The sequence below is a fragment of the Panthera leo genome, chromosome A1 (assembly GCF_018350215.1).
Source record: "Panthera leo isolate Ple1 chromosome A1, P.leo_Ple1_pat1.1, whole genome shotgun sequence".
Taxonomy (NCBI): Eukaryota; Metazoa; Chordata; class Mammalia; order Carnivora; family Felidae; genus Panthera; species Panthera leo.
Window position 1 is genome coordinate 101,640,041 of NC_056679.1, and position 144,179 is coordinate 101,784,219.

General features: G+C 39.4%; 1 protein-coding gene across 10 annotated transcripts; it reads left to right on the forward strand.

Annotated features, from left to right (window-relative positions):
- Positions 1-7,225: 7,225 nt before the first annotated feature.
- Positions 7,226-110,712, forward strand: CSNK1G3 (casein kinase 1 gamma 3). 10 transcript variants are annotated; one of them, XM_042933958.1, is made up of 15 exons: positions 7,226-7,675; positions 13,539-13,542; positions 37,809-38,232; positions 46,079-46,119; positions 50,776-50,845; positions 64,669-64,817; positions 66,374-66,608; positions 81,781-81,866; positions 81,991-82,075; positions 84,394-84,542; positions 86,557-86,652; positions 90,326-90,421; positions 99,795-99,901; positions 100,502-100,525; positions 110,231-110,712. In XM_042933958.1, exons 3-15 carry the CDS (start codon positions 38,055-38,057, stop codon positions 110,283-110,285), a joined length of 1,371 nt encoding a protein of 456 aa, XP_042789892.1. In that variant the 5' UTR covers positions 7,226-7,675; positions 13,539-13,542; positions 37,809-38,054; the 3' UTR covers positions 110,286-110,712. The 10 variants fall into 10 exon arrangements, with proteins under 10 accessions (XP_042789892.1, XP_042789898.1, XP_042789912.1 ...); XM_042933978.1 differs by having other exon boundaries at positions 7,229-7,437; XM_042933964.1 differs by lacking the exon at positions 13,539-13,542.
- Positions 110,713-144,179: the final 33,467 nt, after the last annotated feature.

A 144,179-nucleotide genomic window follows, 5' to 3' on the forward strand; every position in this document is an offset into this window, starting at 1 on the left:
ACAGGTAATATATGGAAAGGAAACGAGACAGAGGGTGAGATTGGCTTTGATGGTCATGACAGTGATTGACAAAAATACACTCGTAGGAGTGAGAGTAACAGTTCTAGAAAGCAGCAAGTATTGGCATTTGGTTGAAGTTTCTTCTCAGTTACATCAGGTCACCCAAGCTGGCAGAACACAAAGCATTAAGTCACAGTCCAAAGGGTTAGGTCTGCGCTTGGCAGGGTTCCAGCCAGAAGCTGAGGTAGGGCTCCGGTGACTGAAGCAGACAGCTGCACTGAAATACAAAGCTTTAGCAGGGTGTGGCCGGCTTTGTCAATTAGGAGAATATGAGCATAAAGCCACGGATCCTCACGACAACAGTAAGGCAGAGATTATATTAGGGTGAAGCCAAGGGAGCGAAGCAGGACTGAACCACAGCTCGGAATTCAAGTGTTCGTGTGGACACAGAACCAGGCCTCACGAGAAAGGATACAAGTAGGAGACAGCACTGAGCGGAACCAAAAGCCTAGTGATCAAGATTCTTCAGTTGAAAACAGTAGAAATGGACTCTGGGGAATGCAAACAAAACAGAGTTGTATGAAAGTTGTATCTATGATTGGGGCCGAGGTGGGGGGGGCGGTGGGTCTTACAGAATTGTCAGGAAGCTGGAAGTCCTATTTTGGGCAGAATCCAAAATACTCCGAAGGCTAAGATGCAGAATGTAGGAGCTACGTGGTCAAGGTGCTGCTCTTGGAATGAAGTTGTCATTCCAAATATTTTTAGATTCCATGTACCTCTGCTCAAGATTCAAATCTAGGGAGAGAGCATCCATTTGGCATTCTTTAGACAACGTGTTCCCCCTTAAGTCTCCCTCACCTAATACCACAGAGCCCCTGGCCAGAGACTACAATGACAGGGAGAAAATTCACCAGAAGTAAATTTGGGGGCTATTTAAGAGAGGGTAAACAGGTGCTGGACAGCCACTATACCATAAATGTCCAAAGATACATGGTAAGATCAAGAGAAACGGGGCCTGAGGCAAATTTAAATAATGTTTTGCCTGTAGACACAAAACCCATTCTGTATGTCTTAGACTTTTGAAGCTATGGAACTGCTTGGAGACCTGACATATTCTATTTTTTATTACCGTTCATGTTGGATTAGAAAATACAGTTTCCTAAGGGTCACGTGACAGCTAACAATACATATATACTTACTACTTACTCTACGCCAGACACTGTGGTAAGCGCATTACAGATACGTCGTCGCATTTAATCTTCCGGTATCAGTGTGATGTAGGAAATACCGACTCACTTTACAGTTGAGCCAACTGAGGTTCAGAAGCCTTAAGTGGTTCAAGGAAGGGAAATGGGAGGAAACTGCAAAGCGGTATAGTCCTACTTATAGGAGAAGGAGAATGAGAACCAAACGGAAGTGAGGCTCTAAGCAGGGTATCCTCCCACATCGATTTTAACTTCTGTTGACCCTGCGACCATGTTCAGTCAGACACGGCAACAATAGCATAATAGGAACAGTGGGAGGATGAAGACATGTCAGGAATTTAGCAATACTGGTTGGTGAAGAGGGGGTTGAATTTAAGACCAAGCATGACAGAGACTAAAGAAACAATTAGACACAGATGCTGACCCAAACGAGGTAGTCCTCTGTTTCCTGTCCAAAGGGCACATGAAGGTCAGACATGACTTAGACAAGCTTTAGTACCAATGTGGTCTTGTCCAGAAGAAGATTATAGTAAACCAGTAAGCCTAGTCAGTGTGTGGTATTTGGAGAAGTTCATTGGTCTGAGAGTAATCCATCCTAGCAGGACCCTGGCCAGAGACGTAGGGTGTAGTCAGAGCTGGGATTAGAGAACAATTTTCCATGTTGGATGGAGTTCTGGGAAAGTCTATAGTTTCAATTAGAAAGGGACACTAAAGGAGGCGATCAGTGCTATGGACTGGGAAAATATTACAGGGGAAAACAGATAGGGAAGGGGCATAGTTACCCAGAGTAGCACTCTGCTTCTTCAGCCAGAGGACTGCATGATTCTCATGGGTGAGGGCTGATGAGACACTCAGTCTTGGTCAGATTTGGCTCATGCAGTGGGATCTTGGAAAATATAGTTGTGGGGAGAAAAAGAATACCAAGGGATGGAAAATGGAGCAGGGGCCAATCATTACAACCATCTCTAAACCTTAGATTCACATATTACCCGGAGTTCAAGTTGTTCTTAAAACCAATACAAAAAAAAAAAAAAAAAAAAAAAAAAAATCACAGCTTTAGCTAACTCTTCCATTTATCACAAAACATTCTTCAGATAGCCACAGTTGCTCACAAGCTGCCAAAATTCAGGCCTACTAATGGAAAAACACAAAAATTAAATTGCCTAGCTAGAGATTTAGCCATTCTTTTTGGCAAGACTCTTTTACACTTTTCATGGTGTTTAGAGCGTTTCTCTACACGCAGTTTTCTTTATTGAAGCTCTTTTTCTCAATAATGTATTCTTTCCCTCTTTGAAGGTTTAAAATTGTTTGTCTACCAGTTGTCTTCCTTAACAAATGTCCTAACCTTCAATTTCTCTTTTATTTATAGATGGCATACTCTACGTAGAAAGTATTCCTTTGAGGATTGGTATGCCCTGAATTGTGTCCTCCTCCCCAAAATTCATGTTACTGCCCTACCCTCTAATATGATGATATTTAGAGAAGAGGTTTTTTGGAAATACCTAGGTTTAATTGAGGTCATGAAGGTGGGGGCCTCATGATGGGATTAGTGTCCTTTTAAGAAGAGCTAGAGAGAGCGTGAGAGAGATCCCGTGCAGTGAAGAAAGTCTGTAAGAACATACAGTGAGAAGGCGGCCAGCCATCTGACAGCCAGGAAGAGAGCTTTCAGCAGAATCTGACCATGTTAGCACCCTGATATCAGTCTTCTGGCCCCCAGAACTGTGAGCAAATAAATTTCCGTTGTTGAAGCCCCCCAATCTATGATATTTTGTTTTGTGAGCCTGAGCTAAAACAAGGAGTCTTAACAATGTGATTTTTATTGCACATTACTTAAGATTATTATTATAAAACACAACAAAACCTTTCAGAGAAGTTTTGTGATTCTGTACCTGGTTGTTGTCTGTGACTGGCTTTTTCCCAGCATCTTTCCTTGCCTTCCCCTTGACTGCAAGCTTGACTGGGAAAAGGTTATTTTCCTGGTCTTAGTAGAATACGTTGCTGTGCTCCCGGGCTCTGACTGTTATGACGACGTCTCATTTTGCATCCCTCTTGTTTCTACTTGAGCATTTACTTTTTCTTGATTACCTCTTTCTTCCAGGTAGTTTACCTTAACGATAAAAATGAAAAGGAAAGACATAGTTTGGCAATTTCTCAAGTCCTAGACTTTGTCAGTCAGCAAATCACCATTCTAGGTTTACCATTACAGTTAAATAAAATATTTGCAAGAAGAGAATGAAGGCTTCTCGTTTTCATTTTGAAAAGTTTTCGTAAATATCTTAATCTCATGATTTTATATTTAAACATATTTACTTATTACATCATCTTGGGCAAGCTAATTAACCTCTCTGAGACCATCATTCCTCACTCCTAACAGGAAAAAATAATAACAGCTGCTATATTACTTGACAGGTTGTTGTCAGAATCAGACAGAATGATTACAAGGAGTTTGTACAAATGTCTCCTGTTACATTGTTAGCTGGGAAATATCTGCCTGTATTTAACTCAGCCACATTGGCCACATAGTTGATACACTGCACCAGACTAGAGGGCTAGGTTCATCTTTGGTGCTCTTTTGTATTCGGGGGTTATTTCTTTTTTTTTTTTAAATTTTTTTTTCAACGTTTTTAATTTTATTTTTGGGACAGAGAGAGACAGAGCATGAACTGGGGAGGGGCAGAGAGAGAGGGAGACACAGAATCGGAAACAGGCTCCAGGCTCCGAGCCATCAGCCCAGAGCCTGACGCGGGGCTCGAACTCACGGACCGCGAGATCGTGACCTGCCTGAAGTCGGACGCTTAACCGACTGCGCCACCCAGGCGCCCCTCGGGGGTTATTTCTTGATGAATTTCTGCAAAACAAGTTTGGCCGAGGAGGGCAGTTTAATGGTATGAACAAGGTGTGTAGGATGGAAATGATTATAGTACAAATCTCTACGCTGATGCTCTCATAATCCTCAACGGTGTGCTAGGAACTTGGAATTATCAAGTTTCTCTTTTGACAAAATGCTTTCTTTCCAGGTCCTACAAACGCGTTGCCTGAGAGAATGTAGGTATATTTTGCGGAGAGTAAAGCTGGCCACTTCCACTTTTTGTAAGCAGTAAGACTTCAAGTGGAAGCAAGAAGGAAATGGAATTGTTTTCCTGCTTAAAACTCACATTGAAGACCTTATTTCGACACTCTCCACGGGTGTGTGTGTGTCAGCGGGGCTACTAGGCATGCACAGGTGTGAGAAGGGGAGAAAGAGAAGAATCAGAACATGGAAGGGAGACACTGGAATATTCACACTGTCTCAGACGTGAAATTAAAGGCCCCCAGAAAATTTCACTTTCTTTTTCTCCTTTCCTCAAACATCCACTTGATAAATCCCCTTTTTTCCCCCCTAAGAAATATATGGGTAAAACTTCTGTTGGCTCTTTTATCCTGTTTTTCACAGTAATCTTTATGGTTGTTACATGTCTAAACAGTGGAACAAATATTTACTTGTGTCAACAGAGGTACACATTCAAAAGAATAAAGTTCTGGGGAAAAAATGTGACACTGCTTTGCAAACATGTAAAATATTAATAGAACATAAGTATCTGAAGAGTGGCAATGCTAGGGAACATAAAAATTAATTGTCGTTGATGTATCATACAGCAGATGAAAAACTGTGATGTCTGTTTATGTTGAGACATTATGCTGCAAAACAAAGTTTTGGTAGAGATACCTGTGGTTTTTTCTGTCATTAACATAAGCTATCTTCACACTAGCAAAATCTTCTTACAATAGAATGATATGGCCATCTCATTGGCTTCCTACCTAGGTTATTTGCCAATTTTAATCTATAGCAACTTCTAAGCCTAACTTCAACAAAAAAGTCTTTACTTAAGGGTTAAAAAATGTAAATCTTTATTCCTATTCACATCTAGACATGTGATTTGATCATATACTTATATACCTGTATTTCCTTTTTAAAAAAATATTTATTTTTGGGAGAGTGCAAGTGGGGGAGGGGTAGGGAGAGGGGGACAGAGGATCCAAAGCCAGCTCTGAGCCAAGGCCAGCAAGCCAGATGTGGGGTTTGGACTCACAAACCACGAGATCATGACACTGAGCTGAAATCAGAGCTGAAGTTAGATGCTCAACCCACTGATCCACCCAGGTGCCCCCATATACATGTGTTTCTTTTCCTTTTTTTTTTTTTAGCGTTTATTATTGAGAGACAGAGCATGAGCATGGGAGGGGCACAGATAGTAGGAGACACAGAATCTGAAGCAGGCTCCAGGCTCTGAGCTGTCAGCACAGAGCCTGATATGGGGCTCAAACCCACGGACTGTGAGATCATGACCCTAGCCGAAGTCCACACCCAACTGACTGAGCCACCCAGGTGCCCCCATATACATGTGTTTCTTAAGCATTTCTTAGAACTTTGAGGGGTGGGTAGGAGGTATTCTTGATCTAAACTGAGCTTTTTGAGGCAGAGTAGAAAACGGTTTGTTAGTTGCTGATTACAATGTTTGGAGTTCCCTGTATTGCAGACATTTTTTTTTTCCCCTTTATTTGAGATAGGGTTAACTTTGTTTCCTGTCTGGTATTGGACCCTGGCAAAGATCAGAAACCTTGGGATATTCAATCTGATTAGGCAAATTATTCTCAAGTCTGATCATGCAAAAATCTTAGTTGCTTCTGAGTCTCTAATAAAATGATGGTGGTCTGGTAAACAGAGAAGCAGGGCTCTTATCAGTACCAAGTGATAGCCAGTTCTTCACCTCCAGTTTAGGAAAGAGTGTGAGGAGAGTGGTAATCAATCAATAAAAATCGATTGTAACAGAAAACAACAGCAGCCTCTTTCCGTATAATTACGCCTGTGAAGTTTACACATTAACCTTATCATCAGGTAGGGAGGGTATCATCAGGTAAGGTAGGGAGGGAGAATATTTTCATTATTTTAAAGCGCATTGGTTTCACTGGAGACTTTTAAGTTTTTCCTGAGAGTGTGAGACAGAGACTCAAGCGTCATGACACAGAGCGCATCAAAACATAAAACTGTTCGATACATGAATTTTTAAACAGCGCCAGGCTATGAGTTTTCTTCATGCACACCTTAATGCTTGTCTTTTGAAAGAACTCGAAACGTAAGTAGTGTTAGGTAATCGCTAACAATTAAAAAGCTGTATTTTCAGAGTCCTCTGCAAATGCCTTCACGGCGAATCCATTTCCGTAGCGGTCTTTCAAAGTGGCATTATCTTCATCCCACTTAACCAGCTGTTAAGAGACAGCGAGAGAGAGAGAGAGAGAGAGAGAGAGAGAATGGCATCTTCTGCGTTTTCCGTGTGGGCAGATTGGACTGGGAAGTGGAGTTAGAAAACACCGGTTCCAGTCTGTGTTCGACAACTCGACGACCTGACGGATGTTTGGCCTCCCGAAACTTCAGGAGGTTCCCTTGAGACACTGAGATGGTAACGATCACGTTATACACGACCTGAGCCCACCAACGGAGTTCTCTACAGGCAGCAGCTGGGATGCAAACGTGAGCCACAATTCCCATCTCCAAGCAGCCGCATCCCTGCTATAGCACTGGGGTTATAACAAAGTGTATGTGGGGGGGGGGGGGGATGTCAACCCAGTGAGGTCACTCCTTTAGGCCGGGGCCCCCAAATTCTGCACCTGGAGGGCTGTGCCCCGCAAAGCCTCGCCAACCCGACTTGGCACAATGGCGCCCTTAGGCTCTTGGCTCACGCAAGCCGCGGAATTTTTAGCAGCTCTCCTTAATCACGGGAGCCTTTTTCTCCCAGTTCTCCCCAGAGACCTCGTCAAGCCTCTCCTCCCCTGGCCTCGCCCAGGGAAACGTACCCGTATCCACTATTACTCCACATTCCCCCTCACGCACCGCTCGTGCGGAGGCGGGGGAATGGAGGAGTGGCTTGGCTTTTATACGCCTTGCCAGCCAATGAACGTGCCGCCGTTCTTCCGGTCGGCGAGCCGGCCAATCCGAACAGGCCGGTGTAATCTTCGGCTCTACTCGGCTCTTTTCGCTGATGCGGGAGCTTGGGGGCCACCGCCGCTAGAGAGACGCTTTCCTTTTTTTATTTTTTTTCCATGTGTTCACTTCCGGGTCCGGCGCCGATCCGGATGCCCGAGGCAGAAGGATGTTTGACCTCCGGATAAGCGAGGCGCCGCTGTGCATTCATTCCCGGCTGCATCGGTGGCGACAGCAGCGACCCGGGCGGCGACTCTCCGGCCAGAGGCGGCGGTAGGAGGCACCGGCAGTAGTGCGGGGACCGAGTCCGAGCCGAGCTGCGTTCCCTCCCTCGCTCGTTCCTTCCCCCCCTACCTCGCTCGCTCCCTCCCTGCGTGGCTCGCTTTCCTCCTCCGGTCGCCGGCGGGTGTGATGTGCCGCCGCCGCTGCCCCCGCCGCCGCTGACTGACGGAGCAGGGGGCGCCGCCCGCGCCCGGGACCGACCCCGCGAGCTCGCGGCCGCGCCTCTGAGGTAAAGCCCCCTCCGCGGTGGCGCGCGGCCGGCCGGCCCCGGCCCGGCGGCAGCCTCGGCGCGGCCGCGGCTCCCTCCTTCCCGGGTGGGGCTGGGTGGGCTGGGGTCCCGGGCCGGGAGGGCTGGGGGTGCGGCGGGGGCGGCGCCGCGGGCGGGGGCCGCGGAGGAGGGGGTGGGCGAGGATCCCGGCGGGCGGAGGGTGGGCGGGAGGGGCCGCGGCCGGGGGTGAGGGCGCGGAGGGCTGGGTGCGCGGGGAGGGGGCCGCGGGCGGCGGGCCGGGCGGGTGCAGAAGTTGCCGAGCGGTGCGGCGCGAGTGGGGACGCGGGGGAGGTGGGCGAGCCGGGAGGAGGCGGGGGCTTCCTCGGGGAGGGGTTTTGAGGTCGCGAGCGCAGCCCCAGCGCTCCCGATTGTGTCCAAGACAATTACCTTCGGAGTGGGGGGTTCGGGAGGGCGGCTGGGCGGGAGGCATCGGGCTGCTGGAAGGAGGTGTCAGGGGCCAGCATTCATTCCAGGGGTAAACTTCCCGCTGGCGTGTTTGTTGGGGGCTGGGGGGGGGGGGGTCCGGGGTTTACCTATTTCATAGAGCTTTCGACTTAGCTGAAAACTTAACCGAGGCATATGTGGGGGGTAACAAAATTTCTCTGCTGGCTGCTGTTACCGTGCTGGTTTGTTTGTTTATCCCACATGCAGGGGAAGTGACACACGGAAGCGTCCACAGCTCCCACATTTCTTTTCTGGGCGGTGGGGGGGGGGGGGTGGTGATGGAGATGTGTGTGTGCTCGTGGGGTGAGGGCAGTTAGGCCTGTGTTAGGATCCTTCCAGTTCCCCCAGGGAAGGAGGAAAAGTTAATGGGTGGGAGAGAGCCAGGGAGAGTCTGTGTGGGAGATGGCTACTGTTGCTACACTGTGCGAATTAGTTGTAACTGTTGTAATGAGGACCCAGGCTGGCCAGTAAGTGACCCCTTTTTAACCTTTTGTTTTAGAACGTCGACTTTAATTGGAAAACTAGAAACCTACTGATTTTTAGTAAGTGAAGAAAATAAGTCAGTATTTATTTCCTGTGCAGTTGCTTCTTGTGAATGACATTTGCCCCCAGAGAGGAGAAGATGTTGAGCTCCATCTAAGGAATACTTAGGATACTTTTTAAAATGGAAAATACCTACTTTTTAAAGCCTTGTATGTATTTGTGAGGAATATTTGCTTTCCCTGTAAATAGAGAGTGGAAGAAAACACACATTGTAAGAATAAGGCAGGATTAGAAAGATTATGAGGCCCGTTTAAGAAAACGTTTTCCACCAAAAATCAGTTACAGTTTGTGACATTCTTAATAACTTTTTGGGGGGGTGGGGTGGAGAGATGTGCTTAGTGTATTTCATAACTATTCCCAAACTTTGTTCCAACCGTGTTCTGTATTTTGTATATATTAGCTTTTATAGTTGGACATAAAGTGAAAATTGTATTTATGGGCATTGAAAGAAAGATACCAAATAAACTGCATTGGCATAGATTCTCTGAAGTGTACAGACTCATTTGCTTACAGGGAGCTTGCATTTCTGGAAATGCATCAGGTAGTAGTTTTTATTAGAATGGGGACAGAAAGGTTCATTTTAATGTTGATATATGTGAGACATTTGATGGTAGGGGATCTTAGAAAATGATCATCTTCAGGGATGATTTATTGTGCTCTTTGCCCTCCTCTGCTATTCATCAATGCAAAAATTAATGTATTATGTAATTATTGACATTTTCATTGTTAGATTTCCAAGCGGTAACCATTAACAAAATCTTCAACACAGGCTGTTCATTTATTCCTTCAACTAAAATGCCTGGGATTAAAATCAAGGAATAGTGTAGTTCAACCTGGACCTTAACCATGTACAAAGGACCTTTACTCTGTGGTTAGAATGGAAGAGTGGGTCGACTATGAAGATGAGTCAGACCCTGTAGCTGTCTTAAAGGGAGACTCGGACATGCAGAGATAATTGCAACACAGGACACCTGTGGGATTTATTAGAGGTGCATGGAAGCATGGTGTGTGTGTGTGTGTGTGTGTGTGTGTGTGTGTGTGTGTGTGTGTGTATGTGTGTGTGTGTGTGTGTGTATGAGAGACAAAGAAATACTAATTTTTGAGTGAGGAATTATGAATGACTTTAGAGCTGCTAACACTCCATTTGGGCATTAAAATGTGTTAAGGGACAAAAACGGGGGCTTCGTGTATGTGTGTGTGGTTGGGTATTATAGGGCCTGTTGGTCTGGACATGAGGCTCCTGTGCCACGAGGTCTGTGTGGGAGAGGAAGCTGTGAAAATAGGTGGATATCAGGCCATGGGAGTCCAGAATGCCTTGTATTTAAAAATGAGTCAGTTTGAGATATAAAGGTCCAAATGTACAGATTTTATGCTTAGAGGAAGTAGGTCGGCAAATAAGGATGGTAAGTTGAAGGAAACAAACTATAACAGAATAATCAAGTTGTTACCATTCCTGCTGATGGGAGGAAAGCAAAAAAGTATGTAATCTGAAACACTTCATACCTGGCTTTGTCCTGTTTCTTTACTTGAACTTGAATATGGGTGTGTCTGGTAATCTGGTAATTGGTTTTATATGAAATGAATCCAGGCTGTGAAAAATGTGCCTTTGGAAGAAATGGGCAGCTCTCTGTTTATTTCTCTATCCCCTCTGTAATCCCCTGCATACTGGCAATAGACTATTATTCTAGTGGAGTTTATAGATTCAGAGATTTTCAGAATGGAACAAGTGGTTGTTTAAATTTCAGAGGGTTTCCCAAAAGGATGTATCAAACTTATAGAGGGAATGCTGAAGTATTAAATTTTTTAAGTGTTTATTTTTGAGAGAGAGAGAGAGAGAGAGAGAGAAAGAGGGAGAGAGCGCAAGAGTGAGTGTGAGAGGGCAGAGAGAGAGGGAGAGACAGAATCCAAAGCAGGCTCCAGGCTCTGAGCTGTCAGCCCAAAGCCCAACGCTGGACTCGAACCCGTGAACCATGAGATCATGACCTGAGCTGAAGTCGGGCGCCTGACTGATTGAGCCACCCAGGTACCCCTTGGGAATGCTGAAATATCAAACAAAGCAAAACACAGGTCATTGGAGAGTTAGATTATTGTTAATACATTCGTAGTGAGATTCATCATGAGTAAACTGAAATGTAAGGAATCTGTGTACAAAGAGAATTGACCATAACAGTGGAATGATAAAATGGGAAATGTCCACAGTTCTGGGTAATATGTATAAGGTTTTTAGTTATCTTAAATATTAAATGGTCCTAAAATAATTTAACCCCTAAATTTATCCCTATCAAAGAAGTGCTTCAAAAAATACTACCCTCACGGTAACAGTATTTAAGTCTGTGTATACTCACGAGGAAAATTGTTTGATGGGTTTTACTAACTATTGCCCTCTAGGTTTCCAAAAAGGATTAACATTATAACTGAATCTGTATTGTCTTGAACGTTCTAGTGACAACACTAATACCTGTTAAAATTTATTAAGTGCCTACTTTGTAGAGGGAGTATATAGATCATACTGTTAAGACAACTCTATTTGTTAGATGGCGTATAACCCTTGTTTTTGACATTAGGAAATGGTCATCCAGAGTTTAGGCAACTTTTTTAAGATCTAGCAGAGTGCGTATTTAAATCATTTTCTTTTTCTGACTTCAGAGTCTTAAACTCACCGATCTGTTGTTTTTATAATTTTCCATCCTCTTTGTGTTTTCTCGAGTGGTTGGTGCTTAGTGGTATTGATTGGTGTTGTTAGTGTATTTCTGGGTGTCAGTTCTTCAAAATGTAACTTCTTTTTTGGAAATGGCAGTTTTTGAGGTGTCTGTAGTTCTCTAATTATAGAGATTCTATAGGAACAGACAGAATGGTTCTGCCGACAAAAGCTACTTCAGAGTATACTTTAGTGACAGTCTCTAGGACAGAACTGTATTTGGGATTATTAATGTGTAGAATCAAGTGTGTATTATCTGTTAATGTGAAGTGAGTTTGGAAAGGCTCTGTATTACTCAGAAAATAAGGAATGAGAGAGAGATGTGAGGACAGATAAGTTTTGCAGACACTTTGGAGCCTGCTATTAGGCATGTTTTTTCTAGCTCCTCGCTCAAAGCTGGGATTTAGAAACCATAAATGTTTGGGTTTCCTCCTGTAAGGGGAGCTCAGGAAGGTGTGTGGTGATTTGTCCTTAAACTATAGTAAGTGACTGGTTATATTCTCTCCTGCCAGTCCCTGCCCATCATTTTTTTTTAATGAGAAAAGAATTCTTGACAATGATCTTGAAGTGGGTATGTATTTGGTAGAAAAGACACACACTTTGGTCATTTCTTTTACTAATGATAGATGTATCATACAGTTATAACTTACTTTCGTGGAAATCCATAGCTAAGTCATGTCCACATATGCCTAAATCACATCCACATTTGTTTTTACAGCTTTCACTGGAATTAAGTAAAATCTCAGAATAGCCTTTTTCTTAAGATACAGATGAGTTGTTAGAAGGTTGATTGGTGGCTAGAATAGGCAGAGACTCTTGGGAACAGCCTACTGTTGCAGGAGACTCTCTTAACCCTACCTGTTCAAACCCACTCAGAAGAATTCATTCATTTACTGCTTGATGCCCATGCTACATCGAATGGCAGTAGACTAGGCTCTAGTGTTTTTTGTTAATATTAAAAACATTTTTCTTAATGTTTATTTTTGAAAGAGAGAGAGAGGGGCAGGGTGTGAGTGGGGGAGGGGTGGAGAGAGGGAGACAGAATTTGAAACAGGTTCCAGGCTCTGAGCTGTCAGCACAGAGCTGCATGCGGGACTCGAACTCATGAACTGTGAGATCCTGACCTGAGCTGAAGTCAGCCGCTTAACCAACTGAGCCACCCAGGTGCCCCTTTTTTAATATGTTTTTAGTGTTTTATTATTTTGACAGAGAGAGGGTGTGAGTGCGAGAAGGGGAGGATCAGAGAGAGAGAGAGAGAGAGAGAGAGAGGGAGAGAGAGGGAGAAAATGAATCCCAAGCAGGCTCCATGCTGTCAGTGCAGAGGCCTGATGCAGGGCTTGATCCCATGAACCATGAGATCATGACCTGAGCCAGACCAAGAGCTGAATGCTCTACCAACTGAGCCACCCAGGCGCCCCTCTTTAGTTTGTTTATGAACTTTACTTTCTTTCCTTTTTTTAAAAAAAAAAATATTTATTTTTTGAGAGAGACAGACAGAGTGCATGCATTGGAGGGGCAGAGAATGAAGGAGACACATAATTCAAAGCAGGCTCCAGGCTCCTTGCTGTCAGCACAGAGTCCGACACAGGGCTTGAACCCACGAACCATGAGATCATGACCTGAGCCAAAGTTGGATGCTTAACTGACTAAGCCACCCAGGCACCCTTGTTTTTGCACTTTTAATCCCACTAGTTATTTGATACTTACCAAGAATTATTTGTGTTTGTACCCAACAAGTTGTTGATGGCAGTTGTACTTGATGTCTTAATTACATAGTTGAATGAAACATTATTCAGTGAACTTTGGAGGCAAAAGTTATAGGGGAATGTAGGTGTGGGTAAGAACTTTTTAAATTTTTTTTTAACGTTTATTTATTTTTGAGACAGAGACAGAGCATGAACAGGGGAGGGGCAGAGAGAGAGGGAGATACAGAATCTGAAACAGGCCCCAGGCTCTGAGCTGTCAGCACAGAGCCCGACGCGGGGCTCGAACTCACGGACCGGACCGTGAGATCATGACCTGAGCCGAAGTCGGACGCCCAACCGACCAAGCCACCCAGGCGCCCCAGAACTTTTTAAACAATTAGGGGAAAACACCCTAAAAATCTCAAAAAAACTCTATAATAAGATTGCTTTTAAGCTCTGTGAGATGTCTTTCTATGTTTATGAAACAGAAACTGGAAATCACAGGTGATTTATAGTAGGTGTGGTTTTCTCAAGAAAGACAAAATAGAACTGCAGTCTGTACATCCATCCATACTTGAAGGAAAGGCCTTGGCCTTACATTCAAAGATTGTCTTGGGAATATACATTTTTATATTTTATTTGCCATAAAATGTTTAAGATGTAGATTTTTTAATGATCCCCTTTTTAGCTTAGGAGCTCTTGGTTAATATATTAAAGAGGGTATCTGCTTCTATTATATCATCTAGCTTATGCTCTCTCTTAGAGATTGATTTAATAGCATCCTCTTATAAAAAAGAAAGAAATTCTCGTATTTCTGGCTGTATTCATTCAGACCTCAGGGTAAATTGTTTAATTATGTAGTCAGGTGATCAAGCTGCAGTTCTCCCATATTTCCCTATATGGTCCCTGATCTGATTTCGTATTCTTCCTTTCAGTTTTTATGTAGAGAGGAGCCTTCTTAGAATCCCAACATCTGCTCAGCCTGTGTAGGGACTGCTGGAGTGAATTGGTAGAGGAAGTTGTCCCTGGGAAGAGGAAATGCCATACCCTTGAGGTGTAGCAGGAGCCCTTGAGCTTGGTACAAAGCATGCTGGCTGGCCTAGCAGCTTAGAAGAGCTGTCCTCCTGTCTTGTCTAGCTCAGCTCAAGTAAAAAGGAAAACTTTTAGGTATAAGAAAGGAGGTCCAGGTTGGGGAGGAAAAGACAAATGGGGTAGACTGTTTATCTTGGTGTTGCCTCATTATACTGCCTGAAAGGCAGTAGGCAGTTTCTGATATGGAACACTGAAATACTGAGGTAGGCTAGGTTAGTTTTTCAGAGCTTTGGTCTGCCTCTCAGTGATTTTTTTGGCTCTGCTCTTCTCTTTGTGTTGGATTCATCCTCAGGGTGGTAGCAAGATCACATCTAGACATGCATTGGCCAGGAAATGTTTTGCACAAGCTCACCAGCATACTTTTCCTTTCATGTTTTATTGACCAGAATTAGGTCATGTGTACTTCCTCGCCAGTCATGACAAAGGGAATGGGGTTATCATGGCTGGCTTCTGTTAATCAGGATATATCCCCTGCCATAGGGAATGGGGTCACATTTTCCTGAGTTACATGGTGAGGGGCGGATGTTTATATATTTTTTTAATTTTCTTTTAATGTTTATTTTTGAGAGAGAGAGAGAGAGCACGAGCGGGCCGGGGAGGGGCAGAGAGAAAGAGACGCAGAATCTGAAGCAGGCTCCAGGCTCTGAGCTGTCAGCACAGAGCTCGACGTGGGGCTCAAACTAACAAACTGTGAGATCATGATCTGAGCCGAAGTTGGACGCTTAACCGCCTAAGCCACCCAGGTGCTCCAAAGGGTGGATATTTTTAAAAGTTGTGGGAAAGAAGAACATGGAAGCAAATGGATCTGTTAAAGAGGCAATCAATAGTGACCACTGCATCTACTTGTTTTGAGAATGAAAATAAATAATGCATATAAATGCACTTTGAACTTTAAAGGGTTGTACAAATGTAACGGATGAAAGATTAGAGAGCTGCTTCTATGTTGCTATCTTAAATATGCTCAGGTATGAATATTTTAGGAGCTAAAACACTGTTAGTTTTCATATTGACTAACTTTGAGTCAATAAAATCAGTTATCTAAGTTGTAACATTGTACCTTTTTTCCCTGAAACTCATAAAACTATTATAACTTTAAATTAAAATTTGTACCTGTGAACTTATTTAGAAATATTTTTCTGAGTCGCTGCCCTCTCTCCTCTCCAAAAATTGCACATTGCCCAGGCTTTTGATCTCATCGCATTTCTTTAGTCACACCTAGAGGACAGTAGGTACCTTGGGGAAATGGGAGTTTATCAGTCAGAGGAAGGGTTCGACTTGAATCATGGAATCATAGTAAGATAGGAGGAAAGGATAGTTTTTACCCATCTTGAGAAAAGCAAAAAAAAAAAAAAAAAAAAAAAATTGGTGGGGGCATGGGGAGGCAGGGGAAAATCACAGAATTTTGGAATTGAAATGAAATGAATCCTGGGACGGTTTGAGTGAAATGCTCAAGTCACATGCCTGGTGGGTGGACTCTTCTATGCTACTTGCTGGTGAGGTGTTCTTTCTGACCCAAGAGGTGGGATGCCATGAAAACATTTGTCTGCTTTGCAGTTTTGCTTGGGACCATGGGCTAGTTCTGGAAAGCCGTCAGCCAGCTGCTGTTAGTACAGATATATGTTTCCAGGCTTTGGAAAATTTTAGCTAGAGGATTTTTTTTTAAATAAAGCAAACAGATTTTTAAATCTTCCCTGAAGCACAGCAACACAGACACACACACACAGACACACACAGACACACACACACACACACACACACACACACACGTAACCTCCAAACTGGCCTGCTTAAATAAAAATGCAGAAGTAGAATAACATATATTTTTAAGTTCAAGAAAGTTGTTATCTTAAAGGTTTCTGTTTCTGTAATATATATAGAGTGTGTGTGTGTGTGTATTGTACATGTATATTGAGATATGTGTATGTATATATGAAGGATTTTGACCGTTGTAATTCTGGTCATTGTAATTGTTGCAGTTGTGAATATACAGAGTAAATCCATCCATTCTCTGCAAGGATATTTATGTTAATGGCAGTTATTTATGAATAGTGACATTTAGAATGATTTTAATTTTTATACTCTTTATGTGTCTCTGTATCGTTTGGATTTTCTGCTATAATATGCATTATTTTTGCCATCAGGAAAAATAGTAATTTTTTTTTTTTTTTTTTTTTTTTTTTTTTGAGGAGGAAAAAAATAGAATCCTGGGGTAGGATGTTTTCCACCAACTTAGATTTTAACATATGATTTTGCTTTTATTGTATATTATCTTGAGTGAAGTGTGCCTGGAATGTACTCATACTTTGCTTTTAGAATTTGCTTTGCTTTTAGAATTGTGCTTATTCAAATTATTTACCTTAAAATTATAAGATGAATTTGGTCATGTAATACCTTTTGTGATGCAAGTGAATAGTATAAAAGCAGACTTACGAATATTTTGTAATAATTGTGTTACCTATTTTTTTAACTTGTTTAAATTTCAGGTGGTGTACTTGGCATTGATTTAGAGTATGTTGTATTAGAGTCAGAGGTGAAGTCACAGTTTCCCTCTAGTAAAAAGGGAAGTGAAAATGTTTTTTTCCCCATATAGCTAGTCTATGTCATGTCTGTTTTCTATTTTTGTGAAATACTTATATTATAGTCTAGCAATGAATATTTTCAAATGGTAGGCAAACATAGCAGGTAATGTCATAGGCTGAGAATAGAGAAAATTCCTGGTATTCCACTAGTTTTATGGTGTGCAAATACATGCCTACAAGAGCTTTTAGCAAAATCCTCATGTGAAGAGCAGACGTTAATTAGTATTGTTTTGGAGGTGGAAGCAGTACATGTCAGTTGTTGGTGACATTTTTAAATACTGGTGTTTGTAGATGCAGATTTTTATAAGATTTTTTAATACAATTTTAATATTATTTTATGTGCTTTTATTCTAGAGATATGAAAACAATATGAATCGAAAATATACATCTTACAGATGTGGAATCTTGTAATAGCAATATTCATTTAAAAATGGTAGATTATTTACTGGGTTCTTTCTTCTTTCATGTGAGTGTCAGGGCATATTGTGGCTCATATTCCATTATACATTGGGGTTCTGAAAATATTTGTACTTAATGAAATATCAAAATGTAATCAGCTCTTCGAAATCATTCCTTTGATTTTGATTTATTTTCTGATAATCTGTTAAGGTTGGTAACTGACATGTGTACTGTATGTATGTATATTGTATGCTATGCTATTTATACACATTCCAGTTACCAGCTACTCATGGACTGACTGAAAACTAAAATCCTGATTGTTGGGAATGACAATATGAGATAAGTCGAAGTGAATTTTACTATATGCACTTGTTTAAAATTTTCCAATTGAAAATCAGTAATTTTTTTTTTTCTGTGACCGAGGAAATGAGAAGAAAAATGGGTAGTTTTAAAGATAATGCTTGCAGCCTTTGCTGTAGGGAGTATTACCACTGAGTTAAAAATAAGAGAGGTGAGCCTGGGTGGCTCAAGTTGGTTAAGCGTCCGATTTCTGCTCAGGTCATGATCTCACAGCTCCTGAGCCCCGTTTTGGGCTCTGGGCAGACAGCTCAGAGCCTGGACCCTGCTTCGGATTCTGTGTCTCCCTCGCTCTCTGCCCCTCCCCCACCTATGCTGTCTCTCTCTCTCTCTCTCTCTCTCTCTCAAAAATAAACATTATAAAAATTTTTTTTTAAAAATAAGAGAAAGCATTTGTGGAAAAGGCAGTGTATACCAGTGGCTCTCAGCCCTGACTTCACATTAACGTTTTTTGGGGACCTTAAAATGGTAGATACTGGGCTTTTATCCCTGCTAATTGGTATCTGAATCTGGGGAGTGGGGCCAGGACATTGTTACATTTTAGGTTACTACAGGTGATTCCAATGTGCTGCAGGGTTTGACAATGACTGATTTCTCCTTGTCTTTATACATATCCCTTAGCTCTTAAATTTGAAGTTCCCTTTTTAATTGGGATGGGGTGTGAAAGTGAGACAAGAAATGCACGGACATTTGCAAGAGGACCAGGTTAATAGCAACTTCTCTTTATAGTTTCATACCCAGAATCCTTAGGGATGCCATTGTATTCATTGCTTATTAGCAATTGTTGCTAAGTCCAGCAGCAAAATTAGAGGATTTTTAAAGTTTGGAAAATTTGTTAAAGGGAGATTTATCAAGAATAATTTAAGGCATCGTCTCAGATGCCCCTGAAAATGTTAAGAAACCTAAGTGGTAAAAACAGTCTACTTTTTAAAGTTATGTAAAGTATAAGAAGGCAAGAACTGTTGCTCATCAAAGATGTGTTAGTTTTAGCATATATTTATAATATCATTGAGTTGTATTTTTCCTGGGGCATCAGGATGGAAGAGGTCTTAATAGTTTAGTGTAGCTGCACTTCTGCTTTACTCTCTTTCATACCCTTGTTGATGAGGAATATGTGTGTTCCCCAAGTGGAAACAGTTTACTTCAGTAACAGTATATTGTGTATGTAGTATGTTGTCTGTATTGTACATAGTCCGTAACTGTGTACATATAAATGCACTATGATAATAGGGTTTTCTGGTTATTGTATCTTGTCGTTTATGACATATCAGGGTCCTTTTTTGTGACTCATTTGCTGCAGCTTCCTAGGTCACAGACCCCTTTACCAGTTATAGCCTTTTGTGGCAAAATGAGAACAAGCCGTTTTATAATGAATTCATTATGTTAAATTCCATTCAAAGAACATGGCTTTCATGGTGGCAAAATTGGATTTAGCAGTTCCTCTGTAAATTTAAGGGTTAGATATTTTGTAAACTGCTCTAGTAGGAGAATTTGTGGTAAAGAAATTTAAGAGTGGGGGTGCCTGGGTGGCTCAGTCGCTTAAGCATGTGGCTTCAGCTCAGGTCATAATCTCATAGTTTGTGAGTTTGAGCCCTGCATCAGCCTTTCTGTTGTCAACATGGAGCCCACTTCAGATCCTCTGTTATCATCTCTCTCTGCTCCTCCCCACCTTTTCTCTTTCAAAAAAAAAAAAAATTAGGAGTGGCTTGAGTATATAGGACATGTTCTGTGTGAACCTGAAGAAGACTTGTAGAATTATTTTGTGTTCACCAAAATTCCACAAGAAAACCAGCACATGACAGTGAGGTTACCGGTAACATTTTGTATATACAATTAGTAATTGAGTAATGGCTACCATTCTAGGGGACCGTAATTTCGTATCAACTATTCTAACATCCAGAGTGCTTTGAAAACCAAAAATATTTTCTTGTATGTTTGGCACAAATTGTGTTTTTTTCCATGAAACTTGTTTTGAACTGTTGTGTCTCTTTTTCATGAATTTGTAGGTTTCAGTGCAGAAATAGTTAAGTGTCTGATTATAATGTTCTGTCCTGTATCTTCCCGGCCTTTGCACAGAATATATGGTGCATACACATGTATCACCCTTCAGACGCCCCTAGAATTCAGAATTCCCAATCACGTTTGACTGCAAGAACTTTGGAAAAGGGCCTGTGGAACTGCATTAATTTGTTTCCACTTCTTGATAGAACCTACTCAGTATCTCATTCCTCTGAAATGGACTTTCAGTAAGTTGCTAGTAAATTTCTCTCGCTCTTCTGCTCTTATAAATCTATACATGCCAAGAGGCACTTTATTTTAATTCATGTTTGTTTAACAGTTGTTGGAAGCTTTTCTGTTTTTTTGGCACTGAGTTATTAACCCTGGTCCTGTGGGCCCCAGTGTGGTCCCAGAAGCATTGTGTAATTAGGATGCTTGGGATGGAAAATGTTTCTGGTAACTGGCATAGCTGAGTATTCATCACACACTCTTTTTAGTCCTTGGGGTTATGTAATTTTACCTCTGTGCCTGGTAACTTCATGCCAAAACACCTGCAGGCAGCCCTCTTTTTACATATCTTGGCTTCCTTTTTCATAACAGAAAGAAGCAGGGGTGTGGTTGTAATGCCTCTGTTTTAGTTTCCTTAAACTTCCTTAATTTGTTTTTAAGACCTCACTGCAAAAATCTATATACTTAACTCAGGCTTTTTGCCCCCCAGCATCTTTACTAGTTTTTTTCTTTTCTTTTCTCTCCTTTTCTTTATTATTTCACCCTCCCTGCACCCTTGAAAATAATACTTCTCAACAAGAGAAGTTCATGATTATGGTATTGTGAATTAGGGAAAGTTCCCTGCTGGTGGGAAGGTGACAACTATGCATATCTGGTAGTTCCCTGGAGAGGACCTTACTGTAGGGGAGTGATGACTGCACTGCTAGATAGTATTCTGTGGACATGGTCTTTGCCTGCTTTCCCTCCCTAAACATCGAGGGGTGATTGGGTAGTGACCACTCTGGTGCATGCGCTTTTAGCTGTGTTTCTGAGTTCACCAAGATAGTAGGCGTTTTAAGGTGTAGATCCTAATGGGAGATACAGAACTTACAGAACTTATGTTCCCTTGCTGTGTGCTCTGAAAGCACTATAATTCTCATGTTCATATCATCTTTATATTATTATTTGTTTAAGCTGTGTGATGTGGCAGGGATTGTGATGGTCTTGGGTGCCATTTGACTTCCTGTTTTGGCACATGATAGGCCTCTTGTGATTGCTCTTTTGTTGAATGAATGGATTGATCATTTTATCTTTTTTATTAGGGAGATTTAACATGGAAGAACCTTGATTAAATGCCTCCAGAGGCACCGTGCTCACTCCAAACCACTTTAGTCTGAATCATCAGAGTCGTATGAGATATCTCTAACAAATACATTGGTTCTCCTTTAAGTAAAGCAACAAACACAAGCATCTGACTTTGTTACTCAGGCGTAAAAGTAGAGAAATACTTTATAGAAAGGTTTTTCTTTCTTTTTTTTTTTTTTTTTTTAAATGGTGGAAGTTGACATTAAATGCATTTATGGGCTACCTGGAAAACTTAAAGGAAATACTCAATTTTTTGAGCATTTCACTTAATTCTGATTTTTTCCCAAGGTATTTTTTACATTAGATACAGTTTTTTCTTTCTCTTTTTAAAAATGTTTATTTATTGGGGCCCCTGGGTGGCTCAGTCCATTGAGCGTCCAACTTCGGCTCAGGTCATGGTCTCATGGTTCATGCGTTCGAGCCCTGCCTCCGGCTCTGTGCTGGTAGCTCAGAGCCTGGAGCCTGCTTCGGGTTCTGTGCCTCCGTCTCTCTCTCTGCCCCTCCCCCTCTTGCACTCTGTCTCTCTCAAAAATAAATAAACATTAAAAAAATTGATAAATAAAATGTTTATTTATTATCGAGAGAGAGAGCCAGTGTGCGTGTTGGGGGGAGGGGTAGCAAGACCAGGAAACAGACTTTCAAGCAGGTTCCTCACTGTCAGTGCAGAGCCTAACGTGGGCCTTACAAACCTTGAGCTCATTATCTGAGCCCAAATCTAGAGTGGGCCATTTAACCAACTGAACCACCCAGGCACTCCTGTTTCTCCTGTTCTTAAATTTTTGCACGCTAAAATTCACTGCCCCTATAATTGATGCACAAAACAATTCCATTAGTCCAAAATATTCCCTCCTGCTGCCCCACTTGTAGTCAACTCCTTTCCCCACTCCCAGCCACTAGCAATCCCTGGTCTCTTCTTGGTGTCTTTAATTTTGACTTTGTCAGAATGGCCTGTGGTACGTAGCCTTTTGAAGCTAGCTTCTTCCACTTCGTATGGTGTATTTGAGATTCATCCGTGGTGAAGCCTGTGTCATTTCTTTTTGCTGCTGGTCAGTATTCCCTCATGTGGATGTACCTCAGCATGTTTATCCATTCACTGTGCGAAGCGTTAAGTTTCCCGATTTTGGCAGTTAGGAATAAAGCTGCCCCAAACACCCGTGTGCAGTTTTTTGTTTTTGTTTTTTTTTTTCGTTTTGGTGAATTTAAGTTTTCATGTCATTTGGTAAATTTCTAGGGTTGGAATTGTTGGGTCATAAGTGAAGTGTGTGTGTGTGTAAGTGTATTAGAAACTGCCCCAATTTTCCTAAGCAGCTGTATGCCCTTTTGCATTCCCACCAGAATATAGACGAGGTCTAGTAATAAGCAATTCCTAAAATTTAAAATTGCCATATTGAATTATTTTTTAGTAATTAGCTTGTGAACTTGGTTGCATACCAGAACATCATGACAATAACATAGTTTTGAACGTGATATTTTTATTGCTGTAAACCTATCAGATAGATAGTGATTGGGGTGGGGGGGGGTTCAGTTTCTAGGGCATGCAGTCTTCATTATGTTTTGGAACTTTTCTTTCTTGCTCAGGTAAGAGAGCCCCGATCTCCGTAAGAAACACTAGACCTTAACCCTAGTGTTCCTATTGGGGCCTAAGTGTCTTTAAATTCTGTGTCTCTCTCTTCAGGCTTTTGCCCTTAATTTTGAGAAGGATTCTCTTGGTTTGGTCCGGGCCGAAACAAATCCTTAGTCTGGAGAAGTGGTAGTTTAAGATTTTCTATCACTTGTTGCATGTTTCATTCTAAAATTGTGTAGAAGTTGACTTGGTTGTTCATGATTTACTGTCAGTTACAACGTCAAGTTCTTGCTATGATGAAAATTGACACTATTAGCTTCCGAAATAAAATTCTCAAACGTTGATTCCCTTGAATGAACCTTTTAATTTTGTGACCTTTGCCTACATGAGGCTGTTACTTGTAATTATATTTTTCTAAATTAGGAAATTGGCGCTATAGTCAGGAAGAAAAATATAATTTCATTATGAGAACTACATATGAAACAGCTACTGACTTTTCTGAAGTACTTTCTCATTTATCTGGCATTATTAGTCACTTAGTCACTGGCCTGTTAGACCAATTAGAAGATTGAATTTATACTAAAATGTTTTCTTTTAGTATTTTTTCAAGCGGTAACCTTTTCAAGTACACTTCTCAGTGTTTTCTAAACATACTCAGATCTTGCTGAGTCAGGGTTCTCATTTTGCACATCATTTAGTGTGCTGTTATGCATAGACTGTGAATCTATTGAGGTGTATAAAGTTGTCTTCTTGGTTCTCTGTCATGTTTTGACTAGTCACTTCAATTTTTCCTTTTATGTTTGATTTCTAATAATAAACTGATCAGGATTATTTTAAAATTAAGGTAAAATATAGTTTAGGGGCTCTTTTTGTTTAATGAGCAGAGTACACATTTTGTGACCTCCTTTAAGTAAATTTTTTTCCTCTGGTTCATAGCTCTGTTTTGGAGAGTTGAAATCACAGTATAAATGACCTTTGATTTGTGAGGTGTTACTCTCCTTGTAGTACCTCTTAGAGCTATAAATTGCCTGCCTGTCCATACCTTTTTCTTTCCGTCTCTCCTTGAAAAAGATATGATCTTAGAAATTAACATTCTTGACCTTGCAAGAGGTAGTTTCTCTGTTCGTTCGTTCATTCATTCATTCATTCACTCATTTCTGCAATAGGCCTTTAACAAATGTCTGCTCTGTATTATGTGTTATATTAGACAATGGGGAGACTGAGTTGCATAAAATCTCCTTCCGTTGAGGACATCAGATTAAAAAACGGGTTGTCTCAAAGTTGAATAGTAAAAACATTGCATCTTGTCTTTCCTTTAAATTGGTTGTAAGGTGGAGAGGTTTCATCAGTTCTCTTCTTCCATCAGGAAGCTCAAAGGTTGTCTTTCTTTTTGTGAAGTTAGCAGCAGTTGGTACTTTCCTACTTCCATTAGTTCATTAGGAGTTGCATAATGATGGTATTGGAATTCTGTCATTTCTTACTCATTAGATGGGAATGTATTTAAAGAGAATATTCTCCTCATCAGTTAGGGCTGATCCTCATGATTAACAGATTCTATATTTGCAGTTTTCTCTCCTTGCTAACATTTATTTGTAACCCTCAAATCCACATTCTTGGTGCTTTTCCAGGCATTCACGGATATTCACATGCGCGGAGTGGCAAAAAATTCAAAGTACCTGATGTGCATGTTCCCACCTAAAATTGAACAAGGTGATGTTCTACCTTCTTTTGCTTTTTGGTGCATTTTTGAGGCCTTTGGATTTTGCTGCTTAAAATGGCCCCCAGTGTAGCACCGAAGTACTCTCTGGTGTTCCTGAACTCCAAAAGGTTGTCGTATGCTTTATGGAGAAAAGTATGTTACATGGGCTTCATGGAGGTATGAGTTTTAGTGCTGTTGGCTCTGAGTTCAATGTTAATGACTTAATAACATGTATTAAATAAGGCATCTTTAAATTTTTTTTTTTCAACGTTTTTTATTTATTTTTGGGACAGAGAGAGACAGAGCATGAACGGGGGAGGGGCAGAGAGAGAGGGAGACACAGAATGGGAAGCAGGCTCCAGGCTCTGAACCATCAGCCCAGAGCCCGACGCGGGGCTCGAACCCACGGACCGCGAGATCGTGACCTGAGCTGAAGTTGGACGCTTAACCGACCGAGCCACCCAGGTGCCCCGATGGCTTGGAGTTTAATACCATTCCTGTGTTTGGGGTTTTCAGCCATGTTTACGTTTATAGACGATGAGATGACCTCCTCATCGACATTGATATGGTGAATATTCCATTAATACAAATTTGATAAGACCTCTACTTGATTTTTCATTCCCATCATGCTTTTAAAGGATCAGGAGATGAGGGTGATGTATGCTTCTCTGGCTGTGTATATAATAAATGTTTGGGGTGCTGGACGTTCTCAAATGAAACATTCCCTCCTGTTCCAACTATTGAGAATCTAGCTGTGATAAGGGGTATTTACCAGTGAGAGTATAAATTCACCTGTGAAACTGCAAAGAGGAGGAATAAAAGATACTTTGAGGACCTATGAAATAGTCATATCCTAGTTACTAGAAAGTGGTCAGACCTGGATAGTTAGAAAATTAACTTAATTAGGGGCGCCTAGGTGGCTTAGTCAGTTAAACGTCCAACTTCGGCTCAGGTCGTGATCGCACAGTTCGTGAATTTCAGCCCCGCGTGGGGCTCTGTGCTGACAGCTCAGAGCCTGGAGCCTGCTTCCCATTCTGTGTCTCCCTGGGTCTCAGTCCCTCTGACTCACCCCTGTCTGTGTGTGTGTCTCTCTCTCTAAAGAATGAATTAACATTAAAAAAAAAAATTAAAAAAATTAACTTAATTAGATATTCAGTAATATTTATGTACATTAAGAAAATTGAGACTTCAATAAATTTTTCTCTTTAAAAATTGACTCAGTTAGGGGCCCCTGGGTGGCTCAGTCGGTTAAGCGACCGACTTCGGCTCGGGTCATGATCTCACGGTTTGTGCGTCGGGCTCTGTGCTGACGGCTCAGAGCCTGGAGCCTGCTTCGGATTCTGTGTCTCCCTCTCTCTCTGCCCCTCCCCATTCATGCTCTGTCTTTCTCTGTCTCAGAAATAAATAAACATTTAAAAAAAAATTGACTCAGTTATAACTGGTTATAATATAGTATGTTTTGATACTCCTAGGCTATCTCTTTCAAACTTAGGAATACTTTTTGACCACAACTCATAGAAATATATTTGTCACAACCTATAAAAATATATTTTACATTGTGACCCAGTGATACATATGCATTGATATAAAGAACGAAAACAAAATCTCATTGAACTAAACTATTCTTCATGACATATGTGTACTCCATTTTCTTTTCTAATTAATACTATTTCATTTCAACAAGTGCTGCTTGAGACTTATTATATTAGTTTAACAACCTGCTAATTTAGGGTCATGATCTGCAGTTTGGAGAACACTGCTCTAATGGAACTGATGGCTGTTTTTAAAGACTAGAATATCCTGGATCTTGATAGGCATATACAAGGGGCATCACTGAAATCAGGTTTAAAAAATGTTAAGTGTTGTAGATGAAAGTTACTAAATATCCGTGAGACAAAATAAGTTTCTGTAGTATGCAATTAGAGAAATTAATCTCCATTTTTGACATTACAGTTAACGATTTAGCTTTTAAAAATAAGTGTTTAGTCTTTTCTTAGACAACCACCGTTGAGCTCATGCCAGAAACCAGTAACTGGGACATTTGCTGCTAATAGAAGCATGTGATATAACAGCGAGCCGTCATATCACAGATATCTTTCTTCATTTAAATTTCGGAGAAGCCTGGAGACATGTATTGTAATGTAATTTTTAGAGACTGAATAAAGCATTTGAAACACTGAATGGGTTATTTCATATACTAAACGTGGACTTTTTCATTTAAGGTAACAAAGCAGTGAGAAGTCGATGCTCTGACAAGCAACATGTGAAAAAAAGTTAATTTTATTTTTGTTTTTTATTTATTTATTCAGTTTTTAAAAATGTTTGTTTATTTTTGAGAGACAGGGAGACAGTGCACAGGCAGGGGAGAAGCAGAGAGAGGTAGGGAGACACAGAATCCGAAGCAGGTTCCAGGCTGTGTGCTGTCAGCACAGAGCCCGACGTGGGCTCGAACCCACAAACCTTGAGATCATGACCTGAGCCAAAGTCAGATGCGTAACCGACTGAGCCACCCAGGCACCCCAAAAAGTTAATCTTAAAATTTCTGTCACGTCTAATTTTGTGTTTGCAAAAGACCTTGATTAACGTGTTCAGCATGAAAAGATAACCGTAGGAAATGTTCATGCTTGATATTACAGATTCACGAAACAGTCTGTATGTACTGCAGCAATATTTGGGAAAGTAGGTGGAGTATTAATCAGCATTTAAAAAGATTTAGAGTTGCTCATTAATATTTGAAAGCCTTAGCTGGCTCTGGGTGGTTTTTTATGAGGTAGAAGATACTATACTGATAAGTTCTCAGACTACCCTGTTTCATCTAGTTGCAATCTAAGAGAAGGTCAGTTGGCTCCATAACATTAAATTATTGGGCCATGAAGATGAGAGAATCTGATTTTCTGTTTTCTGTTTTGAAGATTCATCAGCGATCATCAGATGAGAAGTATGCCAGTGGCCTACATTTCTGTTCATCTAATCAGATTATGTCTAATGTTTTTTGTATTTAGCAGCTCTTTTTTATCTTTATTAGTGGATGTTACTACATCAAAATTGTAATTGCTTATGAAAAGCAAGGCAGTTGATGAAGCTTATTTATCTCCTCTTGAGGATAATTTAAAGATACATCACTTTAATAAATTCTGTCTTTTAAATATAGATATTGAAGTCAGTATGCCCAGAATAATGATAGAGTCAAACATAATTTGGAAATATTTTGTTAGTATTTGTGCACATTCATGTAGTTTTAAGCACATTAACTAGATCCGGGTCTATTCATTTTGGTTGTAGAAGGTTTAGGGTTTCAGTTAAAGGGGTAGTATCTCTTATAAAAGTTAAAACATCCTTAAGCCATATAGATCATTATTTAATTCGTGTTAAAAGGAAGCATATGCCAGCCATATTTGTATGAAACTTTCTTCTCTCAGTAGTTTTGTTATCTCTGGATGCCTCATTTTGAAGTTTTCACGCTGTATTTTTCCATTCTCTTTCTTGTAGTTTTTGAACTTAAAACTGCGGAGAGAAATGTTCTCTTATTGCTATCAACTGCATCTATAGGTATAATACTCTACCAGGATTATGTGTGGGCTTTAGCAACTGGGGTAGCTTTAATGGACGCTCTGAATCTTGTATCTGCTTATATTTGTTTTTGCGTGACAATTAGACATCAGAAATCAAAAAAATAAATTTGTTAAGTATGGGTAGTGAACTGCATGGTATCCGTTTTGTATTTAGTATTACATAGTTCTGTTTCTTTTGCTTTAAATTTCTTTCTTTCTTATTATTTTTTTAAATTTTAGAGAGAGCATGAGCAGGGGAGAGGGGCTGGGGGGGGAGAGAGAGAGAGAGAGAAAGAGAGAGAGAGAGAGAGAGAGAGAGAGAGAGAATATCTTAAGCAGTTTCCACATTCAGTACAGAACCTGACGCAGGGCTCTATCCCACGACCCCAGAATCTTGACCTGAGCTGCAGTCAAGAGTTGGACGCTCAACTGACTGAGCCACCCAGGCACCTCACATAGTTCTGTTTCTAACGTGACTTAACTTTTCGCTTGATTTCCTCACTTGAAATTTTTCTCAGTTGTTTTGTGGTGTGTTTATTGAAAACTGCCCTCAGTTCGATAACAAGGTTGGCTTTTTAATAAAGTACAGGTGTTATCTGGTTTTTAGGATAGATTGTTCCTGAAAATGTACCTATAAAGTAATTTAGTGAGAAAATAACAATATACTTTTCAGTGGTTCTTAACTTTTTTAGGATCATATAATGTTCTGACGATCTGTTGCAAACTGTGGATTCTGTCTTCATGCTCAGGAGGTCCCTGGAGTCCAGGTTAGGAATTCTACAACTGTTTCCAGTGTTGGTGGACTCTGTTGTCATTCAAAATAAACCAAACCAAAACAGAACAAAAACTATGATTTGTAGAAGCACTTAATACTTTACTTTTCAATAACTTGAAATATTCTTATCAAGTTTTGACAATATTTTTTAGTTATTTTAGGATGAGTTATGTATTTATTCACGGTAGAATTAACATTTTTATTAAGTTAATGACTATATTTGCTAAAAGCAAAGATGTATTAGTCTCTTGCCTCATATTCTAATATTTGAATTTTTCAATACCACTTTTTTTTCTTGAGGAAAAATTAAAAACCTGTCAATCGAGGTGCCTCGGTGGCTCAGTCGGTTAAGCGTCTGACTCTTGATTTTGGCTGAAGTCATGATCTTACGGTTCATGGGATCGAGCCCTGAGTTAGGCTTTGCACTGGCGAGTGCGGAGCCTGCTGGGGATTCTCTTTCTTTCTCTCTCTCTCTCTCTCTCTCTCTCTCTCTGCCCTTCCCTGTGCCCTTCCCTTGCTCACGTGTGCTCTCTCTCAAAATAAATGAATAAACATTAAAAAAAAAACACAACCTGTCAGTAAGTTATAAAAGGGGAAAAGAAAATTCCTTTGTACAGGGTTGTTTAATCAGGGTCATAGACTGAGCCACCCAGGCTCCCTCACCTGTTGTCTTCTGTGGCTTGTTGAATGGTGAGTTTTGAGGGGCTTGTTGAATGGTGAGTTCCCTCCTCTACCCCAGGTTGGTTCAGGTTATGATCTGGCAACATTGAGGTGCTGTAGATACTGAGAATATAGGCTGGCAAAAGGGAGCAGTCCCATGCTGCAGATCCAGATAGAAAGGTACCGGCTATACACTAGGAGGTAAAGTGGATAATAACATGAACTCAGGAATTCTACTTTTTGTTCATCATGTTCTAGCTATACCACGCACATACAGACTTGTTGATGCTGGTCATGGTGGTGCGATTTCTTTACATGTTTGTTTCCTTCTTGGTAAAAGTAGGGGTTCATTGTAATCCTACTTACAGTTTTGAGAATTGATGGGCTCATCTATTTAAAGTACTTAGCATAGTAAGTGCTCAGCAAATAGAAACGATAGAAATTTTACATAAAAATATTGGCTTCTGGATTTTCTGGAAAAATTGGAACATCTAGCTTCCTGAATGGCAGCAGTTGTTTACAGCTGAGTAATAGCTGCCCCTTTGGAATGGGGATATGCTTTCCAGTTTGCTCTAGTCCCCAGTATTTCTTCTTGTCTTATTCTCTGCTTGATTCACCCATGTATATTATCTGCCTTACTCATTTGGACATTTGGATTTGTGACTCATGGTCTACTGGTGTTATAGCTGAAAAAATATCTTCACTTTTCAGAACCGATTTGTCTCTGGTGCTAGGATGAGTCAGTATGGAAAGCAGAAACGCAGACAGTGTTAACAGAGTACTTCAGGCGAGGGAGTGCCCTCTCATCCAGGAGATCCTTGGGAGCTCTGGTAGCACACTGACTGGCATACGAGAATGAGGTTCACTGAGGTGTTTCAGATGAACGAAGAGCCTGATGTTAGGGAGCCTGCTGATATGTAACTGGGAGGGCTGTAAGTTGGAATCGTGCAACTGAAACCTGGAAATGTTTAGAGACAGGAAGAATTCATTTATTAATATGCACTATCTCTTGACTGTCCTACATGCCCAGTGGTGTGCTAGGTTCAGAGATCACAAAGTTACATATAAGAGTACTTGTCATCAAATTCAACAGGCAGTTAAAATATTGCACATAATGTAAGAGTATCCTTAGAAGTCTCCTGGTGTAATTCAATTTTATAGTTAATAAGAGAAGCATAGATGAAGCCTTGCCCAAGCCTTCACAACTAGTCGGTGTTCCAAGACTTCTTTTTTCTAATCCTCCGTAGGCAGGTAGCATCAAAGAGGTCTAGAAGGATATAGCAAGGATTCCCAAGACCTGGGAGAACTGGCATATTGGAGCAGGGTACAAAGATTGGGACTTAGGTATGAGGGAAGGTTATTTGACCTTACATAGAAAATTGGAGCTCGAGATTCTTTTTGGGGACTCAAAGAAGTAAGTGGCTATGTTGGAGAAACCCATGTGGCAATGAACTGTAGATAGCTTCTGGCAACTGTAGGTATACTGTGTAGGACCTGAGGGTATCCTCCATCTGGGAGCCAGCAAAAAGCACGGGCCCTTACTTATCCATGGCAAGGATGTGAATTCTGCCCGTAATCTGTAGGGGTTTGGAAGAGAAATCTTTCCTACGTCAGCCTCCAGATACAAATGCAGCCTAGCTGATACCTTGAATGAAGCCTGTGAAACCCTGAGCAAATGACTCGGTTGAGCTGTGCCCAGACTTGTGATCCACAGAAACTGTGAACTAATAAGTGTGTATTGCTGTAAGCCATTGAGTTTTTGGTAATTTGTTATAGTGCAGTAGAAAGCTAGTAGTTTTGATCACGTCCAAGTGTACCGTATTCTCCAGTAGAGTGCTAAAATAAACACATTGCTTTGCCGTCTCATTTGAAATACACAGTCCTCACTCCACTGTGCTTTAGAAGCGTGACAGTCCCAGCAGTTTGTGGTTTGTGCTGCGTTGTGCAGCAGTGGGAAAGGGTAAGAGTGCCTGCCACATATGGTCTCTCGTAACTACTCAGCTCTTGTAGCATGAAGCAGCCGTGGAGATGTGTAAACAAAGAAACGTCGATTCATCCGTAACACAATTTATTTGTGAACAATACAGTTTGAATGTCATATAATTTTCATGTGTCACAAAATATGATCACTCTTTTAATTTTTTCCCCCAGCCATGGAAAAATGTAAAGACCATTCTGAGTCTGCAGGCTGTTCAAAACAAGCAGCAGGCTACATTTAGTCCGCAGGCTGGAATTTGTGGCTCTAGCGAATAGCTACAGTTGTAGGCAATTCTAACACTGTTAGACAGTTGCTATAATAGGGGAGAGTACTAGCACTGTTTGAGATCCTTAGTAAGAGAATATTCTAACAAAAAATCTAATTTGTTAAAAATATTTTAAAGACTAAGAAATCTATTATTACAGGTTTATGAAGTTTCCTGAATGTGGTGACCTGGGTGGAGTAAAACAGGAAACAGCTCATTTCTCACTAACCAGTATTATCATATATCTACTTCGATTATTCCCCCTTTGCCACTCATAGATGGCGTCTCAGTGAGTTTCTATTGCTTCCTTGTCACATGTTTATAAGAATAAGTTCACGTTTAGCAGTGGACTTATTTTCAGGTATTAAAAGTACCTGTTGCAATTTTGAAGTTCAGTTTTAAGCTGATAGGTTGCTTATTTCTACCACTGTCTCCCCACGTCCCTCTTTCAGGTTTGGCCCTTGGCTCCAGAACTTTGGGGAAGGGATTTGGGTTTGTCTCATGACTCTTTGTTCCTCCCATTCATTATGCTGGTTTGCTCCTCCCTGGTCCATGTCTGGTAGAGGGGTACGAAGGAGAAAGGGCAATAATAGCCCTTTAATGTATGAAACACTTTCAAATGCAGGCAGGTTTGGTTCTTTAGAGGTTTCACAAGGACTTCTGTAAAACAAACAGCAGACCGAGAAATAGTGCATTTTGTGAAGCTATGCATGTATTATAAAAAAGGCATTACAAAAAAAGCATACATACCAAACTGAAGGTAATTAATGGTTATTACTTCTGGGTAGGTAAAGGAGACGAAGGACAAGGGGTATGGGTATCCCAAGGGGTATTTTTACTTTATTATTTGAATTCCTGTTATACATTGAATGTGTTTTGGGTGTTTGATTAAATATAAACAAAAAGCTACATGTATTGAAAATAACATGAAAAATTATAAGAGGAAAATTACTTCTAGAAGTAATAGAAGTATAGAAGGGCCCTTTAAAACTTCTAAAATAAAATACTGATATGTTCCTTAGCTTTAAAAAAAACATTTTAAGATAACTTTTATGATAATGTTATAGTAGGGAGAAAACATACTTTCAGCTAACGCATTAATTGTTTTGGATGTGGGTTATTTCTCAAAGTCACATTTAAAAAATAAATAAAAGTCATACTTTGAAGTGTTCCTGACATATAATATGATGCAGAGGTTTTAAGTATAGTTTGATGAGTTTACACATGTAAACTCCTTTGAATACTCCTTTGAATACAAATGTATTCACCTTTGTAATCCTCTCAGTTACGGTGTACATTTCCTTTCCCCAAAAGGTTCCCTCATGTTACTTTTCAACCAGACTTCCTAACACCCTAGGCAACACTGATGTGATTTCTGTCACCACAACTCATTTTTGCCGATTCTAGAACTTCATATAACTAGAATCATCACTCGAATATCTGAGAGGTTTTTCTAAAAAAATTAAAAATTTAAAATATATACAGAGCTTGGGGCGCCTGGGTGGCTCAGGCAGTTGAGCATCCGACTTCCGCTCAGGCCATGATCTCGTGGTCTGTGAGTTCGAGCCCCGCGTCTGGCTCTGTGCTGACAGCTCAGAGCTTGGAGCCTGCTTAGGAGTCTGTGTCTCCCTCTCTCTCTGCCCCTCCCCCACTCATGCTCTGTGTCTCTCTCTCTCTCTGTCAAAAATAAATAAACATTAAAAAAATATATATATATACAGAACTGTTGATATTTTCTGTTTCATCTTGTAACCATATGTTGGATTTTTCAAGAAATTTGTCCATTTTATTTGACTTACCAAATTAATTGGCATAAAATCGCTCATAATTGGGGCGCCTGGGTGGCGCAGTCGGTTAAGCGTCCGACTTCAGCCAGGTCACGATCTCGCGGTCCGTGAGTTCGAGCCCCGCGTCAGGCTCTGGGCTGATGGCTCGGAGCCTGGAGCCTGTTTCCGATTCTGTGTCTCCCTCTCTCTCTGCCCCTCCCCCGTTCATGCTCTGTCTCTCTCTGTCCCAAAAATAAATAAAAAATGTTGAAAAAAAAAAAATTTTAAAAGTCGCTCATAATTATCCTTTATCCTTTTAAAATCTATAAGTTCTTCAGTGATATTCCTTCTTTCATTCTTGTTTTTTGTTTTTTGTGGATTTTCTCTTTTTATTTTTGGTCCTTTTTTCTAGGAGGAAATTTTCTAGGTCACTTTTATTGACCATTTTCAGAGAATGAATTTTTTGGCTTTATTTACTTTCTCTATTATTTATTTTCTATTTTATTGATTTTGCTCCCTGGATAATTTCTTTGGATCTCCTTTCAGGTTCATTGACACTTGGTTCTGCTTTATGCAATTTACTCTTAAGTGCATCCATTGAAGTTAGTTTTTCATTTCAGATATGAGTCTTTGAGTTTGCATTTTTTTGTTTGATATTTTGTCATTTATCTGCTGAGAATTCCTGTGTTCATTCATTGAAACTATATTTACGTACACGTCCATGGGATATTAACAATAGTTCTATTAAAGTACTTGTTCAAGTATTTCTATTTTGCTCTTCTCTAGCTTTTTAAGAAGAAAACCTAGATCACTGCCTAAAAACTTCTTTTCTAATGTAGGCATTTAAAGCTTCTAATTTTGTTCTAAGCATTGATCTATTTGCAGCTTATAAAATTTAATGTTTCATTATTACATTTAGTTTTTTTCTGATTTCTCATGTGACTTGTTTTTCACCTTATGAATTATTTAAGTGTATTTAGTTTTCAAGTATTTGTGGATTTTCTAGATATATAGTTTTTGACTCCTTATTTACTTCTGTTTTTTTTTAAATGTTTATTTATTTATTTTGAGAGAGAGAGAGAGAGAGAACACAAGTGGGAGAGGGGCAGGGAGACAGAGAGAGAGAGAGAGAGAGAGAGAGAGAGAGAGAGAGAGAGAGAGAGAGAATGAAAATGAATATCCAAACAGGCTCTGCTCTGTCAGAGCCTGCACTGTCAGCGCAGAGCCTGACCTGGGGCTTCATCCCACGAACTGTGAGATCACGACCTGAGCCAAAACCAAGAGTTGGATGTTCAACTGCCTGAGCCACCCAGGTGCCCTAATTCTGTTTTGATGAGAGAATATGCTCTATAATATTTTAGTTATATGACACTTAAATTATGGTACTGCATATGATCTTTCTTGGTGAATGTTTAAAGGAAATAGTATTCTGCAGTTTTTGGATGTTGTATTTTGTAAATAGTACAGGGTCATTGATGGTAATATTTTGATCTACTCTATCAGTATACATCCTAATATTTTTGTCTTCTGCTTCATCATTTACTGAAACTACATTGTTAACATTTTCAACTATCATTGTCTTTTCCCTTTAGTTTTTTTAGTTTTAGTTTTGTTAATTTTAGTTTTTAGTTTAATTTGCTCATACATATTTATGACTTTTATGTCATTCTGTTTAATATTTTTGTATTATGAAATGGACTTCTACGTCTTTGGAGATATTCTTTTGTTTTGATATTTACTTTGTATGATAATATTATATAGCCTCTCAAGCTTTCTTATACTTGCTGTTTGCATAGTATATCTTTCTCTCTTCTTTTACTTTCAGTTTCTTTGTGTCTTTGTATTTGAAGTTGTTTTTAGAGATGCATAGAGTTGGCTGTTGCTTTTTTATATTGTCTGACTATTTTTGACTTTTGAGAAAATGGTCCATTTTCATTTTATGTATATTTATAAGTCTAGCGTCTTGCTGTTAATTTGTCCTCTATCTTGTTTCTCTTTTGTTTTAATGAAATGTTGTTTACTATTTTTATATTTTGTCTTAGCTTTTTGGCTATTCCTATTGTAATTTATTTTTATATGTGGTCTAAGTGTTAGAATACATATCTACTTAATATTGAACCACATTATTCCTCACCAATATTGTAATTTATTTTTATATGTGGTCTAAGTGTTAAAATACATATATATATGTTATATGTATATGTGTTCTTTATACATATATATATGTAGCTACTTAATGTTAACCACATTATTCTTCACCAATATAACAATCTGAAAATAATGTAATTTCATATACCATCCCCCAATGTGTGTTTTCATATATTTTACTTCCATTTTTGTTATAAATGACCCTGAAAAATTATTTGTGCTTCAAACAGTATTTTTTAAGGAAATGAATACCATGCATTTCTGATTTCTAGTGCTCTTGATACCTTTTGAAATTTCCACATTTCCTCAATTTGTAGGTTAATGTTTTTCATGGAACTTGGGACAATTTCAACCATTATTTATTAAAAAATTTTTTTTTTTTCTGCCCCATTTTTTTTTTTTATTTTTTTTTTTTTTTAATGTAATAGAACTTTAATGGCTATTTAGTAGTTTTGAAGACCTCTTTTCTAATTTCAGTATCAGTCATCTTGGAGTCTCATTGCTTTGACAGCTTGGTTTCCTGACTGTGCAGGAAATCTGTTTATTTGCATCTCTGGTAATTTTTAACTGTGTGCTAGACATTTGATTTCAACTTTGTTAAGAGTCTGGGTCTTTCGTCTCTTTAAGTTTGTTGAGTTTCTGGAATGGAGTTAATTTAATTGGATTATTCTTAATCCTATCTAGGCTTGGTTTTAGGCTTTAATTGGGCCAGTCTAGGGTAGTTTTGATTCTAAGGTATGGACCTTACTCTTAAGACCTGGCCTTTGTGGTGGGTCAGCTCAGTTCCTGGGACATTACTGAGATTTCTCCATCATGACTACATAGGAACTTAAAGCTCTCCCAGCACTGTGCAGCCTTTAGTATGTCCATTATTCATTTAACCCCATAGTAGCCATGATCTACTAGATATTCCAGAATATCGCCACCCATATGTGTAGTCTAGTTTTTTGCCCTACCACTACCTACCCCCCAGCACTGTACCACTGCCTCACTTTGTTTACCATGTCCTGCAAATTTCACTTGCTTCAGCAGTGACTCTGATCTGTGATCGCTTTGTACTATCTGTGTTTCACCTGTTCGTGCTGTAGTCACAAAATTATTTCTGGCTAGAGAGCTTGGGTAAAGGTGGGACTGACGTTATGCATTTCCTTCTTCTCAGATATCACAGACCACAGTGCCTATTATCCAGTGTCTGAAAAAGAAGTTTCCTAAGTTTTATCCACTTTTACAGTTATTTACAGTAGGACATAGTTTCAGTATCAGTTATTCTATTATATTTGGAAACAGAGTAAACGGTATGTGTAGAACTTATTTGGTTTTACATATACCAAACAGAGGCTTACAGTTTTATCTGCAAACTGTCAGTATGGCAAATATAATAAGAAAATGTATAAACACATTGGGTGTTAGAACTAGTTGCATATTTGAGGGATTGTTGGAAATTGATCAGAAAATACTGTTTGTTTCAATTTCTGTTATGATTGCATTATGTACTCAGTTTCAGAAATAGGAATAAGACATGATATTGATATTCCTCCTGGTTTCCTTATGTTTTGACGTCAAAGCTTCTTTAGTTGCAGAGTAGGAATCCACTCAAATTGGTCAAACAAAAGTAGGAGGATTGCTTACGCTTGCAGAATTGAGGCATGTTAGATGGGTGAAATTCCTAGGGGAGATGAATGGGGAAGCCTCCTCCAAAAACTTTTTTTTTTTTTGACCTTTACTGTTTTCATGTATATATTAGAAAATTAGAAAACATATCACTCTTCTCTACTTCATGAGGTTGATTCCTGCCAGTATTTCTTAATCTTGTGAAATTACATTTATATTTTAAAGTCTAGTTCAAATGTTCCATAAGAATTAATTGTTTCCTGAGGGTGAGCAATTGCTCCTGCAGTGAGTGGACTTGTGACTCTTGATCTCAGGGTTGTGAGTTCGAGCACCACTTTGGGTGTATAGATTACTTAAAAATAAAATCTTAAAATAAAATTGTTTCCTGTGATGGGTGGCAAGAATATTCTTTGTACTACCACTTCTGAAGTACATTTCTGTATATAGGTAATGGGTAATAAATATTTGAAATAATGAAGATCAAATGAGAATGTGTATTCAGAAAGAACTTGAGAATTATTGTGTATGGACATGTGGAAGGACATTTTAAGTAAAGTCTTTCACTCATTTGCAAAATGTATTCTCTTTTTCTGCTTTTAAATGGAAAATCTTATATTGCCTTGCTGGTAAGAATTGAAATGATTTTAAGTTGGGAGGTCTTAAGTTAGTGAATGTATTATATTAGCTTATGAAATAGTACATTTTTATTACATTTTTAATTTTTAATACTTTTTCTTTGGTTTTGTGATCTCTTTGGTATTAAAGTATAGGACAGATAGTAATGGCCACTTTAAGTCTCCTGTGGTTTGATTTAAGTGGGAATCCATAAATTGCAATAATCCATTGCCTAAACTTAATGTTATTAATTTCCCCAGAACACATTCTTTTAATTCTCTAAGTTGACCAATTTTCCTTTCTTAATATTTTAGCTATCAATATCAGCTTACATCGTTGAAAGGATAATTTGGAAGACATGTTTTGCTGAAAGGACAACTGAGAAAAATTTTACGAATGGGATGAACACGCGCCAGTTAACAGACTACCTACTGCAATTTGAATGTTAACAATTACCCACCTGGTACAGTTAACCTAGTGATGTACCTATTCTCACAATACCCTATTTCAGTGTGCTTGTCTTGATTAAAGAATTCAAAGTGGAGTACCGCAAACTTGATATGGATAATAAAAAGAAAGACAAGGACAAATCAGATGATAGAATGGCACGACCTAGTGGTCGGTCGGGACACAATACTCGAGGAACTGGGTCTTCATCTTCTGGAGTTTTAATGGTTGGACCTAACTTTAGAGTTGGAAAAAAAATTGGATGTGGCAATTTTGGAGAATTACGATTAGGTAAGACTATTTTGTTTATTCCATTATGTTTGAAGCGTTTTTTTAAAAGCTAAAAGTACTTTCTAATGAAAATCGTTTAGTTACTGTTTAGTTGTTTACCTGTCGTAATTTTAAAGAACATAAATATTGGAAATTTCTTATGTACTTGTATTTTTGTTTGTAAGGAATTCCCTACTATAAGAATGTGTATTTACTTGAGATCACCCATCTGGAATATGAGTAAAAAGAAAGTAAATTTCAAGCCCCGACAAGCTGATAAAAAACACCCCATAAGGTGCCATTTGCTGTGTATTTTTAAGAATGATGTTTAGGCTACTTTTTCAGATTTGAAAACATTTAGTTAACTGATCACTTCAGGAGGATATGTATGGCTTAAAGTCAAGGTAATATACTGAAACTGCCAAAAAAAACCCCAAAACAGTGAAATTTACATATATCCAGAGTGGCATGAAGAAATCTATATTCTTAATAAGGCACACAAGGTGCTGATTCAGTTTATTTTTTCTAATCAGGCAGGTTTGGTAAACATTGGTCTAATTAAATCTCCTAACTCTACATTAAAGGCAATTGAAACTCGGTGAGGGAAAGTTATCTGCCAGATGTTACACAGCAATTTAATGACATAGTTGGGACTAAAATCTAGGTTTTTAACTCCTACAACAGTAGAGTTGTGGCTTTCTTGAGTGAAGAGAAATAAGAAGAGGGTAGCATGGTTATATGGGCGTCAATATTGAGGTACCCTGAGGCTGTGGTCAGTGGACCACTGAGAATGCAAACTTGAGAAGGAAAAAGGAAAAACTTGGCTTCACAATTTTCCTTAGATGCAATCCCACTTAGAAGAAATAAATCCAATTGTGTGTTTATCTATTCGATTAGTTCTCTTCATCTTGTAAAACACCTGAATTTGTAGGTCACCCTTCATTTTAATACTACTTTGTGTTGTTAAGGCACATTAAATCTTTGAATGAAGCAAGCCAGTAAAAGCCAATGACATACTTTGTAAATAGCTGTGATTGACGTGTTTGGCAGACTCTTGCATTTTAGTAGGGACTCAAATGTTTGGAAGGGTGAATGTTTCACAGTTTACTTTTTAGGAGATTGAGCTAGATATTTTAAAATTCTTGACTGTTTCTGATTTTGGAATTAGAAAATCTAGGTTATTTACTTACTAACTCTGAGCTCCATTTATCCATCTATTCAAAGCGTGTTGCCTGTCCATCATGTATGAAGCATGACTAGGCACTGATAATACTGGAAAAATAAAAAAATTGTTCTTGCTATTATGGAAAACATAAGTCATTTAACCACTTGAGGCCTCAAATTCCTCAACTTGAAAATGGAATTCTTCCTGCTTGGGATTCTCTCCTCCTCTCTCTGCCCACCCCCCCAAACATAAATAAATAAACTTAAACAAAAAGGGGCACCTGTGTGGCTTCATCACTTAAGCATGCCACTCTTGATTTCTGCTTACGTCATGATCTCATGGTTTGAAAGATTGAGCTTGCATCCGACTTTATGCTGACAGCAAGGAGCCTGCTTGGGATTCTCTCTCTCTCCCTCTCTCTGTGCCCCTCCCCCGCTTGAGCATGCACATACATGTACTCTCTCTCTCTCAAAAATAAATAAAGAAACTTAAAAAAATGGAATTATTGCTCCTTCTTAGTTGGTCGTGAAGATAAAATTCAGACGATCATGTAAAAAGACCATCAGTATACCTGCATATTTTAGGAAAGCATTGACCTGCATGCTTAAAAGATATTAAAATACTTGTTCTGTTTTAAAATAAAAAATATGGCCTATTGTAGTGTATTTATATATATATATATATATATATATATATATGAAGTAGTTTTACAGGTGCACATTATTTTATATGTATGTGTGTACCCTATCTCTCTTTGGGATCTGACTGTTATTACTATAGTGCTTTGGCCATTTTTATTTAAAAGTGATTACATATAATTTATTTCAAAATAAATACGTATATGTTTACGAACACATCTGTGTGTATGTATGCACGTCTGTGTGTGTATAAACACACAGAACAATTCTAGCTGGCCCTTTTAACTGGGGTAATATGAGAAACTATGTGTACCTTATATTGAAACTATATATGCTGCATACAGTGAAAAAGCAGTAAAATACCCCTTTGTGGTGTGTGAATAATTGGAAACAGGAATAAGATGATTAGTCTGTCCATCCATCCATCCATTTGTCATCTACTTACCTATCTGAATCTCTGTATCTGTCTAGGGTTATTTGTTGTATATTTGTATAAATTGATTTATTTAAATGTGTTCTCTATACTCTATTTTTGTGTTTTATGCATATTTATAAAATAGATAACACCTATACTTAGCTAATTTATTAATTTTATTCCTTCTTACTGACAGGACACTAAATAAAGTGGCATTTTACTCCTTTTTTAAAGGCCCCAAATAATTTCTTTCTATAAAAACAGTTGTTGAAACATGGTTTGTATACCTGGATAAACATGCTGATGTTGAAACCTGGTTTGGATTCTTAAAGTGCTTGCTTTAAAACTACATTAAAGACACATCTTGTGTATTTGATTCCTGGCACTAAAATTTTTGTGATTAGTGTTGGGTGAGAAAGAATATAAGGTATACGTGTTATAGGTAAGGAATTTTCAACACAGATGCTGTTGGCACTTTAGGCTAGGCAGTTCTTTTTTCAGAGAGGACTTTCCCAGATATTCATGTTGTTTACAACTTCCGACTTCTTGGGCACTAAATAAAAGTTGTAACTCCATGCACAACCCCAAATGCCTTCCCCCAGCCATTTAAAAATTTTTTTTTTTTTTAAACGTTTACTTATTTTTGAGACAGAGAGAGACAGAGCATGAACGGGGGAGGGTCAGAGAGAGGGAGACACAGAATCTGAAACAGGCTCCAGGCTCTGAGCTGTCAGCACAGAGCCCGACACGGGGCTTGAACTCACGGACTGTGAGGTCATGACCTGAGCCGAAGTCGGCCGCTTAACTGACTGAGCCACCCAGGCGCCCCCCCCCCCCCCACCAGCCATTTTTAAATGCCCCAGGAGGAGACAGTATTAAGCACTGTTGAAACTACTCATACAAGTAATGATTTAAAAAAAAAAAAAAGTGGCATAAAACTTTGGCCTTGAGATTTAAAAAAAAAAATAGGTAAACATTGCAAATAATCTAAAATCAAATTTAAGTAATTGAGAGTACATTTTTATTTGTAAGTGAAATGTTCAATGTGTTTTTGTTTTATCTTTATATGTATGGTGGTAAGGCTTGCATTCTGTGCGTTTCTGATCCGTTTCTAGCTTAGACAATCATCAAAAACCCCTAGAAAGTTTCTTTTTAAAAATTTTAAGGCGTTTTTTTTGTTTTTTTTTTTTTGTTTTTTTTTTTTTTGAGAGAGAGAGAGAGAGAGAGAGCGAGCAGGGGAGGGGCAGAGAGAGAGGGAGACACAGAATCCGAAGCAGGCTCTAGGCTCTGAGCTGTCAGCAAAGAGCCCGACGCGGGGCTCAAACCCACGAACCGCGAGACCATGACCTGAGCCGAAGTTGGATGCTCAACTGACTGAGCCACCCAGGCGCCCCTGGAAATGTTTTTGATAGGTACTGAATGAGAACAAACATAGCTAGCTAAAATATAGTGTTTTATTGTATTTATTTGTTTTTTTGTGTATTATATTTTGACCTCTTAAAAAAAAATCTTTCTGACTGGAGAGAGACTACTCCCGCTGGGGCTAGCCAATTCTTAGAGACAGCAAAGGATTCAGCTGGGAGCATGCCTCTGATCTGCAGAGTAACCAATCTGGAGCCATACCTCCTTTGCCTGGCCTGTATATTCCAGCAGGCTGGCTTCTACTTCATTAATCATCCCATGACGAGGTACAAGACAACAAGAGACCCCTCCTATAGCCCAAAGACCACCAGAATTACTCAGACTACTTAATCCTAAACTGTTTGCCCTGCCTTGCCTTGGTTTTCTGTAGAAACTCCAATAAAGGCTTTGGCCTGAGCTTCTCCTCCCTTGTTTCTGTCTTCCACCACTTGACCAAAATGGGATCCTTCTCCTCTAGGACCTCTGAGCATAATAAACTTTGTTTTCCTGAGCCTCTGCTATGTCCCCTCTTGAGGTTGCAACTGACTGACTGTCACCTAAAAGAACACAAAAAAGGGTGCTATAAATTGCTGGATGGGATACCATGTGAATGTGAAATAAGCGGCTCTAGTTTTTGACATCATTAGGTATATGACAGGAGTTTCAATAACTTTTCTTATTTTTGTCTTCTTTTTTATGTATAGTTCACAGTTCTTGTTGGTTTTTATTTAAGAGTTGTTTTGAAAATTTTGCAGGCCCTACATTCTATATCAAATATGCAGATTTGAGTGCATTCATCATTTTTTTATACTTACTGATTTTTTACTGTTACTAACTGTAGTGTATTATAAAACTTAATTGAAAAATGTACTAATCAGTAACAGACGGTGATACTCTAAGAGATCCTAGAATATAGAGTGTTAAGCAAAATAGGTTTTTTTGCTTTTGGTTTTTGGTTTTTGTTTCACGTAACACCAGAGGGAGAGCCCTTGGGGCTTTTTTTTTTTTTTTAATGGTAGCACTAGGGTTTATTAAGCTGCACCTTAGTACAGGCATTGGGGCTTGCCCATGGTGCTCTTGACGTATAAAGCTGGACAATCTGCCAATTCTTCTTTAGCAATGACACCAGGAGATTGACAGTTAAGTGGATTTTGTGTACAAGCTCATCATCTGTCATGTTCACGTGGCCAACGGCCACTGCCAGGCAAAGCAACTTCATCTGGAATTTGATCGTGGACTTCACCTCATCCACTTCAGCCACCATGTTCTCACTGTGGGTCAGCAAGGAAGGAAACTTGCCAGCCTTATTCAGGCCAGGGCCCAGGCTTTGTGGGGTCTGCTTGATCAGAGATTTGGAAGCCGAAACGGCATCATGGCGGTCAGGGCGCCTCTGCGCCCTCAGTATATGGATTCAGTCTCTGTGTGCAAGGTGATTGCTCCTGTCTTTGTCATCTGCCAGCCAGCCAGCTAGCGAGAGGAAGAAGAAGGATCAGAATGTCAAAAACCCTCATTTTTGGAAGTGAGGAGTGACAGACCTATGTCCCCTCATACCCAGAACTTAATCACATGGTCACACCAGGCTGAAAGAGAGGCTGGAAATGTAATCTCTAGCTGGACAGCCATTTTAAAATGGACTGGTTCTATTATTATAGAATGGAGGGCATGGATACTGGTGGGTAACTAATAGTTCCTGCTATAAACAGATACGTAGTTTTTGTAGAACAGGGTTTTCTATGATAATTACCACCCAAATACTCAAAATTGGTAAAACCATCTTTTCAAGTTCAGTAGAGCAGAAAGCTCTCCTGGAAGTGACCTTTGAAATTGGATTAAAACATCAGTTAATTGGAACCACTTTGCTTGGCGCCTTGTCGTAACTGGATTCCCCTTATACATACATTCCCTCCCTGTCACACATGTAATACACACAAACACATACCTACAAGCAGGTCATTTGTTCATGCCCGAAACAACAAACACTGATTAGAAGCCAAGTGTGTGAGCCTATGCCTATGTTAGGTGATGGGGATGTAACAAAAATGTATTGTTTAACCATTGTTCACGTCTAAAAATATAATCCTCGAAGTTCAACAAAATCTGTAATGTTCAAAAAAAGGATCATGCTTTAAGGATTAAGTGCTTTGTACCACGACCTAAAAGACATTTGAATGTAAATGCCAATAAAAGCAGTACTTTTAGATGAATTGGTATATTTTGGTTCTGTGGAATCTATATATATAACTTCTTGTCCTGTGAATAATTTTCCCTGTGTACCTGTGACTAAACATCATATAGTTAGGAAAAGATAATAATGTCTTGAGGAAATACAAATTCTGTCTTTGAACTCAAAATGGAATTATTCCTTTGTGAGACACAGTTCCTCAAGATAAAGTTCCTCACCATATCATTAAATTATTCACTCTTTGCCTACTAGTGGATGCCTGAAATTTCATGTATAGTATATTCTTGAAAGTAGACATGAAGGCACATCTAAATGTTGAACTAATTGACTAAAAATGTGATAGGTTTCTGGTATGATTGGTTTCATATTTACGGGATCGGCAATTTATATTCATGAGCTATTTAATATATAGATTATATTTAAATACATACAAATATATATAATATAATAAATATATTTATAACTTATAATACATTTTTATATATACAATATATACAAATATATTTGTATTTGTAATATATTTATATTGCTAAACGTTCACCACATTTGGCACTCCTGTTGAGTTCCATCTCTGTGCCAACTGTCATGGGTTATGAGACCTATCTATTAAGTGTTAGTATGAATGCTTGTTTTTTTTTTAATCTCTCTTTTTTCCTCATTCATTTTTATAAAGTAGGGATGAGATTCAAAAAAGGAGTACAATATTTGGATGAACAGACACTACTGTGTAATGGCGGCGACCTATCAGGGACTGAAATTTTGCCTACAAGTTTTACTGCTGTTCATTAGCTGCTGTAGAAAAGGAAGTTAGGGGTATTATGGTAGAAAATCCCATGTGTCAAAGTTGCTCATTCTGTGTTCAGCAGCCAGTGTGACCAGGGCCAGTTACTGTCACAGTTAAAAAAACAAAACAAAAACACTTATCGTTTTTCTGTTTTTCTCATTATAAAAATAATGAATGCCTATTGAAAAAATACTGGAAATTCAGAAATCACATGCTGTTTTTGTTCTTTTTCCTGTGCTTGTGAAGAAACACTTTAATTTAGGTATTAGATTGTTCTTGTATACTTATTGCTTCTAAATTTTTCTGTACTACTTCACTTGGGCTACAGATGCTGACTGACCCAATGGAATTTTCTAGATTATTTTCCATTGGCAATGCCAAAGATTACTGTAGTTCGTTTGAATTCTTTACATGTTATAGATACTGAGTTTTTATTTTGGTTTGTCAGTTACCTATTCTTTGTATATGGTAAATGTTTTTCAATATACAGATAGAGACGCTTAATATATTTTATGGTTTCTAGTCTGTATAAAATCTTCTTTTTACCTTTTCCCACCTTTTAAAATGCCCATAAAGACTTTCATATATTGGGTGGTAAGCATTTTTTCTTGTTTTATGGTTTATATCTAAGTTTTTAAATGTTCAGCATTTAATATGGGTATAAGGTAGGGTGCTAATAAACCCATTTCCCCCTCAAAGTCATTAGCTAGTTTGTCAGAGCCAATTATTAAATAATATGTTTCTTACTTTATTTCATTTTTAATATATTCCAGAGTTTCCTGTGTGTATAATATATTTAGTAGATGACATATGAGCTCTAATGAGATTACATACCATAATAATGAAGGATTTATTTATTTATTTATTTATTTTTAATAATGAAGGATTTAAAATGAGGCAGTGATTGGGAAAGGAATTTTGTATTCCTGTTTTCATATAGGAGTTCTGGTTTTTAAATGTATTTTCAGCATGTGTTTGACTATTGATTTACTTTCTGAGTTGTGTGCAATATTGCATCAAAATAAGAATCTTCTTATTTTTGTAAGTGGGCTACCTTATTTAAGTATCACTTTCTACTCTGAATCCAGGTGAAATGCTAAATATGTCCTTGGGTGGATCAATTTAAGATTTCCTTGTCATTGCTTCGATCTCTGGAGCAAAAACCTTTGCTTCATTTAAATGTATTAGTGCTTTCTTTTTTCACCCAGAGTAGAGTTTTACATAATGTACCTTTTAAAATCAGTTATTGATACAATCTGACCTTTCTTCTTTCTTTTTCAAGGGAAAAATTTATATACAAATGAATATGTGGCAATTAAACTGGTAAGTTTGTGTTTCTTTTTTTTCCCTTAATTATTTTCCTGTTTTTCTTTGATGATTAGTTTACATTTTAATTACTTTTTTGGTTTCATATCATTTATAACTTGAGTGTTTATTGGGAAAATGATATGCATAACTGGTTTTTTGTGTGTGTGATTAAGCTCCTAGCATCCACATGCCTCTCAAGTATATGATAATGTGTAAAATGTCTGTATTTTCCATGCCGTGAAAACTCAATCCCTTTACTTTGATATCATAGAATTTAATATTTGAGTTTTGGCACAATTTGTAATTTAAAGAAACTGGCCTGTTGGCGTTTTTAATTAGAGAAAAACTAGAAAGCAAAATTTCTCTTAATGATTTAAGTATTTGGACAAATGTGTCCTTAGTATTCTGGATTACCCTCTTTCCTGGGGTGCCTGGGTGCTTCAGTCGGTTAAGCATCCAACTTGGGCTCAGGTCGTGAGTTCGAGCCCTGCATTGGGCTCTCTGCTGAGAGAGAGGTCCCTCTCTGCTGAAGCAGGTCCCTTGTCCCCCTCTCCTGCTGCCTTTCCCCCCCTCAAAAATAAACATAAAAGAAAATTTGACAATGTCCTTCCAGGTAGCTTCCAGTATCTCTTTTTCCGTTGATATTTTGAACATGGTAAAAGTGGCTATTAGTTGACCTTCAGGGGTTCAGAAATTACTGATGTGTGAGGAAGCTAGCAGGGAAAGCAAACTCCCATGGAACCACTCTCAAGTCCTCAGTGTGCCATCTCTGACAGCTGTAAGGCAGCTCTGTTCTGGAAGATTGGAGATCTGGGAACTTTTAGAAGACACAACTTTGTTCAGGCACCACTTTTCTCTCCGTCTTGCCAGCCAGGTTTCCCTGAGGCTAAGCCTGGCTTGGTTTTTCCAGTCTGCCTGCCATTGTCAATCTTGCCTCTGCCAAAATAACCACTGTTACTGGGGTAATGTGAGATTAATAAATCAGGAGAGAGAATTAGAAGAAGAGGCTATAGAGAGAAACAGAAAAACTTTGGGGATGAGGTAGAAAACCGTACTACTCAATGTGAAGTGTCTCAGGGAGTGTAGACCAAGTTTCACCGTAACGAATGCTGTGTATTTTCACTGGGAAGTAAAGATGCACAGTAGGTTGTTAGAGCCCCAGGAGAGACTGGCTGGCTGGCTGACATGTAGTTTGGGCCTGGCCTTGACCTAGATGAGTTCACCTTGGTTTAAGGTCTGGCCCTTGGCTTTATGATGGCAAATCTGGTTGGGTCTCTCTTCAGACTGTCCCTGTTAATTAAAGGTAGATGCACAGTAATCATTCAGTTCACACAGTAATCATTCAATTCCCCAGTAATCATTCAGTTCACACAATCAGTCAGGCTTTCAGAGATGTAAATACTTGGAAGCGTTAACTTCTAATTTCAAACGAGGTATCTTGCCATTAATGTCCACAATGCCCAACTCAGTATAAACGATATGTTTGCTTTCTGTAGGCTGATCTACAGAGAAAGCAACTTAAAATTACAGGGTTCCCTTCTGAGCGTGAAATCAGAACAAGGGGAGTTAGTCTGTATGAATCAGAATAGGGAGGCCCAGGATGCAGGGACTGGACAGTGTTTGAAAGGGCATTGCTGACTTTCATTTCTTTGGAATTCTTCCTTTTTCCATGTTCTAGGCCACCCGTCTAGGATCTAGACAATGTGTGGTGTTGAGAGTGGGGGTGGCCCGCAAGGATAGGAATGTAGCAACGCCCAGATAACTGCTGCAGCAGCCTGTGGTGAGCCGCTCCGCTCCCTGGGGCCTGTGAACGATGCTCCCTGACGCGCTGAGACACGGAAACCATTGTGTCAAAGCAGGAGCCACTGCTCTAGACTGTCCTTTCCTGGTCTGTTTCGGTCACTAATTGGTGACCCGTGGGTCCTGTTCTGTTCAGATTTGGGGCTTGTTGACGCTGTTGGCACCATTGGGGCCTTAGTAAACAATCAGTCTGTCATCTTCCAGCCTTCTTATGTATACACGCGTGTGTACAACTCTCTTTAGTTTATCTTCGTGCTGTGTCACTCTCCCCTCGTTTCTTTCCTCCTTCCTTTTTTTGTGGACAGTCATTCTCTGGTGTGATGTGCCCCCTTTTAAAGCACAGTGGTCGGCACTACATATAATAATAGTGTTTTTTTGTAAAACTGGCAATTTTGGGGGCTCTTTTTTTCGTATTTTGAAGTATGCTACACAGCATCGTCTTCGCCTCCACTTGATCCAAAAATCTATTTGGTAGAACAGAAAACGTTTCACATGAACGACTGGACCATAGTTTGGTACTTACTTCATTAAATATTTATGTATATAAAATATCCTTCTGTGTTTTATTTGTATATATTGTATCTTTAAAACAGATCCCAGTTTTCTTCAGAAGCTGCTTTAAAAGTAATCACTTGAAAATGTTAAGTTTGGATGCTTTCAATGCTATCTGATTTCTCTAGTTTGGTAGAAATAGGGGCATTTTGATAACAGTGGTGTTGAGAGAGCATAGTCACTGATAACTTCAGCTCTGCTATCTCTTAGAAAGGTTTTTACGTTCATTTAACGTTATGCTAGTTCAGATGGATAGTTAGTTTCAGGGTAAGTTGTTAATTTGACCTCACCTGGCACCCTTATATGTTGTTATTTGCACTTATATAATAACCTGTTGCTAATGAATCATGAAAATGTCAACGTGTGATGAGGTGACTTTTGTTATATGGTGGTATAATAAAATTTTACTGCTGGTAAAGTACTGGAATCAAGCTGAACTGACTCACCTAAATTAGATCTGAGTTTCTGTTTTTCCCAAGGGAGTTTGAGTGATTGAATAAGTTATGTGTTTAATTTCACTGGTGATTGCATACGTGGGCATCTTTCTTTACATTTTATAGTTACATACTTCTGTACAGTTAACTGAAGAATTTATAGTTATGATAGCACTCACTTTGTGGAGGGCACTGTTTTCAGTCATGTATATACATGTGTATACATATATATATAAAATAGGAATAAATATATGCGTATATGTATAATGAAAAAAGATAAAGTTTTATTCCTCTTTTATAGAGGAGGAAACTGAAAAGTACAATAAGGTTGGTAATTGGCCAAAGTCTACTCAGCTAGTAACTAGTGGATTCAGGATTCTGACTCCGGATGCTTTAGTTTTAGTGTCTGTGCTTTTTCGTGTCTGTCCTGCCTCTCAACAGCTAAGCTGTTGGTTTTCTCTTACGACGATCTTTAGGACTATAATTTTTCCCCTGGGATTTTAATCATTCCTGGTCTGAAGTGTTTGTCATGGGTCATAGTTTTCATGACGCTATGTTTTGAGATAGCCTTGTTTTTAGTTATTCTGTTTGGGATCCATATTCCTCCTGAATCTGTGGTTTGTTGTGTTTCATCAGTTCTTGCAGATTCACAGCAATTGTTTCTTCACTTAACTGCCTCTGCTCCCTTGTCTCTCTTCTTTCCTCCTGAGACTCTTATCAAATGTCTGTTAGACCTTTTCATTGTATTGTCCAGATCTCTCATGGTGTGTGTGTGTGTGTGTGTGTGTGTGTGTGTGTGTGTGTGTATTTTCCATTTTTCTTCTTTCATATTGCATTCCATATGATTTACATAGATGGATTCTACATCATGTTTTAGTTCTGTAGATGTTTTTCCATGTATCTTCGAGTTTCCTACTTCTCTCTTCTGTTGTATTAATCTGCTGGCAGACTGAGTTTGTTATTTCGGTTATGGAAGCTTTAAAAATATTTTTGAGATTCTGTTGATTTTGTTCAAATCTTGTTACTTTGTTATACTTTTCTATTGGGTCTGGTACAGATTTCCTGTTCCTCTGCTTTGTAGTGTCCTGCAGATGTTTTCATACCTTTATTATTTATTTCTTATGTCTAAAATTTCTGTTGCTTCTGCTTACGTTGTTTCTCTGTGTGTAAAGTCTCAAAAACATTATGTTGAGTGAAAAAAACCAGACACATATAAAACATAATGTCATTTATATCAAATCCAACAACAGACAAAACTCATCCAAAGGTGACAGAAGTCCAAAAGTCATTACGTCTGAGGGAGGGATGATGGGAATGTTCTAGAGGTTTTTTGAGGTGGTGGTTGCAGGAGTATGTATAGTTAACTAAGCTCTCGGACCTAATGCTCACAAATGGTGTGTTTTATTATAAGCTATACCGTAGCTAAAAGAATTAAAAAATATATTGTTGCTCCTGTGGAAAGTTTGATATTTTCACCCTTGTTCTTTCTTACTTGTCTATAGTTCCCTTTAACCCTAAAGCATTACGTGAGAAATACACAGTTCAGAGGTGAATTTCTGGGAACAGGAGAAAGAGTAAGGGCTACCATTTCCCTAGTCGTGAATGTTCAGAGTCTATTTTCCTTTAGGGTCAAAGAGTCAAACATAGATTTCCTTACTGCCTCATCTAATAGCCACTTAACCTTATGTACATGTATGGCATCAATTGATTTTAATTGAATGCAAAGTTCATTTTTATTTGGTTCTAACTTTAGAAAAAGCTGCCTAGTAGAATGTTCAAGTATGTAAGAGTTGGTACCAAGATTTGGAACATTTCGAATAGGGACTTAGTGATCTTTTAGTAACTTAAATATTTTTTTTGTTATTTTTGTTGATTTTTTAATTAGGAGCCCATGAAATCCAGAGCACCACAGCTACATTTGGAATACAGATTCTACAAGCAGCTAGGATCTGGAGGTAAAGTCTTACATTAATTTTTAAATTTGTAATAAAATGAGTTGTCATGATTAATAACTCTTTGGTTTCAAAGAATAGTATTTTAAATTTGGTGAAAGTGAATCACTTCTTAAGGCTATGCTTACGAGACACTTCCTTACTAGACTGTTAATGTTCTCTTTTTATTTTACTTACGACATTTTTGGAGCTGACTGTGTTGGTGCTAATATGAATAGAGAACATTGTGAAAAAAATTTGAGAATACAAGCTGCGTATAGCTAATATCCTTAGCCTTTTTGGTGACATTACACTTATTAAAATGGCTTAGCACATAGTGGTAGGCTGAAAAATGGTCCCAGAGAAGAGATCCATATCATAATCCTTGGAACCTGTAAATTCACCTCTGCAGGAATGATGAAGTTAAGGATCTTGTGATGGGTAGATTATTCTGGATTATCTCCATGGCCCTGAACACAGTCATAAATGTCCTTGTGAACGAGAGGCAGAGGGACATTTTACATACATAGAAGAGGAAAAGGCTAAGTGGCTACAGAGGCAGAGATTAGAGTGATAGAGCCATAAGCAGGGAATTCTGGCAGCCACGAAAACCTGGAACAGCCTTCTAGGATTCTCCCTTGAACCTCCAGCGGGGATGCGCCCCTGCTAACACCTGGATTCAACCTGGCGAGACTGATTTCGGATTTCTGGCCTCCAGATCTGTGACCAAATAAATTGCTCTTTTAAGCCACAAGCATGCAGTAATTATATTGGCTGTAGGAAATTAATACAGGTGTATTTTTATAGAAAGTCTAAAATTAGTGAGAATGGATTATTTTTTGCTGTTGGAAAAAAGTAATGAGAAATTTTCCTATAGTATGTTGCATTTCCTTTATGGAGAAGCTTCTCACAGCTATACTTTCTCTGTTCACATCTATTCTGCTAACTATAATGATTTTTGTACGTGTGGTTTCTTACCAGGTAGGGATATTTTGTTGCCCTGGATTTAGTAGAATGTGATTTTTTTTCCCCATGTGTCTTTTTGTACGCACGTGTTTACATTTTAGTTGATAGAGTTGAGCAGTTCTTAACACATTATTCATTTTGCACATTCTTTTTTCCTAAGAGCATACTTTGCAAATGAGTAGTCATTATGGGGACGATGAGTTGACATTTTGTATTAATGTTTTTATCACTATTGGCTTCTTGTAATGCATTTTTAAGTCTGATACAAATAGTCCTCCAGGAGTTATCAAAATTTTCACTGATGACTGAGGGATTTAAAGAATAGGAAGATAAAACTAATTCTAAGTGAAGCTGTACATATTAGTTAGGACTAGCAAGTGTGATAGAAAGCCCTAAGAAGCGAATTGGAGGGGGGGGGAAAGGCTTTATTGGCTCATATCTTGGAAATTCAGGGAAGGGACCAATACATTAAGACATTATTGTGTCCAGGACTTCAAATACTTTGATCAGGGACATTTGTGAGTTTGTGTCTGTGCTCTGCCTTTTTGTGTGTGTGGAAGCTTCATTTTCTGCTTGGCTCTTTTTATGAGATAGCAGAGGTAATTACCATTAGCCTAACTTAGCAATTATAATAGCATTCCTTTCCTAAGAATTCTAGCAGAAGATTTAGGACTGAATCTGTCTTATTTTGTGTCCTGTGCCTTTCCTCATTCTAATCACTATGAATTTGATTTCCCAGACTTAGATCTTATGCTCATTTCAGGAGCTACCTGAAACTCAGGGACTGAGAATGGGGTGAGGTGGTTGCCGAATGCGAAGCTGAGGTGTTAATCAGAAGGAAGATTGGAGGCTGGGCCAATAAAGACAACAGATCTATCATTACTTAAGTAGTAAAACTATCATTTGGAAAAATAGGATTGAACACTTTAATTAGGTAAGAATGAATAAGTCACTTTAGAGTGCAGGGAGTCATTGAATTGAATACCAAAGGCGCCCTTTTATTATTATATTCTTTGCCTTTTTTAACCTTTAGAAATTATGTCAGAGTAGTAATAAAAATGAAACCTATGTCTCTACCACTTGAATGCCAAAGGACTGCAGTGTTCCACAGTGAGCAGGGGCTACCATGTTCCGGACAGTCTGTATATATCAGGGTGTCCCCTGTGCTACATGGCGTAGCATTTACATAGGTTGAAATCTGAGTGGTATTGCATGAAGCTGCCAAATAGGAATATTCTTGAGCGATTTATGTGAATCATGTGAATTTTGGTTCCTAGGTAGTATTTTATGAGCCACGAATTTTAAAAGCATCTTTGAGTACACATGTGAGCTCTGTAGAAAAAAAAAAGTTTAATTGTTTGGGGAGAGAACCATGATTTTAAAATAGTTTGATTTTGGAATTGATACTTGATTATCTTTTCAGACTCTTCTTAATCAAAAATGAGCCATTCAAAGTAATTTAACTCCCTCATGGTATTTTATTTGAGTAGTAGCTTGCTTGTTAGTGTTCTCTTTAAAAATAGGTTATTAACTCAATATCCAGACTGTTTAAAGAACTCCTAAAACTTGACCACAAGAATACAAACAATCCAGTTCAAAAGTGGGCAAAGGGCTTGAGTAGACATTTCTCCAAAGATACACAGATGGCCAATAAACAGCTGAAAAGATGCTCAGTGTCACTAATCATTAGGGAAACGTAAATCAAAACTACAAAGATAGACCACTCCACACCCATAGAATGGCTCTTACCAAACAAATGAGAAACAAACCAAAGACCGGTAAACAAGTGTTGGTGTGAATGTGGAAACATGAAATCTTCATGTGTTGCCAGTGGGAATGTAAAATGGTACAGCTGCAGACGATATGGAAAATAGTATGACTGGTCCTCAAAAAAAAATTAAGGATAGAATTCCCATCTGATGCAGCAATTCTCCTTCTTGTTATATATGCAAAAGATTGCATGCTAACAGAGATTTGTACCCCTATGTTCGTAGCATTATTCGCGATAGCCAAAGGGCGGAAACAGCCTAAGTGTCCATCACTGGATGAATGAAATGTGGTGTGTTTGGACACATGCTACGAGATAGATGAGCCTTGAGGACATTAGGCTAAACAAAGTAAGCTCGTCACAAAAGGACAAATACCGTATGATTTCGCGTATTTGAAGTACCTAGAGAGTCAGGTTCATAGAGACAGAAAGCAGAATGGTGGTTGCCAGGGGCTGAGGGATGGGGGAATGGGAAAATAGTATTTAATGGGTATGGAGTTTCAGTATGAGGTGATGAGAAAGTTCTGGAGATGGACAGTGATGGTGGTTCCACAGTGCTTGTGAATATTTACCTAACGGCCCTGAACCGTATACTTAAAAATGGCTAAAAAGAACAAATTTTATATTATGTATGCCTTACCACAGTAAAAGCAGAAGTCAAAAGGTGGATTTACTCAGAATCACTTAGTGAGATGTGAAAACATCTATAACGTATCTAGTTCTGCCTGTCTGGATTTTGAGCCTCCGGTAAGTCTTTCTCTTTCTCTAGTTTCCCTGAAAACATCCCTCTTTTCTCTATTATTTGTTCACTGAATCCGTTCTGTACATACAGTGGGACTGTACCACTTGACTGCAGTGTGTACGGCTGACAGGTTACTACTCAGCTTTCCTTGGGATTAGAATATTGTTTTATACCATTATCACTTTCTGCGGTAGCAAAAATGTAATGTGTCGAATAGCCTTATTTTGTCACAGACACTCAGCATTTATTGGGTAAAATGAGGGTTGAGATTTAGCAGTCATCAGCACGTAGGCGCTTTCTAAAGCTAAGGGAATGGATGAGGTCTCCCGCTCGGGTAGAGTGTCACGTGAGAAGAGGAACGGGGAGGAAACCATGCTGACCCCTGCATTGGGCACGAATGAATTTGACAGTCGATAACAAAAATCATGACGACAGTAGTTTAAACAAGTCAGGGGATGTTCTGTGAGGGAAAATAAACAAAGAGTTGGAGGTAGATGGTTCTGAGGTTGATACAGCTTCCCAAAAGTGAGGAATCTACTCTCGTTAGCTTCCTGCTCCTGTGTTTCGAATGTGGCTTTCATCCTTACCATCCTGGAAGTTTTTGTAACAGGAGGGAGGGAGAAAAGGATGAAATTGCTTTCTAAATAAGGATAACTTCTAATTCTTTATCTCCTGCTTCCATTCTTAAAATCTACTTACTTAAAATCTACTTACACGTATATCCATAGTGGAATCAGATATTTTTTTCTACGTAGATTTTCAGTCCCTCCCTTCTTTTCTCCTTTTCCAGTGATTTTTCTCTCTTTCCAGAGAACTGTTTGCTCTTCTGGATTATCTTGTTCCGTTAGTGGCACACCCATTCAAATTGAGAAAGTTGGTTGTCTTTGATTTAAGCCTTTTGGGATGATCACAGAATTCTGTCGTATCATTTAGTGTAAAGTCCGAACTTTTTTCTCTTTTCTACTAATCCACTTTTTGGTTGCACTGAACGTACTCTTCCTTGAATAGATCTTATTATTTTCATCTGCCTGTATTCTCCTTTGTGGAATGTCTTTCTTTCTCAATGAATTCCTTCTTTCTTCAGGCCCTCGCTAAATGTCACCTCTTTTGCAATGCATGTTCTGACATTGGTTTCTCTCCAGAAATGCTTATGTTTTGACCTGAAATTATTTTGAACATATCTTTACTTTTGTATCGTACTATGTGATGTGATTATTTGCTTGTGTCTGTCTCTTCCACTGACCTATGAACTCTTTGAGGGCAGTGAAATGCTATATTTGCTTTTTTATCCTTGAAACTGAGCAAAATGCTTGACAATTGTAGGTCCTTGGTAAATGGTTGAAATGATAAATTCTTAAATGAGAAAGACTGTTTTTTCTCATAAGATGTGAAGTTACGATATGTAATGTCCAAAATTTCCTGTAGCTTTTTTAAACTTGTATGATTGATGTTGAAAGTTTGATATTCCAATATTATAAAAGATTGTTATGTTATTAAATTTTGAGTTTCATTTCTGATATAGAAACATAGCCATACAGTTTCAAAAAAATTTTTTTAAGTTTATTTCATTTGAATTTTTCTCTAATTAGGTAATTTTAATTCCTCATTTTAGGGATCTAGAAACAGAAGGAAAAAAATCAATGATAAGTATTTTTTAAATGAATGGAAATGGTAAACCAAGGAGATATGCAGATCGTTATCTAATTAACTGAACTGTACCATTCAGCCATCTAAAAATAATCACTTTCCAGAGAAGCATAGGTTTTTAATCATTTGAATAATTTATTTTTTTATGTATTTGAGAAAAAGTTCAGTTGAATTGTTGATACTTTATGAGAATGCCTGGAGTATATTTTGAAATTGATGGAGAGATTTCCTTTGATGAACAGTGATTCTGAGTATTGCTTCTTTATGTTATTTCCTTCCCGTCAGTTGGTTTTAATGGGCTATGTTCGGGGAAACGTTGCAATTATGTGTTCCTCAGAATTTCTCTATTAACTGATACCTTTATAATGGTAAAATAACCTTATTTTGTCATAAACTGTTACTTCCCAAAAGAAGTAGAATAATCTTTTTTTCTGTTATCAATTACTGTTGTTGGCAACTCTGTAAGTATAGAAATGATATTAAATATACTATTTGAGACTATGCTTATGTTAAATCATCGTTTCTAAGTTAGTGTCTTGACTTTTGATGTGCCCTGAACTGTGTAGTTCTAAACAGTAATTTGATAATGGCATCGGTGGCTGTTTCAAAATTATACCTCTTCATAATACTGCCTTCTGAGAGCTGTTACTTTAAAAGGCTTGTTTTTCTGCCTTATACTGACCCCTGTGCCTTCTCTGTTTGTGCCTTGTTAAGTCAGGATTTAGATGTTCCCTCTGTGTTTTGCTCTGGTGTATAGATGCCTCCATTTGCACATCCTTTTCCAAACTATTTATAGGGTCTGTCTGCTAGCTAAAAGACTGTTGGTGATTCCATAATGTATGGACATTTGATCATAGTACTTTTAAGAACGGTTGTATTAGGGTCACACCTTGAAACCTGGCTATATACATTGGTTAATATCTAAAATTCCTTTAATTCTTTAAAAGCCTGATTCTTAGAGTTTGTCTGTTTTCAAGAAATTTAAGAAATGTTCCTCTTTCTGTGTAATCTTGTGTCTGAGAAAACAAAGAGAACATTGTAAAAAACCATGGCAGTTAAGTGAATAAACTAATGAGAACATCGCCTGTTGTATTTTGGTATTAATGAAAATCGTGAAGAACACTCTAGCGGTGGGTCAGTGGTTAGAGTAGACGTCATCTCAGCTCACGTAGGGGACAGTCGACGTAGCAGCTTCTGAGAGTTCCCTTCTCTGTCTCTGCTTGCTTGATTTCAGAAGACATCTTAAGTGTACGTAATACTTCTGTTCCCTGTAGAGGCTTCTCTGTATGGGAATTTCTGTAAGTTATGCATTGCTGAACTTTTACCGATTTGTACATGACTGCATATGTACATTGCTACTTTGCATAGAAGCGTACACAGTTTTTGTGTTAAAGTCATTATAGTTGATGGAGAAGGTCTATTTGTAAAGAATGCTATGCATTATCAGTGTAAGAAAGAAGGGTTAACTGATAGTGGTTTCAGTTTGGTTTACCTGGTGCAGGTATTAGGATGGTTGTATGGTGTGTGGTAATTAGAGCATTTTTAGTGATAAATTAATCACATAAGAATTTTAAATAAATCCGTACCTTGGAATAGGGTAGGACTAAATGGTGATGGGTTTAATTTTCTACGATACAGCCTCATTTTTAAATTTCTGTACGTAAGAGTAAAAGATTGAAAATGCAAAGCCATTAAAAACAATAGGATGATTTTTTTATTTCCTTTTTTTAAATGTTTGCTTATGTTTGAGAGAGAGACAGAGTGTGAGGGGGGAGGGGCAGAGAGAGGGAGACACAGAATTTGAAGCAGGCTCCAGGCTCTGAGCTGTCAGCACAGAGCCTGCACGGGGCTCAAACCCATGAACCTTGAGATTGTGACCTGAGCCAACATCAGATGCTTAACTGACTGAGCCACCCAGGTGCCCCTTCATTTTTATTTTTGATTTAAATATAAAGTAGCACATGGTGAGAAAAAAGTTTGTAAACTGGAAGGTTGGAGGTGAAAATGATACAGAAATCTTATTTTTTCCTTAATTATTTAGGCCCAGAGGATAAGTGAATAATGAATAATAAAATATAACATAATGAATGTGATTTTATTCGTTATTCATATAACATTCAATATTCAATATAATGAAAAATACTTGTTTGTAGGTGTTATTTTTTTTTTAATGTTCTTTAACATTTTGAATAATGTCAGAATTTGTAAATAGAATTGTCACAGAAAGGACTATTTTTTTTTTTTCTCTTTACAGTGCGGTGGCTTTATTTTATTTGGGGTTTATTACTAGAATTTTATTACTAAATGTGGGTGCTGGGTGCTGTGGTATTTAATGGAACCACTCTTTGCCAAGTCTGGAACTCATTGCACCTGCCGTTCAGATCAGAGCTTGGTGTTCAGTTGGGTCAGCGATTCTCAAACTTCTGGGTCTCAGGATCCTTTTTTACAATTGAAACTTCTTGAAGATCCCAGAGAACTTTAGTTGTTGTGAGTTAGAGCTATTATTTACCACATGAGAAATTAAAACAAATATAAAAACACTGGTATGTTAATTCATTTTAAAATGGCACTAATGTTTTAAAATCCCAACTAACCATATTTTCCAAATCAAAAAACTGTGAGAAAAGTGCCCTTGTTTTACAAATTTGCACAATTCTTTAATATCTGGCTTATGAGAACACAGCTAGATTCTCCTGTCATCTTCATTACTCAGTCTGTTGCCATATCGCATGTCGTATAGTCTCTACAAAATTAGCCTGTTCGCTTGTGAGAGAATAAGAGTGAAAAAGGTAAATGACATCTTAGTATTATTATAAAAATAATTTTGATGTCAGTGACCTGAAAGGGTTTCGTGGACCACCCATCCATTCCCCCACGTATCTCCAAACCACATGTCGAGAGCTACTGACTTGAGATAGAAGCCTTTATCTTAAAGGTTGAGAAGGCCTTAAAGTAAAACTTCTTTGGAAAAGGAAGTTTTCTATGTGATAATTCTCTATAGTATTTCTAATCAGATTTTAGGTTTTCTTAGTCACCTCTGTGGGGTTGAAATTTCCCAGTCAGAGCCTGAATGCTTTTGTTCTGATCCTTCCTAGATGAACAATATGAAAATGGAAAATGGAAAGAAACATCATGATATTCCTTCTTTTAATGACAGGCTACACTGTCACCCAACTGGAGGGAACTGAAGTACTTGACCGCGTGGCACAAAGTACTACGCAGTCTTTAAGAGTGTTTGTTAGACCTCCTAATGTTGTGACTTGAATTAATTAATATTGTTTTGTCATGGAAATAGCTGAACTATAAATAATGAAGTGTTTAATGAAATTAATTTTGGGAAACTACGGGTGAGATTGTATTTTCAAATAATATGTGAATTTTGTATTCTTGCCCATTCTTCAAATTCTCTTGGAGAAAAAAAAAGTATACTTGTCTTGAAAATGAGGGCTGTGTAGTATTCCATTGTGTATACACAATGGAATACTACGTGGCAATCAGAAAGAATGAAATATGGCCTTTTGTAGCAACGTGGATGGAACTGGAGAGTGTGATGCTAAGTGAAATAAGCCATACAGAGAAAGACAGATACCATATGGTTTCACTCTTATGTGGATCCTGAGAAACTTAACAGAAACCCATGGGGGAGGGGAAGGAAAAAAAAATGAGGTTAGAGTGGAAGAGAGCCAAAGCATAAGAGACTGTTAAAAAACTGAGAACAAACTGAGGGTTGATGGGGGGTGGGAGGGAGGGGAGGGTGGGGGATGGGTATTGAGGAGGGCACCTTTTGGGATGAGCACTGGGTGTTGTATGGAAACCAATTTGACAATAAATTTCATATATTGGAAAAAAAATAATAAAAATTCTCAAAAAAAAAAAAAATGAGGGCTGCCAGTAAGCATCAGTGATATTGGAAGTTATCAGAACTGACATTCATAAATTCACAGTGGATGACCCTTTATAGCTGGCTCTTTATGGTAGTCTCAGAAATAATTTTAGAATTGTGTGACATATACGTTTATACTTGAAAATTCACTGGTTGTAAGACCAAGCTTGCTCTTGCCCTTCGGTTGGATTGCATTCATGTGATTCAGTCCCCAGATACTTTGATCAAGATACTTTGATACTTTGATAAAGGGGTTAGTAACTTAACCCCTTTCTTACTATTCTTGCTAAGCCTTCTTTCTGCCCTGTGTGCTCTCCTTTTGCGCCCTCTTTTCCTTCACCTGTCTTTCTTCCAGAAACCCTCTTTCCTGTGGTCTTGCTTTCCATACTCATATTGGCTGTGGTGGTGGTGTTTTATTTTTGCTTAGGGTACTCCCCAGCCCCTGTTTGTTATTTGCAATGTTTCCTAACTCCTAGCAATTTAATTTGTTTGCTCAGTGTTAGAAAACTGCCCAGACTTGTCCTGGGAAATGAAATTCTAGTTTGACCTTTACAGTGTTTGCTTTATGTTGTTGATTTACAAAAAAAAATTACAACTTTTGATTTTGTCCTTTAGTGACATGAGATTCATGTTGAAATACGTTATTAATAATACTTACCTGAGAAGTTTCTACACTCATTGGTTTATAGAACCTTATGTATCTTAAGGAGTCATTTAGAGTTGATTATCTTTTGTTATTCGCCATCTATGCTGACTCGTATTTGAAGGTAAAATTATATTACGTGATAAAGCTGAGGTATTTTCATTCAAATTGAAGACTCCGTGTCTGTTTAATTTACTCAGTGAAATGTAATACTGTGTATGGAATTTAGCCATCTTGGGTAAGTTAGAGATACATTCTTTTGAAACGCTTTGAAACTATTAAAGAAAGGAAATTTTGGAGAAACCTGAAGCAATTTTTGTCCTTTTACTGATCTTTGTCATGGTGTTATTATAGAAATACGAAGGTGTTTTATGTAAATAGCTTGATTGAATGTACATGGTTGGTATGCAGTAATTCTCCTCCCCACGGCCGAGTTGGCTTATCTGAAGCAGAGCAGAGCAGATTTACTTATGCACGCTTTTCCTCATCTAGGAGAAATTGTGTGTGAATAATTATAAATTTCGTGTCATGCTTAATAGAGATAGTTTGGTAAGAGGAGATTGGAAGGTTGGGTCAGAAGAGAAGTTGGCAGCTTGGATGGCAGAACTAGAGTAGAAATTTTTGAGATGCAGCCTTAGAAGAGTTCAAAATGAGGCAGAGTAAATCTGAGCCTTCGAAACGGTTCTTTTTGTTAGTGAGGTGTGGTGGGAAGGCAGGGGGAAGCCAAACTTAGATTATAGGGCCACAGAGTCCCAACGGGTGTCCCTTGCTTTGTTTCTAGGAGCTCCAGAATGAAGCTAATGGTTGATAAGAGTAGGGGTAAACCTATGTAACTTTCAGCGTTGGGGAGACTGTTTTGGGAACTACTTCCTGCTCAGTGACAGTTCGCAGATTAAATAAATGTAGCCTAAATCTTTTAACAATTCAAGTTTTTCTTCGCGGTCCCAGAGGAATCCAAATCATGAGCATTTTATTCCTGGTTGCAAAAATAGCATGTGTTCTTCTTAACAGTTTGGAAAAGTTCAAAAAAATATAAAACTGGAAGGAGAAATCAACTGTGCTTCCAGTAATCGCTGTTAGCTTTGTGGTTTTTCCTTCTAGTATGTTTGCATATGTGTGTTTAATGAGTCATTAAAGACATTTTATTTTAAAAGTAATGTATGGCTGTTGTAAACAACAAAATTAATTGATCACTTTAGAATCGTAACAGTAGCAGAAGTTTGCCCTTCACAGTTTTCTCTAAAGGTAGTTAAAGGTTGTGTTATGTTCCACAGTATGGGTATGACATAATTGGTTTAATTCGTCGGGGGGTTGATGAATGTGTAGGTGGTTCCCAGTTGCTTTTTTTTTTTACACTGTTAACAACCATGCAGCATGAACATAGTTGTATGCATACATTTGCTTATTTTGAAAACGTTAGGGTACTTTTCCTCCAAAAACATCCCAATTCATGTTCTCCCCAATCAAGTTTTTAACTCACAACTTTGTAAATCTCGGTTAATTAGCTTTTAAATTATAAATACCCTTCTGATACTATACTAAAACTTGACCAGTGATAGTTTCTTAAAGTTGCAGTGTAGAGTTAGTAGACATCAAAACAAAACAAAACAACTTTTCCTACTCTTTCTTACATTAAAATCCCTTGTACTTTATAACAAGATCATTTGCCTGTGCATGATTTTGTAAATACATGCATTGGTGACTGGGAACATACTGGTTTACTGAAACAGATTTTCAAATATCGCCATATTCATTACCTAACAATTAGGGCATAATAATTACTGTCACTACAGTTTCATCAGAAAAAAGGTACTGTGTTTTTCTCTTTTTATTTTTTTAAGTAATATAAAATTTTTATCTATCTATATCTATCTATCTATCTATCTATTTATCTATCTATCTATCGAAGGAAAGAGAGGGTCTCAAGCAGGCTCCACAGCATTGTGAGTGATGAACCTGGAGATCGTGACTTGAGCAGAAATCAGGAGTCATTGCTTAACTGACTGAGTTACCTGAGTCACCCAGGCACCCCATGTGTTTTTCTCTTTTTAGTATTGGGAAGCTTTCAAAGGTCATCCTGGCAGAAATGAATTTAGCCAAAATACGGTTTTTACGTGAAAGGTTGAATTTTATTATTGGTAACAAATAGGAATGAGTAGTTATTTCACTTTTTCTTTCTTTAAAAAAAAATTTTTTTTTTAATGTTTATTTTTGAGAGAGAGAGTCAGAGCACGAACACAAGCAGGGGAGACATGGGAGAGAGAGGGAGACGTGGAATCCGAAGCAGTCTCCAGGCTCTGAGCTGTCAGCACAGAGCCCAATGCGGGGCTCAAACCCACCGACTGTGAGATCATGACCTGAGCTGAAGTCCCATGCTCAACTGACTGAGCCACCCAGGCGCCCCTATTTCACTTTTTCTTAAAATAGGAGACTCTGTTTCCTAGAATGTCTGTCTGTCTGTCTTTCTTCCTTCCTTCCTTCCTTCCTTCCTTCCTTCCTTCCTTCCTTTTGTTCGTCCTTCCTTCCTTCCTTCCTTCCTTTCGTTCTTTCTTTCTTTCCTCTTTTTTTTTTTTTTAACTTCATTGCACTGTTAAATGCAAGAGGTAAAAGTGAACATCTTTGTCTTACTCTCAGTCACAAATGGAAAGCATTCAGTCTTTCACCATCAAATATGATGGTAGCTGAGAGTTTCTCTTAGATGTCCTTTACCAGGTGGAGGAAGTTACCTTCTGTTCCAGATTCGCAGATGCTTTCTCCATCTCTATTAAGATGATGACTGGTTTTTCGTATTTATTCTGTTACTCTGATGAGTTACGTTGGTGGATTTTGGAATGTTCACCTCAACTTGCGTCCCTGGGCTAAATTATCCTTGATCATGGTGTCTTGTCCACTCTTAATCCCTAATGTTTCTCCTAGTCCCACAGGGATGTATTGGATGTTCAGTAAGCATTTGTTGAATTAAGACAGTGAGATTTCTTACATGATTTTCTATTCTTGGAAACCTTTGAACACATTTGAATAAATCAGTCATTTAATAAACCAAAATATATTGCTACCTTATTGAGCGATCATTTCACAACAACTTCAATTAGTAGGAGTGTAGGTGATGACTCAGAATGAAGTCAAAAAGCTCTTTGACAGTCCTTTCATTGAAGAGCTTCAGAACATGTTTATTTTTACATTCCGTATATAGTCCTAACAAGCTTGATGATCTGGTTCTCTTGCCTCCTACAGATCAGAAGCAACAAGCCAGAGCGTAGGAGATACTAGAGATTGCTAAATTAAGAGTATAAAGATTAACAACTGTCAGTGGCAGAGAGGGGAAAAAAGGCATTGTAGGAATAATTTTAAAAGCTTAGTAGCTGGGAACTCTTCATGTCTTAATTGCGGTTCCAGGCTCTTAACAGCATAATAAAAGCAGCGTAGAGCATAATAAAAGTAGCATTTTCGAGTTGGAATACACTTCAGTGAGCTTCTCATTGACTATTTCTGAACTTGCTTTCTGCTTTTACAACATGTGAGGGGTAGATCTGACACATGCATCTGGGACTGGCTCTGGCAAGAGTGGCTTACACCAAAATAGTGATTCCCAGTGGCAAAGGGAAATTTGTAAGTTGGGTGGGTGTGTGTGTGCGTCCCCCTAGTGGGACCTTAATCACCTCACCTTTGTCACATAACATAACCTGATCATGAGAGTGAAATCCGGGGTCTCACCCCCACTCACAAGGAGGGAATCAGCTGGGGTGGGTGCACCCGAGGTTGAGGATCCTGGCGGGTGAGCCCAGTGTGATGCTTGCCTCAGGGTTATTAAAGAGAGCAGTCTCTTCTGTGTTAAAATAAAAATTGAATCTTTCCTATGTGACAGGCATTTCTCTAGGCCCTGGAAACATGAGGCTAAGACGCGCAGCCCCGCCCCCGTGTCTGGTGCGGTGTTGGAGACCCACAGTGGAGCACTGTGTGTAATGTAATGAGCTGCAGTAGAGGTGTAACCAGGCTACACAGTGAACGTCCAGGAGAAGGTGCAGTGAGGGAGAACATTGGCTCGGGAAGAGTTAAGTGTGCGAATGGAAAAAATGAACACGTTGCTGCAGTTCTTGAAGACACAGAGAATGCTTAAAACTGCTCGTTGATTTTCCAGGAAGGGCAGTTTGGGATTCAGGATGAGGAAACAATTAAAATCCTTCTTCTTTCCCCCCAGATGGTATACCTCAAGTTTACTATTTTGGCCCGTGTGGTAAATACAACGCCATGGTGCTCGAACTGCTCGGACCTAGTTTGGAAGATTTGTTTGACCTGTGTGACAGGACGTTTTCTCTGAAGACGGTTCTCATGATCGCTATCCAGCTGGTAAGGCAAGCAGGAGGCTCTGAGGCTGATTGAACTGCCGTGCGGTTCGTTTGGTCCCACGTTTATGTTGAAAGTTTAAAGTCTGTTCTCTTTACAGAACGCGTGACCTCATGAAGTTTCTGCTTTTCCTCCCATTGTCTTTTTAGGATGCAAATAACTTAAAATAACTGAGCCAAGTGTATTTTATTTGGGTGGAAGAATTAATATGTTAACTGCTTTCAGATCAGAATGCTGAGCTTGAGAATGGTTTCCAGCCCTCTTTTCATGTCACTGATGAGTGCTTAGAAAAGAGAGCCCTCGGAAACAGGGTTTATAATGTTAGTCATAAATTCTAATGGCCTAGAAAAGAAGAAACAATGGAAAGTCTTATAAATTATTGAAATCTCAGGGAGCCTATGGGAAAACAGCTTAAGAGGATGATTTAAGGTAGTTTTGAAATCAACTCCAGTAGTATGTTCCAGAAATCTCAAAATGGTTTTCCTCCATTGACTCATTAATTTATCCTATGGTACTGTTCACATATGTACTTAAAGCTATTTATGCAACAATGTTTGTCATAAAATGGGAAACAACCCAAATGGAGAGAAATAATAGGATTAGTTGAGTAAATTATTCATAGCCATAAAGTAGTACCCAGCCATTAAAAAGTGTGTATTAAAAGAATGTCTTATAACCTGGAAAATGCTCGTAATATATCATTAATGAAAAGTGTAGGTCATACAATATTGTATACCGTGATCCAGAGTTTGTTAACAATCTAAAATGGCCTAAGTGGCTATATGTTTACATTGTGTTGTCGACCATTATTATCACTAAATGAAGCAATTTTATTTTCTTATTTATGATGTCCTATTTTGTGACAGTTTGTAGTATATTACTATATTATGTGAATATCACATATAGTATGTATACATTCACTATATACTATATATCGTATATAATATATACTATATTATGTGAATGTATACTGTATAATCATTAGAGTGGTATCCCAGAGTTTTCTGGTTTCAAGATCTTTTAAAATGTTTAATACCTAAGGAAAGACACGAGTAAGTTATAAAAAAAGAAGAAAGATATCCCAAAGGGTACTGTGTTGTTTTCATTTAACAGTTTAGACTCTAAGTTTCTTTAATATAACTGTAAAAGTTGCTTGGTGATTGAAATAATTGGTAAGAACAAATTGCAACTTTATGAATATGTCTGTTTATACGTCTCAGTTCAAGAGTTAGTAAAGCTTTTTGATTGTCTGAGGTGGCATCATCTGTAAGCGCTGACTGAATCAGGCTTACCAATATGAAAGGCATTCATGAAATTCAAATACTTGATTTATAAGTGATCATAGTAATACTGAAAGCAAAGACTTTTAGGCATAACTGGATATATATTTGAGAAACTGTAGACTGATACCATGTTATTTGTAATGGGTTGAAACAATTTCTGATTTTTATGTTGTTTTCATTATAAGAATTTCATCTTGTGTCTATCATGCTTTTTTATGCTAGTCAAAGCCTAAAATAAAACATTCTTTCTTTTTGTTGTTGTTTTTGTGAATCAAGATTTCTCGCATGGAATATGTCCATTCAAAGAACTTGATATACAGAGATGTAAAACCTGAGAACTTCTTAATAGGACGACCAGGAAACAAAACCCAGCAAGTTATTCATATTATAGATTTTGGTTTGGCAAAGGAATATATCGATCCAGAGACAAAGAAACACATACCATACAGAGAACACAAGAGCCTTACAGGAACAGCTAGATATATGAGCATAAACACACATTTAGGAAAAGGTATGTGTACCTTTTGTAAGTATGGAATTTGAATTCAGTGCCTATGCAAACAGTGCGAGTTTTTATTTGTTATTATGGTTCAGTTTTGGGGGGCTTACGCTTGCTTCTGTTGTAATTTTTATTTATCCCGTCTAGCTAGAGTTTATATTTAATAAAACTCTTTTAAAGTAAGGTGCCCTAGAGTAAATGAACGGCAAATTTCTTATTTTACTGTGTCTGTTTTTTATATGACAACTCGAAATGTTCAACTTTGATACATTTTAGGTTGATGCATTTGATAATTTTTGTTAAAGAATATGAAAGAATCCTTAACTGTGGCTGAATTTAGTGTGTGAAGATTCTTGATTGAGACTGTGGCTCTCTGATAACAGCTAGCCAGGGAGACATGGCATCCTGCCCAGTACGTTTAATGCTAGAAGTACATACCTTAGTGGTTTTCTTCAGTGTAGAAACTATATGACTTCGGGCAAATTATTTAACTTTTTTGAAGGGAGTTCCTTATTAATAGAAAGGATAAACTAAGATCAATCTCACAGAGTTCTTAAAGGCTTTTTTTTTTTTTTTCCCTGTCCAGAATCCAGTTCAGGACCACACATTTCATCTACTTGTCACATCTCTCTAGTCTGTTTTTATTTAGAACACTCCCTTGCTTTTCTTTGCGGTTCACGGCCTTCATATTTCTGTGGAGTACATACAGGGTATTTTATAAGCTGTCCTCAATTTGAGTTTGATCATTTCTTCATGACCATATTTGGATATGCATTTGTCGCACAAATACACAAGCGCTGGGTTGTCAGTGCATCGTGTCAGGAGGCATGTGATGTCACTTGGTTGCAAGTAGTTTTGGTCACTTGCTTAGGGTACTGTCTGCTAAGTTCTTCTACCTACCAGTTTCCTATTTTCCCTTTGTAATTAAAAATAATTTGTAAGCAGATTTTTGAGATGATGTAAATGTAAGTATGTTGTTCCCATTAAATTCTACCCACTGGATTTAGTATCCGTTGATGATTTTCTAATTTATCATTCCTTGTGCATTCATTGGTTGATAATCTAATGTAAGCAAAAGCTTTTACTTCTTTTCCCGTTTATTCACTTATGTCAGTGTGGACTCATGGACTCCTAGCGTACTGACAGCAGTATAGTACCTTACTGTCAGTATTTATTTTGATACTCATACTGTCCCACATTTGGCCACTGGTTGTTCCATCTGGCTGACTGCTCTGTCTTTGTGGCTTGTTCTCACGACTCTTTGAGAACTTCTTTACTTTCTGGTGCAATGAGTTATTGTAGATTTACCTTGTAGTTTCTGTGCTCTAGCCCAGAAACAGACATTTCTCCGAGTAGCTCTGGAGCTCCTTTTATTGGGTAATGTTAGGTAGAAACCAAGATTTGGGCACTGGGTATACTCATTGCTACTGTTGTGTTATTGCTGGCCCCGTTGGTGGCGGAACTGAGAAATGCACGTGTGTACATGAATCACATGTACGCACAGATACACACATGCACATATGCCTGCACACGTATGTGCATCTATGCATCTATTAATGCCTATCTAATAAGAATCTTGAGTTTATATTGATAGTTTTAATTTCATTCCAACACCACAAAGTAGTGTCCCCCTTTTCCACATTTGTTATTGCCTTCTCTTGTCTGTATTTTTCTGTCTTCTGGGCCGACAGGGAGAAATCTGGCTACCACTTCTCTCTTTACTCATTTTTGGAAGCCTACTACGATCCTCAGAATCTAGTTTCAGAATTGGTAACTGATAACAGTATGTCAAGCAAGCTTACCAAAATTAACAGTATTTGTACTTAATTTACTGAAAAGTTCGTTAAAAAATTTTTTTTTAACATTTATTTATTTTTGAGAGGTACAGAGAGAGAGAGCAAGAGAGCACCAGTTGAGGAGGAGAAGAGGGAGAGAGGGAGACATAGAATCTGGAGCAGGCTCCAGGCGCTGAGCTGTCAGCACAGAGCCTGACATGGGGCTCAAACCCACTGTGAGACCATGACCTGAGCCGAAGTGGGACGCTTATGAGCCACCCAAGTGCCCCCAAAAGTTCATTTCTTAAATTGAAATTTACATTGAATTAAGTTTATAACATTTGAGTGTATGATTTGTAGTTTTTGACATACGTACACACCTACATAAGCCCCAACTCTGTCAAGATTTAGAACATATCATCATCTCATAGACTTCATTCTTGCTCTTCCCCCACCGTCTCCCAAAGCAGCCATTGCTGTGATTTCTATCATTAATCTAGCATAGTTTTGTTTTTTTTTTTTTTTAAGTTTTAGTGTTTTGGTTTTTTTAGTTTTTTAGTTTATTTATTTATTTTGAGAGAGACAGAGCACAAGTGGGGGAAGGGCAGAGTGAGAGGGAGAGAATCCCAACTAGGCTTCCCACTGACAGTGGAGCGCCTTATGTAGGTTTCAAACTCACAAAACTGTGAGATCATGACCTGAGCCGAAATCAAGAGTCACTGACTGAGCAACTGACTATGCGCCCCTTTCATCCATTAATTTTGCTGATTCTGTTGCTTCATATATATGGAATTATCTGGCTTCTTTTGCTCAGTATAAGGTTAGGGTTTGTTTTTCAAGTATCAGTAATTTGTTTCTTTTTAAGGCTAAATAGTATTCCATTGCATTAATATACCATAAATTATTCTAATGTTGATACACATTTTGATTATTAGCAGGTGTTTACTATTATGAATTTTTAAATCTTTCAGTGGACATATGTTTTCAGTTCTTTTGGGCAAATACTAAGGTTGGAATTACTGTGTCATGTGGTGGGTATTGTTTAACTTCATAGGAAAGTGCCAGTCAGTACTCCAAAGCATTCATGCCATTTTCTGTTTCCACCAGCAGTAAATGAGAGTTCTGTTTGTTTCATAGTATTGACAGCTTTTTGGTGTTAGCCTTCTTTTTCCTTCTAGCCATTGGAGTAGATATGTGGTGGCATTTTGTTTTGCTTGACTTATGATTCTGAGCACTGTTTCTTGTGCTTGCTTGTTGGCCATTTGCTTATCTTCTTTTGTGATGTGTGCCATTTTATTGTTGATTTGTAGGAATTCTGTAATATTCTGGATATTCATTCTTTCCCAAATATATGTACTGTGAAGAGATTCTTCTGGTCTGTGGCTTGCCTGCTCGTTTTCTTAATGGTGTCAGTAGATGTGCCCAAGTTGTGAATATTTGTGTGGTCAGTTATTTACCAGTTTTTTGTTTTAGGATTGCTACTGTTTGAATCCTAAGAAATCTTTGTCCCCGTGAGATGCAGACATTTATGTTTTCTTCTACCATTGAGAATATATTTTTGGATGATGTGAGTTAGAGGCTGAGGTTCTTTTTCTGATGTCATATTCTTTCCCATTGAGTTACTTCTTTGCCTTTCTAAAAAAATCAGTTCTGGGTTATGTTTTTGGTAGTTTATTTTTAAGTCTTACAAACCATGGTCAGTTTTCATATCAGAGGGAGACTTAATTCTCTGCTTTTATTTTACTTATTTATTTATTTTTAAATGTTGATTTATTTCTGAGACAGAGAGAGACAGAGCATGAGTGGGGGAGGGGCAGAGAGAGAGGGAGACCCAGAATTCAAAGCAGGCTCCAGGCTCGAACTGTCAGCACAGAGCCCGACAAGGGGCTCGAACTCACAAACCACGAGATCATGACCTGAGCCGGTCAGTCGCTCAAGCGACTGAGCCACCCAGGTGCCCCAATTCTCTGCTTTTAGATTGCATTGCTGACATCTCACTCACAAGGAAGAACAGACAAACGTAAACCAGTCAGTACTTACCCGGCATCACTGCCCACATGTACCCTAAAGACCTACTTTTTGTACAAGACCTTAGGAGTCATCTGACCCAGCCTTCAACTCATGGTCGTAGCTTCTTCTCTATCCATTCTTCCCAGACTTATCTGCTGTTTACTGCATGTCCCTGCTTCTTCCTCTCAGTCAGAACAAGTAGCACTTGGAATTTTCCCTGACAGCCTCCTGATAGGAGAGCCATGGTATTTTTTTGTCTTCAGGTGTCTGAAATGCCTGAAAAATGTAAATTTGTCTTTCTTTAAGAAAAGTTTCATGGATCTAAAATTATAAAGCACACGTTGCATTCAGGTGGTATTTGGGGGAGGGGTTGCCTTTCAATAGCAAACTTTTACGATAGATTTAAAATAAGATTGAGGAGATACACAACTTTCAGGATTGTGTTTGATGTTACAGTCAGGCACACCTGTATGTATATGAGCTGTGTCTGTGAGAGATTTTCATTTTGTGGTAGTTTCTAACAGCCTATTTTATAACAACTAACAAAGGTTCACCACCATTTTATTGTGAGACATGAAGTCACAACTTCCTTATGGCCCGATGTTTTTTTATCTGAACAATGGTAAATGTAACAGCCTTCTATTTGTAGAAATGGCCAAGTGAATCTGATATGTTTGTCCTTGTTAGGAGAAGCCTTCAGAGCTTGGGAAATGGCATTTAACTATTGTAGTCATCTCTTTTTCCTCCTTTTTCAGGAAGAAAACATAAACAAAATATTTCTCGGGCAGGTACTGCAAAGAACAAAAGCTTTAATCTTAAACTTACTTTATCCCATTTGTAAAAGCCCTGCTTCCAGTCTCGATGTAGAACTTGGAAGTAGATGGGCAATGTTAATAGTGAGAAGATTTGTTTGCCAGGTTATGTGAGTTCCTGTTTTTTAAGAAATTAAGAGTAAGCTAAAGTCATGTGAGTTTAAGTGCTGAAGAGTTAAAGCATTTTATAAGTGAGATGGCAGTGAACACGGACTTAGTCGTGTGTGGCGTTTAGAGCACTTGGCTTTGTGAGGAGTCATGAGTAGATAAAAAAGAAAAAGTGGTGAAAATGTGACCTTTTAGTGGCGATTTTTAATTTGTGTATATATAATTGCTGTCTTTCCTACTCTGCCTGGACTTTGGTGATTACATTTAAAGCCTTCTTATTCATTGCTTTATTCTTGTGTATTTAAGGACTTTGTACACACAGGAGCGTTTCGAAATAGAGAATTTGGTCAGACGAACATTTGCGCAGATTTATAAGTATTTTTCCTTTGTGGAGATCAGTGCACTGTTCCAGGTTTAAAAAGGAAAAAGGCGGAAGAAGAGTGTAACATCACATTGTGGAATTTTAGCCTCTTTGTTCCTGTGGTATAGATCTTTTGATCTTAACTGGGTGATTAATATTCGGAAGGCACAGATGTAGTGATTCTCTTGTGTACCTTCTCATACCTTCTTAAGTCCTTGTTTTGGATGCAATCTCACTAAAGCTGTGTGTGACCTGACTTTCTTTGGTCGCCTCTTGTGGAAGCCTTCTTTACCATTTTCATGTCGAATTGTTATTTTAAATTGTGTCTGCTCACGGTCTCCTTTTTAATATCTTTCCAAAGACTTTTTTTTTTTTTTTTTTTTTTGTCAAATGCTTTGAACCTCATTTCATAATCTTCCTTTGGATCACTCTCTTTTCCCTTCATGAAAAGGCAGCTTTTGTGGAAGTCATTTGAAATTAAGTAAATACCCTGCATTTCTCTTTAGTAGGTAGCATTAGAATTGTCTTGTTTTCAAAATTATTATGGAGTATTCATTAATAAAGAGACTAGGATTTGAGGAATAAACTTCAGTTGCTTTGCAAGTGTTAATCTGTGCTCTGTAGAAGAATTAACATTTCAAGCCACTACGTGGTAAGCTCTCTGAATAAGAGCGAAGGGATCACAGAATTTATGGTTTTACAAAAATGCCTTCTTTCTGTGTTGTCATCTTAGGATGTGATTCATTTAATTTCTAGGTTAATTGCCCAAATTCCTGAAGACAGCTCTTTTAGCCTCCCAAATAGCTTTTTCGCAGTTTAGAAACATGTATTTACGTTTTATAATTATGTTTTAACAGTTTAAAAATGTATTGCACAATCCCTTGCTTTCTGAAGCATGATGAGCATAATTTACATTCTCTGGGTGATTCAGCATCATAATTTTTGCATGATTACTATTATATAGTGATGACCTCAAGTTTAGTGGAGGAATGTTAGGACGTATACCTTGAACTAAATAAGTGTAGAGAAAATGCGTTTAAATAGTAGTGTTTTTTTTTTTTTTAAACAGATGTTACTTTTTTTGAACAGTTATTATTTTTTTTTTAAGAGCAGTTTTTGATTCATACCAAAATTAGGCAGAAGGTACACAGGTATTCCTTATATTTCCTGCCCACACACATGCAGCGCTGTCCCCACTATCAACATTCCCCACTAGAGTGGTACATTTGTTATAATTGTTGAACCTGCATTGACACATCCTTATCATCGAGAGTCCATAGTTTACTTTGGGATTTCCTCTTGGTATTGTACGTTCTACGAGTTTGGATAAATTACAATTTTTTTTTTTTAATGTTTGTATTTATTTTTGAGACAGAGACAGAGCCTGAGCAGGGGAGAGGCAGAGAGAGAGGGAGACACAGAATCCGAAGCAGGCTCCAGGCTCTGAGCTGTCAGCACAGAGCCCGACCCAGGGCTTGAACCCGTGAACCGCGAGATCATGACCTGAGCTGAAGTCGGATGCTCAACTGACTAAGCCACCCAAGTGCCCCTGGATAAATTTATAATGACATGTGTCTACCATTATAGTATTATACAGAAGAGTTCCACTTCCCTAGGCATCCTCTATACCTAATATCTTTCCTTCCCCACCAACCCCTCCCTCCCTCCAAACCCCTGGCAACCACTGGTCTTTTTATTTATTGTCTCCATGGTTTTACCTATTCCAGATACCATATAGTCAGAGTTAAGCAATATGTAGCCATTTCAGACTGGCTTCTTTTACTTAGTAATATGCTATGCTTTTAAGGGTTCTGCATGTTTTTCCCTGGCTTGATAGCTCATTTCCTTTTAGTGCTGAATAATATTCCATTGTCTGGATCCTCCATAGTTTATCCACTCATATACTGAAGGATATCTTGGTTGCCTGTAAGTTTGGCATTTATGAGTAAAGGTGCTGTAAACATCCATGTGCAGGTTTTTGTGGGACCTAAGCTTTCAACTCTCTGGATAAACCCCAAGGAGCTCAGTCCTGCATCATATGTCGAGAATATGTTGTAAGGCACCCCCACACTGTCTTCCGAACTGGCCATACCGTTCTGCGCTCCTACCACCGATGAATGGGAGTTCCTGTGGGTCCACATTCTTGCCAGCGCTTGGTATTGTTAGTGTTAGACATTTCCACCATCCTAACGGGTTCCTGGGATGAGCTCCTATGTGGAAAAGGGCTTTTCCCCTCCACAATACCAAGGAATTCTCAGCCACCAGTAGCATGTCTGAGAATTCAACTTAATACTGGCACTATTTATGTGGAGAAAGCATCAGATCCCAAGGTTGAGGATTCTGTCCTGTAAGACTGCTCCCCTCCCCCTCTTCGGGACTCCAGTTTCAAGCTCTGGGCTATTACTGGTGCTTCTGACTGATCAGCTACAGATTAGAGGTTCTAGCTACCTCCTCCTTAAGTTCAATTTATTTGCTAGAATGGTTTCATAGATTCACATTTATCAGTTTATTGTAGGATATGATAAAGGATACAAATGAACAGTCAGATGAAGAGCTATGGACAGTGAAATCCCAAACAAAGGAGCTTCTGTCCCTAAGGGGCTTGGGCCTGGCTTGGTGGCACATGGGAGTGTTCTGGTTCCCCAAGTGTGGAAGCCCTCCCAAAAGGACCAAAAAGCTGCCCTCCTGGGTTTTTATGGGGGCTTCATTACATAGTCAGGATTCACTAAGTCCATGGCCATTGGTTGATTCAGTCTCCAGCCTCTCCTCACTCCCTGGTGGTTGGGGGGTACAACTAAAAGTTCCAAACCTCAATAATCATGTATGGCCTTCCTGGCAATCAGCCCCTGACCTTGGGTGGGTCCAAAATTTACCTTCATTAATAATAAGACACCCATTTCACCTTTCTGGTTCTGAAGTGTTTTCAGGAGCTATGGATGAAGACCACATATACCTGAGAAATATATTTTGGTTATCTGAGTGACGAAATATATATTTCTTGTAAATCATTATTTCAAGTAGTGTTATCTCATTGTCGTTTTAATTTGTGTTTCCTGATGACATATGATGTGTATGTACCATCTTTTCATGTGCTTATTTGTCATCGATATATCTTCCTTGGTGAGGTGTTTTTGAAGGTCTTTGATCCATTTTTAATCAGGTTGTTTGTTTTTATTATTTTTGATTTTAAGAATTCTTTGTATATTTTGGGTAACAGTGCTTTATGAGACGTATCTTTTGCAAATGTTTTCTCCCAGTCTGTAGCTTATCTTTTTATTCTCCTGAAAGTGGCTTTAGCAGAGCAGAAGTTTTAGTTTTAATGAAGTCCACTTCACCAGTTATTTCTTTCATGAACATGCCTGTGCTTTCATATCTAAAGAGTCATTTCCAAACTCACAGTCATCTAGATTTTCTCCTACATTATATTCTAGGAATTTTATAACTTTTCATTTGACAGGTCTTTGATCCAGTTGTGTTACTTTTGTGGAGGGTGTAAGATCTGTGGCTAGATTTATTTTTTTTATATATCGATATCCAATTGTTCTAGTACTGTTTGTTGGGAAAAAAAAAAAAAAAACAAAACAAACCTTTCCTCCCTTCTGTTGCCTTTGCTCAACTGTCAAAGATGAGTTGACAGTATTTACATGGGTCTGTCTTTGGACTGTCTTTTCTCTTCATTGATCTGTTTGTTCACAAATACTGCATTGTGTTGATGACTGTAGCTTTATAGTTAGTCTGAGGGTAGTGTATTTTTTAATAGGGTTTTTTTTTTTTTGGTATTCAGATGTCTTTTAGCCTAGTATTTTTTATCATGGGTAGTGCACCTATTGCTGGTGGTACTTTGCTGTTCCCTTCTTTTGATTTGCTTCTTTTGATAGCCAAACTCACTGGATTTTATCCAATTACGAGAACTGGATTTGAAGAAGACTTCTTCAGGAATTGCATGCATGTGCTGGGTCCTGTTGCTCAGGAAACTTTGTTTTTTGCTAGATTAGGTATCTGGACTGGTGAGTTGTTACTGCACATTGTCTTATATATTTGTGTCTTTTCTTTTCCTGAATAGGTTCGTATTTTCATTTAACAGTACAACCATTTTAATTATGTAATCTCGCAAAAACGTTAATGAGCTCCATGAATCTTGAGGAAGAAGAGTATTTATTTATTTATTTTTTGGTGGGGTACTGGGGGAAAAGTAATTTTTAACTGTTTAGGAGGAAATATAAAGTGAAACTTTTACTTGTTTCTTTTTTTTTTTTACTTGCTTTAAAAAATGTGAACAGGGTGTATATAATAAGGGCCAAATTACCTTGGGAGTTTTTTTTTTCCCCATGAAACAGAACTGTTGAAGGTCTGAAAAGGTATTCTTTAGTTACTGTGTTTCCAAGATGAAGCCTTCCCTATGACTTATTACTCACTATGTGGTGAAATTTACTTCCTGACTAGTCAGTGGATGAAAGAACACAAGGAAAGAATTAGGAGGAGAAGGAGCATTTCAGACTGAGTTTCAGTAGTGGTTAATTTTACTAGCTTGTTTTTATGGCTTGAGTTTTTAAATACTGTGTAGGTTTTGAGACTAATACTGTTCTTTGAGACAGTCATATAGGCAAGATCTAATCATCATGGCTTGTTGACACCGGTAACTAAAACTTCCAACTTTGGATGGAATTTAGAGGGAAGTGCTTTTTATATTGAGTTCTTCTCCTTAACAAAGAACACACTACTCTAGGGGTCAGTATTTACGATCATTTGGTCTTTTAAACTGCATGCTATATAATATGCAGGTCTTGCCTATGTATTGATAAATTTTCCCCTACATGTTTCACATTTGTTGGTGCTGCTGAAAATGGTATTGCTTTTTAAATTTGTTTTCCAGTTGCTCATTGCATGCATAGAAATACATTTGATTTTTATATATTGACCTTGTATCCTGTAACCTTGGTAGAACTCATGCACTAGTTCTGATAGAGTTTTTTAGGGGTAGATTATTTAGGATTTTCCACATATACAATTATATGGTCTGCAGAGAAAACTGGTTTTACTTCTTCATTTCCAATCTGATTTGAATCCAGATTCAATCCAGTCTGAATACCTTTTAATATTTTTTCTAGCTTTTCTGTACCAACAAGAACTTCCAGTACAACACCGAATAGATAATGTGAGAGTGAGCATCCTTGTTTTGTTCCTAATTATAAGGTTGCCTTTCCCCATGTAAGAATTATGTTAGTTGTAGGTTTTTCATGCAAGTCCGTTGTCAGAATGAAGTTTTTTTTCTATTTCTTGTTTAACAAGTGTTCTTATCATAAATGCATGTTGTGTTTTAATAAGTAGTTTTTCTCTATCTTTTGAGGTGATCTTATGATTTGTATCTTTTATTAATAAGGTGAATTATATCAGTGGGGTTTTGAATGTTAAACCAACCTTAACTTCATAAGATGAACCCTACTTAGTCATGATGCATTATCTTCTTAAGGATTTTGTGTCTGTGTTGAGGAACATTTCTTGTATTTTCCTTTGCTTGTATTACCTTTGACTGGTAATATCATGAAGGAAATAAGAGTTTGTGTAGAGTTGGTATTATTCCTTAACTGCTTAATATAATTCACCAGTGATGCCATCTGGACCTTTGGTTATATTTTGGGAAGATTTGAAATTATAAATTAAATTTCTTTAATTGGCATAGAGCCGTTCACATCTTCTTTGTAACTTGTAGCTTTTACAATACTTGTCCATTTCTTCTAAGTTGTATGGAGCTGTTCACATCTTCTGTGTAACTTGTAGCTTTTAAGATACTTGTCCATTTCTTCTAAGTTGTTGAATTTATTGGCATAATGTTAGCTCATAATATTCTTTCATCATTTGTTTAGTGTGTGTAGGGTCTGGCCTGATGACCCTTTGTTCCTCCTGATACTAGTAATTTGTATTTTCTTTTAGGTTAGTGATAGGATCAGTTTTATTGAACGTTTCAGATAATCAGCTTTTGATTTTGATGGTTTTCTCAGTTGATAGTCTGTTTTGTCATCACGGTTTCCTCATTTATCATTATTTTTTCCCTTTTTTTTTTTTTTTTGGTGTTATTGGCCCAGACATAGGTAAATGAGTCAGAATACAGAGTCCTGAAATGGACCCCTACATAGAGGTCAGTTGATATTTGAGAAGGTGCAAAAGTAATTCAAGGGGAAAGGAAAGTATTGTAAAGAAATTGCATGGTAATAACTAGATATCAGTATTGAAAAAAAAATGAATTTAACCCCTTTTACCCCACAGTGAACAAAAAGAAGAAAAATGACTTCAAATGAATCACAGATTTAGATCCAAAACTGTAAAATTTCTTTAAGAAAAAATAGGAGAAAGTCTTTGTGACCTTAGACTAGTCAGAGACTCTCAGATAGGATACAAAAAGCTCCAACAAGAGGCACCTGTGTGGCTCAGTCGGTTAAGCAGCCGACTTTGGCTCAGGTCATAATCTCACAGTTCATGAATTCAAGCCCCACTGTCTGTCTCTCTCAAAAATAAAGGAATATTTAAAATTTTTTTTTTAATTTTTTTTTTTTTAACATTTACTTATTTTTGAGACAGAGAGAGACAGAGCATGAACGGGGGAGGGGCAGAGAGAGAGGGAGACACAGAATCGGAAGCAGGCTCCAGGCTCTGAGCCATCAGCCCAGAGCCTGACGCGGGGCTCGTACTCACGGACCTCGAGATCGTGACCTGAACTGAAGTCGGACGCTCAACCGGCTGAGCCACCCAGGCGCCCCTAAAATTTTTTTTAAAAGCATAAACAAACACAACCACAAAAGCCCTGATAAATTGGGCTTTGTCAAAGTGTGAACTTGAAAGCAAGCTATAATTTGGGAGAAAATGTTTGCAAAACTTGTTGTATGAGAACAACTTGTATCCAGAATACACAAACAACTCTTAACTTTCTGACAAGACAAACAGTACAATTAAAAAAAGTGAGTAAAATATTTAAATATTCACTTCACAAAAAAAGATGTATGAATAAGCAGTAACACATGAAATAGTGTTCAAAAACATTAGTCACCAGTGAAATTCAAATTAAATCACAGAGTGCTAACCCCTCACAGCCACTAGCATGGCTAAAATATAAAAGAGTGGCCATGCTAAGTGTGGGATGGGCACTTACACGACTGGAATTCTCTTAGGTTGTTGGTGGAAACAGAAAATGGCACAACCCCTTTGGAAACAGTGTATTCGTGTCTCATAACGTGAAAATTACACTTTTCCATATGAAGCAATAATCCTCCTCCTAAAAATTTACACAAGGGAAGTGGAAACAAGAATGTTCATAAAAGCTTTACTCACAAAACCCCCACCTGGAAGTTATTCATGGTCCATCGGTAGGTGACTATATACATATATTGTGATATATTACTCAGCAGTAAAAAGTAATGAACCACCAGTGCGTGCAAAACATAAAAACATGATGTTGAGTGAAAGAATTCGGGCCCAAGGATCCATACTATATGATGCTGTTCATATGAAGTTCTATAAAGAAATCACATTTAGTGTAGGCTCCCAGAAGCAGGTTAGTGGTGGTTTGGAGACAGGGGAAGGGGAGAGTAACAGGCAGGGGGGCATAAGGGAACTTCTTAGAGTGCTGGAAATACTTCTTGATTGTGGTGGCTCGTGTGTGTGTGTGTGTGTGTGTGTGAGTGTGTGTATGTGTCGTTAACATTTTTTAAATGGATCCTTATAATGGGTGCATTTTATTATATGGAGATTATGCTTCAATCAAGGAAGTTTCATTTTTAGTGCTTATCAAATCTGGCTGTATTTCAGAATCACCTGCTAAGTCCTTTCAAAATGCACATATTCTTCTAGCTCCTGTCTTAGCCCAGGAATCAGACTCCATCGAGAGGCCTTGCTCACCTGAGGTTTTTAAAAGTTTCAGAGGTGATTCTGATTCTCATTGGGACTTTAGAAGTAAACTTTTTCCTTTGCATGACTCTTTATTATTAAGGTTCCCAGGATCTAATAAGGTGAAATTGTATATAAAAAATATATTTGGTTTTTTTTCCATGTTATTCACATCCCCACTTTTATTAAAGGCTACAAAGAGACCTTAAGTCTCTTTTACTTATTTTGAAAGTTTTCTATTTTTAATAGCTTATGCTTACATTGTTACAATAGAAAATACCAGCAAAAAAGAAAAACTAGCCATTATACCAAAATTTGAGTATACAAAATGGAAGGTGAAATGTCCTGTGTCATCCTCCAATCTTATAGCCCTGATTGCTAACGATTTGATGCATATTCTTCTAGATATCTTCCTTTACTTCTAGGAGAGGGACACATAACTAGTATTATGTCTTTTCAAATATTCATTTTTATATTTAAAAATTTTTAAGGTTTATTTTTGAGAGAGAGAGGTGGCGGGGGGGAGGGGTAGAGAGAGAGAGGGAGACACAGAATCCGAAGCAGGCTCCAGGCTCTGAGCTGACAGCACAGAGCCCCACGCGGGGCTCAGATCCACGAACCGCGAGATCATGGCCTGAGCTGAAGTCATATGCTTAACCGACTGAGCCATCCAGGCGCCCCTTTTCATTTGTTTATATCTAAATAGTATGCTCTGTGGCAGCCATTATACAGAGTCCTGAGGACAGTGAGCCAAAAGACATCTGCCATCCTATAACCTCCTGTTTGGTGGGAGGATAGATATTGACTAAAAAATGACGCAACATATATACACAAACTGTAGGAAGTGTTACAGAAGACAGTTATAGAGTGGGATTGCATAGTAGAAATGATAACCTGTTCAGAGTCATGCTTTGAAAAGTTTTCTTTTTCAAAACCACTGCTTAGATAGTATGATGATTACTCATTTGGATAAAACATCTTACCTATGAACATCCTTTTAGAATTAAACTACCGTTTTTGCCTCTTACTGTTAGAGTTTTTATATTATTTTTTTAAAGCTTATTTATTTTGAAGGAGAGAGACAGAGCAACCACGAGCAGGGGAGGGGCAGAGAGAGGGGGAGAGATTATCTCAAGCAGGCACCGAACTTTGAGCACAGAGCTAGACTGAGGGCTCAAACTCAAACGGAGATCATCCATGACCTGAGCCCAAATCCACAGTCGGATGCTTAACCGACTGAGCCACCCAGGCGCTCCTGTGTTTTTTTAAAATAGCAAGAAATTGGGGCGCCTGGGTGGCTCAGTCGGTTGAGCGTCCGACTTCAGCTCAGGTCACAATCTCGCGGTCCGTGAGTTCGAGCCCCGCGTCAGGCTCTGGGCTGATGGCTCAGAGCCTGGAGCCTGCTTCCGATTCTGTGTCTCCCTCTCTCTCTGCCCCTCCCCAGTTCATGCTCTGTCTCTCTCTGTCTCAAAAATAAAATAAACGTTAAAAAAAAATTAAAAAATAAATAAAATAGCAAGAAATCTTCATTATGTAACTTCAGTGACAAAAAATTTCACTCAGCAGATAATCATAAGTACCGTTCTGAATCTTCATCTGTAATTGTCACTCAGTTATGTGCTGTACCACATTTTGTTGCTAAAACGACAGTAGCAATTTGAAAATGGCAGTTTGTTCAAAGCAGCACATTTTTGGTGGTGGCAGAGGGGTTATTAATGTTGATATGTGTCAAACACGGGTGCTTTAAAAAGTATATTGCACAAAATCCTAATTGCACTTAATATTAATGGGAGAGTGTATAGGATGGGTGTTTTATGCTCCTATAAGTTCAGGAAGTGCAGGGTTACATTTTATCTTTAGGTTTTTCCAGACCTTTTAATATGTTACATCCTGGGTCTTTAGGATAGAGCTACAATACACAGTGACCCTGTATTTGACCATGGAACCCTTTCTGCCTTGCTATATACTTCTTGGGATAGATATCTAAGGAGAGAAATGAATGCCCAGTAGAGTCTTTAGAAAACAAGAATTGTAGGGCCATGTTTTAAAGATGCACAGGAATTGTAATGTTAAAAACATTGTTTAACCGGACGTGATTGGTTGCTTAAAAGCACTAGATCTCTTATATTTATATACTGAACTCTGGGAATTAATTTGTATGTAACAAAAGAATCAGTTCTCCATTCTTGCATCCTTAACTGGGAATAGAAAGTGAAATTGATGTTTCTCTTACATTTCAGAACAAAGTAGAAGAGATGACTTAGAAGCTTTAGGTCATATGTTCATGTATTTTCTGAGGGGCAGTCTTCCTTGGCAAGGTTTAAAGGTAATTGTTTTTGTGTTTCCTTTTGAATTTAATAAATTGGTGCTGTGTTAAGCTTCTGTCCTGCAAGTGGTTAATTTTAAAATTACCACCTTGCCAAGATTTTTTTTTTTTCTTTGTGTTTCAGGCTGACACATTAAAAGAGAGGTATCAGAAAATTGGAGATACAAAACGAGCCACACCAATAGAAGTACTGTGTGAAAATTTTCCAGGTAATGAATGATGCCACACTGACACATGTGCTTCTATGCAGAAAACCAGAGCGGTTAATTTTATTGCTCAAGTTTATAAATACTTTTTCTTCATACTCAGATGAGTTCACAGTAGGACTTAAAAGATGTCACCATTTGATGCATAGACCACAGGGTCAGTTTTTAAATTGCTTTATTAAGATGGTATTAATAATAGAAGAAAGTCCCATCTTTTAATAGTGTTGACCGGTATCAGCCAAAATATCACTGACATACTTTTACTAAGTTAAAATATTTGCTGAGAAATGCCAACTGTAAAGTTTTGGCGTACTTGGCTAGTCACTTGAGTCTCCGTGCCATGCTCAAAGGGGGGTGTGATTTAGTTTTCGAAGTACATTAAAATCTTACCAACCTTTCTACTCTTAGGCTAATGTTACCTGGGGGGATGGGGATGTGAAAATAGTTTTATTTTCGTGTAGATTCTTGACAGTTCCGATTAAGCCAACCGAAATTCACTTGAGATTCCTGAATCAATCAAGGAATACGAATAATGTGTTACTAATGAATTAAGCAAAATGTGACCCAAACGTGAAGATAAAAGACTGAGTTCACAGCCCGCTTCCATATTCACAGGCTCTCCTGCACAGGGCTGGCCTTCTGGTGGTAGTCGTAGCAGCCACGTAATCTCAGGTAGCCCTTCCTCAAGTTTGCTTATATCGTTCTCAGACAGCTAACTTTAATTTCGTGTTTTTCTCCTTTGCTGTAACATCTAGAACTAGTAGGTTAAAAACAAAATACGGGTTGACCCTAGCAGTATAGGCGTAAGCAGATTGGCCGTGTGTTATTGGGAATTTCTGTACAGGCTTCCGCAGGAAAAAATGGGGTGTCAAAGTAAGTTAACCTGGTGTAATTAGCTGGAAGGTAATGCTGAGAGTCACCCTGTGAGGGCGGTCCTTGCTGGGTTCCGCTCTCACCTCCCATTGGGCTGGGCGTCATCCTGTTCTTACCGGATCTGCACTGGATCAGAAAAGCACCCAGGAGTAACTTTCCATCTGTTACTACAGTGAATTTCTGTATCCTGATGGTGAAACCCTGTTTTACTAATTGCTCACCATTTTACCTCTTCACTTTTCATGGCTTACAAATACATGTCTCTAAAACATTTGGGAATTACAACGGCATGGAGAGATTTATGTATTACCAAAATAATTGTTAGATGACCAGAAATCCAAAGAAGAATTAAACTATGTTTCTGTGTTCTATTTCTGAGATCTCTTAGCTTTGTTTGGCTAGGTCAGTTGGTTAGAATTCTGTACATAGCCCATGTTCAGAATTTGAATCCTCTCTGGGTCGTTTAGTGTATGTGACTAAAAGAAATCCAGCAAGGTAGTGCAGATACTTTCATATATAAACCAATTCCTACCACTATTTTCTTTTTTCTTTTCGTTTTGTTTTGTTTCTTTTCTTTTGCTTTCTTTCCCTTTCCTTTCCTTTCCTTTCCTTTCCTTTCTTTTTTCTTTTCTTTTCTCTTCTCTTCTCTTCTCTTCTCTTCTCTTCTCTTCTCTTCTCTTCTCTTCTCTTCTCTTCTCTTCAGCTTACTTAATATAATTGTTTGAACTGAATGACTGAAATGCCCAAGGCTTTCTTTGCTTTGAATCCCTTCATCCAGTTGACAAGTTAAATGTTCAGCTTCTCAGAACTTACATTTTTCCATAATATTTTTTCCTACCAGTATTTTAAATAAATTAGCTGAGTAATGTGCTTGTGTTTAGATAATGATACGTTATTTTATTTAAAAAAATTTTTTTTTAACGTTCATTTATTTTTTTTGAGACAGAGACAGAGCATGAACGGGGGAGGGTCAGAGAGAGAGGGAGACACAGAATCTGAAACAGGCTCCAGGCTCTGAGCTGTCAGCACAGAGCCCGATGCGGGACTCGAACTCACGGACCGCGAGATCATGACCTGAGCCGAAGTCGGCTGCTTAACCGACTGAGCCACCCAGGCGCCCCAAAATAATGATACGTTATTTTTAATTCAACCTTTAGTACAAGGTTTCTCTTCAAACTAACAATGTAAGATAAAAAATTTAGCCCTTCCTAATAAAATGAAGCAAATGTATTTGTTAAATGAAACCTCTCGTTTTTCTTTTGACTGTATGTTTTTCTTGCCTTCTCTTCTTTTTAACTTCATTTTGATTAAATTCCTAAAATTTGAAATTGCGTTAGAATGTTGTTACTGTTTTCGTGTTTTTATAACACTGTGCTTTTAGATATGATATTGTATTATCAATAAGTACATAGACAGGTGTGATCAGAATAATTTTTATTCCTTTCCAGAAGAAATGGCAACGTATCTTCGTTATGTAAGAAGGCTAGATTTTTTTGAAAAACCAGATTATGACTACCTAAGAAAACTTTTTACTGACTTATTTGATCGAAAAGGATATATGTTTGATTATGAATATGACTGGATTGGTAAACAGTTGGTGAGTACTTTATTCCTATATAGTGAAGGATTATTTGTAGTACTTCATTTTCCACAGTACAGTTTTTTCAGTGAAAAGAGTTGAGTACAAATACCTTTTTTTAAAAAGATTCATTTTAATGGACATTTTAAGTAGCCCCATACTAAAATTATTCCTTGAATTTTACAAAAAGCCCACATTAGGACTCCTTACTTTTTGTTTTTATTTACTTATTTTTTTCAAAGTTTATGTATTTATTTTCTGAGAGAGAAAGAGAGAGAGAGAGAGCGAGCACAAGCCGGGGAGGGGCAGAGAGAGGAGAGAGAGAGAATCCCAAGCAGCATCTGGGCTGTCAGTGCAGAGCCCAATGAGGGGCTTGAACCCACAAACTGTAGAATGACCATTTGAGGCCAAACCAAGAGCTGTACGCATAACCGACTGAGCCACCCATGAGCCCCTGGACTCCTTGCTTTTTAAAGTAATGAGTTACTTTGCACTTTTCATTCCTGATTTAGTTCTTTAAATTTTTTTTTAATGTTTATTTATTTTTGAGAGAAAGACAGAGCATGAGTGGGGGAGGGGCAGAGAGAGAGAGAGGCGGGGGGGAGGGAGACACAGAATCCGAAACAGGCTCCAGGCTCCAAGCTGTCAGCACAGAGCCTGACGCGGGGCTTGAACTCGCAAACTGCGAGTTCATGACCTGAAGAGGAGTCGGACGCTTAACCCTGGGCCACCCAGGCATCCTGTCATTCCTGATTTAGTTCTTAATATGAAATATATATTTTTTTGCATAATATCCCATTATTTTAAAAGATCTGTTATACATTTTGCTTATTTCAGCCATTTCTCAAAACATTTGTAATTTAAATTTGTAAGTTCTAGCTATATTAGCAGTTTTAGGCTATGTCTTGAAATAGATACTTAAAAATTGGAGTGTGTTTTGTGTTTTTAAATCTGTTCTAAGTTTTTATAACTTAAGAAAATTTATCTTGGTTATAACTAGGATTGGTGATCACTTATAAAGGGACTTGCCATTAAATTCTTTATTTTACTTATTTGTCTTAATTTTATTATTATTATTTTTTATTTTGAAGAGAGAGTGCACGAATGGGGAGAGGGGCAGATGGAAGGGGAGAGAGAGAGAGCGGGTCTCAAGCAGGCTCCATGCACAGTGTGGAGCCTGAGGCAGGGCTCAATCCCACAACCCTGGGATCATGACCTGGGCCCAAATTCAGAACTGGCCGCTCAACCGAATGAGGCACCCAGGTGCCCCTAAATGTTTTCTTTGAAGAGGCATCTTTTAAAATACTTATTCTCACCAGTTTTTTTTTTTTTTTTTAATAAGTATGAGTGTCATACAAGATTTTCTTTACTTGTGGCTCACTGTTAGTGAATTTTTATCCGTATTTGGAACTACCAAACTCTCAGATTCACATGTTTTTGAACAATGGCTTATTTAAGTGTCTAATCTATATTTTTCTTTAATCCAAAGTGATTTGACTGTATGTGGTATCTATGATGTCAGCCCGAATAAACTGTGCTTAAAGTTTTTATGTTAAGTTTTGAAATATATTTGAAAAATAAAAATTTTTGTAAGTCTCTCCTGTGCCAGAATATAGACAGTAAGCCATTTCATGACCTTATTTAAAAAAATCATTTCCTCAATTTTCTTAAAATAATTTATTGTGTTTATACATTAGCTTTGAAATTGAGAGACATGTACACATACACTTTCATTTTTTTTTTTTTTTTGATACGATAAAGTAACCTAAAAGTAAAGACAGCATTAGAAAGTCTTGTATTGATGTAAAAAAGTGAATGCTTGATAAAATATCTAAATATTTGGAAAACCCTCTAAAGAGTAGCTGCGTTTCCCTTGTGTTAGCTTGTTATTTTTAATGACACAGTTCAAGGATGGTATCTTCTCTTCAGGCTTTAAGTGTCTTTAGTTTTTCCTTGATTCCCTTAAGCAGCTAAACGATTTTAAGTGAGACTTCTGAAATAGAGGGTATTGATGTTAACTATTGTATTGTAGCCTACTCCAGTGGGCGCCGTTCAGCAGGATCCTGCTCTGTCCTCAAACAGAGAAGCACATCAACACAGAGACAAGATGCAACAATCCAAAAATCAGGTTTGCTGCCCTTTCAGATTTGAAATGTCTAGATTTCCTTCTGTACTACCTTCTGAGAGCTTAAACATATTTGGTGGTTTACCATGCCCAGATGATAGCTTTATATGTGTGTGTATATGTGTGTGTGTGAGCGTATACACACATGTAGATAGATACCGAAGGATTGAAATACCTAGTTTTTCTTCAATAGACAAAAAACAGATTATATACACACCCATATTAAGGATTGAAGATACATAGATTTGCAACAAATAAACCTACTCTTTACTGTTTACTAGTTTCCCTGTTCACTGTTTACTAGTTTAAAAGTCACATGAAAATGTGTCATCATAAATTTCTAATTAGCAGTATAAGTTGGTATAAACTTTGAGAATATTTGATATTCTGTTAGAATGAAAGTATTTGGATATGCTGTTGGAATACATTGTAATAGCGGTTGGTATTTCTAACTATAGTCTGATTTAGTGGAAAGTAAGGAAAACAGTGTGACCTGTAAGAAGTTGTTGTGTAATGAGCAGTTAAGAGCTCACTCAGTCTCTGGAATTGGGTAGATCTGGATATGACTTGATCCTGGAGAAATTACTCTATCTTTCAAAGCCTCAGTTCTCTCTTCTGTGAAACAGAAATAGTGATTGTTAATTCCTAGCATAATAGTAAGCATTCAGTAAACCTCCACTCTCAAGGCTGTTATGATTATTATAATACACTCGTAAATAACTATGTTGCCAAGCAGTGTAAGCTCGATCACATGAAACATACTAATATAGTACCATGAAGGATCACTGAGTATGTGGCATCTATAGAAATTTTTTGGAGAAGATGGCTTTTGAGATGAGCCTGAAGAATGAAGGGAATTTTTAAAGGCAGATGAGGCACAAGGCCATTTTGGGGGAGAGTGAACAGGGTAAGATATGAAGCAGAAGTTGAAAAATGGAGAGTTTGAGGAATAGTGAGCTTTGCAGTTTGCTTGGAGCCGAGAGTAGGTTTGAGGCAAAGCTTAGAAGATAAACGGGCAGCGAAGAGTGTGTGTTTCCTGGGCAGGGTAATTGAAAGCTGTTGAAATTTTTGTAAGACGAAGCTTTATTTAACCCATCTTTGACCTGAAACATTTTGCTAATTTGGGTCTTTAGAATTTTCAGTTATAACCCTTTCTGGGGAAGGATCATGTTAACACATGATCCTTAGCCTTTCTTCCTCTTCTGTCTTTTATCCCACTGGAGTTCCATTGAGTTAAACAAGAGATGAAAATCAAAGGAAAGAACACAACTTATTAAAAATCATAGCAAAATAAAGTGCTCCATTTAGGGGATATTTAAAACCATTATGCTTTAACGTACAGCCACTTTAAAAAGAGTAGTTTTAGAATTTTGCCTTAGAAAAATTGGGACAGGAAATGGTCTTCTATAGAAGTTACTTCATATATAAATTACTACTTGTTAATAGCTTGAATACTCTGGTAAGGTGCTGCCTATAGAAAGAAATGGCTCCAAAGTCCAAACTTAGGGTTGGTGTTTTATAAATCACAATTAATTTCTCATTGGGATGAAGAGCAGTAATTCATGTTCTCTGGAAATCACTACTTGAGCTATTAGGTATCACAGTAAGTGAAGTTCTTATTGTCGAGTACAGTTAGATTGTAAGTATTTTCAAGTTTAAGTTCTATATGGTTTAGACTTGTCTTCCTAGCTAGATTGTGAGCTTACTGGGGGTAGGAACCATATTTGTGTGTGTGGAGTCCTTGTTGCACTAAATGTAGGGAGTCGAGTTTTGTTTTTTGTTTTGTGTTTTTTCAGGAAACCCTTTAGGGTAGCTTACATATTAAACTTGAAACCTGGCTATGCAGACTGTCATCATAATGGAAAACTCAAAAATGTTTCCTAAATACCTGTGAAGCAGTAGACAAATGTTTCAGTCCTGTGAGAAACCCAAAGTTGACAGTCGCAAAAGAACATGAAATTGAACGGCTGAAATGTCGTAATGTCCCCAGATACACAATTTGTAACCTGAAGTCGATGGTTGAAGTTGCAGGTTTCCTGAAATTTTAGACACAGTGTCAGGTGCGCGTGACAGTGGATTCTGAGGCGAGGCTGTCGATAGAGCTTTTACTGTCTTCTGAATGCAGTCCATGACCCTCTCATGTCACCTGTTGTTCTGGGCAGCATGGAGGTATTTGTCTCTATTTCAGCAGCATTTTCGTTCTTTCTTCTTCAGATTCATTCTTATCTAATTTATCTCAATTTAAGCTACACACCTGCTAGATTTGGGTCATGAACATGGAGGGTTTAATGAAAAGGCCAAGAACTCTTGTAATTGTTTTGATAGACATACTTCATGCCATCTCACACTTCGTACATAACTTGGCCTTGTACAGTTTGTTTGGGAAGCTTAGTGGTGGAACATTTATTCATTGTGCTCCTTGCACTTAACATCTCTTCCTGCCCAGGGTTGCTCTGGCTACTGATAGGCTCAGGCTCCCGACAGCCTAGTATACTCGGTGGATTGTGGCACGTTGTTCTTTTTTGTGGCAAGTTTTTCTTGACTTAGGTTGAAAAAGAGAGGAAGAAAGGAGGACTGAAGACTTGAGAACATGTGTAATTGTATTAAGGAGCTAGGTAGTACTATGGGCAGAGCAGAGCAGTTGGCTCTTGAGTTTGAATCCCTGCTGTATTTTGCAATTTCTGTGATCTTAGGCAAGTATTTAAAGTCTCAATCTCTTCATCATTAAAATGAGGATAATACTCTGTATCTCAAGATGAGATAACACCGACAAAGAAGCTAATGCAGAACCAAGTTGTAAAAGAATTTTAAATATTTTATCCCTTGCCCTTCTTTTTATTAGTGTCATCCACATTTTCCTGAAACGTACACATTGACCCCTCTTAAGCAACTCCTGATTCTGCTGGTAGATTATTAGTTTGTGGTTATTGCCATGCACGTTTGCCGAGTCATGTAAAAGCATCAAGAATTATCAGCCTGTCCTGGGAATGGGTTCCTTAATTTGAACCAGATAAAAAGAGGTGAAGGAAGCAAAGGGATTCATTGAATAAGTAGGAGTGTCAGTGAACAACAACAAAAAATTGCTCGTCATATACATTTAGTGTTTTCTCTAACACTGTTCCCTTTTCAGAGAGCTTTTCTGTTTTCTCATATTAACCTCACAATCAGAAACATGGTACTAAGCAAGAGAGAAAGATTTTTTAGGATCTAAGTACAGCTATTTAAGGACTATCTTTTTTAACATTGCTAGAAGTAGTCCCTCATCAGAAAACCAAGGGGGACCTCTACTGTAAGAAAATAATACTGGATGGCATCGTAGTACTTCTGTGATTTATTTGGAATGCTTTCTGGGGCACATCAATTTTTACCTCCCTGGTTCTTTGTTAACTTCACTTATAAAATTTAAGGGTGGAGCCCATGGTATCTCAAGTCCTTTCACTTCTAAATTCTATGGTTCTGTTTTACTTCTTGTGGTTGATCAATACCTAATAGTAGCCATTTAACTAAGAACCTCTCCACATCCAGTACGCAAAGGTAACTGCAGCTATGATTCAGAATAGTGAGGGTATTTTAAATTTCCTTTTATACATTTGTTTTCTCTATTATAAGGATGAGATGTTTAACATATTGGGTTTTTCTTCTTCCATGCATGCCACATGCATTAAATAAATGGCAGTCGGCAGACCACAGGGCAGCTTGGGACTCCCAGCAGGCAAATCCCCACCATTTGAGAGCTCACCTTGCAGCAGACAGACATGGTGGCTCGGTACAGGTATTTTCTGATTTTTGCATGAGTGATTATTTCCCAAATTTATACAACTAACCCTTTTTTGAAACTCATGGCATGACTTCATATCCTAATGAAAAACTTGTTGCTGAACTCTCCATAATCCTATTCCTTTGTATTTAACCAAAAAAGTGAAATTAACATGGCCTAGAAAGACCACCAGCGAGAGATACTACGATTTTACCTTTGTTCATTTTTGCAAGTATAATCAACAATAGTTAGGTAAGTCATACTCACAACAGGTTAGAAAGACAAACTGTATTGTGTGAAATATGTGTTAAGCTTGATTTTCCAATAATAAGCTCAGTCTTTTTAAATGTGTTAGGTAATAGAACACTTTCGTATCTTTTTTCCCTTTTGTTGATTTTGCCTTCTTCAAACTTAAGTCAGCTAAATAGATAGGAAACTTTTCCGTCCTTCATACTCAGAATGTACTTTCTGATTAACTGGTCAAATAAACATGCCCTTAATTTTTATAAAGGTTTATTTTGTTTGTATTTGTAGAAAATAGCAGATGGAGAAAATAATTTCAAGGGCAAGTACTTATTGAATGCTCCCTTCAACTTTCTTTATAAAAATTTAAAACAGTCCTTCATTTATTTATTTATTTTTGATGTGTTCGTTCCCGGACCCGTTTTCTGTGCACTTAGAGATAGTTATATCTTGCCCTCTCATGCCCCCTAAATTTCCATCTTTTATGTGTATTGTAGAAAGAGAAAGGTTGCCAAGTCTTTTATTTCTTTTAAAATGCCAGCTTAAGGTAATTTAAATGCTGGTTTAAAGTAATTGAGATAACAAATGTTATCTCAGTCCATTTCAATTTAGAACTTTCTTTAAAAGTTTTGACTTTTTTCCTCCACGTATTTCCACTTGAATAATTTTCCATTATGCTTTACCAAATTTGCATTTTTCTTAGTGTGTATCTATATATATTTAGTTTATTGGAGCTCTGTTCTGGATTTTAGTCTTTCTTGCTTTGAATTCTAAAAATCCATTCTTGATTAAATCTCCTAAGTTCTCATGTTTTTCTCACATTAAATCTTAGAGGCAATTTAAATTACGTAACCCAGTATTTTTATAGAACTTTGGAGTATGTGGAACTTTCAGTCCTGCGTAACAGAGATATTTGAAGAGTTTATAAAAATTTAGACTGAGGGACTCAGAGACAAGGGTGCCTGAATTGTAAAACTTTATTATGACTCCAATTCATATCCTTGGAAAAGTTAATGGAGCAAATTACATTTAGTTTCATAACACAAACTGGATTGTGTATGTGTCTGTATATGTTTACACGTTTCTAAAATGTTCTTTGTTACAATAGCAGGTGTCTTGCTCAGTGTTCAGGGATGTCACAACAGTTAAGACACTATTAGAAAGCCTTCCCACCACTTCTGTACCATTACCACTCTTGTATTTTCTTAGTTTCTTTTTACTCTGTGGGATTCCCAGAGGTAGCTCATGGGATCTCTGGACAATCAAAGGGTGAATGAGTTTGATTGTGGGCTCATGACTCTGGTATCTTATGTTCTCTTTTTTCATATGTTCCCAAAGAGACGTTTCAACTCTGGTTCTTTCTCATCCCCTCTTCTTAAAGCTTCTCTTCCTACAGAGACTACATCTGGCTTTATCCTAATATGTAATAAGTGATCAGTTTTACTTCCTAGAATTCTGTATTCATAAGTAAAACAAAAAAATTTCACTATTTTCATTGACTTCCTGAATTTATTTTACAACACTATTTAAGCTGACATGATGGGACACTAAGCCAATTTGACTCCTGTGAAAAATTTACTAGCAGAGTAAGTAGGCTCATGCCTGAATCTTGTTCTATCCTAAAATATTGACTTCATTTATGCTCTGTGTCCTCCCCACTTAAAAAGTTGAAAAAGTTACAGCAGGACACTTGTGTAATTGGACTAATAAAATTGTAATCTAAAACTAGTAATAAGAGGAAAGAAAGGTGCCTAAAATCCGAGGTAACATGATAATTATAATAAATGAATACTACGTTTGTTTCTGAACAAAGGAATCTTGTCTGATAAAGGGAAGAGATAAAGAGAAAAACCTTTTTGTTAATACACAAGTGTGAGGATAATTTGCCTTGAGATTCTTTGTGTGATGATCATTACATGACCCATTGGACAAAAGTTTCCAGTGTTGACTTCTTATGGCAAGTAAAAAATTGCCTTCAACAAATATTAAGGACATGTTATCTAGTAGTTTCTTAGGAAAGACGTTACCATAATAAGTAAAGAGCTCTCTGGTGATAAGTAAATACAGTACACATTTAGGATATTTGGAAGCAGAATCAAGAGTTACCCCAAGTGAGCGATTTGGGGCCCATGGCATTCATTCTGCACCTATCACTGCACCCTTTTCTTGGAACTCCGAACTGCTCTCAGCACGGCACCTCAAAGCATTCCAGGCTGCTTCCAGTTGACATGCAAGATGAAACCTCTTGCCATTTTGACCTACAGAAGGATCCTCACTTACTCATTACTTCGCATGTGCTTTGAATAGGAGCTGAATAGTGGAGTCCAAATGTGAACGCCTTGTTTTTCCAGAATTACTATATGCATTACAGATCAAACAGATAGGTTGCCAAGTTGATTTCACTGTGTTTAAGAGCGCAAGCCCTGGAGTCAAATTCGAGTTCACATTCTATGCCTTATATTATTCATCAGTAAAACGGAAACATGAATAACGCCTCTATCTCATTGTTTTGTCATGAGAACTTACAAAGTATTTAGCATAGAAGGTGGGGCTTATGAAATACTATATACTAGAATAATCTGTTGCTTTTTCAGATTAAGAAACTTGATTAGTGTCTGGGAAGTGAAGTCTAGTGGTACAGCCCAAAGAACGCATTGTCAAAGTGGGATTTATCTAATTTTATTCAATATCTTTAGTGTAATCATATTAATTCACTGACCAGAAGGCTCCAGCTATACATTTGATAAACTTTTCCCACTTGAGAGATTAAAAATAATATTTAAGTATCTGAGGACTTTATTTTGCATCTGTTCTTGGCTTATATGTGTTTTGGGAAAGTTCCCCGGGCAGTCAGCTTGTGCCCCTTTCTGCTTCCTTTAGAATCCTTGGTAATAAATATGGCTGAGAAACTTAGACCCATTACTTCCAGTTTCTTGGCCATGACATCATTCTGCAAATTTATGTAAATGTCTACTGGGAGGTGCTAGGCACCCTGCTGGAGTCTTTGAATAAAAAGGAGGAGTAACAGATACAAGGTGCCTGTTCCCATGGACCTTTCAGTCGATGGGGAGGGTTAATTAAACAGGCCGTGTGATAAGTGGAGAAAGTACAGGGCGCTCTAAGAACGTATAGGGAAGGACCTAATTTGGATTTTGTAGGTTTAGATTTCCTGGAAAAAGCAATCTCTTTTTTACCTGAATCTGTGTTTTCACCTGTTTTTAACGTGCAGAATCAGTAGGGGTTACCGGTTGAAGAAGGGAGAAGGGTCAAGGGAAGACGGTCCCAGGCAAGAAAACAACACATGTAAGGTTGTGCAGGAGAGAGAGGCTTTACACTAAGCCAATGACTACCGTCCATTCAAGCTGGTGTGTGTGTTGAGAAATGAGACTGAGAGGTGGTCAGCAGGAGAAAAATCATGAAGGACCTAACAGGTCCCGTTATTAAATTTGTACTTTATTTGAGAATGTTGGGTGGCCGTGAAGAGATAAGCAGGGTTACCCGATTAGTGTTTTTTTCTAAAGGAGACTTTTGCTGGAGACTGAACTGGAGGGAGGAGAAGTCTAAGGCAGGTCTGGCCGAGGGAAGTGATGGGCAGCGGAGATGAAAAGATGGGAGAGGTCTGGAGAGATACTTAGCAGGTAGAATCTAGTTTGGGGTGGGGGCTGAGGGAGGAGGTAATGTCATTTAGCCCTTTTTGATCCCTTTCTGCCTGGCGAACCAGGATCTCCAAAATGAGCTTTTATTTATTTTTTATTTATTTTTAAAAATTTTATTTACAGAGAGAATGCACAAGCAGGGGAGGGGCAGAGAGAGGGAGAGAGAGAGAGAAAAATCCTAATCTTCACTGTCAACACAGAGCCCGATTCAGAACTCGATCTCACAAACCGTGAGATCGTGACCTGAGCAGAAATCAAGAGTCGGATGCCTACCCCACTGAGCCACCCAGGCGCCTCCAAAATGAGGTTTTAAAATGTACCACTGGCAGCAGGCAGTGCTCCTATCGCATCCCATGGGAGCCATGCCAGTGGCTGTAGCATGACTCCCTGGACACCAGGCCACCTGAGAGCCTGGTCTGGAGAGTGGACAGGTGGTTTCTGCCAGAGGGAGGAAGACAAACGGTAAGGGGGCTCCTGGCAAAGTACGTGAGATGGTGCAGCTCCTGATGGTTTGGAAATCTCCTCTAGTTGTACAGCCTTGGGTTGCAGTTAAGGAACTCCATGGCTCCGTCCCCCTCCACCCCCCGACCAGGGGGGAAGGCCAGAACCGCAAACAGTGCTGCTGTGTGGTGCAGCCAGGTCCCGGGGATGGCCACGAAAGTGTGACAATTGTCGTACCGGGCGCTGTGATGTTGTAGTCAGCGTGACTCGAAAAATACAAATGCAGGTGATGATAGCAGGAAAGAGACAAGTGTCTTTTGACAAGGTAACACGTATGGTTACAAGTCTCAGGAGTCAGTACCACATCGCAGTCAGTCCTCCGTTGTGCCCGTCGTGAATACTGATCTGTCTAAAACACTGCAAATAACCAGTGTCAGCTTTCTTCATCAAATCTTTCAAAATACGGAGGTACTGACAAGGGGGAGGAATGAGTGACCAGTACAGTCCTATCTTTCTGTCCTGTTTTCCAGGGCACTGAAATCTGCTAGGGGGAGGTTGTGCAGGGAGAGTAGTGTGCCTTCAGGAGATAAATCATTTCCAGCTCAGCTCCTGCCGTTTATCTCAGGAGACTCTTTGTCCCGGTGCCACTGGGGTAAATCCTCATTACAGGTTTACTTTCAGATTCTGCTACCATAACATTTCCAGTAACATCTCCAGAGCCTCGAGTACTCAAAGAGTAGAGGGCTCTGCTTAGGACTTGCATCAGCGGAAGTGAGATTGAAATCCATTTTGGTGCATCTTTGCTGAAAGTCCGTGAGGATGTCCCTGTGCCTTCAGGATGTCAGTTGGAAATATCAAGAACACCAGTTAGAACTGTCGCTCTAGATTTTTTAGAATATGTAAGAATGTTGGTTCATGTGGTAGGTGTGAACCCTGACCAGGGTCCAGTGATCTCTTTGGAAATTGTTCTAAACTATGTCTTCATTTCTTAGTGTGCCTTCTTACAGATGACTTTTAGAAAAAGCTTAGGGCGTAAGTGAGATATATAACATTTCAATATTTCTAGTATATTTACTGGCTGGATGGAGATCTGGTTAATGAAGACAGAGAGCCTGTACTATGCACCTGGCAGCATGCTTACCATAACTCAGATAGAAATTAGGAAGGTGGTAGTATAACTCGTTTGTATGAAGTCACTGGATTTGGAAAGTAAATAAATTGGCCTTCTAAAGTCATTGATGACAAAGGTAGCGTGTGTTGTCTTTGTACTCAAAAGTCTATGAGAAGGACTTCTTTTGGAATCCGGTATAGTGGGCAGCCCTTAAGTGAACCATCAGTTATCTCCCACACTTAGCTGCAGGCTGTTTCCACATTGTCTCCCCTTAAACTCTGCTTCATCTGGTTGCCTTGTTATTTCTTTTATTTTTCTGTAACCTCTTAAAATAAAAATTAGAGTGAATTTCTTATCACCGTGAGACTATCAGAGAACATTCCTTTAAGAACAGCAAGAACAAAACACCCTGTAAAACACCTGAGTTATTTTTCCAAATGTCAGACTTGAAAGCAGCTGTCATCTTAGATACACTTTTGTTACAAAAAATCAGCCATTGGACGCTCATATTTTGTGGACTTGTAGGTAGGTTCTAGTTCAAGTTATAATTCTAGAAATGTCACATAAATGAAATCATTCTTTAGAATTTGGTTGATAAAAATCATTTGTGTATATGTGATCGATTTAGGTCTCCAGGAATATAATGACCTAGCATTTATAATACTATGTCTTTGGGGTTTTTTTTGTGGTGTTTTGTTTTTTTGTAAAATCCCCCTTTGCCAAAAGACCTTAGTTTTCTTAAGTGAAAATTTTACTGCCCTGACATACTCTTATGTCACCGGTATTAAGTAGGCTGCTTTTATAGGAGAACTCTGTTACCATGTTGCTTCTCTTCTTAGCCTGGGATGTTAGCCTCTACTTACAGAGTTAGGGAATCTGGGAAAGCAAAGAAAAATTACATTAAAGAAGGACATAATGGAAGATGTCATTTCCTTCTCGTCTGGATCTGGTTGACCACGTGGAATGAGATTGGAAACATTTCAGTAGAATAAAGCTTATTAGAGTCAGGTATGACTTTGTGTGAACGGAAGTAAGTCGGATTGTATAGTCAGCATGCTCTTACAGTTGCTCTTGCTGGAAATTTAGAATACGTGAGGTGTAAATTTTCAATTATGCCACTTAAAGTAAGGGAAGACATGTTCGAGGAGCTGCCTGTAGGTTGAGACGGGACCTGTCCAAGTGTCTAGGGCTCTGGAACACAGACAAGGAAGAGAAACCTGTGACTATTACGTGGAGAGAAGAGCAGTGGAAATTGTTCAGTGAACTGTTTATCTTCTGTATGCAAAGCATCCTGAAAATTACAGATAGTGGCGAGTACAAGAGTGTAAGATAAGAATCCTGCTCTCCTTTGTAATTCAGTGTAGGAACTCTGACGTTGTAAAAATTAAGAATAAAGAGCTTAATTACGTTTGATAATTAGAGCAAATAGCGACTGTTACGTGTTTTCAGAAAGAGGGAGAAATAAAGAGAAAAAATTGCCTTGGAACTCAGTAGAATGCCAGGAAGGAGGAAGCTGGTGTCTCAACAGAGGGGCAGACTTAGAAACAAACAGGAGTGTTCCTCTCCTTGGGTTGGTTGTCTCTGAAGATGACCTGGGTGGTTTTTGTGTGTTTTTCAACCGTGGCCACAAATGTAGTGTTCATTTGTAGGTAGTAGGTCCACATAGGATATAGGAACCTCAGCCTCCATGATTCCTGCGTTAATCTAGATTTGTAGGTTGACGCATAGTTGCTTTTCCTGGCATGTCGTGACCTCTTATTAAGAACATGTGAACTAGTGAAGTTTCAGTAAAATGGGGGCTCTGTAAATGGACCCAGTAGCCAGCTGTCAATGTGGTGTCCAGGCCCATGATACGTTAACATTATTTTTCTTACGACGAGGCCAGGTGGGGGAAGCAGCAGCCTGATTCTTTGGTTTTGAGCCTGGAGTCCAGTCTGGGAAGATGGTAGGGGTTACTGGAAATTGGAACCATAGATACAGGAAGAGAAGCACATTTAAGAGGGAGTATGAGAGGTTCGATTCTGGAAGTACTGAGTTTGAGGTACCGAACTTGGTCTGAGTGAGTGTGTGGGTCAGTGGTTGGCTCAGCAGGTGCTTTACGTAGGGGTTGTGGCTGAAGCCACGAATGCAGGCAACACTGGCAGAGTAGTGGTGGCCGCCATTCATGGAGCTCGTATTACATGCCTGTCACTGCGGTTTACATAGCGATTCCGTTTCATCCCCGTATCAGTCTTGTTAAATAGATATTCCTGTTTCCCATTTCATAGTTGAGCACACTGAAGTTCAGCACGATGACATATCTTTCCTGGGTTGCACAGCTGTTAGAGCTAACTTTTGTTTCTAGACCCATCTTACTCTAAAGTACCAACTGGTGCTAAGTGATACAGAAATGTACAGGAAAATGCGGACCGAGCAAAGAGCAACTGAATCTATTTTCTAGGAATCGGTAACCTTTAAGAGCAATCTTAATAGAAATCTGATGTAGGGACAGAGTACAGATTGTAGGAAGTTAAGGAATGAGCGAATGGCAGATGAAAGTGTTAAGACTGTTGTTTTGAAGAAGTTTAGGGGAAAGCAAGAAATAGGATAGTAAGATGACTTTGTACGACCAAGAGGATTGGGGAGAATGTGGGTGTTTTGCCATGATTTTTATTTTGTTTCAGGATTTCACTCATCGTTGCATGCATTCATTCATTTATTTCAACAAATATGTATTGACTTCTTATTCTGTGCCAGGTGTAGCGGGTAGATATAGAAGGGAGCAGTACAAAATTCTTGCTGTCATGGAGCAGGAGGAGGTGGGAGTGGGTGTCAGTCCACATAATCAGAGGATCACCTCTGAGTAAATGCTATACAAAGAGTTAGCAGTAGAGTATAACGTGACATAGTGTGTCTGAATGGAAGTCTTAGATTGTGTGACGGAAAAGGCCTGCTTTAGAAATGTTCTCTGAGAATCTGAAAGATAGGAGAATGGCCATTGAGCAGGAAGAGAGTTCAGGCATTGAGATGATACCAAAGCCTTAAGGCAGGAATAAGTTTGACATACTGGATGGAGGCTAGTGAACAAAGGAAAAGGTAATAGGAGGTCAAGGGGTAGGCAGGGTTCAGACGTGGCGCTTTGTAAATTGGGGTAAAGAATATGGATCTTTATTTTAAGTGAAACGGGAGGTTGACCCTTGAAAAGATTCAAGCAGATAATTATATGTGATCTGATTTCCATCTTAAAATGAGCGCTCCGGTTGTCATGTGGCCCGTCCATTAATGGAGGGTAGGGACAGGTGAAAGCAGGACTAGTTAATAGGTTGTTGCTCTCATATCCACAAGAGATCATTGAGGTGGCCTGAACCACAGCCCTGGTGGTAATAGAGGTGGCCAGAACTGATTCGTCTGGGGCTGTGTTTTGGGGGAGGATTTAACAGGCCTCGCTGATGGATGAAATGTAGGGTTTCAGTCTGAGAGTGGAATCACAGTGACTCCTGGATCAGGGGCCTGACCAGCCAGGTGAAGGAGTCGGCAGGAGGCGAGGGAGACCCATGCAGGGGGTGCAGACAGAAACACAAGGTCTGTCGGAAGGAACTGTATGGATGTTCACAAAGGGACCAGTTAATGCCGTAGCCAGGTGCCTAGGGAGATGGGCACACCTGGGGGAACTGATGGGACTGGAGCACAGGAATTAGCCTTAAAAATAGAGGCAAAGAGACAAGACAGAAATTTCAAGATGAAAAGGGAGTTAGTTGGAAAAGCCAATATTGGATAGCCTTGATTTTTCATACAGTATTAGACCTGTTACTTTATTCAGTTATGAACAACTCAACTACATACTAATTGTTTTGTGTTCTTCGTATTAACTTTCTAATTTGCATACTTTAATCTTAATTTTTATCATTGTATAATCTGTTACTTTGTGTATATGTAATTTTTTTTTTCTTTTCGGCAGGTTGTAAGTTCGACAAATGGAGAGTTAAACACAGATGACCCCACCGCAGGACGTTCAAATGCACCCATCACAGCCCCTACGGAAGTAGAAGTGATGGATGAAACCAAGTACGGATTTGTTTTCCTTCTTTGTTCTTAAACTATGCATGTTTGAGAATTATAGTCATATACAAGTATTCCTGGAGACTTTTTTTAAGGGAATAGGTGCATGCAAAACAAGTGATATTTGTAGTTATTTTAACCACTAAGTTGAAACTAGTGCTATTTCAGTAAATAAGTTTTACAATACAAAAATAATTATTTAGGAACTGTGCTCAATTTCTTACTTAGAATTAACAGCCTGTTTTTAGCATTTTACTTTTAGGAGCGTTGATGCATGAAAATTATTTCCATAGGATAGATGCTTGTTTTTTTCTGTAAGCATAAGAATATTAATTTTATAGTATGCTGCATGTGTTCATGTTAGTTTCACAATAGTTCTTCTATGAATGTAAATGATAAAGCTGCTTGGAAAAAAATTAAGCATGAAAAACAATGTGATGTTTTCAATGTGGGCTACTTCTGATGATCTCTTTCTCTCTCTCTCTCTCTCTCCCTCCCCCCCCCCACTCCCTCTCCCTCCCTTTCTCTCTCTTTTTTCCTTGTATTTTTTTTCTTTTTCTTTTTCTTTCTTTCTTTCTTTTCTTTTTTTTTTTTTTTTGTGTATAGCTGCCAGAAAGTGTTGAACATGTGGTGAGTTTGCAAGTGTAGGCAGGCAGAAATAGCTCCCTTGACTGTCATTTCAAAGATTTTTGCTTTTTTAAAAAACATACCTTTCAACATAGAAATTATAATTGGTAAAAGTTGTTCAAAAACATTTGGTGTCATTTATTTGAGGTCTGAAAAGCAAGAAATAATTGTTTGAGGAGCTCTTTTGCCTGCTGCAACTTTTTTTTTTTTTTTTTTGCTTTAAGTGACATAGACTTGGGGGCACTTTTTAATTGAGTAGTTGATAACACCCACTCTGCTTGTGCTTGTGCATTTGTTTTGTAACACAGAGGCTTTATTTGCTGTTTAAACAGAAGGAAGTTTGAGTTTTAAGCTCTCTCTTTTCCTGTTTGTAATTTTTAATTCCCGTAGCAGATCCCCCACCCTCACCCCTGTAGTGTCACTAAAACCATATGTCATTTACTAATTGTGTTGCCATTGAATATACATGGAATACACTGATACATTTCATGATTAACTCTAGAGAGAGAGTGTTAGGGAAGTCCTCATCTAAATACTTCCTGCTACATGCAGATATTATGAAAAAAAAAATTCTGTTAGTTGAATTAATGTTGAATTTAAACTATCCTCTGCTTTTTTCTTTTTTCTAGTCCTAATGCCATGTTTAAAATGTTCCTCTTAGGGCACCTGTGTGGCTTAGTCCATTAAGCATCCGACTCTTGGTTTTGGCTCAGGTCATAGTCTCGTGGTTCATGGGTTCGAGCCCCATGTCGGGCTCTGTGCTGACAGCTCAGAGCCTGGAGCCTGCTTCGGATTCTCTGCCCCTCCCCTGCTTATACTCACTCTCTCTCCCTCTCTCCCTCTCTCAAAAATAAATAAAAGCATTAAAAAAAAATTTTTTTTAAAGTAAATAGAATGCTCCTCTTAGGGCACCCGGGTGGCTTATTCGGTTAACTCTTTGACTCTTGGTTTCTGCCCAGGTCAAGATATCACGGCTTTATGGGTTCAAGCCCCACGTTGGACTCTGCGCTGGCAGCGGGGAGACTGCTTGGGATTCTCCCTCTCTCCCCCTGTCTCTGTCCCTCCCCCCACTCACGCCGTGTCTGTCTCTCTCAAAATAGATAAATAAATTGAAAAAAAAAAAAAAGATCTTGGGGCACCTGAGTGGCTCAGTCGGTTAAGTGTCCGACTTTGGCTCAGATCATGCTCTCAAGTTTTGTGAGTTTGAACCTCGCCTTGGGCTCTGTGCTGACAGCTCGGAGCCTGGAGCCTGCTTCAAGTTCTGTGTCTCCCGCTCTCTCTGCCCCTCCGTTGCTTACGTGTGTGCACGCTGTCTCTCTCTCACACAAAAATATTAAACATTAAAAAGAAATTTTTAAATATGTTCCTCTTAGTTTTCAGGACAAATTTTGAGTCCACCTGGGGGTAAATAAAGAAAGTTCCTTAGATTAGTAAATTTTGGAACATTCTTTTCATATCCAAGAGGAACCTTACATAAATTTCAGAACAATGCTTATTTGCTGGCTGCAAGATCAGGAAACTTCTTTTGTGAATATTTCTTTTTCAAGAGCCGTAGTGATCAAGTATCCATTTTTATCACTTGTGACTATGGCCCTTATTGACAGTCTGACTTATTTTAGTGGATTTGAGGGTATAATTAGCTACATACTTGGGCACTTTTACCTCAAGAATAAAAACCGCAGTTGATGTTTGTGCAGACGTAAGCTCACTTACAAAAGTAGGGTGGCAATGTGTCACGGTGGGGAGCACGTGTCCTGTGCAGGCAAGCACAGGCTGTAGAACCCTGCTTGTGTCACAGTTACCTTCTTGAAGTGTACTTCTTGTTCTGCAGAACGAGCCTATGAATACCTCCTTCGTAGGCTGTTGAGGAAACGAATGGGGATAAAGCACCGCTTGTTTGTCTGGTGCGTGGAGGGGGCTCCGTAACTATCCCCACCCTATTTATTCCTCCGCTTCCGGCTGCCAGTGACCTTCCCCATCTCTGTGTTCTCAGCTGTGTGCTTCTTCCATCAGTGTCTCATATTTTCACTTCCATACCCACCCTCTTCACTGAGACTGGCCGTTCTGTGCACACGTCGTGCCAGACACCTGCTTTTAGCCAAATCGATGACCTTTTCCCGGTTTATTTAATCACCAGTTACACTGCTTGGATTTTAGAATATCTGAAACTCCTTGCCCTTAAGTCGATTGCACACCAGCAGGGAGGATTGCAGTGTATCCGCATGCATATGTAATTTGTACATGATAACTACCATGAAAAGGTATAAAAAACCTGTAAGGGCTTACAAAGAAAAGGCTTACTTACTGCCAGGGTGATCAGAGCACTCTTTCTGGAGGTGGCTTGGAAGAATGGCATGGTGATTTATTTCGCTGGGATGGGTGTGGGTGTATATGTTGTAGGTTTGCGTTTCTATCTGTAGGTGTTAGAAGATGAGAAAAAAAGCAAGTGTTGTGGGAAGGTTCTTCCTGAAGGAAGGGTCCTCCGTTGCCTGGAGATTTGAGTCCAGGTTCCTTGGCATGGTTGGCCCCAGGCCCTTCATCCCCCTCCTAGTCTGGCCTCTGCTCATCCTGGCCAGCCCCATTCTCCATTTTGAACACTATTCAGTGGGTTCTTTCAGTCTGCTGATGGTATATTGTTCTCTTGACCTCTCTCCAGCTTCTTGAAACTTCTTGAATTTCTTGAAAGCAAGACCTTTTTCATCTTCAGATCCCCAGTGCCTAAGACAGGATGATGAGTTGTTACTAGATAATTGCAATTACATAATGTGGTGTATCCATACAATGGACTGACCATTGTTTGCTGGCCACGTACAACACCGAAATCAGGCACGTGATGCTAAGTGAAAGAAGCCAGGCACAAAAAATACCCCAGGATTCCATTTTTGTGAAATGTCCAATCAAGAGAGGAATCCAGTCATTGCCCAGGGCAGGGGAGAGGGGGCGGGAGTGACTGCTGACAGGTGAGGCTATGCGGTTTCTTTTGGGGGCAGTGAAAATGTTTTCAGGTTTGATTGTGGTGACGGACGCAGGGCTCTTTGAATATATTAGAAACCACTGAATTGTACGCTTTAAAAGGGTGAGCTGTATGAGATTTGAGTTGTATCTTAATAAAGCAGTTATTTAAAAAAAAAAAAAATGGATAACAACCCATGATTTCAGTAAAGCCTTCCTGCAGACGGGCTACAGAAATCCTCTGAACTTCCCTGCCTCTTCACTGGCTAAAAACTCTTTCAACACCTCGTGTTGGTTTCCCTTTAATCAGGGTGACTGTTACATTCATACCTTCTTAGTCTGTAGTGAAGACACGAGAGTGTGTTTTTTCCTAAATTGCATCACCTGTCGAGAATTCTCTTCCACACTGCGTTTCCAGCTTCCCCTCTTTCTTCTTCTCTGTGACTGACAGAGATCGCCCTCACCCCACCCTATTGATTATAATTTATTTTACATTGGGCATTTTATTTATTTTTGAGTATTTATTTTGAGAGAGAGAGAGAGAGAACAGGGGAGGGGCAGAGAGAGAAGGAGAGAGAGAGAGAATCTCAAGCGGGTTCTGCACCGTTAGTGTGGAAGCCAACTTGGGGCTCGAACTCACAAACGGTGAGATCATGACCTGAGCCGAAATCAGGAGTCAGACGCTCAACTGACTGAGCCACCCGGTGCCTCTGGACATTTTCGAGTCTTGAGGTTCGATACGTGATTTCCCAATGATGGAAATTACACTGTTGTCCAGCACATTAAATGGCTCCTTCGTTAGTGATGAGATTTCACTTTCTTCTCTGCATCAGAGAGTTTTTTGTTTCTTTTGCAAGTTCGGTGATACAAATGGTAGCACCCTTATCTTTCCCTCCAGGAATTTAGGAACACAAGGCTTCTTCTGGTTTAGTTACTGACTTTTTAAGTATTATGCCATTGTATTTTTTCATCTCCTTTGCTGTCTTTCCCTTTTGCAACATTTGCCGAACAGTTACTGCATATCTGGTAATGTCATGATGAGGAGGAGAAGTCAAGGCCCTGCTGTTCCCTTAGAAAAGATAGCAAGTACCCAGTAACTGTCAGGTGGTAGTCCTCAGTCCTGGCTTCGAATCACAAGCATCTGGGGAGTTTGCAGAATAGGCCAGCCCTCAGGCTGTGCTATCAGTTTCCGATTTCATTGGTCTGTGGTGGGGGTCCGGTTGGCAGTACTTTTACAATGCTTGGAAGCTGATTCTAAGGAGCAACCAGGATTGAGAATCATTGGCCTAATACAAGGTATTCCAGGATTGGCCTCTAGGATATGGTGTTACTGGATTGAAGAGACTGGAGTGTGCACTTCCAGCTGAGAGATCAGAGACATCTTCCTGGGTAAGGGCACATGGGTCCCGGTTTTCGAAGATGAGTAGGTTTGGCAAAGGAGTTGGATGCAGGAGACAGGGAGAAGTGGCCGAGCAGCACGGGAGCGAGGAAAGAATGAGGCAGGTGAGAGGAGTAACCCAGGCACGTACAGAGTGTGTGAACGCATCACAGTGGGAAGTCGTCTAAGTGCCTCATCGCAAAGGACTTTTGTAGGCAAGTAAAAAAAAAAAAAAAAAAAGACGTGATCGGTTCGCAAGACAGACGAGCAAGCTGTGGGTTTTAAGCCAAGAAATGGTACCATCAGATCGAGCCTTGAGGCATTTAGTTGGGCAGCACTTTTGAGGCTTATGTCATTTCCTGGGGCTCATTACATTCTATAAAATCCATCCGCCCTCCCTCCTTCCCTCCCTTGTGTCGTATGGGCTGCCTGGACAGGAAGCTTGATGCAAGGTGAGACCAAGAGGGGAGTGGAAATAGATTGGAACCCCATTGTAAGAGCCGTGTGGGCTTAACATCTAGACCGTGGAGAACCATGGGTGAGATAGTAAAGGCAAAGGGCAAGGTCATCTCTAGGAGACAAGTTTGGATGATACACTGGGGAGAAGAAGAGACTTAGCCTGGACGTGTGTTAAGAAGCTCTTAGCAGTGGTGGAGGCCACAGGTTCTGGAGTAAGCTGGCACGAGAGGATGGCCCAACTTTGAAAGTCATTTCAGACTTGAGGGACCGATTGCCCCTGGATGGAGAGGAAGAAGTTGAAACTGAGGATAGATCCGTGGTTCCCAGTTAGTGTGGTTTTGTGGATGGACGTGGGCTTCTGTCTAAACTCTTCTTGCTTAACTGGTCAGTTCGCATGTTTTCCATAAGGGATCCAGATATATGAAAGTACGTTTCATTTATAGATCTGAAGGGAGAAAATCCTTTGTCAAGGAATTAAAGATATGTGTATACTCATCGACCCCGATAAGGAGAGCCTAGGCTCCAGAGTCCTAAGTGGGACGGGTCCAGCAGGTACAACACAGTCTCGCAACCGAAGGTGGAGACAGTGAGTTACTGCTGAAGGGACAGGTAGGAACTTCAGATCCAGACAGAGCAACATGGGTCATTTTCTGGGTAGATGTAAGAAGAAAGGATATGATGTGAATCTCGGAAGACAGTCACATCCTAGAGGAAGCAAAAAGGCATTGAATAAAGGGGAATTGGCGGTATAATGTCCCAAGCAATGCCTTGTCCCTTGTGTTTTCCTCATAGTTGAGGACTTTGATCCATTATGATTTCCCGTTTACTACCTAAACAGTATTTATAGCGACAACCCTCAAGTTCATCGGAAGCAGCATTTACCATTTATTTCCAAAGAATTTAAGAGTAGAGGTGTGGCTTCAACGCTTTTAGGCTAGCTATGGAATCATGTGAGAAGCATGAGCCTGACCTGGGAGAGCATATTAGCTTGCTGGAACCACATAGGCATAACCAAGAAAGAGCCAAGAAAAAAAGAAGCATTGACAAGGACATGATTTAAATGTCTGGTAAGCTTAATCCATTTCCCCAGGGTTGTCAAGAGTGGAGATCTGAAGAGACTGCAAATGAGGTGTAGACTAATAACATAAGAAAATAGAGCCCCTGAGCAGCCTGGACAAAAAATGGACTTAAAAAATGTAAGGGTGTGGCTAATTTTCTAAGGCCAGCTACTTGAATTTAGTGACCAAAAGAGCTCGCTCCCCGCATCTGTGAGAACTTGTGTATGTGCACATTCCTGCAGTATTGGCTGTTATTTGCAGTTACTGTTAGCAATAACTTTTTTCCTCTTTCAGCTGTACCAAGGGTTAAAATCACATGGCCTCTTTTTACACATTTGCCTGCACTCATATAAATTGATGCCTTGGTGGCCACTCAGTGTCTCCAGCCCTCAGCTCATAGATTCTGGTCCAAGGACTCACTGGAGGTGGAGAAGCTGGAGGGGGGACCTGGCAGGTGCCATGTAGACAGAGCGGTGCCACTTGGGATTAGTCTCCTTGAAGAATCTGGCGCAAACCGCTTTTCCCCAGAAAAGCTTCCACAGGCACCAAAGTCTGCATTCAGTGAGATTTCACTAGGGCTTGTGGGCCCCAGGTAAGAACTCTCGCTTTAGAACATGCTTTGGAATTTTGACTCGGTTCTTAGGCTAGGAGTTGCATGTCTGAGGCAAGTCCTCCACTTTTTATTCGATAAAGATTTTGGGGGGATTTTTGTGCCCATTTGTGGGGCGTATCTGTGAGTAACCCCTTAAGAAGCTTACATTCAGTGTAAGATAATAAGAAAATAAATAAGATAAATTCAGATGAGTCCTGAGGGCGGGGGAGGGGGCGGGGGGGGGGGGGAAGCAACGTAAAATGGTCACGTGACAGAGTGGCCACGTGGGAGCAGCGCTGTTTTAGATTGAAGGGAATTGACATGAGACCCACTTTCTTAATCACTAAGACTGTAAATCATCCGTTTTGGTAATGAGCTTTAAGAAACCAGCCACAGGTTAAGCATCAGTTTTCTTCTCAACTTCTACAACTGTAATTCTACTTCTAGAGCATCTGGTCTATGTGGATGCATTCATATTGCATGCAGCAATGCTGCCCTCTGGTGGTAGTGAGTTAAATAGCATGCCAGCTTCCCTGGCAAGTCTTGTTTCAACGGTGTGCTCTTTACTGGTGGGATTTATTTTTTAAAAATAGATGTCTTTTTAAGATTGCTTTTTAATTTAAAAGGTCTCTACAGTTATGATTCATTTGAAAATTTTATTTAGGCTCAAGTGAATGCTTGTTCTGGTTTTCTGTGTTAAATAATACATAATTGAAGGAAAGATTACCTAAGAAATAGGAAGAACTTAGCTGTCTGGTGAATTAGAAAGAAGATTAATGTCACTAGGAAAACAAGTCAGACATGGTGAATTGCTAATAACAGAAGTGTGAGAAATATGGAACTTGTTGGTCAAAATATGTATTGCTTTAAATTCCCTGCACCAAAAGGCTCGTAAACACTTCTTAGAACACCTTTTCAGCAGAAAACTTTTAAAAGATTGTAGTTTGGCATTTGAAAAGACAAATGACAGTATTTAAGAACAGTGAACATTATCAGAACTTTATACTAAATAATAAATATCTATTGAAATGTGATCATGTTCTTAAATTTAATATTCTAAGTCTTTGGTCTCTTCTCACTATCAATTAAAAAAATTTTTTTTTACAAGATGAACATTTTATGACTCTTTTCTAAGTCCTTTATTAAAATATCTTTTTTTTTGACTAATGGTTTTCATCTCTAACACTTTGACTTAAATAACTTTTTTTTCACTTTTTTATTTGAGAAAATGTATATGTATAACACCCATTTGAGAAAGTATTTAGGTAGCTGATAGTTACAAGACATTTTTATAAATCCAGGAAAAATCCATTGTACCTAGAGCCTTCTTTTCTAGAGGTAGCTCTTTTCAAGACCCTTGATGGGGTAATTTCTCTCTGGTTCCTCTGGTGGTCACCTCAGAGTAAAATTCATAAAGATTGATAGCTGCACATATTTCTAGTTGAATCTTTACCCACTGATATATACAGTTTTGAATTATTCACGCTCCACGGTCTAATCATTATGTGCGGTTTGAGTGGGGTTAAAAAAACACAATCGTGTAATTTGGTTTTGAATGCCCCATAGTGATTTCATAGTCACGCCGTAAATCTCGATAAATGGTCTGAAATTATTTTTGACCAACGATAATGTGGGTGGAGCAATTATGTAATTTAGCCGGACAGTATGGGTTCCTGTTTACATTTCTTTCGCAGAAAGATAGAAAAGATATCCGGGAATTATTTCATCTTCCACCATATTTTGCTGGATAGGACACTTGAAGTTATATGGTCTCCGTTATGCTTAGCTTGAAGCCATTCATGGACTATCCTTTTATGCAGGCGGGCTGCTAAGGATTACAGGAACATCTTTATAAGGTCACATTGTGTTCCGGCTTTGAATTGGCAGTATTGTGTTAATTGAATCACCATGCATATAAATATTTCTTTAATTACAAAATAGGACTGACATATTTGTCTACGCACACACATTGGACTTCAGTGGAAAAATGGAAGCCTCTATATGCGTTGCCTGTCCCCTTGGTATTCTGATAGGTGGACTTTGTGTTCCGTGTGGCAGAGGAAAACAGCCAGACCTTTATTTGAAGGAATGCCAGGCTTTTCGAGTACACATATGCATGTATTTTGTTGTTGTTAGTTGCTACTCGGTGTTTCTCGTTTAACTTTGACTTTGTACCACCCTCGCCATTGTTCTTCACGTGTTACATGTGCTGTCTTCTCATGACGAGGAGAACTTACTGTGGGAAAAACTAGGCCTGTGAGGGGTCATCTCTAGAGTTGTTTTTTACCTAGGAATAAAAATCAGCATGCTGTTCCCTCATAGTCTACAAAACTGAGTCACCTCAATTGTGCTATTTCAAATGTTCAGCGTAATTTTTACCTTAATTTGCCTACGATGAGCTTGACCTTAACCCTTACAGAATTAAAGGAGGCAAGTCTTGACATATTTTATTTTCTCACTTCCAGTTTGTAAGTGTGGTGGAAAATGTTTGTTGAAGAGTGTATTTGGGATTCCTCTTCTTCCTTTTGGAATCTAAACTAATTCTTGCTGGAAATAAAATCCTCACTCTTAGGATCATTATTGGTTTTCTTTTTTTTTTTTCCTTTTCTGTTTATTCATTATTTATTCATTATTTATTTATTTAATATAATTTATTGTCAGATTGGCTACAGTGCATACCGTGTGCTCCTGGTTTTGGGGGTAGATTCCTGTGATTCATCGCTCACATACGACCCCCAGTGCTCATCCCCACAAGTGCCCTCCTCAATGCCCGCCAACCCTTTTTATTCCTTTTCTAATTCTAACTCTAGTTCTGACTCCCCTTATGCATTCCGTCTCTTTCTTCCTGGTCTTAAGAATCAGATATAAATATCAGGAAGAAAGGGAGAGAGTGCATAAGGTGAATTTTAGAAAAGCACGCCATTGCCAGAGGTTAATGAGTATTCAGAATAGAATACAGTGGGGTCAGCGAGGATTCACAGTCCCGTGGCTTCTCCGTTAGGCTTGGTGCAAAGCCTTTTCCATTTAGTGGCTCCTTTTAATGTTGCATAGAGTGTCTTGCTATGTTCCTAAAAGGCACGTTGATGACAAACTAGTGATAACTCTGCCGTAGTCTCACTAATCTGTTTGCTTCCTTGGCATGTTCACTGTGTATCTTGCATTAGCGTGTTGCTTTCTATGACCATTGAAATTAATAGGCTAAATTCTGCCTTTCCTTGGCGACCTTTTAGTGCTTTCATAATAAAAGAAGTGTTTCCCTCCGCCCGCAGGTGCTGCTGTTTTTTCAAACGAAGGAAAAGGAAAACCATACAGCGCCACAAATGACTCTGGACACAGACAGATCATGGGGAGTTACTTACGTGTTCATCTGCTGTCTTGTGATTAAAAATCATCTCCGTAGTGACCACATACATTTTCGAGGACTCACTCGTAGAAACAAAAATGTCATACATACTTTCATACTTCATTTTGTGGTTGTCTTACATTCATATTTTTTTCTAATTTAACTTTTATGGAAGCTTTAAAGTTTTGTCGAAACATGAGTGCTTTGCCCGTCGATGAACGGAATGGACCAATGAGGTGGTGTCGATGAATACCGTTCTAAGGACATTTTTCAGAAGCTCTCCTCCTGTTGTAGAAAAAGCAGTACAGTATCTTCAGTGTCAGCCAGTTATATACCTGATCTGGTTTTTGATAACTTCTGTAAGAGCATAATCAAACAGGAATGTCCCTCCTCCCCCACCGCCCCCCCCGCCCCCCCCGCCCGGTGGATAGTGCAACAGAGAAGACACCGTTGCCCCAAAATGTAAAAGAAGTTATTTTACGGGACGTTCCTTTCTTGTGTGGCATCTGCATCGATTTCAGTATTACTGACGGTACGGCTGTGCGTGAGTCATATTAACATTCTCTCTGTGAAATCATGGTACAGTCACTGCCCAGAGGTACTGAGGAAAAACGCTGTCGGGGTGCGGCCGATGGTAGGTGGTAAAATGGAATCACGAGTCGCGTGGTAAATACGAGCTCTGCTTTTGTTGCACCACTTTGTGAAGTTCAGTGTTGCTGAAGTGGCAAAAGCGCTTTTTTTAAAAGAAGAAAAAAAAAAGCAAAATATTTGTATAATGTAACTTTATGCTTCCAGATAATAATGTATGTTAGACAGCAAGAAGCGAATACTTTGAGAAATGAAATATGTTGGAGTTTTGTTTTTGTTTTTGTTTTTTTTAAAATACACTAAGGAGAAGAAATAAATGTGAATCTCATCGCGATGTGTAAGGTTGAAGTCTGAGGAGATCCCACGGAAGCCTCCTGCTGAATGATTACACTCTCCCTTAAGCAGAAAACTTCGATGTGCCATGCAGTGGTGTCTGTTTGTTAATTATTTGCTCTTTGATTAAAAAAAAAAAAAAAAAAAAAGAAAGGACCCCCAGCAATAAAGACTGGGTCACTCTCTTGCCCTCTGTGCACATTAGCCTCTTGTATTCAACTTTGCTGGTTCTCTGGAATTTTCCTACCTTTTAGTATAATTTTGATGAGTGAGAACTATTTTGGAAAGGATGGGTCAGGTGCTTTGCCTCCACAGTCTGTTGAAGTGCCTGCATATGAACAAAGTTAATCGTTCTGCACAAACAGGAAGCCCAGTCTGCTCTTTTAAGTGTGCTTTGTTTGAAGCCATAAAGATACAGGTGTATTTGGTCACATTCTGCCAGCCAGAAGTTTCAAGCAGAGTTAAAACAAAACGACTGGCCAGAAAAAGAATCATGTTTTTCAGATCGCACACTCACCTTTCATTTATGAAATTGTTACTTACTCTTCCCACGCAGCCCTTCCTTTGTCTTCAGGCAGCATGCCTTCAGGCGTGCTTATTTATTTTTCTCGTCGCAAGGTAACATTTAAAATGTGTAATGAAAGTAAATAAATTACCTTTTTGACTTCCTTATTGCATTTACAGGGATTTGATTGTATCCGTAATTTATTTTTCTTAGTAGCCACAAGTTCCGTGTATCGTTTTTGCTGAATTAGGTGCCCACACAGATACCGCAAATCGGGACATTGTTTATCATCGTTGCTCTGAATCCTGCGATCGTTTCAAGTTCTTGATTTGAAAGGCCCACGCTCAGCCTAGAAGGCATTTGCTGTATAGTTTGGTCAACAGTTTTCCATTCTGTCTGTCTGTATACTGTCATGATGTCTCAAACGACAGGAGTTCCATACTGAGGTTTTCTTTTCGTTTTGCCTTGAGCAACCTAGATGGATGTTTTGGCCGTTATAATGTGAAACCACTTCTTTCTTTACAGTATTTGACCAAATTTGTGTGTCTATGATATTTGTAAATACATGCGATACCTGTATTTCTTATCATAAGCCTATTTAGTTTTATTCTCAGTAGGGTTTTTGGACTGTACAGTGTTTATATGATCTGAACTCCTTATACATAAGAAGGTGTGTATATTAATCCAATTATGGACTTAAAATATTTTAAAAGTATAAATACCCTTATTTGCTGCAAAGACCAGTGTGCAGACATTTGCTTTCTAGCAATATTTTTAAGTGCTCCATTTTAACGCCAAGGAGAGAGTCTTCTGGCGACACAAACTGGTCGGTAATAGGTGATGCAGGTATGTTCAGGTTAAGCCAACAATGTTTTGCATTTTTATGCTTCTTTTCTGTCAACACTAATGAAGTCAACATTGCCTGAATGTCTGAATAATGAAACACATCCCTGTTTAAAAGTATGTAACTGAAAAAGAAATAAAAAATAAAGGTAGTTTTTTTAAACTTGCTTTTTCCCCCCTTCCTCTAATCGTGGGTATAGTGATGCTACTCGTACGAATGTACGGTAGGAATTGAAAATCTCCCGATTTCCACTTAGTTTCGCCTGTGTGAGATATAGAGCCGAAGGGAGGGATAGGCTCTAGGGGTTTGCGTCTCTGTTAGGATTTTGCCTTGTTGGAGCCCCATCCTAAGAAGTACATACCAGGGAGCATCTGAGCTTTGTTTAATGAGAGTTCAAGAAAAATCCTTCTACACTTCCCTGAGCCACTTGATAGAGCACTTAATTAAAACTAATGCTGCTAATAAACCAAGGAAAAGCGACAGAATCGTTTTATTCCCTTTTAAAAATGAAGTCATACTCGGGTGTTCACAGAAATGAAACCTCATCCGTCCAATTTTAAGTGGATGACTTTGTCACTGCAGAGGGAAAGCACAGACCTGTGACAGTGTCTCACAGTTTTGTCTTGTGCCTGGTGCTTTAAGGAGTCTCCCCAAACGGTATTCGTGGTGCCGGGCTGATCGAAAGATGCTGCAGGTAAGATAAGGCAGAGCAGCACACACGAAGCACCAGCATTCGGAGGCAGTAGAAGGAGCTGGAGAAGAGAGCCGGTGGTCAGAAGGCGCTGTGTAGAAAAACCCGATTTCAGATGGGGGTTCAGTCTGAACGATCCTGTGAGCTGAATCTGCCGGCACCTGTGAATTGCCCGTGGCTTACGCAGGGGGGTGGACGTTCTTACACGTAACTGAAAAGACCAGTGCGAGCCCTGGCCTCAGACGTACTTGATCCCGGCGGAGAGTCAGGAATCGGTCCCTCTCCGTCTCTCTTTGGTTTGCTCTCTGCTCTGCTGTTTTCATCGCCGGGGAGACTCTCCGTGAGTGATAGTAAAGCGACCCCCCAGCAGCTTCGGACTCGCGCTTTCTTGGTAACCTCAGCCAACACAAAGGGCAACATCTCTGAGCGGTTGCGACAGGATCCTAAGACTGACCTTTATTGCTTGATTGGTTCGCAGGCCCACCCCTGAGCCAAGTCCTATGGCCAAGGGAATGCTGTTTTCCCACCGTTCCAGAGGACACTTTGGACTGAGAAGTGAGGTCCAAGGAGGTGTTACCCGAAGGGAATTGAGGGCATTGTTGCCAGAAGTTTAGGGTGATCGGAAGCCGCGCAGGCAAAACCCACAGATCGTCACCGTTTTGGTGAGAAAAAGGAAACTGCAGCCGGAAGGCACCCCTCGTGATTTTAAGTTAGAAAAACATTTTTATTACTCTGAATGTGTTCCTAGAAGTTACACGTAGTGAGTGAGTGCATTTGAAAAATGTTCTAGACTCAGGTAAAAACAGAGGTCGTAAGTACCTTAAATGGGATGTTTCTGTTCTTGCCTCGTGTTTGAGGGTTTGTGCTAGAGCTGGATTCATAGAGTAAAAAGCTGATTTTTCTACGAAGAGTACAAATAAGTGGAATTATAAAGTTCTGCGGACATTCAGGAGAACTAGTTTCTTCTCTGCCTGCGTCTCAGGCAGAGCCGCCTGTTACTTTCTTAGGAAATTTACTTCGTGAGAATACATGGGTCGTAACCACATATATACTTACTTACGTGTAGAAGTATTATCCAGTAGTGTTGCTGGGATATTAAACTGCTTTTGCTACAAAGAGCAGTTGTTCACGGGGATGTTCACCATATCACAATTGTATTTAAATGTAAAAACACCCCCCGCACTGCTCTAGACTGAGGGTTGGCACATTTTTGTCAAGTTCAGGCTTTGTGGGCCAAGAGACAAAAAAGGATCTCCTATACTCCTGTAACTGGAAAGAAAACAAATTTCCACTAATTTTTCTATTGATGAAATCCAAACTATATATTAATACCTGAGAACACTTTTTTTCTTTGTGATACAAGTTTACTAATGATAAGAGCTGGGTTATTTTGAGGGGATAATATTTCACTTAATTGGGGTTTGAAGTCGTGGCAAATGTTCATCTGTGACACCGATTCATAATGGGATTTTACCTATTTCCTCTTTGAAAATGGCTTCACGCAGGTAGATAGTACCAAGTAATGTTATCAGTCCTCACATGTATGATTTTAATTGAGCGGATTTATCATTTGGAAGGTATCTATAGCATTCCATTAGATTCCACCTTTGACATTTGCCTTTTGGTGTATCATTCCTTTGCACGTATAATCACCTCCTATTAAAGCCTAAGTAAATGTTCTTCAGTGCTACAATTAGATGGCTTTTGAAGACGGGAATACCCTTTGAACTCACATTGAGACCCAAAAGTCCGGCTGGAACTGTAGCTGAGTTTGGAAAATAGATACACTGCAAATTTGTGTGGGAATGGACCTTTGGCTCCCTTTGAACTTGTGACAGCGTGTGGGAAGTTGGGTCAAGCAGGTTGACACCACTTGTCATTTACACGTTAGCCGTTAGCCGTCCCCACATTGACTTGGCTGCGTGCGGTGTCCGTGTCATGGAAGTGCTATTCTGCCTTGTCACTTTCAGTTGAGTTTCTTAAGAAACATGATCACATCTGCAGCACAAGCAAAATTCAGGGTTCGTGTCTAATAGGCAAAGGTGGCGCTCGCTCAGAAAATTTTGTCCTGGTCCTGAGCGGAAAACATCACCGTAAAACTTGACCACGGCCATCACAGTGCTGCGTCGCTGGGCAAGTCAGGATACTCCGTTTGTATTTCGGACAGAACTTAATGGAAGTGATGATGGTTGAGACCACAAGGCTGAATTCACTCTTGTCTATACTAGTTCAATAACACGACAAATGCACATATTTTCCACAGACCACCTGCTCACGAGTAATATAAAATACATACATGGACCTTAAACATTTTACAGTTTTACAAGCTTTGTAAATGTGTGCAGGATACCTTTTCCACTCCACACGTTTTTACCGCCAAACGTTTGCGGCCACACATCTTAGCAGATTCCGTTTCATTTTGCACCGAATGGGTGTTTTCTCAAGTTCCTTAAAAATATTCGTTGATACAGTTGCTTCACAGAGGCTGTTCATAAAGGCTAGTTCTTGAGTCACTGCACGCTTAGCATTGACTTCTCTAGTAAACAAAAACTGGGCAGTGTTGAGAATGTCTGTTGACTCATCAAAGCTAAGGACAACTGCTTGAAATCATTGGCCTTGGTTTCTGGTTGACTGTCCATGACTTCGAGGCTTCTGAGCACCTGTTCTTGCTGGAAAGCTAGCGTTGAACACATTTATTTTCTCTGGACATATTTTCCAGCTGCTGCAAACAAAGCTTAGCCCACCATCAATAAACAGCTCTGTTTGGCTAACAGTGAGCCCCTGGGAAGTAACTTCGCTTGGTTGCACCCCTTGTCCTCATTTTTTGTGTCTGTGAAGGAATTCTACTGTGATGAGCTATTCTGTTTTAAGTCTTCTAACTTTTCTGACCGTGGCTCTCCTGTGAGCCGGGGGATATTGCGATGAGTGCTCAGTCTGATAATGTCACACTAAGTTGTATTCCTTTCGCACAGCTAAAGTGTCATTGCATAATAAACACGATGTGTTGCCATATAATTGTATAACAGGTAATCCACATTTCACTGTGCCTTACAAGTGCTACACTTAAAGTTCACTCTACTTTTTTTTTACATGATTAATATGCATTAGTAATAAAAAATAGGACAATGTCTATGTGACAATATGTGTGGCACTTGAGCTGCTGTTGAATTAATAACTGCATCTTTGAGATTTGTAGTGTGTTGAACAGCAGTGTGAAGCCATGAGAATACCACATATGGTCTCTGTCACAACTATTCACCTCTGCCTTTGTAACATGAAAGCAGCCATAGACAACATGTAAATGAATGAGCATGGCTGTGTTCCAATAAAACTTTATTTGTGGACACTGAAATTTGAATTTCATATAATTCTTAATGTGTCACGAAATATTCTTTGGATTTTCTTCAACCTCTTGTAAAACCAAATACCACTGTTAGCTCGTGGACCAAATCAAAGTAGGAGGTGGCCTGGATTTGACTTGCAGACCATAGTTTGCCAACCTCTGTTCTCGTCCACATTGGACAGATTTGGCCCCTTATTTTGTTATCTAATTGAATGTCCCTACTTACCAAAAGAGAACCTATCTTCCCTTTGTAAAAGGAAGGGCCATTTGGAAATAGCGTCAAGAATTATGATGATGCTAAGAGGCACCACAGTGCATATGGGAGTTGGAAACAATGCCAGTGACATATCTGGCTCACATATGAAGTTAGATGTTGAAGCAGGAAGGAGCATGAATTTTGAGATCAGACACATTTAATAGGATTCTCACGTCTTCACTGATCTTCTCAGAACGGTGGCAAGTTATTTGAATTCTTTGCTTCGGTGTCCTCACCTCCAACTGGAGATAATGCCTTCTTCCAGCACGGCTCTGAGGCTCAGCGGTAATATTTATAATAGCTCTTAACGCAAGGTACCTTTCACCATCCCCCTTATAACAGTTTAAAACTGAGCAACACCTTGATTTCTCATGCAGGGAATGTGCGTCTGGTCTGTAAGACGGGAGTAAGGTCTGGTGTTTATCAAATTTTGTCTTGGATGGAAGCCCTCATTCCTATCTCTTTAAAAAGACTTGCCACCTCATCCTGTCACATCACACAGCTCTCTTGCCTCACTTAATGGCATTGGTAAATTCAAAACCGTCTATGCTATGCCTTTGTTGATAAAAATGTCAGGCTGCAGAGAGCCAGGACACAAAGCCATGTCACGTGACTGTCATCATCGCTTAAGGTCAGTATCCGTTCACTGAACCAATAACACAATCTCTAAGCATGCCAATGTATGATACTCCTCCACCAGCTTCTTACCCATGCTTTGCAGAAATCCACGGGAAGAGTTTAGTTTATTTCTTTTGTCCCATCAAAAAAAAAAAAAATAGGAACTGCATTTACTCTGTTAGGACTTTTCCTGGTCAATCCACGTGTACTGCCAATCACGATTTCTGTTTCTACTGTTATAATTTCTTTTAATGTTTATTTTTGAGAGAGAGAGAGAGACAGAGTGTGAGCAGGAGAGGGGCAGAGAGGGAGGGAGACCCAGAATCCGGAGCAGGCTCCAGGCTCTGAGCTGTCAGCACAGAGCCCGATGTGGGGCTCCATCCCACGAACCGCGAGATCATGACCTGAGTCAAAGTCAGATGCTTAACCGACTGAGCCACCCAGGCTCCCCTCTATTTCTAATATTATAAATTGCCTTTTTAAATAATACACCCTGAATCTTATTTAGGATCAACAGTATCAGTCTGTAGCTGTATAATGCGCCTTTCTCTTTTTTTTTTTTAATAAAAATTTCACTTCCCGTCTCTATTCTGTCTTGCTCCGTTTACCACCTGCATGGTCTCTCGGCATGAACTCTCTCCAGGTCTGAAGGCTTAGTTCTCCTTTTTAAACATCTGTACCTGTGATGGCCTTCATTTCCTTCTTGCCATATCTGCCCCCTTAACTTTCCTGGCTGAAGGTTATTCTTGATGCTTAAAAAAAAAAACAAAAGTAAGGGTTGTAGAAAAAAATGTAATAAGCTAGGCTTACATTCTCTTTGTCGTCCTCCTGTGGTCCTTTTTCTTCATCCAGCTCGACACAGTTTCCAAAACCCTTTTTTGTTGTTGGCTTTAGTCTTTATTTTTTGTTTCTTTACAAATCCTCAACTAATTTCGGAAACCCCAACTGAGACGTTACCTTTTCTCATATTCATTTGCTATGCACGCTATTTCATCACTGGTATGGATTCTTCTAAAGGCTGAGCTTGTCAGAAGAGACACTTTTTTTTTTTTTTTGGCGAGCTTATTCCTTTTCTTTCCTTATCAGGACCATCTTTAATAGCAGAACTGGAATCACAGCCTTGAGCTCCCTTCACGAGGTATCACACATCTTAACACACGTCTTAACATGAGATGCTCACATTCTCTCCAGGTGCTCGACACTTCTCCTTTATCATTCAGTTCCTTCTTGCTGGTCATTTTTGTGGCCTAGAGTAGTTGCTTCGATTTTTGCTCTCTCTCCTTGCTGGGAGATTAGGTTTTGGCATATAAGGAAGTGGTCAGATGCTCTGGTTTTAGGGGACAAAAAAGATATTGTTTGGACTTTTGGTATTCTCTGTCACTGCTAAAGGTTACGTGTCCCTGTTCTGTGTTCTTTTATTTGTTTAAAGTTTATTTATTTACTTTTGAGAGAGGCAGACACAGCGTGAGTGGGAGAGGGGGCCAGAGAGACAGGGAGAGACAGAGAATCCCAAGCAGGCTGTGTGCTGTCATTGTGAAGCCAGATGCGGGACTTGAACTCACCAACTGCGAGATCATGATCTGAGCAGAGACCGAGAGTCAGACGCTTAACCGACTGAGCCACCCAGGCCCCCCTCCCTTTTTCGTGTTCTTTTAATTAAAGTTTATGTATTCAATCTTTTTTTTTTTTTTTTTTTTTTTTTTTTTTTCACACTTAGCACCCTGTCTGATTTCCTTTCTCTGTCCTGGCACTCTGCAATGAATGTTCATAACCGTATCCCTGTTTTCCCTCTCTTCTTGGCCTGGATATTTTCCACAGTGCCTTTCATCTTGGGTGTCCTCAACTTCAGTGCCGGTGTCTATCATCCGAGAACCTTCCCCAGCATCTCCCTTCTTATGCGAGTGTTCCAATCGGAAGCCTTGCACTCACTGGCAGTGACCTCTCGGTCATACTCATCGCGTTCCGCTTCTACCTGAGTCTTCCTGTTCGTAGCTCCTGTCTGTGCGTTACTGTTTTCAGAGTTGCTGCTGAATGCTCTGCTTGAGTGAATTACTGGGCCATCTCGAGCCTGGTAATGTACGTAACAGCCCCTCGCGTGGTTTTCAGCTGCTCTTTTGGCCTTTATCCTCGTTCAGTTTAAAACTTGCTTTCACAAGTCAAATATGCTCCTCCCAGCATCTCATGAGATAACACTCTAAGCCATCTTAACTTGTGCCTTGGAAATTAAAATCTCATTAAACATTTTTTTAACGTGTACTTATTTTTGAGAGAGAGAGAGAGAGAGCGAGAGAGCGAGCATATGAGTTGGGGAGGGGCAGAGAGAGAGGGAGACACAGAATCCGAAGCAGGCTCCAGGCTCTGAGCTGTCAGCACAGAGCCCGACACGGGGCTTGAGCTTATGAACCTCGAGATCATGACTTGAGCTGAAATGAAGAATTGAATGTTTAACCAGCTGAGCCACCCAGGCACCCCTGTAATATATTTTAATGTCAAATTAGGTAAGTTACCCACATTTTCATGCTTATTTTTTTTAATGACTGAGTAGTTTTTATTGAGGTAAAATTTATTGAGGTGTATAACATTGTGCCAGTTTTGGGTATTCACCATAATAATTCAATATTTGTATGGGGCACTTGGGTGGCTCAGTTGGTTCAGGGTCTCAATTTGGCCCAGGTCCTGATCTCGCGGTTGGTGAGTTTGGGTGCCACATCGGGCTCTGTGCTGACAGCTCAGTTTTGGGTTCTCAGTTTTGGGTTCTGTGTCTCCCTCTCTCTCTGCCCCTCCCTGCTTGCGCTCTGTCTCTCTCTCTCTCTCAAAAATAAATACGTGTTAAAAAATGTTTAAATAATTCAATATTTGTATACACTACAATGTGTTTAATGCAAGAAGTCTAATTACCATTCATCGCCATGCTATTCACCCTTACGTGTTTACCTTTTGACCTTAAAATTCATTTTCTTTTTTTCAGGGTAAAAAAAATACTCCTTTATGAAGTGTTTTTTTGGACTCACACTTAATCTATGGATTGCTTTATGGGGATTTAAAATCAATGAAGAGTCGTCTTATGTAATAACAGAGTATGCATATTATATTAATTTACTTGGTTGTATTATTATTTTTTATTTATTGTTTTCTGAGAGGGGGAGAGAGAGAGAGACAGAGAGCGAGAGTGAGGGAGAGAGCGAGCACACAGGAGGGGCAGAAAGAGAGGGAGACAGAATCGCAAGCAGGCTCCACACTGTCCGTGCAGAGCCTGATCTGATGCGGGGCTTGAACTCAGGAACTGTGTGATCATGACCTGAGCCAAAACCGAGAATCAGATGTTTAACCACCTGCACCACCCAGGCACCCAGTTTCCCTGGTTGTGTCACTTTTGGCATCATCTTTAAAGCGTTTCCCTTTATATTCTAAAATATACTTATCTCCATTGCTCACTTAATCAGCTCCAAACAATTTCTCATGCTCATTTCGGAAAACTAGAAAAATCAGTGTGTTTATTATATTCCTTATACCTTATTTTTTCCTTGCTTCTTCCTCTCCGTGTTTGTTAGATTTTTTTCAACGTGTTCATCATGTGTAGCATTTATATCCCTCTTCGTTCACCACCATTTCCACAGTTTTTTAAATTCGAGTAGCATCAATTTACTGTGCCAGTCCTCCAGCTGTCATTTTCCCGATTATTCTCAAGTCCCAAATTTATGTTATTTGCCTTTATTTGTGCAAAATAGCTTGGTGGGGAGGACAATTTCTCCATCAGCCTTTTGCCCTTGGGCCTTATGGCCCTGCCTCACTGTCTTCTGTCAGTGGGAGCTCCGTGGAAAGTGAACTCACTTCTCTCTGAGATAACTTGGGGGATTTTTTTTAACCTGGTGCTCATGGTATCTTTTGAGTTCCTCTTTAAAATCTTGGGGTTGAGGGGCACCTGGGAGGCTCATTTGGTTGGGCGCCTGACTTCTGCTCAGGTCATGATCTCATAGTTCAAGAGTTCGAGCCCTCCGTTGCGCTCTGTGCTGCCAGCTCAGAGCCTGGAGCCTGCTTTCGATTCTGTGTCTCCCTCTCTCCCTGCCCCTCCCCCACTCATGCTCTCTTTCTCTCTTAAAAATAAACATTAAAAAAAAAAATTAAAACCTTGGGGTTGATTGTTTTTAATCAGCTTTGGAGGAACAAAATACACCTTTTCAAACTTTATATTTCAGGAAAGTTTTTTACCCCCTATTGTTATCTTCTCCTTTTTCTTTTTCTTTCTTTTTCTTTTTTTATTTTTTTAATGTCTATTTATTTTCAAGAGACAGAGAGAGATAGAGCGCAAGCAGGGGAGGGCCAGAGAGAGAGGGAGACACAGAGTCCAAAGCAGGCTCCAGGCTCTGAGCTGTCAGCACCGAGCCAGAGGCTGGGTCCAAACCCACCAAAGGTGAGATCATGACCTGAGCCAAAGTTGGAGCTTACCCAACTGAGCCACCCAGGCGCTCTTCCCTATTGTTATTTTTTAGCAAACTTGTCTTATTTGTTTCGTTTCCTTTTTCAGCAACATTGTTTATTCTTGTTTTGGAACTCTTTTGTCTGTTACATTTTTTCATTTTCTCTTTACTATTTGTGCAGTGTTTTCTCTTTTTCATTTGATTTTTTTTAAGTGTTTATTTTTGAGACACACACACACACACACACACACACACACACACACACAACGTGAGCGGGGGAGGGGCAGAGAGAGAGGGAGACACAGAATCCAAAGCAGGCTCCAGGCTCTGAGCTGGCAGCACAGAGGCCGACATGGGGCTCAAACCCACAAACCGTGAGGTCACGACTGAGCCACCCTGGTGCCCCTCGTTTGATTTCGTTCGGTGTTATCAGCATGATTCGTCTTGTTCGTGACTTTTCATTAGTGTCAGTGCTCTTTATTGATGCTTCTTGTGTTTCATACATTTAAATTACAATTTTATTTTCCTATTTATTGCATTAATTTTTAAAATTTATATTATATTATATTATATTATATTATATTATATTATATTATAATAGAGAGAGAGAGATGCAAGTGGGGGAAAGGGGCAGAGGGAGAGGGAGAGAGAGTCTTAAGCATGTTCCACACCCAACATGGAGCCCAATGTGGGGCTCGATCCCATGACCTGAGCCAAACTCAAGAGTTGGGTGCACAACTGACTGAGCCACCCAGGGGCCCCTATTTCATTCATTATATATAAAAGCTCCCTACCACCTTCAACTGTTTGTTTTGTGTGTGTGTGTGTGTGTGTGTGTGTGTGTGTGTGTGTGTGTGTGTGATATTTGGTACCATGGGGTATATATGCTTTGCGATATAGTGTTTCTGGTATAGCCCCTGGCTGTCTTTTAAATTTTCTTCTTGAAATGTTTTCAAATATATTTTAGCATTTTTTCTTGGCATATCTCTTTACATAGTTCATGTTGGCTTCTGTGTAGTAATTATCTTAGAATTAAGGCTTTTGAAAAAAAAAAAAAGGAGAGGGGAAAACTGAGTGGCTTGGCAAAATAAAAGAGTTCGAGCCCTTTGAAAAGGAGCATTGAGAAGTGATGAAAAAGCCTAAAGGCGAAATGATAAAACGTCAGAAAGAGCTGGGAGAGCTCAAAAAGAAGTGGGAGAGAAAAATAAAACCCTAAGAGAAATCAAGACAACATTAGACGCTGCAAAGAATAGAGCAGACACCCGCAAAATACAGTCAGTGATGAATAGAAAAGGCTGGGAACTCCATTTTTTTAGTGGGCCATCTATTTCTTTGAAGATAAAGTGTAGTGGAAGGGCCCCTGGAGTAAGCTGGCTTAACTAATTGTCATTGTAGATCTTACAGATGAAAGACCGTCACCCCTTGTGGGTTGGATTCTGCCATTATCTGGTAGACCTTCTCTAGGGTTCATACTGAAAATTCCCGTGCCATGGATTTCTTGTGTCCTGATTTCGTGGGTACGTCTCGTCTCACCAGGAACTGGTGACGGTCCTCCATCAGGTAGATTTTTCTTCCAGTATGTCACATTTTCCTTACTTACCTCCATCTCCCTCACCACAGTTGGTTGTCAGAGGGCTATAGGCATTCTCACGTGTTCTGTCACACCCCTACACCTCACCTTTGCAAATAAGGAGTTGTTGATGTCACTTCCTCATCTGTTGACCTCTCTGTAATGCCGGAGATCTGCAGAATCCTGTGGCTGCTCCCAGCTTTCTCTGTCACAGAGGGCAGGCCCTCCCTGTCCTTGTCACCTTCTAGAAGGGAGCTACTGAGTTAATGACATGATGACCCTTTAAGTCAGAAACGCTGGAATCTGACTTTATTTTTATTGAGTGTCGTAGGCCATGGAAAAGTGCCAGGGAAGCATGAGAGGCACCCGTCTACAGGGGAAGAAACTCAAGAGGGAAGAAGTACTGCCTGGTTGCTCCGGGCCTGGACTCTCCCAGTCAAAGACCCTGCTGTTCTCCTAATGACTCTGTGCTTCTGTGGTTCCTGACACTGTCCTGAACAAGGTGAGATGTTAACAGTTCCAGATCAATTGCTTGGTAAGACCTGGAGTTAGGAGAGCTGTCCAGAGATTAAGGTAAGTCCCAGGTATTCAGGCGGTTGGCAAATCCCAGAAACACCTCTCTGTTCCCCAGCTTATCTTAAATTATTGGACCATGCCCATCAAATGTGCCCCTCCATAAAATAGCTGCTGAATGAAGGAGCACTTTGATTCCCTTCTAAGACTTGAGTCATGCTTCAAACCCGACTGATCTTCTGGGGCCCTGTGACTGTGCCTCTTGTTACATGGCCTCCCGCACCATGTTTATGTCTTCTTTTCCGTCTGTGACAACAACACTGTCACTGGATTTCGGGCCCACCTGTTTGATCAGCATGATTCCATCTTGAGACCTTTAACTACATCTGCAAAGACTCTTAATTTCAGATAAGGTCACATCCACAAGGTTTAGGTGGATACGTATGTTGCGGACCACTATTCAACCCACTGCGCTTGGAAAACACATATTGGGGAACGTTCTCATATACATATGTAATCAGATGATATATAGGAAAGTTGTAAGCTGGATGTATGTGGAATTCTTGTGTGAGCGGTAACCCCGCCTCCTTCTTGGGCTCGGATCTCCAATATAACTGAATTGTTACAGTGGTGGTTGGAAGCCAGTGGACGATTCTAAGGCCACTTAAATACTTGTCTTTGTAGATTGCCAGGATCTTACATGTTGCTGTGCCTCACATACAAACTCGGAGGCCCCTGACATTGATCCTTGCCCCAACCCCATCTAAGCTTGCTATGTTCTTTTTGCACTTATGTTGCCAGAGCACAAAACGTGACACACTGCCCGGTCCTGTAGAACTTCTCACATTCTGGGGGTCCTGATCTGATTTCATTGCCAAGTGCATATTTGCAAAAATATTTGCAAATTCTGCAATTGTAGCAAGGTTTTATTTTGCCACGGTTCCCTAAGCAAGGGGGTAATAATAATAAAACGATGGGCATTCCTTTTGTTGAATTCAGCATCTAGGAGGTTAGGCAGCCCACCTGGGTTCACCCAGCAAATAACTGACTAGAACTAAGTTTCGAATCCAGGTCTTCTGGAACCCCCAGCATTCAGCCATTCTGCTGTAAGGCTCCATTGGAAAGCAGCCACTCAAACGGGCGTTGGGCTTACACCTCCACTGTGCGCAAGTTTAACTGGAACCCAACAGGAGGCAATCTGTGAGATCAGTGGACTCCTCAAAATTGAGAATGAAAGAAATTATTTTATCCAAGGGATTAATTACTTGATTAAGGAATGTTGCACAACCGTTTCACGAATGCAGTTCTTGCTTTCTGGTAACAAAGGCTGTTCTCAACTTAGATTTTTGACGCTGAGCACATTACATCATTTCCGTAGATGGTAGGGCATTAGAAGCAACCTTGTCGAGTTAAACAGGCATGGGTGAGAGGGCGGGGGGGGGGGGGGGGGGGGGGAACAATGAGTAAAATGAAGACCAGGTTAGGGTGTTTCCGTAAACAGCAAGAAAAGAGTTGAAATTGTACTGCACAGCCTGAAGACACAAAACATTTCATTTCCCTTTGCATGAAGCTGGTCTGACCTTCACAGTGCTGAAATAACAGGAAATATTATTTTTCTGGTAGCTGTACTGCATTGTAGGCAAGTAGTTAAGCAGACTGCTCAGCGTGAATAAATACAGTTAGGAATTGTTAGGGCAGGTTTCTATGAAGAGTGCCTGTTAAGCAGTAATATAAATGTAAGAGCTTACAGCAGAATGAAATTCATAATGTAAAGGTCAAACCTGCCTAAGAGAGACTTTTAGGTAAACTATGGGGTGAAAAACCGATTCCCATTTTGTTTTAATAGTTAGCGGCGTATGGTGGATGAGGTGATGCGTTTCAGTCGAGTGGATCTTGTGGCATTCTCTCGTGCTTGATTCAGCAGAAATGTGCATGACTTCTGCAGGGCTGTGAAAAATGGCTGAATTCCCTCTTCCCAAATCTGAAATTAATGACTAGAAATATTACCAACCAGGTAGGTTGTCAAAAAAATAGCATAAGCCCTTTATAAATATATGAAGATCTATTTTCCCGTAGATAAACGCGGGGGGATTTTAGGGGATCATTTAGGGGGACCAGTTTATGTAATGTTGAAGTTAGCCATAGTTATTAGTTGAACACAACTGGAGATGAGGAACAGAGGTGCTTGTTTTACTGATTTGCCTTTTTATCTCCCGCCTGATCTTTGAGTTTGATGTGTCTTGTCTAGACTTGTTCCTAAGTAATGAGAAGAACTTGTAGGAGGAGGAGAAGATCTCTAATGTCTTATCTGGAAAGGTGGATGAGTCTTGAAAGGTGGTCATCCTTTGGGGAATTTTGTAGTTACTTATTTAATCCTTAATTTTGTTGGGGCGCCTGGGTGGCTCAGTCGGTTGGGCGGCCGACTTCGGCTCAGGTCATGATCTTGCAGTCTGTGAGTTCGAGCCCTGCGTCAGGCTCTGTGCTGACAGCTCGGAGCCTGGAGCCTGTTTCAGATTCTGTGTCTCCCTCTCTCTGACCCTCCCCCGTTCATGCTCTCTCTCTCTGTCTCAAAAATAAATAAACGTTAAAAAAAAAATCCTTAATTTTGTCATGCATTTATTAAGCCCCAACCAAATACCAGCCACTCTTCTAGGGATGTAGAAATAAATAAAGCATAGTCACTGTCTTCAAGGCTGCGTAGAGAGGCGGGGGGGGGGGGGGGGGGGGAGGGGGGGGCGGGGAGGGTGTGGTGGTGTGGTGAACGAGCAGGTACACCTGTTACAATGCAGAGCGCCCAGAGAAGGCTCAGGTGAGGGTTGTGGAGAGCCCAGCTGGTTCCACCCAATCCTCAGAGGGAGGAGAGGGCGTTCAGGAAAAGCTGGTCGGGGGTGAGATTTGAGGGGGAATGTAGACATTAATCTCTGACCTGTTTCCTCTTCTGCAAAATACTGAGAAGCTAGCACCTATCTTTCAGGGGTCTGGTGAGCATGACGTAAGACAGTTTGTGTGAAAAAGCCTGGCGTGTGTGGAAACTCTGTGTTTTCATTACGAGCACTGTGGCTGGATTTCTGCTGTCTCTCTCTAGTCCTGAAATGCTTGAATCCCAAAGGAAAATTAAACTCATCATTAGAGCAATTTCACTCTTAGGCCAGCCATGGAAAAGCACAATGTAAATTACCAGGCCCTGTAAACTCATGATTTATTACTCTGAATGTGGAAAAGAAGAGCTATCTATTAGTTTCTTACTGCACTTGTAATAAATTACTATAAACTTGGTGACTGAAAATGACACAAATTTATTGCCTTGTTTTTCTGGAGGACAGAATTCTAGACTCAATCTCACTGGTAAAATCAGGTTGTTGGCTTCTTCTGGAAGCTTCGGGAGAGAATCCGTCCCTTACTCTTTCTGGCTTCCCCAGGCTGCCCGTATCCCTTGGCTGGTGGCCACATCTCTCCAATCTTTGCTTCTGTTGACACATTAAGGTCTCTTCATATTGATTTCCTAACTCCCTTTCATTAGGGCATTTATGATTACATAAGGCCCACCTGGATAACCCAGGACAACCCATGATTATCCATCAAGTCCCTTTTGTGACACAAGATAACATTCACAGGTTCTGGAGGGCTGTCTTCGGCCTGCCACACGATAAAAAGATCAGAAGAGACCATGCTTGCTTGCAGAGCGACTGTGTTTTGTCCCAGACACGTTTTAACTCTGCCCCCATCGTATGTGTGTGGGCCATTGTACCTAGATAGGAGGTGTCTACCAGAGTCATTGAGCTGTGAACATCCACCATACTGATACTCAATTTTAGCAAGTCCATAGCAGTCATGGCGATTCTCCTGGAATTTAGAATTCTGTCCCATTCCTACATACGTCTCATTTCACTGCTGTTAGATCGCGGTATTTCTCAACATTTAAATTTGTTCAACAGCCACGTCGGGGGGAAGTGTCTGAAGAGAATGATGGGGCACTAAAACCATCGGGTAACAGTTAAATTAAATGCAGTGATGTAGGGGGACGTGGGTGGCTCAGTTGGTTGAGTGTCCAACTCTTGATTTTGGCTCAGATCATGATCCCAGGGTCATGGGATCGAGCCCTGCGTCAGGCTCCATGCTCGTCATGGAGCCTGCTTAGGAGTCTCTCTCTCTCTCTCTCTCTCTCTCTCTCTCTCTCTGTCTCTCTCCTTCTGCCCCTCTCCCCTGCTCATGCTGTCTTTTTCTAAAAACATATATAAACAAACAAACAAATAAATAAATGCAGTGATATTGTTTGAGCATGATACAATTTTGCTGAGGGAGAGTTTGTGCTGACTGTGTATGACTGAGAAAGCCAAACAATTGAGACAGAGCTGTTTTTCCTCCATAATACTCAAGTGCAAGATACTAAAATATATAAAGTTTTGTTAAAATTATATTAAGTAGAAGATAATCGCATGTCATATTGCTTTATTTTTCTAAAGCCAAATTAAATCTGATCCCCTGCTTACAAAGGTCGGCAAGGTATCCACCGTCAGTCATGAGGGGTAGGCCTTTCCCCACCCTGGCCTTGAACAAGTCCTTGGAAGTTTAATTGGGCCAGAAACCTGGGCTAAGAGATCTGGCTTTCTGTGAAGCAGAGCTGATCAGACACTGCCCATGGTTTCGGGCCACTTGGAACATTTAAAAATTAATTAGTGTGGGGGCGCCTGGGTGGCTTAGTTGGTTAAGCGTCCGACTTCGCTCAGAGTCTCCTAAGAGATGTAGAGTTGAGTGTGCTTTCTCTTTATGCCAACGTCCCCTCCTACTTCCCCTTCCCTTGTCTCACCGCAGGTAGATTGTATTTCTAAATTGCTATGGTCTATTACCTTTATGTTCTATTCTACTTTTAATTCTCACAGTCCTGACACCGATTTCTCTATTCATCTCTCAATTTATGGGAAATCATACTACAGGTGTGGTTGTAAAGAGGAGCTCAAAGGAGATACGTTCCCCATCTCTTGCCTGTTTCCCGTTGGCTGTCAATGACTTTGTACTCGAATGATAACTTGTTGCGATTGAACATTCTTGGTTTCTATTTTCCTTCCCTGAGAACTTGGTAGATACCGCTCTGTTCCCTTCTACAGTGACCTTTTTGTTTTAAGTCTGAGGTCAGCCAAATTTCATTCTTTCTTACAGAAAAAATGGATTCTTTCTTGTCCCCTACAGAATATGCTAGCATTAAATTCCAGTAAGTTTCTCTGGTTATGTGCTGATGATTCTATAGCTACTGTTTTTCTGGTGCACAGCGTTCTAGCTACATGTTTGATTCTTCCTTTATTTCATGAATTTTTCTTTTATTATAGCTTTGAATATTTGTCATTATGTTTCTTATTTAGGATTGTCACTTACACATGTCGGGTCTCCTTTGGCTTCAGAACACTAATTTACTTTCAAATTCTCCAAAAATCTATGCCCTTTTGTGTTTCTGTGCTTTTAGAAATGGCTTTTTTTCCTTTTGATGCCTTCACTGTGACCTTCATGTAGGTAATTGTTTCATTTTTCTCTTCTTTTTTTTTTTTTGACTCTGACACATCACTTTTCATCACATTTATTTTGCGATCTTTTTCCTTGAGTTCTACAATACCTGTCTGAATTTTTGTTTGTTTGTTTGTTTTTAAGATTGTATTTTTAAGTCATCACTTCACCCAACATGGTGCTTGAACTCACAACCCTGAGATCAGGAGTAACATGCTCCATCGACCGAGGCCTGCAAGCACCCTTGTCTTGTCTGAATTCTTATTTCAGAAAGGTTGTGATTTTAAAAATAACTTATTTAAGGAGTACTATGTTTTTCATTTTTGGCCTTTTGTGTTATTGTCTTGCAAATTTTTATCTGCCTTCTGCTTGCCATATTCTTTTTCTCAGGCTTTTGGCAGTACTTTTGTTTAAGCTCCAGCTGATTTTTTTTTCTATTATTCATCTGTAATTCATCTGATTTTTTTTTCTATTCATCAGCACACCTGAATCTGCTATTTGATGATGGATAGTATAGAGGAGGCTTAGGTAGAGTGCGGCATGACATTTGAAGTTTAAATAGACCATGGCTTTTGAACATATTCTCACTAATATTCTGCCCTAGGTATTTAAATCAACTCTGAGTTAGCCACAAGTCTCTTGGCACATAGTGAAGCCACAGATGTTTTCTTTCTTCCCTTCCCCTTCCTTCCTCCCTCCCTTCCTTTCTTCCTTCCTTTCTCTTCTTTCCTCCTCCCTCCCTCCCTTCCTCCCTCCTTCCCTTCCTTCCTCTCTCTTTCTTTCTTCCTTCCTTCCTTCCTTCCTTCCTTCCTTCCTTCCTTCCTCTTCTTTCCTCCTCCCTCCCTCCCTCCCTTCCTTCCTTCCTCCCTCCCTTCCTTTCTCTTCCTTCTTCCCCCATCCCTCCCTCCCTTCCTTCCTTCCCTCCCTCACTCTCTCTCCCTTTCTTGCTTGTTTCCTTCCTTCCTCCCTCCCTCCCTTTCATTCTCTCTCTCTCTCTCTTTCTTTTTTACATAGTAATTTTCCCTGCATCTCTGCAAGGCTACTTGCCCCTGATAATTTCTCTAGCACCCTGTTTAACCTACAGTAGCTCTTGAAAAGTTGGCATTGTCTGTGTGCTCTCTTTTTCCACGTGATAAGATCTGCTACCCTGTCCTACAAAGTAAAGTTTACTGAGGGTCCCACCACTTCTTCATAAACCCTTGGGCCATTCCGGTGAAGAGTGATTCTTTTTTGTCTTGGTACATCCCACCCAGCTAGCGTGACAAACATCTCACTCTCCTTAGAGCCCGCAGTGGCTTGTGGCTCTCACGGAGCTCTCCCCCGTTTTTGTACTATTTTCACTGCACTTGGCAACAGTTGTGGTTTCTTCATAGGTTGTGGTTTAGGGCTCTGGTTGTTTCTTAGTGTTGTTAATGATCTCTTGTTACGTAATAACCACCCTAAGACTTAATGGGTTAAATCAGCCGTAACTGACGGCATCTCCTGATTTCTGTTGGTGGCCTCGGCGATACTGCTTGTTGTCACCTGCATTCATTTATGTGGCTGCAGTGACCCGGGGACTCGGTTGTGATGGCCTGGATAGCTGGGATGTCTGGGCCTCTCCTCGCGGTTTCCGTTCTGGGTATCTTCCTAGCACGGTGACCTGCGTGTTCCGAGAGGATGAGCTGAGGATTCAAGGTGCCTCATGCTGAGCCTAGGAAGTCTCAGAGCAACACTTCGGTTGCATTACAGCGGCCAAAGCAAGTCAGAGGATCAGCCCAATGTCAAGGGCTGGCGAAGTCCCGCTGTGACTGACTTCAGGTTGTAGGCGGAATTACTGTTTCTCTCCCTGGGCCAACAGTCTAACGTGCTGAGGCTCATTTTTCAATTTACGTTTCTTGACCTTGTTTTTGTTTGGTTTCACAGTAACCAAAGGAGCAGAGACCATTTTCCACTGTTCCCTTTACAGTCACTTGTTAATAGTCTTAATGGTGGTGAATAATGAGAAAGGAAAACTCACGCTGCTGGGCCTTCTTATTAAGAATGTAGCACCTTTCAGTTTTTACTTATGAAAGACCATAAGGTATAGCTTAAGAAGCGTCTCTCTTTATTTAATGTTTATTTATTTATTTATTGAGAGAGAGCAAGCGAGCAGAGAGGGGCAGAGAAAGAAAATCAGTTCATTTTTGTCCCTCATATAGTAAAATGAGGAGGTTCTGAAACCTCAAGAACATGAAAGTAACCTACAGAGTTTGTTAAAAATTCAAATTCCACCCTTTTCTCCCTTGGAATTCTGACTCAGTACGTTCCAGATAAGGTCTAAGAATCCCATTGTGAATAAGCATTTTATATGATTCTTTTGCACGTGGTCTGTTGACCACATCTTGAGAAATGCTTTACGCCATAGGTTTTATAGAACTTTGAAAACCCCAGGACCAGCTCTTGCTTCCAAAATTCTGTTAATTATGAAATGTAAGTTTAAAATGTATTTGTTCACTAAGCAGTGATGAGCTATGTAATTGCCTACATCATTTAGAAGGTCTGTGAGAATAAACATCCCCAGTGGGGCTCACTGCTTTCACACATACCATTATGTAAACAAAAGAAAAATTAGTGTCTCACGAACATCATTAAAATCTGTCGATTAAAAAAAAAAAGCATGTTTTTGTCATTCTCACTTCTCTTTCACAGTTTTCTTCCCTGCCATGCAAAATGAAAGTAAGTTAACGTTACAATTAATCATAGAGATATGGGAGCCCGTCTTTAGTAAGTTAAAAATCTGTACCTCCCGTTGCCTACTATGGGAACATGTCAGGCTGAGTCCCTGGGAAGCTGGTTCTCATCAGTCAGATATCCTCTCTGCTTCCAAGTTAATTATAAGCAATGGACAATGAAAGTTATGAAAACAGTTTGCCCATATTAGGTACTAAGATTTTTGAAACAATTTCTTTATTGACATCAGAAAATAGAATTCAATGCCATTTAACATGAAATAGGTTAAGTTCAGTGCCACCAACATATAACACTGCCACAGACTGGTTTTGAGGTTTTGGCATATGATTTACTAATAAGCTACTACTATGGTAAAGAATATTCACTTGTAGAGTACGATTGTAGGGTTTTTTGTTTTGGCTTTGTGGACCACGTTTTTAGCTTGAGGGCCGTTCAAAAACAGGCCAGGGGACACATTTTCCACACAGATCCTAGTTTTAAAGCCCCTGTTTATGATAAAAATGCTCGTCAAAGGCTGAGCAAGATTGATTCCAGGTTTTAAACATTGTGTTAGTAATTTAGTTGACAACTTTATTTTTTGTTAGGACAACTCTCTATTTGGCCACTTGATGGCAGCATTTACTACGTGCTAACACGGAACGCTGTTTTTGTTTTTTTTTTTTTTTTTCTTCCTCCGGTTGTTCAGCCTCGTTTAACATTGGTAGTGGAAAAGATTGATAGCAATGCAAATGTATTTATAACCACAAGAGATAGTCACCTTCCACCCCAATTAGCCTTTGCATTGATTTACTGAGGAAAAACATCTATTACCGAAAAAAGTCTTAGAGATTAGTGTTGCATTATTTTGTTACAGTTGAAATATGTAGGAAAAGTGATCTCAGAGAAGATACACTTTAATCTAACCAAAAACGTACTTTCCCAATAATTAAAAAAAAAAAAAAGATACATCATTGAGAATGCAGCTGCTGTTCAGAACGCTGTACCACAATTTTTCCCCCTTAAAGCTATATACTTAGTTATTTGAATATTTTCTAATAATGAGCTTGTGTCACATTTTTAGATCTTTAAAAAGAGATTTATTCATGAGCTGTTGCTTGGATAAAGCCATTGATCTACCAAAAAAAGAAAATCCCATTTCTCAATTTCTTTGTGAGACTATAATTATGGTTGGAACTAAAGTCTTTTATTTTTATTTTTATTTTTTTTTTTATGAAAAGGCATGCTGACTCCTGAAATACATTTTCGCACCCCCTAAAGAATGGAGCTGCAGCCATGACTTTTTTTTTTTCCCTTGCAGAGAAAAACCTACCAGTAATGATTCTATGTAAACATCCTGGCAAGCACTTTCCAGGGGAGGGTTTGCTAAGAGAACTCCTGTTTGAGATTTACATGGAGCACAAATTGGTAGAGATTTACAAGGCAGTTACGATTTAGGGTTATTGGCTGGAAAGAAGGGAATAGTATTTTTGTTTATTTTTGTTTGAAGCAATCTCCTCTTTTCCCTTGATCCCTTATTTCTCTGAAACAAGCAAACAAACAAACAAACAAAAAAAATCATGGCATTTGAAAACGTTTGGTGAGGGTTTTTTTTGTTTTGTTTTGTTTTGTTTTTTTTAGCTGTTACCAGAGAAGATTCCCCATGTTATAATTTACTGCCATTTGAATTTAGATGCCAGGGTAAGGTTAAGGTACTCAACAGAGTGTTGTATATGTGCTGCCGAAGCGAGCACTGCTCAATAGAGTGTTGTAAAGAAGGTTCTGCTGGAGTGTCGAGGCTGTGTAAATGGCAAGACAGTAACATGAGAAGTCTCGGATGATGAGCTTATATAAATATTGTCGTGGGTGTACATAAAAATATTCTGGGGGTGATTCCAGTTCTGCTGTTTTCACAAGCTCAGCTCAATTTTCCTGAGCTCTGTGTGTGTTTATTTGCATACAGTTGTACATTTCCTTCTGTTTATATACACTTGGCCATTCTGGGTCTGTAAGGAGACTTCCGTTCCTTGCCCCCTCTTCCTGTAGCCCATCTCACGTTAGTGTAAAATTTTTCCTATTATTTTATAACAAAAGCAGTGCAAGATTGCTATAGAGACCTTAGGAAATAGAGGCATGTGAGAAGTACGCAAACACGTATCTCTTACCCTGCTTTTGGGTTTTGTGGTCTTCTCATGACATATGTATAATACATACAAAACAGCCTGAAAATCGGATCAGCCAGTAGCTTTGTAAGAGTGTTCACAGCCCAGCTGAATACAACTCCTACGGCTACCTGGTTTGCCTTTGAATTCTTTCCTTTTTCACATGAGCACGCAAATTCCTGTTTTCGTGCTTGTCATTGTGAGACATGTCACCTGGCTTGCACCCGTGGACCAGGAGCTCTTAACTGGTTCGGCTGTCGTCAACCACCAGACCAGGTCTGCTCGTGTACACGTGGGGACTCATAAAGAAGATGCAACTCCAGATGGCCTGATGTCAACAGGGGATACTTTCAGAAGTGTATGGGAAGTGTAAGTCTGGATCTGACAGGCATAACTGCTGATAGGTTCAGTCTCAGATGAAGTCAATGTGGAAAAGAAAAAGGAAATAATAGCCCCGACAGCTTCCGGGATCCACGGCCTTTGCTGTATGGAAAGCGTGTAAATTCTAGCCGGCAGTTTAGAAGGCAAGGGCAAGCTTATGTGGACGCACCGGAGAGCCGGTGGTGGTTTCTTCCGCCGAGCCTGCTTTTCAGCTTGCCTCTGCTCGGGAATCCCGAGTGCCCCCTGCACAGTCCTGTGTCCCTGCCTGGCGAGGACAGGTGTTGTGAGCTACGTGCCCATAGATCCCCGGTGGGAGTCAGAGCCACCACCCCAAGCCTCTCGCCAAGCTCTTAGGGGTGTGTGGGTACCTACGCACGTATGCTGAGTTTTCCCGTTAGCGTGGTTCCCCCAAAGCCTGGCTGCTGGCACCCGAGTCACTGTTGACGGGGTCACCACCACAAACCGTGTGCAGTCTCTGAATACGGGAACCGGGTCGGGCTAGAGTGAGGCCTGCTCCTCTGTGCTCAGCTGTGTCTCAGCTGAAGCAGAACAAAAGGGTCTCGGGAACGAGAATGAGGCCGAAACCGTGCTGGCGGTTTAGTCTGAGGGGAGGGGTGGAGAAAGGGCCCCAGTGATGGAGGGGCACCCGCCTGTCGGAACATTCGGGAAATCTCCCTAAAGGCTGAAGCCGGCTTCCATCTGACGCGGTTTCTCAGTGGGTTTCGTCCGCCCCGTGGCCGAAAGCTCTTTTCTGGGTTTAGAACAACTGAGGTCTGTGTCAGCTTTCTGTTTTGTTTTGTTTTGTTGTTTTGCCATTTGCAGATTGTTCAGCACCTGTGAAATGTGTGTCTGTTCAGTAAGAAATTACCCAGAGAGTTGAAATTGGCATTGATTTTTAATTTATACAGAAGTTATTACAAATATCTATCAGTGTCAATTAAAAGAGTTTCAGTGCCTGCAACATATAGGAAATCAAATCTCATAATTGCATTTACCGTGTGGGCAGCAGCACTGATTTCAGAGTTTAAAGGTCACTCATGATTAGGCTCTGAGTTTAAATTACATTGCATTACATATTTTCCTTTCCCTCCTCGATTGCAAATGTGACAGATGGGAAATACTGGCAATCATTAGCATTTTCTAGTGAAAGAAATGGGATGCCTCTTTTCTGTTTGCCTTCTTTCTTGCGTCCCACCCTCCACAATCGCAAAGATAACTTGCAGGTAAAGATATCATTGTTTGAGCAATGAGAACAGTAATACCAACTTGAGTCATAAAAAACAAATGGGACCTTTGGCTCTGATTTATGGAAGTGACAGGAAGAGAAAGGTCGGTGCTCATTTATTATCATATGGTAATTTAAGTAGTGTTCTCAGATTCCGTGTCACTGTGAAACTGCTCTGTAGGAATCCTCCTAGGTTCTATTTCCCCTCTTGCACTCCCCATTCTCCATTCTTTCTTTCACACTTCCAAGTCCATAGTGTCTAGGAATTGTGTTCTTTTTCTAGCATGTTCCAGTAGGGAAAAAACCAATTCAGTTCCGTATATGTCTGTACTCAGTGATCTAGTGAGTTCTGGTTCACAGATATCATCTGGTGCATGGCCACTGTCCCGGCCAACACTTCTTCGACTGCAAAATGAGGGTAATGAGCTATTTGATGTCTTTGGTTACTTTTAATTTAAAAATCCTGTGGGTCTGTTTCCTTTCCCTATGAAAGGGTTCACTTTGCTCGCTTTCTTTCTTTCTTTCTTTTTTGGAAAGTAAGTACAGGGAAGTCTCTTCCAGCCTTTTCTTCCTTCCTTCCTTCCTTCCTTCCTTCCTTCCTTCCTTCCTTCCTTCCTTTCCTCCTTTCTTTCTTTCTTTCTCCCTCCCTCCCTCCCTCCCTCTCTTTCCCTCTTTCTCCCTTTCTTCTTTCTCTTTCTTTCTTTCTTTCTTTCTTTCTCTCTTTTCTTGGAAAGTAAGTACAGGGAGGTCTCTCCCAGCCTTCATTTTTATCAATGGGAAGAGAAATGATGTTTTTTGTTTTTTGAGGGAACATGATTTATATTATGGAAAATGCTATTCGTCATGATGTGGTAACTGCTGGAATAAAGCTGTTGTATGAACAACTCACATGCTTGGAGTGTTCTAGTGGTTTCTTTATCATAACAATGGGTAAGACATATGGCATGATTGAGGTGATTAGTAGGCATGAGAGAGGGCTAGCCCAGTGAAAATACTGGCCTTAATAGCGAAGAGACCGCATTGATCTCAAGCGCTACCTAGATTTAAATAAGTTCTTGACTTGTTTGATATTTTGAATTTATAGCTGTACAAAACATTTTTATAACAAAAATGTCTGGATGATATTAACTTTATGATTCTGTGTCTAAAGTTCTTTAGTAAAGAACAAAATCAAGAGCTGGTTGGAAAAGATTTATAAGAGACAAACCTCCATCAAGAGTGATCTAAACTAGATGAGAAGAGAGAGAAGACGAAGTACAGGAGAAACTTTCACATAATTACAGAGAGCACAGAATTAAAAAAATTGAGAATATTATGAAGAAACATATGCATACTGTTCAAAAAGGGGAAATGAGTGATTTTTGAAAATGGCAAAGCTGATATGAGGAAGGAGAATATGAATAGACTGATAATCATTAAAAAACACCAACTGCATTGGAGATTTAAGACCTCCTGCTATTAAAGTTTCATATCCAAAATACTTAGTAAGAATTTTACCAAGAAATTGAGCGGTAGAGTCTCCATATTATGCAGATTGTTCCAGAAAATAGAAAAAGTTAAGCCACCCAACTCATTTAGAAGCTCCTGTAATCTTGGTTACAAAGCCAAATAAAATTATAAGCCTATTTCAGTTAGGAGCCTGGATGATAAATTCTAAGTAAAATGTTAATTACAAGAATTTAATAGTGTAATCAAAACAATAATATTTCACTTTCCATCTATCTTAATAGAATTAAGATGTTCATATTACAAAAAAAAAAAATGCTGAATCGTCCAGAAAAGTGTAACAAATCATCCTAAATATGTAACTGAGCTCTAAGAAAGTAAAGGTAATCATTAGGAATCCAAAATGGAGGTAGGTGGTGATGCTAAAAACCAGAGAAACAAATATGAGTTGATGTTGTAGTTACCTTAGAGATGGGATACTAGTCTTATTAACCAAAGGACTTGGTGTAAATAATGAAGCCAAGCATGTCAAATGAAGTAGGAATTTTGAATTCGGAGGTGCTTAAAGTTTACGCCTTCAAGGATCTATACCCTGAGTGCAAAATGGACTAGAAAACTTATGGCATTTTTCTAGTCTTTTGTTAACTCACCAGCATAGAAGGAAAAAAAATTCTTTTCATAGAAGAAAAATACTTCTCAAATAATACTTAATTATGAGTACACTATAATGCACGTGTACATTCTTAATTGACATAAAAATCAGTCCTAAGACAATACTACTCCTGGAGTGCTTTAGGAGAAAATGTAAAATCATGCAAGCAGCATAAATCAGGTTACAGTGAGTTTCTGCTGGTAATGTGTCATTAAAGTGGAGATCACATCTTCCACAAAATAAAACATACCTGGAAATAATCAGTCAGTGGCCAGTGAAATTAGACTTCCAAGAAGTTCACAGATAGTGTTTTATGATACTTATATTACAAAAGCAGCACATTTTATATTCTTAAGGACTTCAACATTCAAAAAGTGAGAAAAAGAATGGGAATAAGTAAGTAAAATAGAAGACCTAAAAGCTAAGTTCAGCTTCGTGGCAGGATACAAGATAAACATATGAAATCAATTATCTGTCTATATACTAGCAAAGAACACATAGAGACACTGAAATTAAAATACCATCTACAATTGCTCACCAGGATCAAATGCTTTAGCGGAGATCAAACAAAACTTGTACAGGATTCGTGTGCTGAAAAGTGCACAATACCGGTGAAAGAAGTTACAGATCTACCAAAGCGGCGAAAAATCTGTGTTTCTGTATTGGAAGGCTCAACCAAATGATGGTGTAAGATCTCCCCAAATTGATAAACAGCTTTAATAGAAATCCTGTCTAAATGCCAATGATATGTATATTTTTTTGTAGGTTGGGACAAGAGTCTATATAACACTTTTATGGAAAGAAAAAGGAACTAAAGTATCTAGAATGCTTTTGAAAAAGTAGAGAGTGGCAGGAATCCATCGCCCCAATCTCAAGTGTTACTGTGTAGCTACGATAATCATTATTATGTGCTGTTAGGGGTAGGATAGGCATACAGATCACTGGAACAGCATAGAGTACACAGACATGTGCACAAACATGCCTGACCGAGTCTTTACAAACATGCCAGAGCAAGTTCATAGACCTAAAACAGAATTTTCACCAAATTGTGCTGCGTCAATTGCACATCCGTTAAGTTAAAAAAAAAAATAAACCTTGAACCTAGACCTCACACTTGAAGAAAAAGTTAAAATGAATTGCAGATTTAGATGTAAACCAGAAAACTGAAACAAGTTTTAGGAGAAAATATAAAAGAAAGATTTCAAGATCCAGGGCCGGGCAAACGGTTTTAGATTTGACTCCAAGACACAGTCTATAAAAGGAAAAACTGATAAATCGGTCTTTATGAAAATTGAAAAGTTTGCCCTGTGGAAGACTGTTAGAAAGATTAAAAGAAGGTACCGAGGGGAAGAAAACCCGTGTATGTGACAAAGGACCGGTGAACCGCACATCAGGCAAAAGATTGGTTCCCAGGGTCTATAAAGGCGTCTCCAAACTCAACACTATAAAAGCAAGCAGTCCAATTATCACACGGGCAAAAGGTCTAGACGTTTCACTGAAGATACACAGATGGCAAATGAAGCACATGAAAAATTATTCAACATCAGTAGACAACAGGGGAATTCAAACCAGAACCACGAGGATAATATCACTACACACCTATCGGAATGGCTCAGATAAAAACTAGTGACAACATCATAGCCCGATGAGAGGCAGGAGAAACTGGGTTACTTGTACATTGCTGATGGGAACGTGACATGGTCCAACCACTCTGGGAAATAGTTTGGCAGTTTCTTTAGAAAACTACTCATGCACCGAGCGTATGACACAGCCATTGCACTCTTGTCCCTTGGAACCAGGTAAATGAAGACTTATGTTCACCTGTGTACACATGTGTATTGCAATTTTCTCTATAACAGTCCCAACCTGGAAACAACAGGTACATGGTTAATCAACTGTGGGATATCCACACTGTGGAATGCTCCGCTACAGTAAAAGGGAAAGAACTATTGGTAGACAGTGACCCAGATGAATCTCCAGAGACTTACGCTGAGTGAATAAAGCTAATCCCAACAGGTTCCATAATGTATGATTCCATTTATCTAACGTTGTTGAAATGACAAAACTATAGAAATGAAGAAGAGGTTGGTGGTGCTAGGGGTTGAGATGGGATGGGAAGGAGATGTATTTACAAAAGTCAACGGGGGAGATCCTTGTGGTGATGGAGTGTTCTTTATCTTGGTGATATTACCGTCACGCTCCTGGTTGTGATGTTGTACTATAGTTTTGCAAAATATTACCGTTGGAGGAAGGTAGGTAAAGGGATCATGAGACATTGCTATATTATTTCTTATAACTGCATGCTAATCAAAATTACAGCTGATGCTTGAGCAACATGGGTTTTAACTGCATTGGTCCCCTTCCACATGTTTTGTTTTTGTTTTTGTAAGTGCAATGTGTAAATGTATTTTCTCTTCCGATTCTCTAAATAACATTTCCTATTCTCTAGCTTACTTTATTATAAAAAAATACAGTAAATAAGACATGTAAAATACAAAATACACGTGAATCAACTGTTTATTGGTAAGGCTTCTGGCTAAAAGTAGGCTATTAGTAGTTAAGTTTTGAGGGAGTCGAAAGTTGTACATGGAATTTTGACTACTTTGGAGCAGCACCCTAATTCCCATGTTATGCAAGTGTCAACTGTATATCAAAATAAAAAAAAAAACTTAATTAAAAAGCACAAAGCAACAAAACACAGAGTGGGTCCAATAAAAAGAAAAAAGTGGTTATCTTGGGTCAGACGGCAGATATGATCACCAAGCAGACTGACTCCTCTCAGTAGAAACAGAGATACCTTTTAGTACATGCCTCTTTCTTAACACGCTTGGAGGAAAATACACGAATCCTAAGTTTGTATCTTCATGACTTATGACAAAATTGACCTACCCCTGTAGCTACCACTCAGACTGAGAACTAGAATATAACCAAACTCCAGAAATTCTCCTTGTGTTATAATTTCTTCCTGTCACCCTTACTTACAAATGTAACCACTGAGTTTAAGTACCATAGCATAGTTTCAGCTGTTTTCAAATTTTATGAAAATGGAATCATAAATTACTCTTTTGTGTCTGGCTATTGAAACCTAATGTTAACATTTACGAGGTTCATCTGTGATGCTGTGTGTAGCAATAATTTGTCCATTTTTACTACTGTATATTATCCTGTTATATAAACTGTAGCTTATTCATTTTACTCTTTATAGACATTTGATTTTTTTCCCCAGATGTCAACCATTCTAAGTAATGTTGCCACAGAAATTATTTTTTTTCTGTGACTTTTGGTGCACATAGGTACACATTTTTCTTGGGTGAATCAATTAAGATGAAATTGCATTTCTTTAGAACAAATTTTGTTAATGTTTATGTATTTTTGAGAGAGAGAGAAAGGGGGTAGAGAGAATGAGAGGGGGAAGGGCAGAGAGAGAGGAAGACAGAGGATCTGAAGTGGGCTCCATACTGATAGCAGAGAGCCTGATGTGGGGCTCGAACTCACCAACCACGAGATCATGACCTGAGTTGCAGTCAGATACTTAGCCCACTGAGCCACCCGGGCGCCCCAAAACTGCATTTCTTCTAAGGCAAGTTTAGTGATGATGAACTCCCTCACCTTTATTTTCTTTCATTTCTGAAGTGAAGTTTTGCTAGATATGGTATTTTTGGTTGGTCGTTTTTTTTTTTTTTTTCTTCCTTTCAGCCTTGAGTCAGAATTTGGGACACATGCTCTGCTCTTCTGTTTCCTCAGGGAGTGGCCATGGAGCTGGATCATCTTGCCAACTCTACCACAGGTCCTCAGGAACATCATCAGGCTGGCCAGCTCTTTTTGTCATTCAGCATCGCCCGGGTATCTAGAGTACGTTTTGTCCTATCAGCTCTCTGACACAGGAGACCAATACAGGTCCTGCTGGAAGCCCCCAGAAAGGACAGTATGTTGGACCTATGTTTTACTCTTTCACTTCCCAGGAGAAGCTGGGAATTGGGTGATTTTCTCCCGCATTCCACACTGCCCTGGGGAAGGGAATATGGCAAGTGAGTGCCACAAACCCTTTTTCCCTTGGTCCCAGATTTGGTGCTCTTTCCTGTCAGTGCTCAAATTGTGGAAACTGGTCCCTCAGGCAGCTCCTCCAAAAGTCAGAATGTTAGACAATAATATGTGTCGGTCTTCTCTTTTACTCCCCAGAAGGAAGCTGGGAGCTGGGAGTTTTCTCCTGATGGTGCCATGTTGAGTAGGGGGAAGAATCGAGGTGAGTGAGTGTCATGAATTTTCCTACTGGCTCCAGGGTGGCTGGTTTTGTGCTTTTGTGGGGTACAGTGTTTTCTTAATTCGTTTCTAGGTTTCTCACAAAAGACAATCAGTGCATGTACTGTTGTTGAGCCATTTCTGTGGGGGAAAACAGGGTCTGGGGCTTCCTGTTTTGCTGCCTTACTCTGGTACTCTCTGTTCTTACACTGGTTTCTTTGTCTACTTTTGCACGAATACATAGCTGTTTTCATTAAAAGAGCTTTGTATCCAGTCATAGAAGTTATCCAGTTTGTTGCAAGAAGTCCTGGCTATTATTAATCTTTTTTTTTTTTTTTTTTTTTTTTTTAGTTTCCATATAACATTTAAGCTAGCCCGTTTCCACACACACCCCTGTTGGGATTTTGTTTGGAATTTCATTGAATCTATAGGCCAGCCAGGGAAATGGCTAGCTTTCCAGCATTCGTTCACCAGCCATGAACATACCACATCTTACTACTTACTTAGTTAGGTCTTCTTTAATTTCACTCAGTAGTATTTTGTGGGATTTTACGTCATTCTCGTTAGATTTACTCCAAGCCGTTGGGTGACTCAAACATCTTACTATAAATGTTCTTTCAGTTTTAAGAATTTAAATTCTGTTTGTTACTAGTTTTTAGACCTGAAACAGATTTTGAATATGGTGATTGCTGTGACTTCTTGTATTCATTCTAGAAGTTTACCTGCAGAGTCTTTTTTGATTTTTTAATGTACTTATTATGCCAAGTAGGAAAAAGTAACCGTTTTGGTTTTCTTCTTCCAGTCTTTTTTATCATGTTTTTCTTGCAGAGTCTTTTTTGATTTTTTAATGTACTTATTATGCCAAGTAGGAAAAAGTAACAATTTTGGTTTTCTTCTTCCAGTCTTTTTTATCATGTTTTTCTTGCCGTGCCTTATGGTCGTAGCTAGGACAGTGGAGATTAAGTGGTGGCAGAAGGGGTGCCTGGGTGGCTCAATCGATTAAGTGTCTGATTCTCGGTTTCAACTCAATTCATAATCTCACGGTTTGTAGGTTTGAGCCCACATTGAGCTCTGTGCTGACAGTGTGGAGCCTGCTTGGGATTCTCTCCCTCCCTCTCTCTCTGCCCCTTCCCCACTCATGTGCACCCTCTCTCCCTCTCTCTCAAAATAAATAAATAAACTGAAAAAAATCTATATGAAAAAAAAAAAAAGAATGGCAGTAGACATTCATATCTTGTCTTCATTCTCAGAGGTAAAGCTTCCAGAATTTTGCCATTCAGTATAATTTTGCAGTAGGATTCACAGATTTTTTTTATACAGTAAGCTCTCCCTGTCCATTTCTAGTATAGTAGCATTTCTAAAGTCATGAATAGATGTTTGATTTAATAAAATCATTTTCCTGCATCTACTGAGATGATCATGTGATCTTCTAATTCAATCTTTTGATGTAGTGAATTACATTGATTTTCAAATGTTCAATCAGCAGCCCATCTTACTGGAATAAACCAGATTTCATCTTGATATATTGTCCTTTTTGTATACCTTTGTACTTTGTTAGTACACATTTTATATAGGGTTTTTACATCTTGAATCCTTTTCTTAGGGTCTGCCTCTGGGAAAACCTACAATAAGACAAAGTGTATCATTTAGGATTCAGTTTCAAGTCACAAAAAACAGCCATCCTTAAACAAATAGTGGTTTATTTTTCGTACATAACAAAAACGATAATGCTTCTGGTTGACAGAATGGATTCACTTCCTTGCTGATGCCGTCCGATGCCTGGTTTCCTTCTCGCTGCCTTCTCTACCGTCTTCATAATTGCCTTTTTATCTTCATGGTTGTTACTTCATACTGTAACTTGGAGCCTCACAATCTCACACTTCACGAGGAAAGGAAGAGGCAGGGTG

Bases quoted from the DNA above. Each gene is read 5' to 3' on its own strand.
- CSNK1G3 (XM_042933958.1), top strand. From the start codon at position 38,055: ATGGATAATAAAAAGAAAGACAAGGACAAATCAGATGATAGAATGGCA. The intron at 46,120-50,775 runs GTAAGTTTGTGT...TTTTTTAATTAG, and splicing joins AATATGTGGCAATTAAACTG to GAGCCCATGAAATCCAGAGC. The intron at 90,422-99,794 runs GTATTTTCTGAT...TCTTTTCGGCAG, and splicing joins GACATGGTGGCTCGGTACAG to GTTGTAAGTTCGACAAATGG.